Source organism: Coffea arabica, chromosome 8e (assembly GCF_036785885.1).
Source record: "Coffea arabica cultivar ET-39 chromosome 8e, Coffea Arabica ET-39 HiFi, whole genome shotgun sequence".
Taxonomy (NCBI): domain Eukaryota; kingdom Viridiplantae; phylum Streptophyta; class Magnoliopsida; order Gentianales; family Rubiaceae; genus Coffea; species Coffea arabica.
In genome coordinates, this window is record NC_092324.1 from 1,637,147 (window position 1) to 1,759,309 (window position 122,163).

At 37.7% G+C, this 122,163-nt stretch overlaps 7 protein-coding genes and 5 long non-coding RNA genes across 13 annotated transcripts in view; 3 read left to right on the forward strand and 9 right to left on the reverse strand.

Annotated features, from left to right (window-relative positions):
* Positions 1 to 7,948: 7,948 nt before the first annotated feature.
* Positions 7,949 to 11,435, reverse strand: LOC113703463 (uncharacterized). The gene is made up of 3 exons (XR_003451456.2): positions 11,191 to 11,435; positions 9,321 to 9,399; positions 7,949 to 8,147 (listed from the first exon to the last, which is right to left on the reverse strand). It is a non-coding gene; the product is annotated as an uncharacterized lncRNA (long non-coding RNA).
* Positions 11,436 to 20,310: 8,875 nt separating this feature from the next.
* Positions 20,311 to 23,888, reverse strand: LOC113703788 (disease resistance protein RPM1-like). The gene is made up of 2 exons (XM_027225268.1): positions 23,712 to 23,888; positions 20,311 to 23,022 (listed from the first exon to the last, which is right to left on the reverse strand). Exons 1-2 carry the CDS (start codon positions 23,886 to 23,888, stop codon positions 20,311 to 20,313), a joined length of 2,889 nt encoding a protein of 962 aa, XP_027081069.1.
* A 25,321-nt stretch (positions 23,889 to 49,209) lies between these two features.
* On the reverse strand, positions 49,210 to 49,809 carry LOC140013115 (uncharacterized). The gene is made up of 3 exons (XR_011820184.1): positions 49,738 to 49,809; positions 49,468 to 49,566; positions 49,210 to 49,384 (listed from the first exon to the last, which is right to left on the reverse strand). It is a non-coding gene; the product is annotated as an uncharacterized lncRNA (long non-coding RNA).
* A 6,840-nt stretch (positions 49,810 to 56,649) lies between these two features.
* Positions 56,650 to 59,541, reverse strand: LOC113703471 (disease resistance protein RPM1-like). Its single transcript, XM_027224842.2, has one exon. The coding sequence runs from the start codon at positions 59,539 to 59,541 to the stop codon at positions 56,650 to 56,652; it is 2,892 nt and encodes a 963-aa protein (XP_027080643.2).
* Positions 59,542 to 64,151: 4,610 nt separating this feature from the next.
* On the forward strand, positions 64,152 to 65,255 carry LOC140013140 (uncharacterized). Its single transcript, XR_011820210.1, has 2 exons — positions 64,152 to 64,862; positions 64,943 to 65,255. It is a non-coding gene; the product is annotated as an uncharacterized lncRNA (long non-coding RNA).
* A 1,640-nt stretch (positions 65,256 to 66,895) lies between these two features.
* LOC140012557 (uncharacterized) lies at positions 66,896 to 70,470 on the forward strand. Its single transcript, XR_011819740.1, has 2 exons — positions 66,896 to 67,353; positions 69,518 to 70,470. It is a non-coding gene; the product is annotated as an uncharacterized lncRNA (long non-coding RNA).
* Positions 70,471 to 71,266: 796 nt separating this feature from the next.
* LOC113703411 (uncharacterized) lies at positions 71,267 to 73,428 on the reverse strand. The gene is made up of 2 exons (XR_003451444.2): positions 73,098 to 73,428; positions 71,267 to 71,803 (listed from the first exon to the last, which is right to left on the reverse strand). It is a non-coding gene; the product is annotated as an uncharacterized lncRNA (long non-coding RNA).
* A 4,956-nt stretch (positions 73,429 to 78,384) lies between these two features.
* LOC113704047 (disease resistance protein RPM1-like) lies at positions 78,385 to 81,249 on the reverse strand. The gene has a single exon (XM_027225678.2). It carries the CDS (start codon positions 81,247 to 81,249, stop codon positions 78,385 to 78,387), a length of 2,865 nt encoding a protein of 954 aa, XP_027081479.2.
* A 2,843-nt stretch (positions 81,250 to 84,092) lies between these two features.
* On the reverse strand, positions 84,093 to 107,438 carry LOC113703209 (uncharacterized). The gene is made up of 23 exons (XM_027224500.2): positions 106,976 to 107,438; positions 104,987 to 106,066; positions 103,661 to 103,776; positions 102,176 to 102,384; positions 101,085 to 101,204; positions 96,062 to 96,190; positions 95,850 to 95,975; positions 94,926 to 94,981; positions 94,720 to 94,819; positions 93,808 to 93,925; positions 93,446 to 93,655; positions 92,610 to 92,934; positions 91,169 to 91,262; positions 89,053 to 89,161; positions 88,649 to 88,917; positions 88,425 to 88,549; positions 87,672 to 87,906; positions 87,250 to 87,438; positions 86,876 to 87,159; positions 86,004 to 86,208; positions 85,690 to 85,929; positions 85,050 to 85,135; positions 84,093 to 84,515 (listed from the first exon to the last, which is right to left on the reverse strand). Exons 2-23 carry the CDS (start codon positions 105,832 to 105,834, stop codon positions 84,356 to 84,358), a joined length of 4,353 nt encoding a protein of 1,450 aa, XP_027080301.1. The 5' UTR covers positions 105,835 to 106,066; positions 106,976 to 107,438; the 3' UTR covers positions 84,093 to 84,355.
* LOC140012902 (uncharacterized protein At3g28850-like) lies at positions 97,751 to 101,043 on the reverse strand. Its single transcript, XM_072061425.1, has 2 exons — positions 101,034 to 101,043; positions 97,751 to 98,439 (listed from the first exon to the last, which is right to left on the reverse strand). The coding sequence occupies exons 1-2, from the start codon at positions 101,041 to 101,043 to the stop codon at positions 97,751 to 97,753; spliced, it is 699 nt and encodes a 232-aa protein (XP_071917526.1).
* A 9,508-nt stretch (positions 107,439 to 116,946) lies between the features above and the next one.
* On the forward strand, positions 116,947 to 118,182 carry LOC113703790 (uncharacterized). Its single transcript, XM_027225272.2, has one exon. It carries the CDS (start codon positions 117,119 to 117,121, stop codon positions 117,821 to 117,823), a length of 705 nt encoding a protein of 234 aa, XP_027081073.1. The 5' UTR covers positions 116,947 to 117,118; the 3' UTR covers positions 117,824 to 118,182.
* A 689-nt stretch (positions 118,183 to 118,871) lies between these two features.
* Positions 118,872 to 122,163, reverse strand: part of LOC113702809 (regulator of nonsense transcripts 1 homolog) — a 14,012-nt gene continuing 10,720 nt past the window's right edge. The window contains exons 21-29 of one of the 2 annotated variants that reach the window (XM_072061902.1): positions 122,034 to 122,163; positions 121,700 to 121,774; positions 121,460 to 121,577; positions 120,923 to 121,296; positions 120,765 to 120,827; positions 120,612 to 120,683; positions 120,319 to 120,411; positions 119,992 to 120,111; positions 118,872 to 119,701 (exon numbers count right to left, since the gene is read on the reverse strand). The exon at positions 122,034 to 122,163 is cut by the window's right edge and continues 5 nt beyond it. In XM_072061902.1, coding sequence (XP_071918003.1) covers positions 119,561 to 119,701; positions 119,992 to 120,111; positions 120,319 to 120,411; positions 120,612 to 120,683; positions 120,765 to 120,827; positions 120,923 to 121,296; positions 121,460 to 121,577; positions 121,700 to 121,774; positions 122,034 to 122,163 — 1,186 coding nt within the window. In that variant the 3' untranslated portion in view covers positions 118,872 to 119,560. Of the gene's footprint in view, positions 119,702 to 119,991; positions 120,112 to 120,318; positions 120,451 to 120,611; positions 120,684 to 120,764; positions 120,828 to 120,922; positions 121,297 to 121,459; positions 121,578 to 121,699; positions 121,775 to 122,033 lie in introns of both variants that reach the window. The other variant, XM_027223955.2, reaches the window with a different exon arrangement.

The window sequence follows — 122,163 nt, forward strand, 5'->3', positions numbered from 1 at the left end:
TAATAGCCACACAATGACAAGCACTTAGTTCCCAATCAGGCAGCCAACCAAATAGAAATAACAAATGCTAGTCAAAATATCCCAACCAGTGCCACTGATGCACACACAGGTAAGAAACAATGCAAACAGGCAACCCAAATCACTGACAATGCCCCTCCAAATCAATAATAGAAACCAACAGCTAGAGTGCCCCAACAACTCAACTGAAAACTACCAATCTCAACAAGTAAATCAAGCAACCAGGTTTTCCAAATCAACAGGCAGTAGCAGAACTAAATCACCCAATCACCGTGCACGATAGGCAACAAAAAAAAATTTTTTTTTTTATAAGTGCGGGGCTGCCATGGTGAGTTCTATATATAACACTACTGGTTCCTAGAAACAGCTTAAGAAAGAGACAAAGAGACAATATATATTTGGACATTATTATTTTTCAAAAAAAAATTGCTACGTTTTTCGTAAACACATTTTCCAATCACCTTTCCACCTCACATATATCAAATCACTACATTAATTTTTCTACAAAAAAATCTAAAAAAATGCAATCCAAACACAACCTTAAAGTTCTGTCAATTAATGTTTGTCATTTTTATACGGCAACATGCTAGTACAAAAGAATTGTCAAAAGCCGTGTGAGAAAGTTAAAAGTTAAGAATGAAATACGAGGAAAATTCTCATTCGCAACAAAGAAACTGCAGCCAAAAAAAAAAAAAAAAAGAGGAGTGGAGCCATTAAAGTCAGTCAAAAAGAAAAAGGAAAAAATAATCAATTACAAGAAACTAAAGCATGAGAGATGATTGAAATTAAATGGAAAGGAGACTGACAGCAGTGTGATTTTGAAAGGCGAAGCTACTCTACCCGTTACACTACAAAATCATGGAAATTATTAAGCAGTTGGTGGGGCGTATGCGTTCACTCTTCAGTCTTCCATCAAATAAAGGGGGTGGCTACCAGCGTACCGCCCTATCGTTCAAAAGCAATCGATGTCTAAACTTAAAAACGTGGCGGCCTGGACATTGATTTCATTTCATTGACGAACAAATAAAGGGAAAATACGCAGTTAGTTATAATAGGCAGGGCAATTATACCCAACAAATTGCAATATTTCAGAAGTTAGTATTTACAAATTGAACTCGACTAGTCTGGAAACATCACTGTTATATATTCCGATCAAGAACATATACTATGAATAATTGCAGTCGAATATCGTTCTTTAACTAAACTGTTAAGATGAATTCTGGGAAGTGAGTGAGGAGCTCAAACTATAGAGACGCATAGAAACTCTGCCATTCAATGTTGTAGATCTCTTGTTTAACAGCTTAGAAGCCGCTAATTGGGTAGTCTTTTAACTCATCTCCAAAATCTGAAGGCTTTAACTCATCCCGGACTAGCTATAATGCCCCCGCATGAATGCTATAATTTATACCTATAATCTAAAAAGCGTTTGTCAAAACTCTATACGAGTCTCCAAGTGTGTGCCAAGTTTCACAGGTTGCAGAAATGTACTCCAAGTTTCACAGGTTGCAAGAAAGTCCACCTCTTTCGTTGTAAAGATGATTGCTCGAGGGCGTAAACTACTACTAACACATATGTTACCCCAGTCAGACGACAGAGTGTCCAGAAATAAGATTCAAAAGCTTTGATAGTCTTAACTCATATCCAAAATCTGAAGGCTTTACGTACTGCTGCTACAAGGAGATCATTTCAGTTGATTCAGAGAACCTTGCATGAATTCGGTGAAATGTCCAGCCTCAAACCAAACCTACACAAGTGTCAGATATACATGGCTGGTGTGAATGAGGATATGCAGATTCAGCTTTGCAATTCACTGCAGATGCCTTTAGGCTCACTCCCTGTTAGTTATTTGGGCTTGCCATTGATATCTACTAGACTGAGATTTTATATATCGTCAACCTATTTTAAATAAGATAGAACAAGGAATTCATAGTTGGGCTAGTAAAAAACTTTCATATGGAGGCAGATTACAATTGATAAAATCCATCTTAAATGGAATTCAGGTTTTTTGGTCTAGTGCTTTTGTTCTTCCCAAATCTGTCATCAAGACGTTTTGTAGGATGCTAACTTCCTTTTTATGGGCTGGTGAGATTAGAACTCATTAGTGTGCAAAAGTTAAGTGGACTGATATATGTATGCCTAAGAAGGAGGGAGGATTGGGCTTGTTTGATTTAAAACTTTGGGACAAATGTCTAATCATGAAGCAAATATGGCATATTTGCTGTAAAAAGGATACTCTTTGGGTTAAATGGGTTCATACCAACAACTTGAAAGGGTGTTCCTTTTGGGCAGCAAAGATTCCTGTTAATGGTTCTTGGGTATGGAGGAAAATATTGTTGAGGCCTGAGGGACGAAGCTCAGCCTTTCATTAGGCATCTACTGGCACCCTATTGGTCCTTTATATAAATATTTTTTCTGAAATTTGTATCATATTTCAACGGAAATGTATCTTTGCTCTGACCATTGTGTCTATGGTCCTTGAATCAGTTAGGAATACTAGTGTTGTGAGTTGGAGAGGAGTCCCACTGACCAAAGCCAATTGGGAGCTAAGTATGGAGTTCGGATCGTCTCGTGTGTTTCCAGCAAGATTGAGTTTGCATTACTATAATAGTGATAGAATTTATGTAAGTAGGAATTGTTTGATTCCTGTGTACTCGCTTAATTCTTTATCAATAAAGATTCATATTTGTCCAAAAAAAACCAACAAAAGAATGACCAATTACTTGCATTACATCAACAATTAATATCAATTATGCCAACACTAGCAAAAAAGAAAAACATTCCCATGAGTTGTGGTGAATTAAATCGAAAAAAGAACAACAAATTTTATTTATTATAAAAGAATATCGTGAATCTTAGTGGTTAATAGTGTAATTAGCTTTTGTGATGCCACAATTACACTCCTCTCTAATAAATGGACAAATTGCATTGCATTTCATCAATAAATAATATCAAATATGCTAGCAGTTACAAAAATGAAAGATTTCTTACTTTTTTATTTATCAAAAAAAAGAACAAATTTTATTTATGAAATATCCAAGTTTAAAGAGTACTTCGAACATGAAATAAAGCATAATAAATTGGTACTATGAGTCTCTTAAAAAGTATTATGAATCTTTTTATATTTTGGATAAAAATAAATTAAGCCTTAAGAGCACGTTTTAGTATGCATATATTAGTATTAAGTAAAAAAATTTAACACAAAATATAATAAGAGCTGGAGTATGATGAAGGAAAAGAGATTTATGTTAGGAATTTATTGGTTTAAATTGCAACAAAAATTAAATTTAATGAACTTTATTATTGGTATTATTGTAACAATTGATAGCATCAAACATATCAATGCCAATAACAATAATAGTTATAAAGGTGAAACAATCATTTGAGTTATGGTGAATTAAACTAAAAAATATAATTTTTTAATGAAATATATATCCAATTTCAAAGAGTACATCAAAGGTGAATAAAAATATTTCCAAATTCAATTTGATTATTATATAATAAATAAGCTTAACGGCTTACAATTTTTAAATATAAACTCTATAATCGTAAATCATGTCATAAATGATAAATATAAATAAGTTTCACCAAATGAAAACATTTCTCTTCAAAATTAAGCTATTTAAATTTGAACAATGGAATTCAACATATCTAAATACTATTGTAATTATAATAGTACTATAGATCATTTTAGAATTCAACATTAGCGAAAAATAATAATAATTAGAAAAACTCACTACTGTTTAAAAATTCATAGAGTGACTTAAAGGGGAACAACAAATTATTCAAAAGTTAAAGATTTTAACTCAAATGACATAAATTTAACAGAAAGAAGAAAACATAAATACTCTTACAAAATAAAGTCCTCTTGGAACAAATAATACTTTATTACTTGTGCATTTGTATTGGTTAGGGCAAACCAAATTCAAAAAAATATATGAATAATAAATATCCTTTTTGGTTAACAAGTTATAAATTTAAACTCAAATGACATAAAAGAGAACACTGAGATAATCCAAATTTAACAGAAAGACAACAACATTGATACTGTTACAAATTAAATGTGCTCTTAGGATAAATAATGCTTTATTGCTTATGCATTTGTGTTGGTTATGGCAAAAAAATACAAAAAAGTATAAATATTAAATGTCACATTTTTTGTCTCAATTACATTTATTCTTACAAAATAATTTATTTTCTAAAACTTTTGAGAAATGTTATTTGTAGTCACATTTCTGTTAATCATACTCCCACTATCACTTAAATCATATAGTTTTCATTTGTTAAGATATGTGGTACCGTATCAAAAAAAATGGAGTGCAAATTACATTTTTGAAAATTCTAAGAAAAAAATCTAAAAATATCATGCTCATGTTCACGTGTAAAAGCACATGATCCATTACTGGTATCTTAAAAATGCTTGATTATCCAAATAGAGGAGCTTCCTAAAGATTGTTGGAGTTTGAATGGTCAGTTCCCTTGTGAAGTTTCTTGAACAATCTCGAGACTCAGATGGTTCTTAGATGAACATACGATTGCATAATGGGTGATGATATGTTGAAATTTGTTATTAATTGTTATGATTAATTTCCCCTTTACTCTTGCCAAATATTGTTTTAATTGTCAGATTCTACTGATATTTGGTTAATTGTGTTAATTATAGAGAATTATGTGAGACGCGATCAAAATGAGCAAATTTCTAGCATTCCAAGAGTTAATTTGATGGTGGTACGTTTGGGGCCGATTTCCAAATCCTAGTCGAACTCAGGTTAATTTTTGAAGGAAGATTTTGAAAACTTCAATTTTCATTATTAGTTCTAGAATTGGATCAGGGAACTTGGAATAGTATTTTTAGTAGTTACTTTTTTCTATTTAGGAAACATGTTATGTTATTGGTAGTTGAGATCGAATGGGAAACAAAAAACAAAAGCAAAGGACGGACCGCTTGATGTGGAGTTGGCCAGCAACAATTTCAGAGTGCGACTCTTGGAAGTAGGATATACGGCCGTCACTTGTTTCTTTTTTTTCCCTCTTGTCTTTCGTTAGTTTTTTTAGAGAAAAACCATACGCAATTGTTATCAATGGAGTCTTGTGGATTTCCCTCGAGGATGCGTAGCTAAATTCTATTTCTAGTCTGAGGATAACTTGAAGACTTTGTTCTACAAACTATGAGATCGAATCAATTACACTGTTTCTTTTATTTGCTGGTATTTATTCGTTCTTTGGTTTTAATAATTATGACTATTATGTTATTCAAATATCAAAGGGCTCGGTATTTGAATTGACTTGATAGTTGATTGCTAATTGAATCGATTTAATTCGTAATTGTAAGATTGCTTTAATCTTGGGAGCAACTGGTATAACTAGATTTGTGTTAGGAAAATGACTAATCTAACTTAAAGAGACCTTATAGCGTGTTGATTGGTTAGAATTAGACTCTTCTAATTATTCATGCAATCCGGTAAACAAACTTCTATGGTCGTACCTAGAGTTATTTCCTGATTAGAGAAATAGTCAACGATCGTACCTTGACTATCGACAAAATAAGGAAGAGTTGGTTTTTATGCTAGAACTAATTTATCAATAAATAATTAAATTTATCCTTGCATCGGTTTATGAACTTTGTCTGATAGTTATTCCTCTTGCTAGAGTTTTGCTATTATTGATTCAATTTTATTTTATTTGTGTTATTTTGATCTTACTGAATTTAGTTGGTTAATTCCAAGTATCTCCAAACTCCCCCAATTAATTCTCACTTGAAAAGAAATAAATTTTTCCAATCCTTGTGGAGACGATCCTGCTCATCACTGTATACAGTTTTATATTTATCTCGAGTAGGTAATTATTATTACACACACTGACATCGGTCAAGTGATGCTTTCCATAGTCTGAACCTAGTTGAGGATGACGAAAATTAGTCTTGCCCTGTTATGGACTGTAGGAATGGTGAGAGAGGAAGGGAAGAAGCAGGCCTTGAAAAAATGAGCTAACTTGTGCAAAGAGTGGGTGGGGAACGTTAACATAACTTTTTGTGCGTTTTCTCCTGATGTAATTGTCGGCAATAACTTTGTCCAGTGCTAAGGGAAACACCCATCGATTTTGCATTTCTAGTTTGATATTTGAGGGCCTTTGCATCTCTGAAGATCAAATGGTACAGTTTGGAATTGCTGATGGTTCTGCGGCAAGTGTATTTTTTTTTTCCTTGAAATTTCATCAAAGCCGCTCTTCTTTTTTTTTTTGTCTTTTTTTTTCTAATGTAAGTGAGAAGGTTTGAACCCAATAGCTCTTATTTATACTCCGTTCTCTCGTACCATCTAACCCATTCCTCTACTATCATCAAAATTGCTGTTTTAAGAAGTAAGAACAAGCATTAAGTCATGTCCAGTGCTAAGGAAAACACTGGTTGATTTTGCATTTCAAGTTTGATGTATAGGGGCCTTTTCATCTCTGAAGATCAAATAGTACAGTTTGGAATTGCTAATGGTTCTGCGGCAAGCTCAATATCAAATGGTACAGTTTTGATCCTTGTTTTAAGTTATCAAGGGGTTAAGTAACTTCATGTTTTGATCCTTGTACTATTTTTTTTTATTTACATTTTTGGGTTTTCTGGATAAAATAGTACTACTTATCATAAACACGGGCGAAATTTTAGAGCAACTTCAGAAACATGTGTGTTAAAGTGGAGCTCAAGACTCCCAGATAATGAGAATGTACTCAAGCCAATAGGCCAGTGGTTGCTCTTGATTACCAACATATGCATATGCATAGATCATCTGCATTTTTTGTTCCTAATTGCCAGCATAATCCACATCTTTTGATTTTACAAAAATGCTGTAAAAAAAAAAAGTCATGAGCCCCTCTATACTACGAGAAGATGATTGATTGTTCACCCAGATTTTGTCAAGTTTAGAAAAAAAAAATCTTTAGAGTGAATTGAATCAAATCCAAATTTTGTGTTTAGTGACAATTCCTAAAAGAGAATGCAATGAAGATTTTCAGTGTAAAACATTTAAGAACCAGTCATGCACATTGTAGGTTTATTAGCACAAAGTAATTATGCTAGTCAATGATGAATGATCTCATATGCAACGCGAGTTGAAACATTGGCAAATTGGGAAAGGAAAGAATAGATTGGGGATACCTATAACTTAAAAGGAGTCATATAATAAACTTGGTGCATGTTCAGTATTCGCTATATTTACAAGACAAGCCATTATTGATGTGGGTTTGTACAAGCAGAGTGAGGACAAATTGGGTTTATGTATTATCTCTCACCAAAATTTAAAAGTTATTATTTGGAGCTTTTAATGAAAATTTTCTGGTAGATATTATTAACACACTTCTAACCTGCCTACCTTCTTGGACTGGACATTGTTGATTTCATTGACGAAGCAATAAAACTGCTACAGAGTCTTTTGCTCCTTCTAGTAACATATATAACCTTCCTTCCTATATGGAATTAATTTCTGCTGACCAATTAGTATTTGTAATAAAAACGGATGGAATATCAAAGAAGCCTTGGGAACAAAATGTGAGACTACATTGATTTAGGAGGCCTTTGAACAGCATGGAAATTTAGCACATGTGCAATTTTTAGTCCCTAAAATATTGGTAGGAACAATTTCGGTCCGCCATGTTATCGTTTTGAAGTAGATTTAGGATGATTGATGAATTTTTTTAAATATTGGTAGAATCTGTTACGTGTGATTACATGTTTGTTAATTTTAAATATCTTAAAAAAGAAGCAAAATAGCGAGTACTCTTCAATAATAAGACCCGTTTACATGATGCCATGTCGGTAACTAATTAATCAAGAGGGAAAAAAAAGAAAATTTGTTAATCTATGTGACGCCCCCACTTCTCCCTAAGGCGAACCAAAGGGTATCCGCGGGACGCCTGCCCAGCTCTCGCCAGGACTCACTACAATCCATCATTTAAAAGCTCGAAATACTTTAAGTAACCTCAATACATAATTAAAGTATTTCAAATATCTCACACTTACAATTATGCAGCTTTCAAGGTTAAATACAACCCAACGGAAAAGGGTACAATAGCCATCCGTTATAATATAACTTAAAGTTTTCAAAAGAAAACAATCTAGTACTACTCACGAGCACCCTTGGTCTCGAACCCTGTAAAAGAAATCCACAACGTGGTATGAGCTACACAGCCCAGTGAGGTTCCAAGACACTCTAACAGTTCAAATAAATCAAGTAAGTTGGGCATATCATATGCATGGTTCAAGGTTACACAATGGCATGTTATCATGAGGTGATAATCATTGTACGGGTAATTTGAGACATTTATCATGGTATGAGACATTTATCATGAGACAGGTATCATGGTATGAGTACATTGGTCAGGTAACAGGTATGGAGCATATCACAGGCATAGCTCAGGATTTCATGTTGGCATTTTAGCATGAAACAATTATCATGATACAAGGTAAACATATACGGTAGGATACGGTGTTCCAGTGGAACTCTGTCGGTCATCTGCACCTTATGACTTCCGGATCCCCTCGGTTTGACTGGCCATCACCTTATCCCTCCAATGGTAATACTCGAGTATACCGAAACGGTGTCCCAAGGTTCCAACCTACCCTACCGAGCCCAGTCCTGGCTCGAGTAGGTTAGTAACGATGAGCAGGGCCCAATTCAGCTTAGAGCTTACAACATGCACAAGTAATCAAGTAATTCGGCAAAAGGTAAAATTCATCATTTGAGTAGGTCGAGTGAGGTAAAGTACACACTCGCCTAACAATGATGGACAACTTCATATAACATGGGATTCATGATAATCAAGTGATCAAGTAAGTTGGTGATTACGTAAGCAGATAATCAAGTAAGCAAGTAGCCGAATAGATTAGAAAACGGTAAGTAAACATGGTTAACGGTAAACGGTTAACGGTGGTAATTACGGTTAATTGGTAGACATATGTCATTTTAATAGGCCACCATTGGCCTTTTTCACTTTTTCCACATAAGAGTCGAGGAGATTCACTCCAACCGACTTATGCTGTCATAGCATAATTAATCATTTAAACACATCATGTAGATATGCTCTCCAAGCATTTCATATCTAATATTTCAAGTAATCACATAAATATGCTCTTTAAGCATTTCATATCGAATAGTTCAAATATACATATTTCAGGTATTTCATGTCGAGTAATTCAAGTATACCTTATTCAGATATGCATGAGTGTGGTAAATACTTAACATATAGCACTTAACACTTAATAATCATGGGTTATGCATGTCATAGACTTATTCCAATTACGTATTCCTATATGGAACACTCACCTATAGCAACAAGAGAGTAATACTCAAACAAATGTCTAGGCGTCCACTTCGAGTTCCTCTTGAAGGTCCCCTTGAGCGCCTGGGCAAATAACCATTAACTATTATACACTATCACTTAGAACCCCTACTTATCAAAGAAGGTTATACAATCTAAGGAGAATTCATTAATTGGGCCTTAATTAATAATAATCGAGGCTCAAGAGTAAAGTTTTAAAGTCTAAAGAGAGAGACTAATATTTTTCATGAAATCGAGTTCAAAATGTTCAATCGGTATTGAGAAAAGAAGGCAAGTTTCCAAAATCTCATTTTCTAAGAAATTGACAAATTTCAGCTTTGGGTGTCAATTTTAGAAAAATCGTATCTTGCACTATGTAGGTCCAAAATTGGAAAGCTTGATACCGTTGGAAACTTCTTCAAAAGCGCTAAAAGTTCCTAGAAGATACTTTTCCATGATTCCAAACAGAAGGTATTCAAAAATTGACTCAAAGTTGCTGCTTGGGACCATTTAGACAGTTTCGGGGTTGGTTTTTGACCATCTTTGAAAATCCAGCAAAATTCACACAATACGAACTAGCCTCCAAAATTTAGAACTCAATTAGAGCTACAATCAAAGTTTAAAACAAAACAAACGGTACAAGAATTGAAGTTTTGAGCGCCAAGATATAGCAGCTCAAAGTTGGCTAAAAATTCCTCCTCGATCAAGAATTTCCAGATTTAAACATGAACTTTGGGACTTTGTTTGAACATCTAAACAGACTCGAAATGGCACCAAATTTGGTATGATTATACTACCATATAAGGGCTATTCCTCTGTCAAATTTCATAGAAAAATATGCACGGAAAGTCACTCAACGAAATCACTCAAGTTTCCAAATTTTTAAGGCAAAGCTGCCTCGTGTATGAAAATTTCCTTTTCTAAACTTTTGACCAAGGGAAGATACCTAAAACATGTCTCGTTTATGATAATCAGGTCTAGCAAGAATTCAAAATACATTTGATAGGTGATTTACATCAAGAATTTCGAAATAACAAGTCCCAAGTCATTGTTAGTTACAAATCTGTCCAAGTGGAAAATTCTATCACTGTAGCTGTTTCAAACTTTGGCCACAACTCACTCAATTCAACTTGGAATTGGGCGTGGTTGATGGCGTTGGAAAGCTCTCTCATAAAGCTGAATTTTCTCAGAAGAAACCATTTTCAAATTCCATTCACAAACAGCTCGTTTTTGAGCATGAAGATACAAGTCCTGTCCTGTCTCCTGGAGAGAAACGAAACAGGACAGTGATTTTCAATCGAATGGTGTTGCTCACTCAAGTGGAACTAGAATGTGCATTTGGTACCAATGGAAAGCTGGGAATGCCTAGTTTCAAATGCCACCAACGGCACTCAATGTTGACATCGGAGTAAAGAGTTATAGCCGATACAAGATGACTGCCTGGGCAATACGGGATTCATTTTCCAGTTTTGCTAACTTTGGAAATCAACTCATTTAACCAACCAAATCATGTTATTTTTCAATGAAATTTTGTACACACTCACAATAACATGTAAACAATATAATCAAGTCATTAGAACCTCAAAATTGTGCACAAAAATGGTCGGACAAGGCAGGGGTAAAACGGTCACTTTTGCTCCAAGCACCTCCTATGATTTTCTACCAACAATACAACATTAATCCACTAATTTAAGCACTAAACCACCATTAAATCCATCATCAAGCATGAGATCAGTCCTCAAGACAAAGGTGGGAGTTCATAGAGCCCACCCATTTCATTTTACACCATAAACAAGCTACCCAAATACAAATACTACCTTATACATGTAAGATGATCTTCATAAAGTAAGATTTAAGTGTTGGATTAACACCTACTTGATTAGAGGATGAAGGCAGAAATTTCGGCCCCTTAGATGCTCAAGAAAACCATGGATAGCAGCTCCTTTTCTTAGCTCAATGGGATCTCTAAATGTTTAGTTAAGTGTAGTTCGAATTTGGAGTGAATTGGAAGAGGTTTGATGAAGATTTGATGAAGGAAAAATGAAGAACTTGGTCTTGTTTTTCCTTGGAGTTGCACGGCTGGAATGAAGAAGGAAAAGAAGAGTTGCACGGCTGTTTGAGGTGATAAAGTGGAGGGTTTTTATCTGGTGTGATGCACCCATGTGAAACTAAAATGTGTGGCTCTCATTGATTCAAAGGTTAACTCTTTTTCCCGCGCGTTTCGTGTTCGATTCCTCTCGAATTTGTTTCACTGGTGCACTAAACCTCTAATGCACTTATATTCATATAAATATTATTCACTCTCAATCGTCCCAAAATAAGGGTCTAAAGTTCCTGAATTTAAATCGCGCGTGTGAAAACGCGTATCTCCAATTTAAGCGCGATAACGCGAAACTTCCGAGAAATTCTTATAACGATAGTACTAATAACTATCACTTGAGTATTTAAACATTAAAATACCGAATTTAGGTCCATTGTACATGTCTCCAATATTCCAAACTTATTGTACTCTCAAGCGGATAAAATCTCCAAGCACTATTCACTATTTTTACTAAACGCGCTCCAGGAAATTAATTCGTGAAATGAGTTACTTTAAAAATATAACGAAGTTATATTACCATGCATTTAGGTCTAATAAGACTAGAAAATATTCCTCGAGGCAAATATCCAATTAAATAATTTATTAAGCCACAAATTAGGCTTAAAAATAATAGTTTTTACGAGTCCTCACAATCTATCTGAAATGTTACGATTTTGTGCTTGGCATAGTCTGGATAGAGTGTAAAAATGAGTTCTATATCAATGAATTGTGTGCTTCAACTAATTTGAGTTTAAAAATTTTCAATTTTTACTAGTTAATTAGTTAGCATATGAATTATTAGTTCTTACTTTTGTTGTTTAAAGTTAGCTACTATTTTGCTTCTTTGTTTTGAAATGTAATTTAATGGACACATAATTAGACGTGACTAAAATATGTTAGTAATTGAAAAAAAATTCTTCAAATGTCCTAAATCTATTAGTAAAATGGATATATTAGGGACCAGATTTGCTCTTGCAAAAATTTTAGGGACCAAAACTACACAATTATGTTATTAATTATATTATTAAATATAAAGAATTGGATTATAACTAAATTATTATATTGTATATATATATGTATTATATATGCATCTATGAATTTAAATATATACATATTTTCGTATATGGGGGATGGGGTGGGTGTATGTTACCCTGCCCCCTGCCCCGTTTTAAGGTAGGGGAAAATTTTCTCCCCCAGCCCTGTCGCATCCTCCTCCCTATTTCTATCCTCATGGACACTTGCCCTTGTTGCCACCCTTAGCTTTAAGTACCCTTATTTTTGAGTAAATTAAACGTAACCTTCTATGGTTCCACTAATTGTCATATAACTACCATAATATTTCAAATAACCTCTATAACATCATTATTTCAAATACTAATAATGTCCTTATTTAAATGATAAAGCGAATAAATGTTTAACCACCTTGGATAAAACCGCAAGAAAATTATGTGGATAAACGTAAAAAAATACAATGAGGCAAAATGCATATTTATTTAAATCATAGAGGGTTAATTGGATTTTATGATTCCATCACACAAGTTTTTGGGAGTGCATTTGGTTTAAACACCTAACCAATGGTGCATTCCTTCCATTTTCTACTTTACATAAAATTACATGAAGGTTATACAACTATTATGAAACTTTAGAGGTGTTATGTGGCATTGAAGAAAATTATAGGGGGATTATATGTAATTTATTCTTTTTTTACATGAATTGTAGGTATATAAATTATTTTAATGCTTTTTCGACAAAATGATATAGAACTTTGGGGGGGGGGGTTGGTCAAATGATGTTGTAATCAATAGAGAGAAATTTGAGAAGGAATATGAGGGTCCAAATCTTATGTACTAGAAACTAGTTTCCTGAATTTTAAAAAAGAAAGTTAATTAGTGATCCTCTCTTCATATTCTTTTTTTTTAAATTTTTAACTCAATAGAACTTAAAATTTGCTAGCGCCATACGTTAATCAAACAAATTGCAAAACCAATCGTTCTTGATTGCCCACATGTTGTTAAACCTTATCTCCAGCATTCGTTCTTGATTGCCCGCCTAATTTACCTAGATTTTGTCACCTTTAGAAGTGAAAATATAGTTTATTAGTTTGATTTTGACCTTTTACTATTGACTATTACTTTTATTGAAAAAACTAATAGTGAAATTTTAACCTAAATCATGAGGAAGCTATATATAGGTTTTTTTCAACCATATGAGAGTTATGTGGTAAAGTACCAAATCATAGGGGATAAAATATAATTTACTTAACTTAATAGGGAAAATGTACTTTTCATCCCCATATGAGAGTTATGTGGTAAAGTACCAAACCATATGAGAGTTATGTGGTAAAGTACCAAATCATAGGGGATAAAATGTAATTTACTTAACTTAATAGGGAAAAATGCACTTTACATCTCCATTATTTAGGATGTTAGACAATTTCATTCCTAAAGTTTGAATCAAAACACATTTCATCCTCATAATTTTATAATTTTGACCAATTTCATCCCTAAAATTTCATGCAAACACATTTCATCCTAATAGTTTCATAAATTTGACTAATTAAGGACAATTGATAGATTGTCAAGTAATTTGAATGAAATATCATCACATGACCATAGAGTACCGAATAGTAAAGTACAAAAAAAAACACTGGATCAACAAAAAAACTCAAAAATTATTTTATAATTCACTTTATTATTTAAAAAATAATAAATTTTTAACCACTGTTACTCTCTTCTTAATCACAAATTGTACAAAAAGTTTGAGAGGAAATGACGTCATGGACAAGAAACAACCCTATTATAGCCAATTGAAGAAATTTTTCAAACAATCCCATTGCAACCAATTGGAGAAAAATATTAACGTGAAAGAAAGAATTTTTAGATTGTCATTTATTATGCAAAATTTTGTTTTGTTGCATCATATATTTTGTTGGAGAAAAATATTAACGTGAAAGAAAGAATTTTTAGATTGTCATTTATTTTGCAAATTTTTGTTTTGTTGCATCATATACATGTTTTTCAAATTGTTTACCTATCATCTAATCTATTTTTTTTATCTCACATATATCATATCATAATTTTTTTTTAAAAAAATCTCTTATTTGAACACACTCATTATTATTTATGTAATTTAATAAAGGGTAAATGTAACGACCCCACCTCCCCCTAAGGCGTACCAAAGGGTTCGGCGGACCGCCTGCCCAGCTCTCGCCAGGACTCACTCACTTACTACATTCCTCAAGTAAATTACAAGGTACAACTCAAATAATACATCCAATTCTCCAAAATTACATATCATAAGCGAAGCGGAAACTAGTTCTAAGCATAAAATATAGATTTACATCCGATTCAATTCCAAATATTTATACAGCCCAAAAGTACATAAACCAAAACCAAAACTAAACTATACAAGATGTACGCCATCCAGCCACCCAAAGATCCAAATACAAGTTCTTCCTTTACCTCGATCCCTGTGGGGAGAAGAAGATAATAGGGGGTGAGCTAGAAGCTCAGCGAGTGACCAGTAAAATCAACAGCCAAGTATATTTCACAATCAAGCATTGATATGATGTCATGATGCAGTAATCAAATGTTCATTTATTGCTCATGTGAGCCAGTGAAATTCTTGTGCTTAAATATCCAATGCTCGTTTAGATCAAGTAACCGTGAAACAGAAGTAAGGAGCCATCGGGCTCCAAAGAATGTGTAAACAATAGTGGAGACATTGGTTCTAAGCACAAGACTTTCCAGGAACTCATTGGAGCCAATTATGTCATGGCACACACCCGAACCCCAAATGATATGCAATGGAGTAATAAATGCAAGAATTAGTTCAAAAGTAACTTTGGGGACAGTCGAGGGATCACTCACTCAAACTATAGTGCTTCACGTAGTCACGTTCAATTATACTCCAGGTTTGGAGTCCAGATCTGCGATAGAAATCCAATTTGAGAACTTTGAAACACGAGTAAGATTTGAAACTTAAACGTTCCGTTCATAAGAATCAACCAATTGAAATTCATTTGAAAGGCATTCGTGAAACACTTGCTCGTTTTTCAAATCATAAGGTTTTTGTAGCATATATACTTGGAAACAATACTTGAGTTAAAAGTACAAGGAAATACAAGTTTACATTGGCCATTATATCTTTTCCTCAAGAGTACAAGTTCGTTTAGGTTTTTAACGTATAACCATCGATAACAAAGTAGCAAAAGTTCTCGCTAGTTCAAGTGGTAATCACTTAACCTTCACTCAAGTTGCAAATATAGTTTTCTAGTTCTCGAGTAAAAATTCGGCAGCATGCCCTTTGTGTTTACCTAATTTTCCAGCCATTTAGGCTTCATTATTTTTCTCAACCAAAACCCAACATCACATATATCAGCAATTCATGACAAGAGCCGTTCCATAGGCTCACAATATCATAATAATAAGATTCACAACGATAGCAAGTGCAGAAATTCAATCTAGCACAAAACAGATTTGACGTATGAAAGCGGAAATAACATATCCGAGGCTACGCTTATCGGATTGAGGTGCAACCTATGCCGTTTCGAAGCTAAGACACAGGGCTACAATGTTCATGAAGGTCACTTAGTCCAGTTTCTAATGTAACTTGGTCAAATTCTCAAAATACTAAACCAGAAACCAATTCATCGGCTGTTTAAACGCAGAACACTGTAATGGTCATAACTCAGTGTACACAAGTCCAAATCATGTGTTCTTAGAGGCATTTTAAAGCTACTTCAGAACACTACAACTTTCATGTTTTGACCCAGAGCTAAATCAGAATGGATCCTGGTCAAAAATCGTGATAAACTGGACCTAACTGCTGAAACGGACTGCTGGGAAATACTTAAAACAGTAGGGGTATTTTGGACTTTTCACGTCCTGCGTTGCTCCGATTGAGCTGAAATTTTGTAGGCACCTATAAAATGCCATTCTCTACAACCTTTCTTCTTTGACCTAAGGCCAAATCAGCCTCTAACACACAGATAAAAATTCGGACAGAATGTGGAGAGAATTTTCCAGATTTTGGAATTTTTGAGTTTCTAGTGAATCTTTCCTTAATTTCTTGGTCCAATCACTACCAAAACACCATATAACACCTCAATTGCAACATATAAACATCATACAATCATTTGGGCAGAATTTCCACAAGCCCTAGTTCATCAAATAAATTGGGGAAAACTACTAAAACATGCTCATCATCCATGATCTCACCATAAAATCAAGTTACTAAGCTTAATTAAACAAGATTAGAAGTGAAACTTGGAGAGATAAACTCTCTTACCTTGAATAAAAGTCACCAAGAGTAGCACAAGCTCTCCCCTTCAAGAATCACACCACAACTCACTAGCTAGTCACTAGAAAACAAGTTTAATCGGTTTACTTCGCTCGATTCCTCACTTATTTGTTGGATTTGGAGATGAAATGAAAGATTTTCCCTTGGAGTTTCTCTTCTTGTTGTTCTCGGCCAGCAGCACCCAAAATGAAGAAGAAAAATGCTAAGTGTTGGAGTTAAATGGTTGGGGTTAGTCTTGGGTAAGAAGCCATGAGGTGGTGACAAGTGTCACCACCACCACCTTTCTTTTTTCTCTTTCCTTCTTGTTATTTCTAGCCTCATAATTTCGGTCAAGGCTGCTACAATATAAGAAGATATTATGTGCAAAAGTCAACAAACTTGTTGGGTAAGAAAAATTGTGGTCAAGCAGTACGTTCAATCGGTAATGCGCGGGACCCGCCGGATCGCGCCGTTTTTCTTAAAAACTCACGTACTAGGTTTTTCACTTCCCATTCACAAACCTTATATCATTGCCACTAGTCACATCTTATTTCTCACTTAAAAGTCACTTTTAATCCCCAAATTAATTCTTACTTTGTACCGAAAATTCATTCGGCTAAAAATCGCGAAAACCCTAATTCCGCTCCAAACTTGAAACCGAAGCGTAAAACCCTATTTTCTAGGTCTATTTACACTTAGAGTGAAATATTTGGGTAGTGGCCTTTGATAAATAATAATTTTCAAATAAAAGGGTATTTTAGTACTTATTGGGCCTTATCGGAAAGCCTTAAAGAGTTGGCTCTTTAAGCTCTTTATGCGGACCGAATTTCTTCCAGATTTATTTGGGCCGGATTCCTCACAAAACTCTATTCACCAGAAATTTTTCCTTTTCTTCTGCCTCGGGGCGTTACAGTAAAATACATAAAACCCCCATGTGGTTAAGGAAATTGATACGAAACTTCCTCATTATTCAAAAACTCCCACATAACCTCCTTGTGCTTTGGACTAATTTGGAAAATGGACGGAAATCATCCAAATTGATGGAAAGATATAAATTTCCTATATTAACCCTATTTACAAACTGAATCAAAGTTTAACTCAAGTCTCAATTAAAGTTTTAAAAACTTTCTTCCTTCATTTGAAACAAAGGTAGAACTAAGGGGCTCATTTGAAATTTTATAAGATGTATCATCTTCTTCAAGGAAATGTCAGAACGTTCTGGGCTTTGCGGTCATTCCGGCTTCATCCTACATACCATCTTCGAGCTTCCTAGCTTCGGAGCTAAGACGCCGCCAAAGAAACAGAGATGGATATCTCGCGGCATGCTCCTAGTTGCTCTTAGTAGATAGCCAGGCTTTATACTTCCCAACGACTTATATTGATTCGTTCCCGGCCTTGAGAAATGCCCCACCGTGCCTTAAGAAGGTCTGATTCTTTGGCAGTTGAACAGGCAGGCGCCAGATCCCGCCCAAGTGACATAGATTTAGCTATTTTAGTGGGGTTCATCCTTCTGTTTCCTCAAATCAAGTTTACTCCGTCAAATGGTTTGATGCCCAATTCTACTTTTTTTCTTGAATTTGAATCACTTCCTCTTTATCGTCATTCTTCTATTTAACTGCGTTCTGGGCTTTGCGGTCATTCCGGCTTCATCCCACATGCCATCTTCGAGCTTCCTAGCTTCGGAGCTAAGACGGAGCCAGGGAACTCAACCCGTCCATTGCCTTATTTGAAGTGGAATCAGCAGCATATTGGCATCAAAGGCCTTCATACCATTCTCTTTGAATGCTCTAGGCACTCAGCCTTTTATACGGTGGATCGGCTGAGGTCTATCGGCCTCGCCTTGTTCACCATCTTTGGATTCCGGCACAGCAGCATACTCGCTACTGTCTCTGCCGCCGAATCAGAATCGATCTCTGAAGGAATGGTACTTGTTGTTGTTGGCGTTGTTTTTCCCAATCCCCTCTCCCTGGAGGGCCGCTATTCTGCTTCTTTGCATTCACGATCAATTGGTGTTACGTTGGGATCAATTGATCGAGAACTTTTTGTCAATTTTTGAGACTATTAGATTGAGAATTTTTATTGTTATTTTGTGCTCTATCTAATTGGAAAATTTTTGGTGTTATTTTGGGATCATTGAGTGTTGAAAGATTGGTGGTAGAGTTGCTGGTGATTGGTGGTGATGGTGGAGCTACTGGTGATCAGTGGCGGTACTGATGATGATTGGTGTTCACTGGAGTCGTTGACCATTTTGGTGTTATTGACCAGTTTGGTTGCGAGCAGGAAAGAAACGGAGAAGGAAAATAAACAAAAAAAAAATTGACAAAACACTGCAAAATACTAAATTGTCCTTGACAATATCACTTGAAACTCCCTTAATAGACGAGCTTATCTCAAACGCCGTTAATTTGGATGATTTCCGTCCATTTTCCAAATTAGTCCAAAGCACAAGGAGGTTATGTGGGAGTTTTTGAATAATGAGGAAGTTTCGTGTCAATTTCCTTAACTACAGGGGGGTTTTATGTATTTTACCCTTTAATAAATAACCGAATTAGGTATTAACAATACAATTATTAACGGGACATGTTAGTCATGTGATGATATTCTGCTTAAATTGGTTAAAAATCATTCAATTGTCCTAAATTGATCAAATTTATGAAAATATGAGGATGAAATGTATTTGCATGAAATTGATTAAAATTATAAAATTACAAGGATAAAATGTGTTTGGACTGAAATTGTTCAACACCCCAAACATTGGGGATGGAAAGCGCATTTTACCCTAACTGAATATTAGCTAGCCCTTACATTGGTAGAGCAAATGGGTCAGTGGTTGCTCTTGACCGCCAACATACTTTTTTTTTTCATTAAGTGTAAGCGGGAGAATTCGAATCCGAAACTTCTCGTTTACACTCCCTCCCCCCGTACCACCCAATCCAACCCACCCCCACGTAGATCATCTACACTTTTGCTCCTAATTGCCAGCATAAACCATATCTTTTGATTTTCCAATAAATACTGCAAAAGAAAAAAAGAAAAAATGACGTGTCCTTGTATACTACTAGAAGATTATTGATTGTGCGCCCAGATTTGTCTAGTTTAGGAAAAAAAAATTAGAGTGAATTGAATCGAATTCAAATTTTGTGCTTAGTGATAATTCCTAAAAGAGAACGAAATATAGATTTTGAGTGTAAAAATATTTTAAGAAATAGTGATACATATTGTAAGTTTATTAGCACAAAGTAATTATAATACTCAATGATGAATGATCAGCAGATTTGGGAAGGAAAGAGCAGATTGGGGGATATTTGATCAACATATCCAACATTCGCTACATTTACCAAACAAACCATATTAATATAGGTTTACATATTATCTCTTATCAAAATTTAAAATTGATCGTTTGCTAAATAAAGATTAAGACACAAAAAGATAAAGAGTAATACTATACAGTACATTAACAAAATCAAGCATTATACACAATACATACAATAAATAAGGAGGTAAGACACAGAAGATGATTAACTTCTCTCACCGTCACGGATGTCGAAGGGGAAAAAATTTACTAATAAAAAATAAAAAACAAAAGCAGTTTTGTCCACAACAGAGAGGGTGCAAACCAGAGAAAGGGGAATGATTTATGTTTTCTTCTTCTTCTTCCCCCATAGCTGGCGCTCTCTCCATTCCCCATCATCTGTATAGCAACCAATGACAATTTCAGGAATGTGTGCGATTCTTCTGTAATCTTCACTTTCTTCCTTCTGATTCTCTACCTTTTCTATCATTTCAGAACTCATCTCATACAAATACAGCCCTTGAAGATGGCTCAAGTGCTGAATACCCAAAGGTAACTCATCTAGTAATGGAAGTTGTTCCAGAATGAGTTCATGGAGACGAGGCAATGCACCCTCCTCCACTCTCATCCATCTCAACCCTTCCATTCTCTTTAGGTGCAACTTCTTCAGATTGAGGAACCCTCCAGCTTGGAAACACAACCCTTCTCCCTGGTAAGATCCACAGAAATTAATTTTACCCAAATTCGGCAAATGTCGGAGGGATTCAAGCGTATCCTCATCACCCCTTAACCTGCTCCAATTCAAATCTATTCTTACCAAGCCGTGAAGATGAGCTACCCATTGTGGCATCTTTTCTAAGCGGCTACACAAAATCAGCAGATGAAGAGATTGAAGAAAAGAAGAAGAAGAAAAGGAAGAAGGATGATGATGATTTAGATCGATTATCTCATGATCATGATCACCTTCTCCAATTGATTCAATGCTTAATCTATGGAGACTGGTGAGGTTGGCAAGGGAGGAGCAGAGCTCCTTTCCATCTTCTCTTCTTAACTTTGTAATACCTAATTCTCTTAATTGGGTCAGCTTTCCTATCTCCTTGACTACTGCAGATCCACTACCAGCATCTATGTTATCCAATATTTCTAGGGCAAGAAGCGCTCCCATATTCGAGGGAGCTTTAAATCCATGAAATCCATAATCATCATCGGAAGAATCAACTTGTTGATATACTTTGAGAACCCGAAATTTTTGCAGCTTTAGGATTTCCATGGGTAATTCCCTAACTCTTGTGTCAGCCAAATTCAGATACTCCAAATGTTGAAGCTTGCCAATGGCTTTCGGGACTCTCTCCACTCTCGTACCCCCTAGGTGTAGATACTTGAGATGAAACATCTTGAAAATCTCATTTGGTATTTCCTCCTGGGTCTCTTGACCACCCAAATCCAAAACCTTTAACAGCTTACTACTCCTTAAAACATCAGATAACAACAGTTTGAATAGTAGCGGGCTCATGGATCCAAATGTAACGAACGACTGAAGGTGGTCAAAGCAGTAGCTTCTTCTTTGTTGGTGGTCCTCCTGGGTGTTGTTACTACTACTAGTATGGAGTACTAGACGGCGTACCTTGTCGGACGGCCGCATCATTGGTTGTCCAGTAGTAATTGTGACCATGTTTTGTTCCCTTGACTTGAGAACAATAACTTCTCTCAACAGGTCATGGATTCGACAATTGTCGGGTAATCCTTCATAATACACCTTAGTCACTTGAATTAGGCTTCGATTGACGAGTTCACTAAGACAACCCCAGGCTACATCTTCAATACTCATTCCTTCTCTCCATTCTACGAACCTTTCAGCAATCCACAAATTAATGAGTCTATAGCATTGTATTTCGTAATCCTTTGGGAAGATACTTGTGTACAACAGACACGTCTTTAAATGCCCAGGCAAATCATTATAACTGAGAGAAAGTATCCTTTTAACTCTGTCCAGCTTACCAGTGCCTTCTAATTCACCCCCAAGACTGCGTTGAACCATCTCCCATTCCTCTATTCTGTTTACATCTTTCAAAGCCAAAAACCCACTGATTGCAAGAATTGCAAGGGGCAAGCCCTCACATTTTTCCAGTATACCTTTGGCAACATCCGTCAAATGGCCAGGGCAACTATTTCCCTTAAAGATCTTGTTACAAAACAGGGTCCACGAATCTTCAAAGGACAGTGGCTCCATTCTGTGGATGTAGCCTAGAGATTCTGTACAAGAGGCAAAGGCTACATCAACTTTTCGAGTTGTTAGCATGACACGGTTGCCGTGGCTGCTCTTGGGCAGCGCAAATTTGATGGTATTCCAAAATTCCACGTCCCATACATCATCAAAAACAATTGCATACCTTCCAGCTTGTTGAAGAAAATCTTTGACAAATTCTTTCAGCTCGGTGATATTCAAAGACTCGATCGATTGTGGGACTGGTTTCCTCCCTTCCTTGTGCAAGTGCCGAATCAAGTCTTTCAGGAGGTACTGAAAGTCACATGTTTGAGAGACAGTTACCCAAGCACGAGCTGGGAAATGCCTTCTGACTTCAAGATCCTCATGGACTTTTTTCACTAGGGTAGTTTTTCCAAGTCCTCCCATACCAACCACTGAAACAACTTTTAGTTGGTAATCATCCCCTTGGAGGAGCTGAGAAATTAGATGTTTCTTGGGCTGGTCAATGCCAACTAATTTAGCTTCTTCCACAAGCAGTGCGTCATCTCTGCTATAGCGCCAGGTTGTGTTGTTCACAGCAGAAAGTGAGTTGGTCACTTGGGCACAGATACCATATTCGGATTGGTATCTTTGATGACCTTCAGAAATACTTTCGATTCTGGACTTGATGCTTTGTATTTCGCTGGCAACTCGATGACGAGCTCTCAAATTCTTGATGGAGCTGAAAATTCTCCGAACAGAGCCGTAGAATCCTGTTGTGCGATGCCGGGCAAAGCGAGCTACAAATTCATCAAGAATGTCTTCAGTGTCATAAGCTGCTTCTAGCACTTGCTTGATCCATTCTTGGAGCTGTTGAATTCAAAGTCTTGAATTCTTCAAGCCTTAATTGTTGACTTTTCTAAGGCCAACAATTGTTGAATTTGGTGGCCTAATATCTGTCCTACATCGGTGGGATTATTGGAAGAACCTTAGCTTGAGAGCTATAAATAGCTCTCAAGTCCTTCCAATTAAATTGTACCAAGAACAACAAAGAATTACCCATAAGGATTTTGTAATTCTTTGTATTCTTTCTTCTCTCCTAAATTATAAAAGCAGGTCGCTTGAGTGGTGCTCGGAGAGTAGGCAAAATTGGCCGAACTCCATTATCAATTTTTCGGGTGCGTTCTTTCCTTATCTCTTTTATTTGTTCCGCATTATTTATTAGTCTCTTTTCTATTGTAGTATAGTATTCAATATATTTGTCGGGTATATTTGTAGTGTTTTATACGGTTCATTTGGGTGTATTTTTCTTATTCGTGTGTACGTATTATTTATGTATACACGGGTATAGTTGTGATAATACACCGTGCACGTAAGTTCTGTCTAGGAGACTGGGTTTTAAGTGGGACCGCTTGTGACCCCTCCAGCCTTTCCTGGAAATTTACTTGGAATGGTAATTCTGTCTTAGGAGATTGTTTCGACGATCTTTCCTGAGAATTACTGAATCGGTTTAATCACTAGTTGTATTTTTGAGTGGGAAATTACCCGATTTCCCCAACAAGCCTGGGTTGAGCATCTTCTTCTTTTGCTTCTGCCTCTCTCAGGAAAGCTCTCATGTGCCCCAACTCATCCATGATGAATTGCACCTCTTGCCGAAGCCCTCCCAATAGTCGTCCCTCCTCGCGCAGAAAAGTTGAGAGTTGACGCAGCACAAAAGAGAGAACTGTTTCTGCCATTTTCAGTCTTTCTTTCTAACTTAAGAATGTTGGGGAAGGCGGCTTCTGGTTTATAGGACAGTCCACTTCTTGTATCTTGAAAGGAAGAAGGAAGAGTAGGTTATAGATTCATAAGCTGATGAACTTTGATACTATATGGTGCAGTATACATCACAAACAAAAACCGCGTCAAACAGAAAAAGAAAGAATTAACCAATTAGAAGAAACTAAAGCAAGAAACAGGATGGAAATTGAAGACAAGAAGATAGGCAGCAAGGTGAGTTTGAAAGACGAAGCTGCCTTACCTGCTTACAATACAAAATCGTTGAAGCTATTAAGAAGATCAGCCTTCAGCTTCAGGACCTTCTTTCAACTGTGGGTCCTTCGGTAGGATAAAGATGAAGAGTGACTACCGCAGCATCGTGCAAAGGCAATGATGTCGAATTATTTAACAAGGGAAGGAATAAAGCAATGGTGTCTGACCAAGTTTTCGGTATGGACATGAACGCGTTTTTTATGTAGTTAATAAAGAGGAGAGAGCACAAGAGAATGAGATCTACTTTAAATAAAGAAAACCCCAAAATGAAAATGACAGTTCTGACTGAAATGGAAGCCAGCTATGAGTTTTCCCGGAACATGTGATGCAGAGGAAGGAGTTGAACAGAAAAGGCAACTCAAGACCTAAGTTCAATTGACTAGCAATAGCAATAACTTACAGTTAAAGTGCAATTGTTCAATCATATCTTCATTTTTGGTGAAGAATGGGAAGGTGGATACATAGGTGAGAGCCAAAAACCCCATTTTGGAAACCGGAAATAAATTACTTTAGTCATTCAATAAGAAGTAGGTCTAGAATTACAAGAGAACTATCTAAATACTGCATATCATTTCTTTTTTTTTTTTCCCCCTTTGATTATACTCAGTTTTTCTTTTGGCAAAACCCCAAGTTGGGGGAGGGAACTCAGTTATATAAACATAGTTATACATATTTTAAAATTCATAGTAAAAGTTCACATGAAGTGTACAAATTCACTCAAAACTATGGGTTATAAAAACAAACATTAAATGTGCATTTTCATATTCTTTCATGAGTATACGTGATTTTTTTAATTTGAATCACTGATTTTGCGCACATAATCTTAATTTTATTAGTCTGTGAACATTAGGTGGTTGGCCTGTCCTTCCGCTCTCACGATGTGCTGATAAAAAGATGAATATGCTGTGACTGATGATGTTTCAACTACACCTCTCTCAGTTTGTGTTTTCTAATTTTAAAAATTTTTAATTGATATATCAAGTAAAGATTTTCTTTTTCCTTTTTTTCCCCTGGCTTTCTAGACAAGGTTGAATGTGAAGAAAGAAGTGAGAATGAAAATATTGGAGATGGATAAAATTAAATGCTCAGCATAAGACAATTGAGGTAACGTTTAAGTGTTTAACTACTGAGCCAAATCTCATCACCACCATCTTATCATGTCTAATTAGTCTTTTAGTTCCTTGTAATGTTAAAAAAAAAAAAAATGGAACCAAATGGGAGCATGGAATCTGTCCTTTTGCAGGAATAATTAATTTGTGGGAAAATCTTGCTGCATATCTGCATGTACTAAATAAATATTGACTATAGTAAGCGAGAGTGTATCCTTGTAAAGAAGATTTTTATGTAGGGATACGAAAAAAGAGAAATTTGAAACATGTGGTTGGATTGGTTTTTCCTGAGTTTAAAGAGTCATAGGCTAAAAAAGTAGTAGTAATTCAATTCTTTTTTCAAATCCTAGTTCAAAGCCATAATTAACTATTGTACAGTCATAATTTGGAATCAAATGTGATCAGGTGCATTATTCGAGCTACTGTACGTATGTGAAACAAAAGAAGAAATAAAGTCACAAAGTTTTCCTAGTGATCAATAGTACGTACTACTGCTTCCTAGAAACAACATAAGAAAGGAGATAGAGAGAGACACTATCGATATATAAAGTTCTGTCAATATTTGTCATTTATATATATATATTTTTACTATAGATGAATTGTTAAAGCCATGTGGGAAAATTAAGAATGGAATTACACTAATGTGTTTCATTCCAAAGCTAATTGTATTGTCAGAAATTAAATAATTCTATTTCATAATTTAAAATAAAATTTGATGCAATAAAAATTCTTTTTTTGAATATGAGACCTTGATTATGACAATACATGAATACCCTCAATGATATTAGAAAGTGCATTCAAATTTAGGGACTGACATAGTCCTAATTATTTTGTAAGAAGAGTAATCTTGAAAAGAAATAACTTAACACTAAACCATCAATACAAGCTCACTCTTTTAGCAAAGACTAGTTGGGACGGCCTGCGCGTTGCGCAGGAGGGCGAATATTTCCCGTGTTAAGTTGCACAAGTTTTAGTTATTGTATATTTGTTGTAGTATAGAGAATTATATAGGTGGTATAAGTTTGGCTTGAATTATAAAATAATAGTGCGGTAAATTGGTTGGGTGAATATAGTGTTAATAGTTTGTGAAGTATGAAGGATATTTTGTAATATAATGGTTAATAAAGTACTATAATTGAGACAATGCAGTGTCAACATTTTGTGTGGTATGATTTGTATAAATTATGTGGTTTGGGTGAGATAATTATAAAGATACCCATTTATATTTATGTATATCTCTATTACTCACTAAGTTCCATAAATATGGGCCTATTTCTTTTTTTTTTTTGCACAAATTAAAACATTTAATCAATATAATCACAAGAATTGCTTTTCTTTCATTTTTTTGTATAATGTCACTCACTAATATTAGATCATTAATCCACATTAAGAGCCATGTATTATTACATTGTTTTTGAAATTTACAATACTTTAATTTTTTTAATGTAAGAAACAATGTAATTAATGTTGCATGTTTGACTAAAAGAATAATAAAAAAATAGCATACAACATTGCTTTTCAATTTAGAGTAATTTAGAGCCATTAGGAAAAATGAATATATACACATTAAATTTAGAGCCATTAGGAAACATTTTACAATAATTATATATATACATTAAATATGGATATTTATCTAACAATATAAAAGCGAGAGTTGCCCCATGAACAATATTTTTTTGTCAAGCGGTTATCCTGCAATTGTTATTGGATGCCCGGACTATTAGTAAATAACATATTAATTATTCTTTTCTATAGAACGAAAAATAAGAATAAAAACAAGGGCATTAAAAATTTGTAATAATTATATAGAGTAATACGGATATATAGACTAATATATCTTTATAATTGTATGTTTTAAAAAATAGTAGGATTAGAAACCATTTTTAGTCCATGACACCTTAACCGATTTTGGTTAATTGTGATAACAATGTTGGACGTCATTTTTTTTTTTTTACTGCTGTTCAACTTTTGGGAATCATTCAGTCAAAAGCTACTACTGAACATGCTAAACAATCACTGTATTCAACAATTTTACAGAGCACTATTTTATTTCTTTTTTTGCAATATATGCATTCATTTTTTTCCAAACAATTTTTATTTCATGTCGTACTAATAAAATCTATTTTTTAAAGTCATTAAAGCCAATAATAATTTATTAATTATTTCCTCAATAATTGTGTAATTACAGAACACTCAACATTAATTAGATTGTTTCTTACATTAAAAAAATAAAGTACTGTAAATTTCAAAAATAATGTAATAATACATGGCTCTTAATGTTGATTAATGATCTAATATTATTGAGCGGCATTTTACAAAAATATGAAAGAAAAATAATTGTTGTGATTCTATTGATTAAATGTTTTAATCTGTGCAAAAAAAAAAAGAAGGAAAAAACCAACAAATACAGTGATTATCAAGAATAAGAAACAGATAGAAATGCGTGAAACCTCAGAATAAAATTAGAAAAAATATATTAATCCAACTTGATTATCAATTTTTATTTTTAGCCCAGATTATTTGTATGATTCTTGAGCTTTATCTGACTGAATTAGAGAAAATCTATACAAGTTCAGAAGCTTAACTGCTGCGACCCTTTATTGCTCTTCGTATAGATACATAGAAAGTTATGCCTTTGCCTTTCTTTTTTTTCGTTATTATGCTTTGGTTTTCAGCTGAGATTTCATCACCGTAGCATTTGACCAGAAGGATGACTGGAGGCTTCTCAATGACCAAAAGACCAAAACGCCCCTCAAAGTCACAAAAATAGCAACATAACCGCTTGACCAAAATTCACTATTCATTTGGCAACTCTCTCTTTTATTATATAACTAGTTGGGACGGCCTGCGCGTTGCGCAGGAGGGCGAATATTTCCCGTGTTAAGTTGCACAATTTTTAGTTATTGTATATTTGTTGTAGTGTAGAGAATTATATAGGTGGTATAAGTTTGGCTTGAATTAGTTCAGATAATATAGTGTTGATATTTTGTATGATATGATTAGTATAGATTATGTGGTGTGGGTTAAGTAGTTGAACTCACTAAGTTCCATAAATATGGGCCTATTTCCTTTTTTTTTTGCACAAATTAAAACATTTCATTAATATAATCACAAGAATTATTTTTCTTTCATATTTTTGTATAATGTCGCTCACTAATATTAGATCATTAATCCACATTAAGAGCCATGTATTATACATTGTTTTTGAAATTTACAAACTTTAATTTTTTTAATGTAAGAAACAATGTAATTAATGTTGCATGTTTGACTAAAAGAATAATGAAAAAATAGCATACAACATTGCTTTTCAATTTAGAGTAATTTAGAGCCATTAGGAAAAATGAATATGTACACATTAAATTTAGAGCCATTAGGAAACATTTTATAATAATTATATATATACATTAAATATGGGTATTTATCTAACAATATAAAAGTGAGAGTTGCCCCATGAACAATATTTTTTTGTCAAGCAGTTATCCTACAATTGTTATTGGATGCCCGAGCTATTAGTAAATAACATACTAATTATTCTTTTTTATAGAACAAAAAATAAGAATAAAAACAAGGGCATTAAAAATTTGTAATAATTATATAGAGTAATATGGATATATAGACTAATACATTTTTATAATTGTATGTTTTAAAAAGTAGTAGGATTAGAAATCATTTTTAGTCCATGACACCTTAACCGATTTTGGTTAATTGTGATAACAATGTTGGACATCTTTTCTTTTTTTTTTTTTTTACTGCTGTTCAACTTTTGGGAATCATTCAGTCAAAAGCTACAACTGAACATGCTAAACAATTACTGCATTCAACAATTTTACAGAGCACTATTTTATTTCATTTTTTTTTTTGCAATATATGCATTCATTTTTTTCCAAATAATTTTATTTCATGTCGTAGTAATAAAATCCATTTTTTAAAGTCACTAAAGCCAATAATAATTTATTAATTATTTCCTCAATAATTGTGTATTTACAAAACACTCAATATTATTTAGATTGTTTCTTACATTAAAAAAATTAAAGTAGTGTAAATTTCAAAAACAATGTAATAATACATGGCTCTTAATGTAGATTAATGATCTAATATTAGTAAGCAGCATTTACAAAAATATGAAAGAAAAATAATTATTGTGATTATATTGATTAAATATTTTAATTTGTGCAAAAAAAAAAGGAAAAAACCAACAAATACAAAAGCCAACAAATTTGCCCTCAAAGTTGCCCAAAATTATCTTATAAGCGCTTGACAAAAAATTCACTATTCATAAGCCAACTCCCTCCGAAAAATAATTGTTGTGATTATATTGATTAAATGTTTAAATTTGTGCAAAAAAAAAAGGGAAAAAGCCAACAAAAGCAAACAAATACAAGAGCCAACAAATTTGCCCTCAAAATTGCCCAAAATTACGCTATAACCGCTTGACCAAAAAGCACTATTCATCCTCCAACTCCCGCTTTTATTATATAGATATTGATTAAATGTTTAAATTTGTGCAAAAAAAAAAAAGGAAAAAGCCAACAAAAGCAAACAAATACAAGAGCCAACAAATTTGCCCTCAAAGTTGCCCAAAATTACGTTATAACCGCTTGACCAAAATTGCACTGTTCATCCTCCAACTCCCGCTTTTATTATATAGACTAGTGAGACGGCCTGCGCGTTGCGCAGGAGGACTAATATTTCCCGTGTTAATTGTTTTTTGTTGTATGAGTTTATTAGTATATATCTCTGTTATTATTTAATTCATGCGGATCATTAGGGAATTATAATTTTTGTTAAAAGTTAACTATTATGAAATATATAGAATGCATGAGACCAATAATATATAGAATGCATAAGGATAAATTAGAAAATTGTATAAGGTTATTTTACATTTGGATCAGGATAATTAGAAAATTGTAAAGTGAATCATTTCCAAAGAGTATTAATCATTATTGACACAAAAAATAGGGGATCTTGAAAATCAATTAAACACTTGAACCATAGAACTTGACACTGCTAAAAATTAATCACCACATGTCACAATAATAAAACCCATTTTTTAAAGTTACTAAAGCCAACAATAGTTTATTAATTGTTTCCTCAATAATTGTGCATTTATAGAACACTTAACAAATTTATTCTATGTTAACCCAACAATAATTTATTAATTGTTTCCTCAATAATTGTGCATTTACAGAACATGTATCAATTTTATTTCATGTCACAGTAATAAAAGCCATTTTTAAAGTCACTAAAGCCAACAACAATTTATCAATTATTCCCTTGGTAATTTTGCATTTCCAGAACACTTCAAAAGCAAATAATTAACCACAAAAAATCAACTTTCATAGGTTTCACTTTTTATACCACCAATTATGAATTCAGTCAACATGTCCAATAAATACATCAAAACTATAGCAGCTGTTAAAAAACAAACAAATAATTGATGAAAATAGCCCTAACATCCAATAACAATTGCAGGATAACCGCTTGACAAAAAAAACCACTGTGCATAGGGCAACTTTTCCTTTATATTGTTAGATATGTATATCTCTATTACTCACTAATTTCAATAAATATAGGCCTATTTCTTTTTCCATTAATATTAGATCATTAATCCACAGTAAAAGACGTGTATTATTACATTATTTTTCAAATTTCGAGTACTTTAATTTTCAAATGTAAGAAATAGTCTAATTAATGTTACATGTTTAAATAAATAATATAAAAAGATCAGCACACAATATCGCTTTTCAATTTACAGCAATTTAGAGCCATTAGAGAAAACAAATATGTTAAAAAATTTTATAATAATTATATATACACTAAACATGGATATATTAGTAAAATAACAAACTAATTATTCTTTTAAAAAGGAAATAGACTCATAATGTAGCACACATAGAAGACAAAAGTAAGCTCATGTTTATAGAATATATATATATATATAGAATGAAAAGTATAATAATAAAAATAAGGGAATTAAAATTTTTCCAATAATTATATAAACTAAATATGTATATATAGACTAATATATATCCTTCTAATTGTATGTTTGAAAAAGCTATAGAATTAGAAACCATTTTTAGTTGAAACGTATATGGCATCTTAACCAATTTTGCTTACTTATATGACGATAATGTTGGACTTGTTTTTTTTTCCCTCTAGCTCAAGAATTACAGCATAATCGCTTGACCAAAATGGAGCTATTCATTATCCAATTCTCCCTTTTATATATTTAGATTAGATATATATATATTGGAGAGCCTGATAGAGATTTTCTTCTTTTTTTTTTCTTTTTTTTATGGTTTTCTTGGTGAGGCGGCCCGGGGTGGGTTGTATTGGAGAAGATAAAAGGGCATATGGCAGAGCTCTAAAACAAGGCCTGCAGCATTACTTACAATAGAGAGCGTACAGGTACAGCTCTCTTTTGTGAGTCCTAGCCCGTGTAGCCCACATAGCACAATAATACAGCTAACAAGCCTCAGTCACAGCCAGACCTTTTTATTGCCACTGGCCATTTGGTCTAGTGGTCATCACCATTAAAGGTGATGCTGGAGGTCAGGGGTTCAATCCCTGCCTCCCACAAATTTGTCACAATTTGTGGCGGTCTTAATTGACCTTCATCGATGGAGTCTGTACTCACATCGAACCCCCTCCCTTTCCCCTTAGACTAGGCTAGATTAGGTTATAGGACATCTATCGTTTCGATAAAAAAAAAAACAGCCAGACCTTTTTATTGAAATATAATGCCAAGAGCCATCTTAATAATTGTTAATGTCTTTTTCCAGCAAAAGAGAATCAATGAAATAGCCAGCTTAACCGATTCTTCCTAAAGCCAGAGCCAGCCACATGACAAAAGACCAAAATGCCGCTTGACAATTGCCCTCAAAGTTGCCCAAAATTACGTGATAACCGCTTGACCAAAATTGCACTGTTCATTATCCAACTCCCGTTTTTATATAGTTAGATATAGATATATATTAGATACAGATATTAATAAAAGTCAAGATATATTGATGAATCTTTGTAATTAATAATGAACACGATGTTGACAAAAAAAAGTCAATGGCAGTAGGCAGAAAAGCAGGCATCAATGTGCACCATGTTGAAGGTAACCATGGTATAGATATAGATATTTGTAATTAACAAGGTATACCGTGTTGATCAATAAAAGTCAACGGCGGGTAATCACAGAGGAGCTAGAAACCAAAATGAAATGAAGGAGATCAGTAAATTAATCACAAGATGCCCTGAACTTATAAGGAAGACAATTAGTGCAATAATACACCATATTTTATAGATGGGAATCTGCAAGTGGTGGAGTCGGGTAAGAAAAATTAAGACTCTGCTGATGCAATTGTTGGGCTCCAAGCTTCAAAATAATGCACTGATGAGAATAATGAGTTGGAGCCAGCAAAATGAATTCGATCATTTGCAGTATGATTATTGTGGTTATTTATTAGTGTGAACACGCGTGATTGGAATGAGCATTTGTTTATTTATGCAGAAAAAGTGATATTGTTAACGTTATTTTTTCTAAATAGCAGCTCGCACAACTAATTCTAATGCTTCGCCCAAATTAAAAAATAGCTTTTCACTATTTTAGCATAGATATAGATATAGATACTTGCAATGCTTTTTCGGCTAAAATGAGGTTGTACTTTATTACTCTTATTATTATGTTTTTCTTTTGGTCAAATGATGTCGTACTCAAATAGAGAGGAATTTGCCAAGGAATATAAGGGTTTGAAGAAGCACGGGACTTCCCCTGACCGAGCTGACCTGGTGAGCTCGGTGTGCCGATGGAAGAGCTGGTCCCAATCCTGCAAAACAAACAAGGGTAAACTAGCAGTGGGGGCCCGAGGGTTGTCCCCGAGGGCGCTCCGACGGTCAAATTAGTTCCTGGCCGGCGGACGGAGCGGTTTTTGATAATGTATTGTACGAGCAATCTGCTAATAGCGAGCGTCCCTTGCACAGTTGGTATGTGCTACCATTTATACCCGCTTAGGAGTCCGACCTCCGTACGTTTCGGGACTTGCCCTGAATAGCTCCCAATCCCGTTCCTGGGGGGATCCTCCCGCCCTCTGCGGGGCAGCTCTTGGGAGCATCCCGGAGCCCTAATGGCCGAGCCCTCTTGGACTGGTTCCCAGTGGGCCCAAGGCGCGAGCCCAGCTCGGATTGCCCCTGGGCTGACACGTGTACGGGCCCAGGATGGGGCCTCTGCACTAGCCCCCTAGATTAGGTCAGGCTCCCGGGCAGACCTGGTCTATCCCCTAGCCACGTGGAAGCCCATCATTACACTGCTCTGCCGCGGTCACCTCCAGCACAGGGCTGTTATTGGGAAGCGTCGCCCGCGTACTTTCAATGGTCGCGTCCCTTCGGTTTCCGTACCTCCCTTAAGTGCGTTCACATGGGGCGGTTCAAATTCAAGCAAACCGTTTCCCCCCATTTCGTCCCCTATAAATAGTGGCTGCCAAAATCCGGTAAACTCTATTTGCCATTTTCTCTTTCCCCATGCGTTTACAACTTCAGTAGTGCATTTCCGGCCAACCAGGACCCAGATTCCGGCGACCCTTCCCCCCCTTTTCTACTCCAGTCATCAGTAAGTGTTTCCCCCTCCTTTCTCGCATTTTCTTTCTTCCTCTTGCCGTCCTCTGCGTTTGTATGTCGGGCCTCTCCGACGTGACTTCCTCCAACTCCCAGACTCCCCCCCGCCGTAAAGCCACCAGGATCTTCATTTCCTCCTCATCTCCATCTTCATCATCTCCCTTTCCTCCTCCTTCTTCATCTTCTGCTTCCAACCCTAACTTTCCCCTTCCCGACTTGCTCGAGCTCATCGACATCATGAGTTCCCCATCTGCCCACTCCCCTTCTGCCCGGCTCCTGGAGGAGGTGGCCGAGCTTGACGCCCTCATCAGGCGGCAAGCCGTCTCCACCCCTCCTCCCCAGTCCCCTAACGATTCCCCCGGCGGAGCCCGGGGTGGAGCTGGGGAGGACCGGGGCTCCTCTGGGGGGATCCCCGCTTCCGAGCAGGGGGAGGACCCCGAGTTCTCCTACGGGCATCCTGACCTGCAGGAGGCCACCCTATCGCCCCAGGCTGTGGCCGAGCTGGCCAAGTCTTATTCCATCCCTCCGGCCTACGAGCCGAGGGCGGCCGGGCCCGGCGATTGGGCCTGCAGACCTCCCTCCGGCTTCGTTGCCATCTACAGGGAGCAGCTCATCGCAGGGTTTCGTCTCCCCATTCCTTCAGCTCTAACCGAGATTCTGAGCTACTGGGGGCTCAGAATCACTCAAGTCCACCCCACCTCCATCAGGATCATTACCGGATTCCTGATCTACTGCCTGCTCCGCGATATCCCCTACTCCCTTTCCCTCTTCCGGGCTGCCTTCATACTTAAGGCCGCCCTACCCGGGTGGTACTACTTCTCCCGCCGCGGTCCCCAAACCCGGGGAGGGAAAGGCGCCCAAAAGCTATTCCACGGGGTCCCTTCTTCCGTAAAAAGTTGGAAGGAAGACTTCTTCTTTGTTAAGTCCACCCATTTTCCCCCCAACGTGTGGAAGGTTGGAAAAGTCCAAGCCGATTCCTTCCCGGAGGACCTGGACTATGAAACCCTCAGCCAGCTGTCGGAATCCCTGGTGAAGCTTGACGCCACCAAGTTCTCTACAGCACAGATCTCCGCGGCCGGGCTGATGGGGACGTTGTCTGAATCCTCCGGGGAGGTGGTGACCCCCGAGCCCAACCTCGACACCTGTAACGCCAACTTTGCCCTTTTTGCCTGTTGTATCCACAGCATGTCGTAATGCTATAGGCTGTCCGGCCTTTTACTGACTTAGCCGTGTTTTCTGCAGTGAGGAAGCTCTCCCTGCTGCTGGGCCTGCCTGCCGAGGAGGACACCCCCGCTTCCCATCCAGACGAGGAAGCCCCCGGGGCGCCTCCGACCTCGGGGGGAGGCCAAGCCCCCCAGACACAAACGCAAGACACCTCCTCCCCCTCCAAGAAGGCCGCCAACAACAAGAAAAAGGCGACCGGGCAGAAGAGGGGTCGAGCCGACGAGCCCTCCCAGCCCGGGAAGAAGCTCGCGCTGGTTCCGGTCCAGCCTCCTCCCCTCCGGATGTCTTCGGGGGGTCCAGTCCATTTGGGCGTCGGCTCCGCCGAGGAGCACGCCCTGCAGGCCCCCCCGAGCTCGTGGCACTTCCGCCACGTGGCCCCCCTGAATCCGGGCCAGGCCCCCACTATGCACGACCCCCGCCGTTTCTGCCCGTCCTGGGAGCTCTCCATCAACGACCGAGCCCAATTCCCCGAGGTGGCTCGCCAGTGGGTGACGGGCTCGGTCCTCCCCCGGGACAGGAGGTGGATGGAGCTAGCCTCCCCCTCCGAGCTCCAGGAGGTGTACTGCACCTCCCAGGCCCAAGTAAGTTTTCCGACCTCAGAGCCGTCCTTGCTTTTGACCCCTCACTCGGCCGCACCTCAGACTAACTCCTTCCTTTCTCCAGGCCCACGCTGCTGGAGCCGCCTTGCTGTCTCGCTTCTCCGAGCTATCTCCCGATTTGGAGAAACTGCAGAAACAGAAAAGGGAGGCGGAGCAAAGGCTCACTCAGGCCCTCAAGGAGGCGGACTCCCTTGCGGCCAAGCTGGGCAAAGCCGAGAAGGAACTGGAAACGGCCCAAGTCCAGCTCGCCTCCACAAGGTCAGAACTCGACCAGGAGAAGGCCGGCGTGGCCAAGCTGAGAGAAGACCACGCCATCGAGCTCTCGGGCACCGTCGGCAGGGAGCGCAAGAAGGCCGTCCGGGAGTTCATCTCCTCTGACCAGTTCATCCAGGACGTAGCGCTCCTCAACGGGCCCATCGCCCAAGTTGGCTTCGCGCGCGCCCTGAACAGGGTCAAGGAGCTCGGCCTGCCTGGCTTCGACCTGGCCGCCTTCAAGGAGTACGACCCCAAGGCCGAGGAGAAGGTGGACTGGCTCTTCGACGGGTATTGCAAGGGACACGCCCTGAAAGAGCTGGTGCGCCGGAAGGACGTTGGGGCCGACCTTGAGGAGCTGCCCCTAGTGGAGGACGGGGACCCGGGCCGAGCTCCGGGGAAGGAGCCGGTAGCCTAGGCAGCCAAGTTTCCTTTTTCTTCAGTAGGCAGTGTAATAGATAGGCCGATATCACACCTTTTGTAATAGATAGGCCTTAAGTATATATACAAAATTCGAAGCAAGTCTTCTTGCGACTCTTTTCGCACCTGACTTATGACCCCACCCCTCAAGCCGAACACGTTAAAACTGTGCCGGCCTTCTGGGTCGAGCACCATACCTTCCAAGTATCCCCATCGCGCCGACCTACTGGGTTGATCACGTCTGAGATTGTGCCGACCTCCTGGATCGAGCATCAAACCCTCCAAAATCCTCATCGCGCCGACCTCCTGGGTCGAACACGTTTAAGACTGTGCCGACCTCCTGGGTCGAACACGTTTAAGATTGTGCCGACCTCCTGGGTCGAGCACCAAACCTTCCAAGTATCCCCATCGCGCCGACCTACTGGGTCGATCACGTCTGAGATTGTGCCGACCTCCTGGGTCGAGCGTCAAACCTTCCAGGACACAAAACACCCACTACTATTCCCCTAGCCCCCCACTAGGACATTTAGATAGGGACGCTAAGTGTTCTAGTGCGAAATCAAAGCTCAGAAGGCAAAGAAGTACAAATGAAACAAGAAACTTGAAAGTCGAGCCTTTATTGAATCACAAAACTGAAATTCGAATTCCGCAGAACAAACGACCGTCCACCCTGGTCTAACCTATGCTACAAACAGTCGCAGGTTGGAAAAGTGCCAAGTGCGGGGTACCTCAGATCCGTTCATGTTGGCGAGTTTACAGTAACCTGCTCGGCCCACCCCAAGGACCTTGTAGGGGCCCTCCCAGTTTGGGTCGAGCTTGTTGGAGCTGTGAGCTCGGCTGACCGAATTCTTCCTTAGGACAAGGTCCCCGGGCTGGTATTGGGTAGCCCTTACTTTGGCATTGTGATAACGAGCGAGCTGGCCTTTATACTTAGCCATGCGAACCGCCGCTTCCTCACGCTTAACCTCGAGCATGTCCAAGTTGTACCGGAGCTCTTCCTCATTGGACGTCGCCACGAAGTTCTGTGTTCTGGGCGAAGGGAGACCGACCTCCGCGGGCACCACTGCCTCTACTCCGTAAGTTAAAGAAAACGGGGTCTCATGGGTGGCCGTCCGGGGCGTAGTGCGGTAAGCCCAGAGGACACTGGGGAGCTCGTCCAGCCAGCTCGACTGGGCGGACGCCAACCTGGTCTTCAATCCCTGCAGAACGGTTCGGTTAGCGTTCTCCACCTGACCATTGGCCTGGGGGTGACCAACTGACGTGAAGTGTTGGTTGATCCCGAGCTCGACGCACCAGCTCCGGAAGGGGTTCTCAGCGAACTGGCGGCCGTTGTCGGATATCAAGACGTGCGGGATGCCGAAACGGCAGACAACGTTCCTCCAAAAGAATTTCTGGATCGCCTTTCCCGAGATGGAGACTAGGGGCTCTGCCTCTATCCACTTGGTGAAGTAGTCAATAGCCACCACGAGGTGCTCGTACCTTCCTGGAGCTCGGGGGAATGGTCCCAGGAGGTCTATTCCCCATTGAGCGAAAGGCCAGGGACTGTGAATGGGGATCATTTCCCGAGCTGGCTGGTGACGTAATGAAGCGTGCACCTGGCAGGCTCGGCATCTCTGTACCAGCTCTGCGGCGTCACGGAAGACGGAGGGCCAATAATAGCCCAGGAGGAGGCACTTTTTGGCCAGCACCCGGGACCCCACATGTGCCGCACATATACCTTCATGGGCTTCACGCAGGACGTAGTCTCCTTCCTCGGGAGTCAAAAACTTTAGCCAGGGGGACAAGTACGACCTCCAGTAGAGGGTTCCCCCGGCGTAGGCGTATTTGGCAGCTCGGAGTTGGATTTGTCGAGCCTCAATTTTGTTCTCAGGGAGGGTACCCGAGCTGAGGAAGTCAACGAGGGGAGCCATCCAGGTGGCCGAGCTATCCACCGCCAGGACCTGGACCTGGCCGATACTCTTCTGCTTCACCACCTCCACCAAGACCTCCTTGCTTAGGTGGGCGAACGAGGAGGACGCCAGCTTGGACAAGGCGTCCGCGCGCTTATTTTGGGACCTTGGCACCCGCTCGATCTCAAAATTATCGAACAGGGCCACCGCCTCTCGTACCTTGGCTAGGTATTTCTTCATTACCTCGTCCTTGGCCTCATACTCCCCACGGATTTGGAGGACGACGAGCTGAGAGTCGCTTCGAACCCGGATCGCGGTAATGCCCATCTGGTGGGCTACCCGCAATCCCGTCAACAGGGCCTCGTACTCCGCCTCATTGTTGGACGCGGGGAAATCAAACCTGAGCGCATAAGTCAGTTCTTCCCCTGTGGGCGAGGTGAGCAACAGGCCAGCCCCGCTGCCCTCCTTGCTCGAGGCGCCGTCCACGAACAACACCCACGGCTCCATTGTCGGGGTGTCCGGGGGTGTTGGGACTAGTTCCGCCGGGGTCAGGCTAGCTCCTTCGGCCAGGAAGTCCGCCAAGGCCTGAGCCTTAATCGCGGTACGGGGCCGATAACTGAGGTCGTGTTCGGCCAGCTCGACGGCCCATTTGGTCATCCTGCCCGAGACCTCGGGCTTAGTGAGTATCTGGCGCAAGGGCTGGTTGGTCAAGACTGCGATGCTGTGAGCTTGGAAGTAAGGCCGGAGCTTGCGAGCAGCGTGCACTAAGGCCAGAACCAGCTTCTCGGCCGGGCTGTATCGCGTCTCTGGCCCTTGTAATGCTCGGCTGACGTAGTACACCGGTCTCTGAGTCCCCGCGTCCTCCCGTACCAAGACCGCACTGACGGCCTCGTTGCAAGTGGACAGGTATAGGAATAGTGTCTCCCCCAGCTCAGGGGCGGTCAGGGCGGACAGCTCGGCCAGATAGGCCTTGAGGTCGGCGAAAGCTTTCTGGCACTCCTCGGTCCAGTGAAAGTCCTTTGGCCCTTTCAAGATCCGGAAAAAGGGGAGCCCCCGAACCGCGGAGCGCGAGAGGAACCTGTTTAGGGCAGCCATCCTCCCTGTGAGTCGTTGGACTTCCTTCACGTTCCTCGAAGGGGCCATGTCCATAATGGCCTGTAGTTTGTCCGGGTTGGCCCGGATTCCATCTCGGGATACCAGAAAACCGAGAAACCTCCCCGACCTGACCCCAAAGGTGCACTTCTTCGGATTTATGCGCATCCGGCTCTCCAGCAGGATTTCCAGAATCTCCTTTAGGTCGGGTATAAGGCGCTGATCAACCCGGCTTTTAACTATCATGTCGTCCACATAGACCTCCATGCTTTTACCGATCTGGCCTTGGAACAGCTTGTTGACCAGGCGCTGGTAGGTAGCCCCCGCGTTCTTCAAGCCGAATGGCATGGTTCGGTAACAGTAGGTCCCCTCCTCGGTGATGAAGGAGGTCTTATCTCGATCTTCCTCAGCCATTTCTATCTGGTGATATCCCTTAAAGGCATCCAGAAAGCACAAAACGTCAAAACCCACGGTAGAATCTACTAACCTGTCGATCCTTGGCAGGGGAAAGCAGTCCTTTGGGCAGGCATTGTTAAGGTCCGTGAAGTCCACGCACATCCTCCAGGTCTGATCCTCCTTTTTGACCAGGACAGGATTGGCCAACCAGGTCGGGTAGTGGACCTCCATGATGATCCTCGACTCCAGTAACTTGCCGACCTCCGCCTTGATCACCTCATTTCTCTCGGTAGCGAAGCTCCTTTTCTTCTGTTTTACCGGCTTGAAGTGAGGATCCACGCCAAGGTGGTGGACTGCCAGGTCCGTTGGAATCCCAGGCATGTCGTCCACTGACCAGGCGAAGACCTGGGAGTATTCCCTCAATAGAGCTTTCAAACCCTCCTTCTCCTTGGCGGGCAACAGGGCTCCAATGCGGAGAACCTGATCGGGCCGATCCTCCCTTAAGGGGAACTCCTCCACCTCATCTTGGGTACCCAGCTGCTGGGCCTCATCCCCTGGGATGTAGGGTTCCAAACAGGTTGTCTGGGCGACCACCTTCTCCTGCCCCCGAAGCGTGGCCAGGTAACATGCCCTGGCTACCGCTGGGTCGCCCCGCACCTCGGCTATTCCCCCAGGGGTGGGGAACTTGATGCTGAGGTGGAAAGTAGAGGAGATAGCCCGGAGGGCGTTCAAAGCGGGTCTCCCCAAGAACAAATTGTACGGGGACGACTGCTTGACCACCACGAAATCAACGAGGATGGTCCGGCACCTGGGGGCCTGTCCTACTGTGACCATCAGGGTGATCATCCCCTCCGAGCTGATGGGTGGTCCGGTGAAGCCCACCAGAGGCGTCCGGACCGGGGTCAGCTGGTCGTCCCTTAGTCCGAGCTCCTTGAACACCCTATAGAACATAATGTCAACCGCGCTACCCTGGTCGACATACACCTTCCTCACCCGATAGTTGTTGGTGACGATGTCTATCACGATGGCTTCGTGGTTCCCTGCGGCCAGGGGGACTGCATCCCTGGGTCCAAAGGTAATTTCCTCGTCCATGCGCAAGCGCTTCAAGGAGTCGTCCCCCTCGGGGGGAGGTCGCTTGTTCTTCCGAGCCGCATGACTGTCCCCCCCCGTGGGGCCTCCGGCGATGGTGTTTATCACCCCCGCCAGGTTCTGGGTGTCCCGGTCGGGAGAGCAGTCCCGAGGGGCGTCACGCCGCTCCGGGCGGTCGCGCCGCCGTCCCTCGTGCCTATCTCCGTAGTGGTTGCGTCCAAGCCCCTGACCTGGTCGGCGCACGAACCCCCCTAGAAAACCGCGCTGGATCAGGTCCTCGATCTCCTTGCGCAGGGCCCAGCACCCCTCCGTGTCGTGCCCGACGTCGCGGTGGAAGGCGCAGTACCGGTCCTGGTTCCTTTTGTTCCGGGGCGTCCCCATCTTGGGCGGCCGATCTCCCAGCCCTTCCGCCTCCATAACGGCTAAGATCTGGGCTCTGGGCCGTGTTAGAGGGGTGTAGGTCTTCTCTGGGAGGGGCGGCGGAGCTGGTGCCCTATCCTTGGAGAGACGGTCGAAGACGTTCTTCCTGACTTGGCCGTCCTTAGATTCAGGAGGGTTTGCCCGTCCTTTCCTGTCCCCGAACTCCCGATCTGATTCCCGTTTCAGGCGGCCGGCCTCCTCTGCATTGGCGGCGGCGTGAGCCCGGGTCAAGAGCTCTCACAGGTTCTTGGGAGGTTGTTCGACAAGCTTGTAGTAGAGATCCTCTACCCTCAACCCGTTCATGAAGGCGGCCATGACTACCTTTTCGTCCTTATCCCTGATCTGCAGGCTCTCTGTGTTGAAGCGCGTCATGAAGTTCTTCAGGGACTCATCCGGCTTCTGCTTAACGGCCATCAGGTGGGCCGCATTCTTCGAGTAGGTCTTCGAGGAAACGAACTGGGCGGCGAACTGTCTGGCCAGCTCGGTGAAACTCTGAATAGATCCCGGTGCCAGACCCTGAAACCAGAGCCGCGCCTTACCCTTGAGAAACATGGGGAAGGTCTTGCAGCGGAGGGCATCCGCGGCGTTTTGCAGACGCATGTGCGTCAGGAAGACCGAGAGGTGGTCCTCCGGGTCGGTCGAACCATCGTACAGCTCGATGTTCGGGATTTTAAACCTCCGGGGTAACGGGTAGTCCTCGACCTCCCGGGTGAAGGGCGAGGCTGCGTAGTTGTCCCCGTACGGTTGTGGTCGCAGGATCTGCTCGAGCTCATCCCGGACGGGCTGCCACTGGGGTGGGTCGCGCGGGCGACTCCTGACAGATCGGGCGGGGGAGCGTGCGAGCCCATTTCGCGTAGGTTTCCGTGGGGAGGGGTCCCTTGGTCGGCTCCCCACGGACCGGTCGTGGGAGTACCTCTCGCTATCCCCGACCACCGAAGCTCGGTGACGAGGGGGAGTCCGCGGCCGTTTCCTCCTAGGGGGCTGGTCCTGTGACCCATCCTCCGAAGGGTCAGGGATCGACTCCTTCTCCTTCCCCTTCCCCTGGACTTTGGAAGTTGGTGCGCCCCCCGCCTCCTTTCCTCCTTTTGCCTGCCGGATTATATCCTCCAGCATGGGGAGATTCTCTGTCACGAACTGGAGCATCTGCCGTCTCCGGTCCCCTGAGAGGGCCGAGCCCCCAGCGCCCCCGGCCGCTTCGTTCTCCTCTCGACGGGACCCCTCCCCGGCCCCGGCTCCGGTGCTTTCAACGGTTCGCTTGGACCGTGTCCTCGCCATCAACACTAACAATTACCTTTCGGTTCCCACAGACGGCGCCAACTGAAGAAGCACGGGACTTCCCCTGACCGAGCTGACCTGGTGAGCTCGGTGTGCCGATGGAAGAGCTGGTCCCAATCCTGCAAAACAAACAAGGGTAAACTAGCAGTGGGGGCCCGAGGGTTGTCCCCGAGGGCGCTCCGACGGTCAAATTAGTTCCTGGCCGGCGGACGGAGCGGTTTTTGATAATGTATTGTACGAGCAATCTGCTAATAGCGAGCGTCCCTTGCACAGTTGGTATGTGCTACCATTTATACCCGCTTAGGAGTCCGACCTCCGTACGTTTCGGGACTTGCCCTGAATAGCTCCCAATCCCGTTCCTGGGGGGATCCTCCCGCCCTCTGCGGGGCAGCTCTTGGGAGCATCCCGGAGCCCTAATGGCCGAGCCCTCTTGGACTGGTTCCCAGTGGGCCCAAGGCGCGAGCCCAGCTCGGATTGCCCCTGGGCTGACACGTGTACGGGCCCAGGATGGGGCCTCTGCAGGGTTCAAATTTTATCTATTAGAAACCAGCTTCCTTAATTTCAAAGACAGAAGATGATTAGAGATCCCCTACATTAATAAAGAAAAAAAAAACGCCAACCAATCGTTCTTGATTGCCCACTTGTTGCTAAATCTTATCGTCAGCATTGGTTCTTAGTTGCCTGCATACTTCTCATCTTTTAATTTTTCAATTAATTAGACCGGAAATGAATACGAGTTCCACTTCTTTGCTAAAAAAGTTATTAGCAGAAGTAAAATTTATTAGCAGAAGTTATTTTATAGCCCATGATCCCGTGTGCAATATTGCAATGCAACATGGGCAAATAGCTAAGCGAGAAGACAAAAGAGATAGAGATGCCGAGCCTTAGCACCTAGAATGAGAAATAGATGTTTTAGTCATTCAGTTATATCAGATTGATTAATTAGAGTTATCACGGGAAAATTTGGCATCTAAAATACAAGTTTTTTGAACTTATTTCACATATAAGTAGTAATATACTAGTAATGAAGAATGTAAACCTGTAAAGGGTTTGTCTAGTTGGTAGTGCACCAAATAAGAGGTGGATCCAAAGTAATTTTTTCCTATCAAAGTGTTGCAACTTAAGTGGTGAATGATAATTTTAAAACTTTAATAGTTCACCTACCTTCTTGTTTTAATTATATTTAAATCATATATATCTACCTTGTATATAAAAAGAAAGCCAAGTTACTGTAGCTAACCATCTTTTTGACACATGTATTGTATATATTTTTGACAAGTGGACCTTTGATTATTTTACCAAAATTTTTTCCTTCCCCTTTCTTGATTCAATTGGACTAAAGGATTAAAATATTTTTTCTCCTTGAGAAAATCAACTCCATCTCTTCTTTTTCTTCTTGCAGTAACTACTGTCATCCCTCACCTTTTTTATTTTTTATTTTTTAAAACTAATCTAACTAAGATTGTTGCCATGTTCTTTTTTTTTTTTTTTGTCAAGATGATAACTACTTAGCAAAAAGAATTCTTTATTATTTTTTATCCCATTTTACATTTTCTTTTCTTCCTTTTTTTCTTCATCTCTAATCTCTCATGTTTGCTCTATTTTTTTTTATCATAATGTTATAGCCAACTGGCATTTGTTTGTTAAATTTATAGGATGATGTTTTACTTGGTAGTTCTTCATGGATAAAAGGTGAAATATTAAAATATGTATAAAAAAAATTTAGAATTCATTTTATACCAATGATCATTTTCTATGAATAATAGAACAAAAATTCATTCTTTTATTTTCTTCTCCTATGATTTGATTTCTTACTTCACATTTTGTTTCCTTTTCTTTGTTTTTTGGTTACATTTTGTAATTATCTACAATTTTCTGTATTTGTTTAGGAGAAAGATATATCATATGATGTTTCCACCAAGATAAATCTAGCTAGGCATTTTTGTTTGTTTTTTAATTACTCAAGTGTTGTAGTATGAATTGGGTTGGTATACAAGGATTGCAGTCGGTGGTGGAAGTCACAATTGAGGCTTTCGGCCTAGAGTGTGACTTGACAAAAAATTGTTAGAAATTTCAATTTTGATTAGGAAGATGTTTTTGCAATAAAAAAATAGTTCAATTCTAATTTGTATATGTAGACCAGGAAACATGGCAATTCATATTTTTATCTAACCTTGCTATTTATATTCAGGAGCTGCAGGATAATGTTATCACCTTTAGGCAGAATTTAAATAGATGAACTGGATTCTTCTATCAAAAGAAAGAAAAATATGCAAGTTTATAGTAAGCTATATTGATGTTGAAGATTGTGCCATGTTTTAGTAGCTTCCTAAATTTTTTCTCATTATTAAAGTACTAAAAGTATTACGACTGCTTTTGATTTAGTTTTAACTAAAACTATACTACTATTAATACACCAATGCACTTATAGTCTATTAAGTTTCTCTCCTTTTTGGGTATCATCATAATAGTGGTTCAAAAATCTTTATTCAAATCACAATAAATAGAGAGGTTGACTTCATAGATGGAATTTCTCTTCACAACAAATTTTGAGAGAAATTTTATTTATACTCCATATTGTGTTAATTGTGTTCCTACAAAAAACAAAAACTATACGATAAAAATAATAGCGAAAGTATGATTAACAAAAATGAGAGTTCAAATAATATTTGTCAAATTTAATTGCTTTGATGCTCAATTTTTCTCATATATTTCTATTCATTCATCATGTGTCAAAATAATTTGATGCTATGCATTCGACGGGCAACGGGCATTTTGGTCATTTTACACAGCGCGTAACTTTGATTGCACACGACGTAACTTTGTTTGCACAACGTGTAACTTTAGTACAAAAAATTACGGGCCCCACACACGTGAAAATCGATGTACAACTTGTAATCTGGACCGCACATTTTTTTTGACCAAAATCTAGCCGTTGACTGTTCAGGCATTCAGGGACGGTCCCTGCCCCTTGTCCGCATTCGACTAAATTTCTAGGGGACCCAAACTGTGCTTTGCACAGTTCAAGTACCTCTAGTATATATATATATATTAAATATCCAATAATTCTGGCATGTCCACGTGGAACAAGCTAAGAATCTTCTGTTAGAAATATCTTCATTGAACCACTTTTTACTCTTTTCTTGTTATATTCCTACAATCAACATCAATTGCCAAATATGAGTTTAATCAATCCAATAATGCAATATTTAGCCAAAATCACAAGAAAATATTAACAATTTCAATAACCACTATGCACCCTATAACAGTCTAACAGTTATGTGATTAATGACCGGAAGAATGATTGGTGTATGTTAATTTGTCACAAATATTTGTAAAATGAGCAAAACTTAGGATCCAATAGCTTGTATACTTGCAAGAAACTACTACACAAACAAACGATAATTCTTTTGGCCGGATTGTGATCAAAGCATCTTAGTATAAGCTAGAATCTTGTACTAATTGATGACAAACATCTATGAAATAGTTAGAGACTTACTCTCATCCTAGCAAATCAATTTCTTAACTTGAGGTGTATATGATAAAAAATTTGAGTTTCTGTTTAAAAAGTATAATTTGTGAATTGCTAGGTTTTATTTTTTATTGGTTAATAACTTTCAAATATTAGATTCATGGTTTCTTTTTAGAAATTCCTATATTTTATTTGATATATTTACTTTAATTTGACTAGAGCTGGCAATTTGTCCCAAGTCCCAATGGGCTACCCATGCCCAAAGGAACTTTGGGCGGGATGGGTATTATAATTTGGTATTGGGTTTAAGTTGGGATACATCCCAACTATACCCATTAATGAATGGGAAAGGGTGGGAAATACTTGGGTATCCATTGGGCTCAAACAGCAAGGGCTCCGTTTGGATTAGCTGTTTTTAGGGGGTGTTTTTGAAATATTTTATTGTAGTAGTGTATATAAAAAAATTTTACTATAAAATTTTTTTGAAATATTTGATATACTAATATGGATGGGATGTTTCTTGAGTTATTGTATATTACTATTTGAAAAACTTATTTTTTGAAAAAATACCCAATCCAAACGGAGTCTTAGATTCAAAAATTATCTTTAACAATTTTTATAGTCATACCAGCGAATATAATCTAGTAGTCTTTCTAATCATTATCCACAAGAATTTCCAGCATTTTAATCAATTTAGACCTGTCATCCTTGGACAATGATGAGGATAAATATTCAACATCTTAAGGAATTTGGCCATCTTGATATATGTTGGAATATGGGTGTATATCTATCTTTTTCTTTATTTGTTAATCCAATTTTTGGTGGGAATCTTGAGTATAAAGCATTTGCATGTTTATTTAATAAAACTAAAAGAAATTTAATAAATCAAAAATATTAAAATTATATAAAAATAAAAAATGAATTAAAGGAAAAAAAATATGTAGAAAATGGATTTGGGTATTGGGCGGGATCAATCTAAACCCATCCTAAAGTGATCCCGCCCAAATTAGTCCCAAAACATATATGGGTAAGGTTGGGTCCAAACCCATATGACTCGGTTTCATCTCAAACCCAAGCAAATCCCGCATATCCCGCCCATTTTGCCACCTCTAAATTTGACATATAAGCATTATTCAATGTAATATGCAGTAAGTTTTTTCCAGCTTCCGATATTGTCAAAATTTTATTTTCTTTTGCAAGTCAAAATCAAATTAGGATTTGTTATGCCTTATGTTATGTCCAGAACCTAGTAGAATTAGATTGAGTAGCATTACCTTATTTGGTAGAAACTATGTTTCATTAAGTAATTTCCATTCCAAATCTAACTATATTTCATAAGAAAAATGTAATATACTTCTCTTCCTAAAATAAATACTTAACAATGATATTACACAGTTACCCTCAACAATATCTATAAGTCATTCAAATTTAGAGCTAGCCATAATTTGTTATGGGAGGGTTAATGTTGGAAAGAAAAAACTAATTTTTACAATAATTAATAAAGTAGAAATAGTTCTTAAATTTCCTTTTACAATATGGTTCCCTTTTTTTGGGTTTAACTTTGTTTTACAATATGGTATATGGTTTCGTTTTTTTTTTTTTTTTGGTTTAACTTTGTTTGGAATTCCTTTCTTTTTAGAATACTAAATTTTAGAAGACAATAATTACATCAACACTAATATCCATAAATATCCCCCCCCCACCAATTCGTATTTGAAATTTAAGATGTGCTTCATTATTTCATTATACAAGGGCATTACTAGAAAGTGAAAACTAAATTACTAAAACACCAAATCACTTTGGTGCTTTTAATATATATGCATATATGTATGTATGTAAGTATATATGTATGTGATAGACATTTGCACAGTGAGACTTATTTGGCATCTAGTCCAACAAAGCTAACAAGGCAAGCACAAAATTAAAAACATAAAAATAAAACGCCTTGAAAAATATTAGATAGAGATTCAAGGGATTGTCAACCATGGCATTCCAAAAGAAAAGGAAAACAACAAATTAAAGAGGAGAATCATCGAGGACATTGAAAATTAAAACCCAATAAATTAACTTTCTGATTTTGAAATAATGATCAAGTGAAAGGCATGAGCTACTAATAACTTGGCACATGTTTCATTCTATAATTATCATGTCTGGAGGTTCAATTTTTTCTTCTGAGGTTTGCCCTTTTTGGCTAGATTATTCTCACCTTTCACCGTCAAATTGAATTTTCAACGTACCAAGGTTTTCTCAAATCGCTTCATACAAGATGCATGGTATTTGTTCTGATTTACCATATCATCTCAGCATTTGGCATGGGATGATTAGAAACCAGCTTCCTTAATTTCAAAGACAAAAGATGATTAGAGATCCCCTACATTAATAAAGAAAAAAAAAACGCCAACCAATCGTTCTTGATTGCCCACACGTTGCTAAATCTAATCATCAGCATTGGTTCTTGGTTGCCTGCATAATTCTCATCTTTTGATTTTTCAATTAATTACACTGCAAAAGAATGTTAACGCAAAACTATTAGTATAAGTTATTTGTTTTTTTCCCACCAAAAAAAAAAAGCAGAATTATATATAGCCCACATCTCATATGGAACAACACGCAATGCTGTAACGCCGCGAATGCTGAGCCTTAGCACTCAGCTATCGAGGGCTGTTATGAGGTGAGAGGACAGGGAGCAGCAGGCCTTGAAAAAATGAGCTAAGTTGTGCAAAGAGTGGGCTGGGAACATTAACATTACTTTTTGTACGTTTTCTCTTTGAGGTAATTTTTGGTAATAACTTTGTCCAGTGCTGAGGGAAACCCCGGTCGATTTTGCATTTCTAGTTTGATATACTAGGTGGTAGCCACTGCCCAGTTAATGTTTAGCTAGTAATGTTGGTAAGAATGAAAGTACAATCAAATGGAACTATAAAATGGAACTATATTATACAGGCATATTAATGAAAATTATACGAGCCTCCCAAGTAAGATAACCATGATGGCTCAGGGCTCCATGAAGCCATTGTTCTAGTCTTTGAAATACAAAAGTGAAATACAGACAGATTCAGCAACAACTCAAGGCATCAATCAAGCAGTGAATCCAGTCCTGTTCATACAGGAGAAAATAGAGCAGAGCAAGTAATGCCTCCAAAGCAAAGAAAAAACTGCAACAAAAGCAAAGCAAGCAAACGCAAAAATTATGACAAAACGAAAGCAGACAGCTGTATTAATGCACATATAGCCTCACGAAATGTGAAGCTAGGATTGAGGTTTACAAAATCGCGGAAATGTGAAGCTACTTTTTCTAGTTGGAGAACAAGAATCATCTACATCCAATCTTGATTGAACTACTGATGTATAACTACTTCTTCCCTGTTTACATAATGACATCACATCACGCAGCAAGAAAAGTAAATATTAGAGCACCCTGTGAGACATTTTCAAATCTAAATTACCTTCAAAGGGAACGTCTGTGTATACAAGTCAACTTTCTGGTCATCGCCAGATACTCTAGTAATCTGCCTCACAAACTTTGTTTCCACATTATATACAAGCTGCAATTTTGAATCAATAAATGTCATACATCTTGACGTGATGTAGCACAAACTCCCAAAAAATAAAACATAATCAAGTTTTGCTTTAAAGCATAATATGAAACATAAATCAAAGTACCTGAACAACATATTCAAATAAATACAGGGTACACTGGGTAAGCATGTACCTACCTTCCTTATATCAGGATCATTCCAAGGACTCATATTAGATGAGAGGCATCCTCCTTCAACTGGATATAAGCAAGCTAACAAATCAATTTCAAATCAAGTATTAAATAATCTGCAATAAATGAAAATTTTCTTACTAAAAAATTTAGAGACTACAAAATTACAAGGATCTCATGGTAAAAGAAACATTAAGTAAACAACAGTACATCAAAAGACTAAACATACCTAATTAAGGAGAAAAAGGCTAAACATAGAACAAACTTAAGTAGCGTTAAAGCTGGTGAGAATAATCCAAGCAGCTTCCCTCCTATCACTACCAGCGATCAGCTTAACACAAAATACCTATTAGAAACACCATATCAGTTTTGGATACTCAAAATACCCATAACAAAAAACAAAAAAACATTGCAATCATAGGTTCTGAACCAAGTACAATCCCTGCATGCATAAAAATCTTTCCTTCTTATACAGGATGATGGCACATAAACATTAAGAAATAATATCATTTTCCATTGAATGCCTTCTGCACAGAATATTTGAGACAAATAAATGGAGCAAGAAGTAAAAATCTGGAACCCATACAACAAATTGAACAAAAGGTGAGATGGCAAAAAAAAAAATCAGAGTTAAGAGATTGGCTAAATAAACACAGTTTTGGCAGGAACAAAAAGTAAAAACCACAGGTAAGAAGAGGGAGCAGGGAGCGTGGAAAATATGGAAATGAGGGCCACATAACGCTAACTGTACCTCGAGGAAGTACTGGTGGGGAGCAGGCTGGTGCAGGAGAAGGGACCGAAGCAACATATGTGGACTGGTTGAGAACCAAATCATTTGTGGCAAGATTTAACAAGGTTGAATCCAGGAGGGAACTATCCACAGGATCAGCCAAGAGAACGCCAGTCTGGGTATAACCTAAGGCAGTTCTAGAGAAATAGTCGTGCTATTTTGGCTAGGCCTTTGAAACCGAGTTGCCTCAGCAGAACAAGGCACAGTTGTGCCTGTTTTTTTTGAGGCATTGCGTTCACGGCGGCGACGAAGAAGTTCAACTTTCTGCTCATGTGGCATTTCTGCATACCTTTTATGCCTTCTAGCATTTCTATCCAGCCTTGGATAACGTGCATTCAAGAAATATTAAAACGGACAGCACGAAGATATACGTTTGGTAGGGAATGCAAAAAAACATCGGAGGAAACGCAAGAGTTAAAAGTGCAAGCTAAGTGCAGGAAAAGAAAGGAAGCATACCATATGATCGAACGAGGCAACTGAAAGAGCAAAAGAGGGAGGGAGGGGGGAGAGGCAGGAGAAGCAAAGCTAGCAATAGCAACAACAGCAGGGCAAAACACACCAGTATGATACGAAAGTAAGCAGAAGACAAATACTTCAATCAGGAAACGGAACAGGGGGAGAAAAGCATCTGAGGAGTGCAGAAAAGGAAACACAGTAGTAAGAAGCGCAAGGTTATGCAGTAAAAGAAAGCAAGCAGAGCATGTAATCGAGCGAGGCAACTGAAAGAGTAAATATGAAAGCACACCAGCATGATATGAAAGCAAGCAGAAGGCAAAATACCTTAAGCAGTAAACGGAGGCTAAGAGAGGACACGGTAGAGGAGCGAGCCGAAGTTGGCCTGCATAAGCAAAAGCGACATAAAGGTTAAGAAAATAGCGGAAAGCAGGGAACATAACAAAAGGGAAGCAATTATAAGAATCACAAACAGCTGCGAATAAACTGAAAGGAAAGTGACCAAAAAGGAACACACGAGCAGCGCACTAAACGCAGTCCAGGGGGAAAAGAGAACAAAAGCTGGGAACAACACAGTGGCGGCAACAAAATGCTAGGCAAGAAGGGGGTTTTGTTCAGCGGCAATCCGAGGACAACCGTAGGCCTGGGAGGGGGTATTAACGGTAGGGGGGAAAGATCGAGCCCAAATATTGGCAAGCAAAGGGGTGTAAGCAGCAGAGGCAGCCGGGAATTATAATGGACAACAAGGGGAGACAGAGGAAGAGGGAGAGGGAGGGGAAGGGCAGCGGGGCGAGGGTGGGGGGGGAGTGCAAGTAGAGCAACGAAAGAGCAGCGGAGATAACCTAGTGCAGCAAAGAGGGCAATGGCAAGGAGCAGCAACAACACCAAAACAGGAACAAAAGGGCAAATAGCGGTCTTCGATGAGCAGGCAAGAGGAGAAGCACCATGGTTCATGATGGCAGTCAACTAATAGGGCAGGTTGGAAGAGGTCAGAGCAGGTGGGAGAAGGCGTGCAAGATAGCTAAAGGAACAGTTTTGTGTGAGGGGAAAGCAGAAGTGGGTGAAGAAGTAAGTGGGGGAAGATGGATGCAGGATGGAGGCAGGATGGAGTAGATGGAGACAGGACTGAGGAGCAGAAAAATAGTACAAAATGAAAGACGGGGCAGCGGAGGGGGAAGGCGTACAAGAGTAGAAGGCAAACAGCAAGTTGGTAGTGGGAGCAGCTGGAGCACGTGGCAAGCTCAAGACAGCAACTCCAGAAGGCCACAACAGAGCTAAACAGTGGCAACGAAAAAGGAAGAAGAGAGATGCAACGACCATACACGGAAGGAAAGCTAAAGGCCAGAAATTCATTCAGACCAATGACGTCGGGCCACGCGGAGGACGACCACGTCCAACGTGGATACCGGGCGTTCGCCCTTAGTACTATATGGTTAACAAGGAGATTGATGTGAGCATTTGTCTATTTGAGATTGTTATGTATTAGGTCCTGAATCTTCTATGGTTTTGTGCTTTATCACATAATCCTCCATAGTTTAGAAACCTATATAGAACCTCACCATAATTTGGGTTAGCGTGTCACTGTTAGTTTTTCGTTAAAATTAACGGTCAACGGTAAAAAGTTAAAATCAAACTAATAAATTGATAAATTCATGCTTTCACTAATTTTTTGCTTTTTTTTTCATTCTCTCTCTCTCTCTCTGTGAGAACCCTCATTTTTAAAATACAATTTTCCCAAACTACATGCCTTGCACCAAGATTTAAACCATCTCTTATATGCCCTAGCATTATATTTCACAATGTGTTACAACAAATCCCTTGTATTGACCCTCACTTTAAAACACAATTTTCTTATTTACATGCCTTATTATAAGATCTAGACCATTTAATATATGTCCTTACAAATTATTTTCTATGTGTTATAATAATTTCCATGCATTTCATTTCAATTCATTTTACTTGAAGTAAAATATTTCCTTGAGCTAGGTTGTAAATAATTCATCACTTGTAATTGTCCAAGTGTTCTTTTATTAGTGGTAGAGACTTTATGTGAGAGATTAGAGGTGTTGAATAATTATTGGTGCATTTGGAAAGGTAAGAATGGCATTAATCAAAGATTAAGAAAGGTTAGGACAATAATGGAGCCATGTGGCAAAACCCTAGCCATGTATCTTGTTTGACCAAAGGATTAGAGAAATTTTAAACCAACTTTGCTTCATTTTCCTCCAAAATTTCGTCCACCTTAAGGGCTTCCAAGGGAAGGAAGAAAACTCCATCTTCTTGCTATGACAACCTTAGTTTGATCTTGAACAAAAACCAAAAGAGAAAGATCTAGAGTTTGTGAGAAAATTTCCTTCAATCTTTGAGGTTGTTTCAAGTCTAAAGCTTCTATTGTGGTGGTTTGTTTGGTGACCAAAACAACTTGTAAGTAAGGTATGTAATCTTTAAAATTTGGGTTTATGATGTTATATCATCTACTTGAGGTTGAAATGGTGAAAACAACTTGTTATGGTTGAATTTGGGGTTAGTTTCTTGAGTTAATCAAGTAATGGTTAGGTTTACTAATATGCATACCAAGTGTTTGATGAAATGTCTAACCCTTATTCATATGTGTTTATGAAGTATTGATATGTTTTAAACCCCTATTTAGTTGGATCTAATACTTGTTATGTGCAAGGAATGAAAATAACAAGAAGAATAGAAGTTAGAAATTTTTAAAGTGTGCTGACCGAAACTTTTTAAGCTTGCTGCCTGGTTTTTCCTTGATATTTTGATGCACATTTTGGCTACAAATGTGAGTGTTATATGTTGGGTTATGTGTGTGGAGGTTGTCTACAAAAAATTAGCCAATTTGGTTGAATAAATTTTGAGTTATAAACAAAGGAGGAAAACTGGACTAGGTCCAGAAATTTTCTGTCCAGCAATCTTGTTAAGGTCATAACGTGTTACTCACTGATCGGAATTGAGTGATGTTTGTGGCAATTGAAAGTAGACTCTTTGAGCTTTAAAACGGTACAAAGCTCATTTTCTGGTTCATCCCGAGTGATCCGTGGCGAGTCTGGAAAGTTGGCTGTCCGGGCAGTACTGTTCATCCGAGACAGTCCAGAAAGTTCATTTTGGTTTCTTAATTTTGAGCTACTTATGTTGAGATTTTGGAAATGGTTTATTCTAGACAAATTTAGCCTTATGAACCTAGTTTCCAATGCAATTGACGGAACCTAATTCTGACTTTTCCACAATGAGCAATGACCGTTTTCCCGAGGCTGGCCGGGCGAGACAGTTTAACCCGTAATGAAGCCTTTGAGTTTTAGTGAAACTTTTCTTTTGCCAAACTTTCATGTACATACTAGACTTTTTTTCCATGAACTTTCACCGTGGTTTAGACCCTATTTGCATGCCGGATTAAGTAGTTTAAGCTACTCACTTGGCCTCTTAATGAACCTATACTTTAGTAGGGAACGAATCCAATTATTAATATTTTCACTCGTTGACCTAGGTTTGGGCAACGACGGTGATCATAACTGAGACATTTGACGTCGATTATTACTTTTGCTTGACAGGTGAGTGTTCCACTACCTGCTACTTGTTATGTGAAATATTTGTGTACTTGAAAGTATTGAATTGTTATTGTTTGAGCCAAACACTGTTTTAATTAAAATTGAGGCGAGTGTGTACTTTATCGCACTCGACCTTCCTTGTTTTTTTTTTCTTTTCACTGAGGCTCTACTTACTGAATGAATTAACATGAAATGAGATATTGTTATACATGACTGTGCTTAAGTTGCGTGGATGACATTCCACCAACTACTGTTACTGTTTGGGTACCTAACCTCATAGGTGAGTCGGTTGTATCGAGCCAGCAAGGGTTTGGTCGAGAAGGCCGATAAACCTTGAGGACTGTTTACTGTTCACTGGAAATCGAATCTTGCTTAGAGGTCCTTGGTGAAGCATAGCCGTTGTGCTTGCTTGTTGTGTTGTCCAGCACCACCAGTGATAAAATCCTCGGCTTGATACTGTTTCATTGCAATCCTTGAGCATTGGAAACTCGGATTCCTGGTATACTCGAGTATTACCAAACTACTGTTTATGGAGTGCAGGCCCGGTGGGGGGTTGTTTAGTGGACGGAGACTGGTGAAAGTGGTGTTCTACGGACCTATATACTGTTACAAGTGTTGACGGAGTGTCAACAGGAGGCAATTATGATCAAGCTCAAGTGGACCTTTGGCTTTTGAAAGCCACCCGTATCCTTGAATTGAACTGTGATTAAACTGTTATTTTATTGTACGGTGTTTAGTTGGCTATTTTGTGATTTTATGTGGCTATGTATTTACTTGTTTACCTGGAATCTCACTGGGATTTAACTCACCCCATTCCCTTTGTTTTCCTTAACAGATCGGGAAAGGATTTGATCGAGGGCTTTCTTAGCTTTATTTTACCGTTCTTGCGTTTTGAGGTTGTAACTTTCGTTTAAGCAGACTTGTAAGCTTAAATTCTTAAGGGTGATTTATATTATGTAATTTTGAGTGAAACATGGTAAGTTGGCATGCGATGATATATGTACTAAGTTGAATTGTTGAATTAGTGATTATGTTTGAGTTAGTGTTTCAATCCCCTGCATTGTCAAATGTTACATTCGTTTCATTGATGATATTAGTACTTTGAACGACTGAGTCCTGGCGAGAGTTGGGCAGGCAGTCCGCTGATACCCTAGGGTTTGCCCTAGGGAAAGGTGGGGCTGTCACTCTCTCTCTCTCTCTGGGAAGAGAAGATGTGATTTTGAAAACCTATGCTTTGGCGTACAAAATCTTAATTTTCTCCAAATATAAAAGAGATGGAAGAAAATAAAAAATAAATAAATAAGAAACAAAAAGAATGGAAGGGAAATATAAAAAGGGTAAATGAGAAACAAAAATTATCAAATCTTTTTTTACTACAAATATCATTATAGGTTTCTAAACCAAATCTTTAATGGCATTTTCTATTTCTTATTTATCTATTTTTTTATTTAAATTTCTTCAAGTAATGAAAAGATAAATTTGTCAATTTATTAGTTTGATTTTGACCTTTTGCTATTGATCGTTAGTTTTAATGAAAAAAATTAAAGGTGACACTTTAACTCAAACCATGAGGGGATTATATATATGTTTTTAAACTATAGAGAGATTATGTGATAAATTACCTAATCATAGGGGATAAAATGTAATTTATCAAACATAATATTAGCTAGCCCTTACATTGCTAAAGCAAATGGGTCAATGGTTGCTCTTGATTGCCAACATACATATGCGTAGATCATCTGCAGTTTGGTTCCTAATTGCCAGCGTAAACCACATATTTTGATTTTCCAATAAATACTGCAAAAAAAAAAAAAGAGTAACGAGTCCATCTATACTACTTGAAGATAATTGATTGTTCACCCAGATTCGTCAAGTTTTGAAAAAAAAATCTTTAGAGTGAATTGAATCAAATTCAAATTTTGTGTTTTGTGATAATTCCTAAAAGAGAACGAAATGCAGATTTTGAGTGTAAAAATATTTTAAGAGGTGATACAATCAAGACACAAAAAGATAAAAACATCGAAGATGATGAAAAAAATTACTAATAAAAAATAAAAACAAAAGAAGAGAAAGCCGTGTTGTCCACAAACTAGACAAAGGGAAGCCACAGCGGCTGCTGCTAGGAAAGATTATATGTTTTCTTCTTCTCTGCCCACAGGTTGCGGTGTCTCCATTTCCTATCATCTGTATAGTAACCAATGAGAATTTCAGGAATGTGTGCGATTCTTCTGTAATCTTCACTTTCTTCCTTCTGATTCTCTAACAGCTTCTCTCTCAATTGAGAACTCATCTCATACAGAGACAGCCGTTGAAGATGGATCAAGTGCTGGATACCCAATGGTAACTCCTCTAGTAATGGAAGTTGCTGCAGAAATAGTTCCCGGAGACGAGGCAATGCACCCTCCTCCACTCTCATCCATCTCAACCCTTCCATTCTTTTTAAGTACATCCACTTCAGCTTTAGGAACCCTCCAGCCTTGAAACACAACCCTTCTCCCTGGTAAGATCCACGGAAATTAATTTTACTCAAATTGGGCAAATGTTGGAGGGATTCAAGCGGATCCTCCTCTCCCCTTAACCTGCTCCAGTCCAAATCTATTCTTACCAAGCCGTGAAGATGAGCTACCCATTGTGGCATTTTTTCTAAGCGGCCACGCAAAACCAGCATACGAAGAAATTGAAGAAACAAAGAAGAAGAAGAAGAAGAAGGATGATGATGATTTAAATCGATTATCTCATGATCATCACCTTTTCCAATTGATTGAACACTTAATTCCCGAAGACTGGTGAGGTTGGCAAGGGAGGAGCAGAGCACCTTTCCATCTTCTCTTCTTAACTTTGTAATACGTAGTTCTCTTAATTGGGTCAGCTTTCCTATCTCCTTAAGTATTGCAGATCCGCTACTTGCATCTATGCAGCTTAATTTATGTAGGGCAAGAAGCCGTCCCATATTTGATGGAGCTTTAAATCCATGAGCTCCATAATCATCATCTGAAGAATCAACTAGTTGATATACTTCGAGAAACCGAAGTTTTTGCAAGTTTAGAATTTCCATGGGCAATTCCCTAACTCCAGTGTTACCCAAATTCAGATACTCCAAATGTTGAAGCTTTCCAATGGCTTTCGGGACTATCTCCATTCTTGTACCCCATAGGTCCAGATGCTTGAGATGAAACAAATTGAAAATCTCATTTGGTATTTCCTCCACTCTGTTTTGACCACCGAAATCCAAAACCTTTAACAGCTTACTACTCCTTGAAATTTCAGATAACAACATTTTGGATAGTAGCGGGTTCCGGGATCCAACTGTAACGAACGACCGAAGGTGGTCAAAGCAATAATTTCGTCTTTGTTGGTGGTGCTGGGTGTTGTTACTGCTACCACTATGGACTACTAGACGGCGTACCTTATCAGACGGCCACGTCATCAGCTGTCCAGTAGTAACTGTCACCATGTTTTGTTCCCTTGACTTGAGAAGAATAACTGCTCTCAATAGGTCATGGATTCGACAATATTGAGGTATTCCTTCATAAAACACACGAGTCACTTGAATTAGGCTTCTATTGACGAGTTCACTAAAATAACCCCAGGCTACATCTTCAATACTTATTCCTTCTCTCCATTCTACATACCTTTCAGCAATCCACAAATTAATTAGTCTAATGCATGCTATTTCATAATCCTCTGGGAAGATGCTTGTGTACAACAGACATGTCTTTAAATGCCCAGGCAAATCATTATAACTGAGAGAAAGTATCCTTTTAACTCTGTCCAGCTTACCAGTGCCTTCTAATTCACCCCCAAGACTGCGTCGAACCATCTCCCATTCCTCTGTTCTGTTTACATCTTTCAAAGCCAAAAGCCCGCTGATTGCAAGAATCGCAAGGGGCAAGCCCTCACATTTGTCCAATATACCTTTGGCAACATCCATCAAGTGGCCAGGGCAACTATTTCCCTTGAAGATCTTGTTACAAAACAGGATCCACGAATTTTCAAAGGACAGTGGCTTCATTCTGTAGACAAGACCCCGAGATTCAATGCAAGAGGCAGAGGCTACATCAACTTTTCGAGTTGTTAGCATGACGCGGCTGCCGCGACTGCTCTCTGGCATTACAAATTTGATGGTATTCCAAAATTCCACGTCCCATACATCATCGAAAACAATTGCATACCTTCCAGCTTGTTGAAGAAAATCTTTGATAATTTCTTTCAGCTGAGTGGTAGTCATGGACTCGATCCATCGCGGAACTGGTTTCTTCCCTGCCTCGTGTAACTGCCGAATCAAGTCTTTCAGGAGGAACTGAAAGTCACATGTTTCAGAGACAGTTACCCAAGCCCGGACTGGGAAATGCCTTCTGACTTCAGGATCCTCATGGACTTTTTTCACTAGGGTAGTTTTGCCAAGTCCTCCCATACCAACCACTGAAACAACTTTCAGTTGGTAATCATCCCCTTTGAGGAGCTCAGAAATAAGATGTTTCTTGGGCTGGTCAATGCCAACTAATTTAGCTTCTTCCACAAGCAGCGCATCATCTCTGCTATAGCTCCAGGTTGTGTCGTTCACAGCAGAAAGTGAGTTGGACGCTTGGGCAGAGATACCATATTCGGATTGGTATCTTTGATGACCTGCAGAAATACTTTCGATTCTGGACTTGATGCTTTGTATTTCGCTGGCAACTCGATGACGAGCTCTCAAATTCTTGATGGAGCTGAAAATTCTCCGAACAGAGCCGTAGAATCCTGTTGCGTCATGCCGAGCAAAGCGAGCTACAAATTCATCAAGAATGTCCTCAGTGTCATAAGCAGCATCCCGCACTTGCTTGATCCATTGTTGGAGCGTGGGTTGAGCATCTTCTTCTCTTGCTTCTGCCTCTCGCAAGAAAGCTCTCATTTGCTCCAACTCATCCATGATGAATTGGACCTCTGGCCGAAGCCCTCCCAATAGTCGTCCCTCCTCGTGCAGAAAAGTTAAGAGTTGACGCAGCACAAAAGAGAGAACAGTTTCTGCCATTTTTAGTCTTTCTTTTTAACCTAAGAATGTCGGGGGAGGCGGCTTCTGGTTTATAGGACAGTCCAGTTGTAGTATCTTGAAAGGAAGAAGGAAGAGTAGGTTATAGATTCATAAGCTGATGAACTTTGATACCATATGGTGCAGTATATATTAAGGTGCTCTTTTTCTCCTTTACTCTAGTAAGCATATTATTTTCGTTTTCTTCTTTTTATTTTTTTAAAAAATCATGCTTAATTAAGAAAATTAGCGTTATCCTACTCGTAACTTCATAAGTCAAAAGATCATGTAAAGTAAATTTCTGCTAACCAATTAGTATTTGTAATATCAAAGAAACCTTAGGAACAAACCACTCAAACTAATTTTTACAATAATTAATAAAGTAGAAATACTAAATTCAGTGTTATTTTTTGTTAATAGCAGCTCATGAGTGTGAAAATTGTGGAAGATCGAAGCATGCCAAGAATAAAGTTTAATTTAAACTTAGGATCCATGAGCGACTAATAACTTGGCCAAAGTATTTTATCCACCTGATTTAATTAACTTCAAAAGTTTTATTGAGCTGGCTAGCCTGGACTGACACAACAATTGGGGTTCCAATTAACTATAATAGTAACGTGACTTAGTTCAAATTACAAAACTCGATCACAAGTAATCGTACGGAGTTGAACAAGTTAGTGTTAGTCCCTTGTGATCACCAATTTAATCTATTATCTCACTTCTTTCTTTCTTTTGTTTTTTCTATCCCTCCTTTTGCAGTTGTGGAATTACTGCATCTAGGACTAGATAGGACGAAAGGCCGCTCATTTTTCCAATTAGAAACGTGGCTATGTTCATAAAAAAGAAAAAAAAAAGCCTTGAACTTCAAGAAAAGTAAACAAATCTCAGCACTTACTTGAGAGAAAATGAAACCTCTGGCAATAGCTGATCTGAACCTACCCTGTCAAATCCAAGTTTGATGAAAAAGAGAACACGGGCGAGGAAGATGATAATTTGAACCAAAATTAAAACAATGCGGTATGTGCCTTTAGCTATTGAAGATGGAGTATTATAGAGGAGAAGGTAGAGGAGCAGTACCGTTATTGATAAGAAAGTGGAGTGAAATTGGCCCATGACTTTCCTGGTTGGATAGTAGAACAATTACTCAACGTGGTGGACCTAAGATTAGATTGTGTATCTCATCCATTGGCTGTCAGAGTGGCACATGGCAATAAAAATCGAGACTTAAATGATATGGGGTCAGAGTCCATTGTTAGGTGATCGGAGAATGAGTAGTTTAGTCATTTCACGAAATATTAATTGTATTCAAGTTAAGATGGATAGTACTTAATTTTCCATTTATGAATTATGTCAAATTACACAATTCTTTTGAATTTCCAAATTTCCCACTTCCACGTTGAGAGTTTTCCAATCATATTTATTTAGAATTTTAAGTTTGCAACTTCACTGCATAGGTCCAGGTCTACTTTGAAAAATTTTATGTCGGTCCCAATCAATTACTTAACATGCCTAACAGTTGGTAACACATCTAAAATTCATCTAATCTATTTGTGCTCTTATGGTACATAATAGCAAAAGCCTTAATTTTATTTGTCTGTGAACATTAGGCTGTTGGCCGGCTGGTATATCAATTTGATTAATCGAATTATAGTCTTGTTGGCTTGTCCTTCCAACCCACGATGTGCTCATAAAATGTTGGACGTGAAGAAAGAAGTGGAATTGAAAATATTGGAGATGGCTAAAATTGAATGTTCAGCACAAGACAATTGAGGTAAACCCTTAACCACGTAGCCAAATCCGATCACCACCATCTTATCATGTCTAATTTTTCTTTTTGTTTATTGCAATGAGTAAAAAAAAAAAAAAGATACACTCGAATACGTCAAATCATAATTTCGTGTTTCTATTTTTCTTCTTTGCTTCTTTGTAAAATGAATGACTTTGGATCACCAGTGTAATCTTTCATCTCAGTTCTTTTTCTCCAGCTGTGAAATTATTACAACTAAGACTAGGTTAGGAGTAAGGGACATGAAGTAACCGGAGGATAAGGTGCATCATATGAGCCACTAGGGATGTAATCGAGTCAAGTCAAACTCGAATATTGCTATACTCGAGCTCGACTCGACTCATATATATCTAGGCTCGAGCTCGACCGAGTACACAAAATCGATATTCGAAACTTGACTCGAGGAACTCGCTTTAAACTCGAGACTCGACTCGATAAGACTCGACCTTTAGTCAAGCCTTATCAAGTCGAGCCTAATCAAGTTTTTTTACTCGACTCGAACAATTATGTTATTACTTTTTTGCCATTATGAACTTTTTTTATAGAGAAGAGTTTATTGTAAATTCTGTAAAACTTATACCCATAATGGTCATTTTATAATTATAATACATATATATTATTTAAATTATAAATATATTATTTAAATACCCTCGACTCGACTAGTAGCTCGACAAGTCTCGAGTCTCAAAATATTGGCTCGAAACTCGACTCGAATGACAATCGAGTAGCTCGATATTCGGCTCGAACTCGGTCAACTCGAGTTCAAACCAAACCGTTAACCGAGCTACTCGCGAGCTACTCGATTGTGACTCGACTCGCGTACATTCCTATGAGCCACTCGAACACTGTATGCTGAAAAAGCAGCTTTGAAACAAAAGAAGAAGCAGAGGCACAAAATTTTCCTATGGTTCCTAGAAACAGTATAAGAAAGAAGATAGAAAGACATTATTGACATTATAAATTCTTGTCAATTAATGTTCGTCATTTTTATATGGTAACTTACTGCAGAAAAATTGTCAAAACCGTGTGAGAAAGTTAAGGACGAAATACGAAGAAAATTCTTACTCATCAAGAAACTGCAGCGAAAAAAAAATTGTAGAGATGATGGAAATAAGAAGAAACTAACGCAAGAGAGATGATGGAAATTGAATGGAAAGAAGATAGTTAGCAACGTGGTTTTGAAAGGCGAAGCTACACTACAAAATCATGGAAATTGTTAGGGAGACAAATGCAGTTGGTGGGGCGTTCACTCTTCAGCACCTTTCGGCTGTGTTTCTTCGATCAAATAAAGGAGTGGCTACCAGTGTACCACAGCATCGTTCAAAAGCAATGATGTCTTAAGCTTAAAACGTGGTGGCTTGGACATTGATTTCATTGACGTAGAAATAAAGGGAAAATACAGATTTAGCCTCTAATATTTTGCCTTTCGGCAGTTTTAGTCATTAAAATTTTGAAAAATGCAAATTTGATTCTCAATGTTTAGCACATGTGCAATTTTATCCCTAAAATATTGGAAGGAACAAATTTGGTCCCCTATGTTATAGTCTTGAAGCAGATTTAGGATGATTGACGAATTTTTTCAAATATTGGTAGAATCTGTTACGTGTGATTACATGCTTGTTAATTTAAATATCTTAAAAAAGAAGTAAAATAGCGAGTACTCTTCAATAATAAGACCAGTTTACATGATGCCATGCCAGTAACTAATTAATCAAGAGAAATAAAAAGAAATAAAATTTGTTAATCTATATGAAAAAGTAAATGTTACGATTTTGTGCTTGGCATAGTCAGGATAGAGTGTAAAAATGAGTTCTATATTGATGAATTGGGTGCTTCAAGAAGGCCTCTTTGGAACCTGAATTTTTTGGGAGTTTGTCTAAAACTTTACTGTAGTGCACTGTAGAAGTTTTTGAAAAAATTTTGTAGAAGTTTTTGTAAGGTGAAAAATTTTTTTGTAGAAGTTTTTGTAAAGTGAAAAACTTTTTTTCTTTTTCTTTTTCTTTCTTTTCTTTTTCTTTTCTTTTCCTCTCTTCTTCTTCTTCCTTCTCCCCCCCGGTGACCTCTGCCTTCCCAGTTCCCAGCAGCTAGAGGTGTCAAATCAACCCATTTAACTAAATTTACCCATACCCGCCCATGAATAGATGGGTATGGGTATCTTAAATTTTTGTATATGGATATAAATGGGTTACCCAATAATACCCATTTATTAAATGGGTATTATTGGCTAACCCATGAAACCCAATTAACCCATTTAGAATTCTCTTCCCCCCAAGTCTCTTCTTTTCCCCCACCTTTTTTTTTTCAAAATTTTCATTTTGTCATGATGTTAACTACTTTTGTTTCATTATTATTATTATTATTATTATTATTATTTGTTGGTTTTATCTTATTATTTTATTTTCTCTTAGTTTGTTAACTTGCTCATTTTTTAGCATTATCAATTTATGATAAATTTTAGCCTATTTTCTTATCTTTATAAAATGAAATTTTAAATTTATATATGAAAAAATGTTAGGGGTTCAAAATTTTTGGATTAAGTTTTTATATTAATTTTTATAGTACTTAGTTCAAATTTTTATATTCTTATTATTCAATTATTAAATAATAGGTAATTTTGTGACATAGAGTATAAATGAAAAAAAATTGGTAATTAAGTTTATTGAACATTATAAGTAAATATTTAAAACTAATGATGGGTACAAAGAGTGGTATAAATTGATAATTTAGTTTGCAAAAATGAATTTAAATAAGTTTACAAAAAGTTAAAATAAATGGGTTATAAATGGGTAATTGGGTTACCCAATTCATTTTTTGACTTACCCATTTATACCTATCTAATTAAATGGGTATAAATGAGTTGACTCACTTGTACCCATTACCCATTTTACCCAACCCAAACCCGCCCAAGTCACCCATTTTGACACCTCTACCAGCAGCCATGGCCCTGCCATTTTTTTTCTTTTCTTTCTTTTTCTTTTTCTTTCTTTCTTTCCTTTTTCTTTTCTTTCCTCTCTTCTTCTTCTTTTTCTTCATTCCCCTCCCCCCGTCACCTCTGCATCTGATTGTAAAAAGACCCAGTAGATGGTCACCTCTGCATCGACCGCCACCCCTTTTCTCCCGCTCCCTCCACCGCCACCCCTCTCCCCATCCCCCTTCCATCGCCCGCCTCTGCAAAAGAAGACTGGCACCTGAGTTTTGCAGTAACAGAAACAATTTTTTTCCAATTTTCCCTTTCCCTCTCCAATCCTTCTCTTGCTGGCAGAATAAGCCGCAACAGGAATTCTTTTTTTTTTTGGCAATTTTCCTTTTCCCCCTCTCTCCCGATTGCAAAAAAAAATCGAGCAAAGGGGGAGGATGGCAGGTTGCAAAGGATTCCGATCCGGGACTGTGCCATGTTTCTTGAACTGAAGCTTTTCTTGCCGCTGCACTTGATTGAAGATGACACCAATGGCTTGTGAGCAGTTGCAGCATTTGTAGTGTCAGCGGCTCTGTGGAGACGGCACCTGAACAAGCCAGCATGGGTCGTTGGAGCACAAAGGCAAAGCTGCTGCTTCTGCTTGTTGGATGATTTGCCATGACCACTTGTTTTTTTGTCTGACCCACTACCCTTCTTATCAGGCTCAACATCACAGTGATTTGACCGAGTAATTCCTTTGCAAGGGAGGAAGAGGGGGAGAGGGAGAAAAGGAAAAAAAAAAAAGAAGATGGGCATTGGAACCGGCGGCAGAGGTAGTGGCCGGCGACGGAAGTGGTGATGGGTTGGGGTGAGGGAGGAAAAAGAAGAAAAGGGGTAGGGAATTTTTTTGTTTTTGTGTTTTTGATATTTTAAAGTGTGTAAGTTAAAAATTTTGATAAGTTTTTAAGGTTCCTGTAGCAAAAGTTGTTAAAAAACTTGTATCATACAAACTTGGTTAAAAACCAAGGTTCCAAACAGGCCCTTAGTTTAAAAATTTTCAATTTTTACTAGTTAATTAGTTAGCATATGAATTATCAGTTCTTAATTTTGTTGTTTAAAGTTAGCTACTAATAACTTGGCACATGTTTCATTCTATAATTATCATGTCTGGAGGTTCAATTTTTTCTTCTGAGATTTGTCCATTTTGGCTAGATTATACTCACCTTTCACGATCAAATTGAATTTTCAACGCACCAAGGTTTTCTCAAATCGCTTCATACAAGATGCATGATATTTGTTCTGATTTACCATATCATCTCCGCATTTGGCATGGGATCTTACTGTTGACCTCATTGTAATGATATATGGTCAAAATGGAACTAATAAGTGGGCGTATGGTTCGCAGGTGCCGACCGTCCAAATGAATCTGTCCTTTTGCAGTTTTACTTGTGCAAGAATAATTAATTTGTGGGAAAAACTCGCTACTTATCTGCAAGGACTAAATAAATATTGGCTATGGTTAGCGAGAATGTATCCTTGTAGAGAAGATTTTTATGTAGGGATATTGTTACGAAAAAAAGAATTTTGAAACATATAGTTGGATTGGTTTTTCCTGATTTTAAAGAGTCATAGGCTAAAAAAGTAGCAGTGGTTCACAAATTTTCCTTTTTTTTTTCTTTTTCAAATCCTAGCTTGATGCCCCTACTTGAGTTAATAAATTGAAATTCACTAGTAAAAGTAACTATTGTAGAGTCATAATTTGGACTCAAATGTGATAAGGTGTGTGAGAACCCTGAAAAAATATATATAAATATTAGTGCATATTTCATTTGCATTTATAATTCTTTAATAGATTTTAGCATTAAATCTAATTGTTTTTAAATAAGTGCGTAGAAATAAATTTTATGTGCAAAATAAAAGAATTGTGCTAAACTATTAAATTTCCTAGTCTAGTTACATTAAATTCATATTCCGAAGGTAAATTATTTCATTGATTTAACAATTAATTTCTTTGAATTCCGATAGCTAGTTTTAATCGTTAATAATGTTCAGTGTTAATAGGAACCTTAGCAATAAGATGAATTTGGTAAATTCTAGATAAAATCGATACAAGTATACTAGGTTCGCCTAGAACGTAAAAACCTTGAAATTATAAATATACATATATGTACGTGTTGCATGTACATTTTAGATCTTTAATAAACGTTGTTATTATCTGGTCTTAAATAAGTGTGCAAAAATAATTTGTTTTAGATTACAAATAATTCAATTGTGCAAGATATTAGATTATTTGAATTTTTGCCAAGTAAAGGTAATTTTTCTTGATGTTGAGTGTGCCATTGTTTTTATTTTAATTCTTTGGTTCCAATAACTAATTTTAAGTATTAACGACGATAGGTGCTAAGGAAAACTAGAATTAAGACGAAACGTTTAGGTTAAAGCTCTTTATAATTATTTTAGGGACGTTGTATCTCGATAATTGAATTTTTCAAGGTTGGTATATTAGTAGGCATTTGATTTATATTTAGGAAATCTTGGAGTTAGTTTAGGATTGAAGGGCTTAAGTGGAAATTTGGATGAAATGTAAAAAGACCAAATTAGCCTTTTCCAAGTTAAAATCACCAAGCAGCCGTGAAGAAAAAAAAAAATGCTAGAAGCAACTCATTTCCAAACAATTCCAATTTCTGTCGGTTCATTCCAGCATCTTCCATTTCTTTTGCCGACCAACCCCACTCACGATAACCTCAATATATACACCCCATTAACCATACACTCCACACTATACCATTTCCAATCCACTATAATAGTACACTTCCATTTGCTTTCTGCCGTGAGCTGTGAGGAAACAACTACCTTGGAAGTATCGACGAGAGAGAGAGCCGTGCGAGCTTCGGTTCTTGAACTGTCCGAGAGAGGGTGAGAGCAAGAGATAATCGTGTGAGCTTCATTGCTTCCTTCATCATCTGAGAGCTGCCATTTCATTCTTCACCTCAACCAGCCGTGATCACTTCAACCTCAATCACCACAGCTGCAATTACTGAACTCAGACCAACCATCCCCGAGTGCGTGAGCAAAGCCGTGAGGGAGGAAAATATTTCTGCTGTGGGCCGAGTGTGTTAAGCTTCAGGCTGAGGTAATTTCTAGACTTAAATGAGTTGTTTATGGGTTAATGAAGCTGGTTATAAGCATGCATGTGGGGTTGTGCGGTTGGATGACAAAATTAAGTTACAAGAAAACTGATTTGGAAAGAATTGGAGCTGCCGAGAGTTAGAGCTGGAATTGCAGCTTTAGTTTGTTAACTTGTGATGATCTGAGCTTAACCTTGGGCCAATTTGATAGATAGCCTTTTATTTGGTGTTGCATGTGAACCATATGGCCAGGATTTCGGTTGCATGGCTGGAAATTTTCACTAGAAGTTGCTGGACTGCTTAATCAATTTTCCAGTTTGCCGATGGAGTTGTTTTGGGAGTTGTATGAATATTTTAGTATGAGATTTGCTGGAAAGTGTTTGATTCTCACTTGGTGGTGTGTTTAGCTAACTAAATGCTGGATGATTAAGCCCCGCATGAGATTAATTAGCTGTGTGTAAATCAGAAAAATAAAATGAAACCAAAAGTCTGCTGCAGGCATGTCATCCGTAGTTAGTTGAGCAGATCCTAGAATTTTGAATGAATGTTGTTGGTGACCGACCCTGTTTTGGACTAGAATTAATAGTAACTTCATTTATTAGTAATACATGTTAGCTGTGAGTACATAATTCAGTGATTTGGCCAAGGAAAATCCGGATTAATGAGTGACTAAGCTGCTGGAATTTTTCCAGTGTAGCCGAATGAAGAAGAAAAGAATTTTCCAGTTTTCTTTTGCGAATTTTGGGTTTTAAAATTATGTTACAAGCTGTAAATTTTGTGTCGTTGATTAAGAGACCCCGTAAGCATAACAATTACCATTTACATGATAAGCTGGGAGTGTAAAAGATCGAAGTCTTGTTGCTGGAAAATTTGGTTAATGGCCGAATGAGAAAGGAGCTTGAAATTCTTATATTGGCTTGATAATTGGCTACAATCTCAAGTAAAATGTCTTATAACATCTTGTGCTAGTTTCATGATTATCTTATTGATTGTAACACTTGAAAAACTGGTGTATTGGAACATGAACTAAAAGAATTTCTGAAGGAAAATATTTTTCCAGCATGGCCGAATGGGTTGGGACTTTTGGTGGATTTATTTGCTGGATTTGTGCATTATTTATTTTAGCTTGGTTTGGACAGATTATAGGCTATACGTTTGGTGTTTCTAGCAAGTAAAAGTTGGACATCTTGGATTGAAATTTACTGGAATTTTCTTGACTATCGAAACAAGAAAAGAAAATCTGAGTTCCTAAGTGTATTTGTGAGTAAGCTAACCGTGACTTTCTTCTATGCTTGAGTTAAACTTTTAGTTGACTTGTTGTAAGAAATATTTGTTTGATGCCAAGAGCTAATGATTGATGAAGCTTTTGGCCATTTGAGTAATTTTTGCAAGGGTTAAATTCTTGGTGGAATTATTTAAGTGGTTTGGCCAAAATGCATTTGGAAGGTCCACGATTTGTGATTTGGAATTGTTTTAATACTTTGGACTTCCTTTGGTTGATTTTGATTAGAATTGAATCTGTTGAGACCTAGGGCTAATGATTGATGAAACCCTAGTGAAATGGATGTTCGAATTGTGTTTTTGCTATATTGGCGACTTGGAATATAATGTGCAAATGAATTGAAATCGTGAAGTCCGTTCTAGTCTTTTGAATTCAAGTATCTTTAAATCAAATCTTGTGGGAATATTTTGCCTTAATATCAAGTTATATACATTGAGTATAGTACGTTAATATTAAAATCTAGATATCGGGACTTTTAAAACCTTGCCGATTTGTTAATTCTTTTCTTTATTTAAACTAGTGTTTGACCTTTAATAAATAATTGCATTAACTTCCAAACTTTAAGTTTTTCACAAAATTATCCTTGACCAATTGTTTTAAAGGAAATTTGTTAAAAACATTAGATTTGAATAATTTCAAATAAAAGACAAAGGGAACTTGTTCGACAAGAAAACTTGTTTGAATTAATTTGGTTCTAGTTTGCCCTCTAGTAGGGAAATACCTTTAAAGAAACCATACGAGATATTTTATTTCTTTACTAGCCTTAATTCCAAGGGAATGATTGATTTGTTTCGAGAAATTAAATTAGTTTTATAGAAGATAACCTTTTATATACAAAACAAAAGTTTGTTTAGTAAAACTTATAGTTTTAAAAATTGGATTTCTAGGGTGTAGCGAGGACGTGGACTTCGATTCCCAACTTGACTTTTGAGCTTCACTTTTGGTGAGTGTCCCTGCCTGATTTATGGCTATTTGGTTAAAGTGCTTTATCGACTCGTTATGTGATAATTGCCAAAAATGGTTGTTGATCCATCGAAGTGAGCAGTGTGTACTTTATCGCACTAGCCTTTCGAGTGGTGACTTGCTTGAAGTGTTTTTCGTGAATATCTTGCTTGTGTTTGCTAAGTGCTAAATTACTAGGCAGGAGAATGTACCACACCATAAAGGTGGGAGGGCCTCTTATCCTGTCCTGGTAATCAAGTGTTGGACGTAAAGTCGTTGAGTGAATCCCTCGATCAGTCTATAATAATCAAGTGTTGGACGTAAAGTTGTTGGGTGAATCCCTCGATCAGTCTATAATAATCAAGTGTTGGACGTAAAGTCGTTGGGTGAATCCCTCGACCAGTCTATAACAATCAAGTGTTGGACGTAAAGTCGTTGGGTAAATCCCTCGACCAGTCTATAAATATAAGTGTTGGACGTAATGTCGTTGGGTGAATCTCTCGACCAGTCTAAGGTATACTCGAATATTATCGCTTCCCTATTTATTTACTTCAGTCGAATCAATACGTGTTAATTGTTTCAAGTGATTGCATGATTTTGGGGCACCACTGAGTTTTAGCTCACCCCACGTTCATTTGTTTTCCTTACAGGTTGTGAAGTTTGAAAGAATTTGAGCTGCTTATATTTCCTATGAATGTAATTGAACAACTTGAATTTGAATTTCGGTTTGTAATGAATTCCAAGTTAAGCATTTTATCTTTCATTTTGGATTGCCACTTGAAGCTGGAAAAGTGTAAACCCTAATTCTGATATGTGGCTTGAATGTATGTATTTGTGTGGTATGGCTTTAACCCTTGTAAGTAACGCGTGAAGTGTTTAAGAGCCGTCGATTGGCTAACTTCGGATGCTGTTATCTTTGAAGTTAATGTGGTGTTAGAAACCGATTTTTTTTTTGGAAGAATCTCTATTGTAATAGTTTAGGTTGATCTCCGGAAGGATTTGGGTTAGTGTGCCTGCGTGAGTCCTGGCGAGAGTTAGGCAGACGGCCTGCCAACCCTCTGGTTCGTCTTAGGGGGAAGTGGGGTCGTCACAATGTGCATTATTTGACCTACTTGAATATTGTATTTTGGAAAATTAATTTCAAAACAAAAGAAGAAACAGAGACACTAAGTTTTTCCGATGACCATATGGTTCCTAGAAACAACATAAGAAAGGAGATAGATAGAAACACATTATCGATATTATATAGCTCTGTCAATGTTTCCCAATTTTATATTGTGACTTAAAACCGAAGAATTTTTCAAAGCCGTAAGAAATTTAAGAACGAAATACGAGAAAATTTCTTACTCACAAAAAAAGAAGCTGCAGCAAATAAATGGAGTGGAGCCATTGTAGTCAGAAAGAAAAAGAGAAACTAAAGCAAGAGATGTGATGGAAATTGAATAGAAAGAAGATAGACAGCAACGTGATTTTGAGAGAGAGAGCGACGAAGCTACCTTACTGCTACACAACAAAATCATGGGAATTATTAAGAGGACTATGCACTTGGTGGGGTGTGGACAAGGGGCACGGACCATCCCCATCGGACGGTTTTGGCCATTTTCAACAGCTCATAACTTTGGTTGCACACGGCGTAACTTTATTTGTACAACGTGTAACTTTAGTACAAAATTTTGTGGGTCCCACACACGATGTGAAAATCGATGCACAATTTGTGATCTGGACAGCACAATTTATTGAGGCCAAATCATGGCCATTAATAGCTCAGGAGCGCTCCTGCCCCGTTTCCGTGGGGTGTTCACTCTGTGGATCATTGTTATGAGCTAATAATCCAACAGGAACGGAGAGAACTGTTTGTGCGACTTTCAGTTTTGTAGATTACTAGTTTATTTGGGCCTCACACGTTGCGTGACGGTGCCCGGAAAGAGTATAATCTATGCAAGTATACATGGTCAAAAACTGTAATAATTCTCCAGGCATTCTCATCAAATTCTTTGACCAAACAGATATGGTATCTTGTCTCAAGAAACTACCCAAAACTCCAGCATTTGTTCATGCCGTCAACATATAAACATCAGATTTCAAACTCCAGCATTTCTTTTAGTGCATTAAAAGCATAAATGCACCATTATCACTTCATGTATTGCCACACCGACTGATCTTGAAGATGACATGCTAAAAACGATTGCAGTTGGTGCACAGGTAAAATCAGTATTAATATATGCTGGCACCTGTACGAGCTTGTAGCATAGATGGCAGCAAATTGGGGTCATAAAGGAGCAAAACACGAACTTCAACAAATTTTAATCACAAAAAGTCACTTCAGAGAATTATAATTACAAAATTCGAGTAATTGATAAATGACATTTTGAACATGCTTCACATATTTGGAGCAAATGTATTTCCAGTCACTTCATTATCTAATCCATAAATATCATAGTGATCATTATCTTCACATATCGTATTAAGCATTCTTGAAACTACATTCGTTTGAGCTTCAACGGTGACAAGAGACCTTGGGGTAGGGGGTGAGACCACCCAAGTAATAGCTTTCCAATCAAGCCTTTTAAAACATTTAGCATGTAGTAAGTGGATACAAATCAAAGAGCTCCCTCTATATCATCAAACAACAGGAACATAGAGTATAAAGAAAATTCGTCCTTTGACTTGAACTAAGTCATACAAAATGACTATTACCTAAGAGGTTCAGTCCCTTGGAAGATGGGGAATGATGCAATCCTTTTTAAGGAAAACTGGTTAAGAATGATAGTATATACCTGCAAATTTTCAAACTACTATCCAGCTTCTTTTGATGGTTTATCCTAAATTTCGACTAATAAGAAAGCACTAAATGTGGGAGAAAGAGAAACAGCAAATAAATTGCAGAATGCAAATGAAATGAAATGCTGAAACAGAGACAAAATTTCAAGTTTACCAAAATGCAATGGAAGAACTTCTTGGACTCATCGTCATGTCTGAAGGCCTCAAAAGCAGAAATTCAGCAAAAAAATTAAAAACATATTTGACTCTAAGGACAAGAAATACTTGAGCCCAACCAACCAAATAAGGCAGGCAAAGTGAAGAAGAAAGCAGCTTCCAAGGGTGGATAAAAATTTGACCGAAAATAATTAAGAACCTGACATAAGAATGATCTTCCAGGATCAAATTTAGAGCATATAAACGATCAACAAATTTGTAATAAAAACTAATCAAAAAATCCAAAATAATAGGTACTTGAAAATAGTGTGTGCTGAAAACAATACGCATTGGGGAATTGCCCCCAAAATCACCCCAATGGCCCTATCTTCCCTACTATCAGTATTAGAGCAGTAATTGGACCCAACAATAAATCAAAAATATGCATGCAAAGAATGCCAGAAGAATCCAATGAGCATTTAAGAGCATAAGAACAACTGGCAAAGCCTGAAACTTGGTATAATTTAAATGCCATAACAAAAGGATAAACATAAACGAATCAATTAGAAAGAAAAAAAAAAGTTTTACTGGAGGTGAAAGAAAACAAACTTGGCCATCTCACATTCAATACGATTCTGAGCTTGAAGAACACGGAAATTTCATGCTTCCTTATCCCCTGACGCTTTATTCTTCTGTCAAAGCACTCATGTGCACATTTGAAATAAGCTTGTTGCAATATTAGATACCCACAATTTGAAAAATTTATAATCTCAATTACTTTTATTAACTGAATTGCCTCTAAATTTTCTGCATAATTCGGTCGGTTTTAGATTTCATAGAAGATGGAGAAGTTCTTGGACTAATTTACGATGGGTTGGAACAGAAGATGGAGAAACCAATCGCACTGATGGATCTCAATCTACCGTCCAACTGTATCATTATGAAAAGACCCAATAACCAAGCCTACAAGCTCACATCAATAACTAATTAAAGGGTAAAATTGTGAGATAAGGGTTAGCTAGTAAAATCACATTGCCACATCACGTGCCAGCCGCACATCCCAACTCAGTCCTAACTCCAACAAATCAAATGTTCATCTGATATTCCATATTTAGCCACCTAGACAAGGTGTCCATAGGGGACCATAACTACTGTTCATAAGCTAACTCTCCTTTTTATTCCTTTTAGGATTTAGCTCTCAACATCAAACTTAATCAATTCAGATTTTAATATATTCAAACCGTTTGATAACAAAAAATTGAACTAAATTATTTAAACAAAACTTGTTCCCAAGATTAAGTGATAAGCTATTTATTTATCACTGAATGTGATATGCACTCAAATGTATTAGATTTAATATTTAATAATTCAATAAATTCAGATTTCAGTTTTCAGACTTCAGTTTTATCAAACGCAACCTCAATGATAAGTGAATAACTTATCACTTAATTTTAGGACTAAGTTTTACTTAGAAAATTTAGTGCCACTTAATTAATTCAGATGTTCAATTTTTAATTATCAGACAGTTTGAATATGTTAAGATCTGAATTCATTAAATTTACGTGTTGAAGCGGGTTACCAAATAGGGCCTTAATATAGGATTCTTTTGCGCTGTGCCAAAGAATAAGAGATGGACTCGCTTTAACTATGTGGACATTAATCAGTCGAGTCTAATCAAACTCAATGAAGCATAGGTAATATAAATTAATATTTTATATAATTTTAAATCAGGATACAATTGACATTTCACACTAATAAATATTAAAAATTTTCAAAAGGATATATTACATTTAAATCTCGATTGAGTTCAACTGAACTTGACGAATTTTCAAGTTTCATATAGTAGACTCGAACTTGAACTCTTCAAGCAATTTGAGATACTCGAACTAATTAAATATTGAACTTGGTTAACCTAAGTTTTGACAAAACATGCTGGTGAGTAATTTGATTGGGCACGACTTGTTTTGCACCCATACGACAAAATACTCTCAATTAAGGGAGTAAGTGACTGTGTTGCAATTTTATGGTGGGCTCATCTCTCTTTTTGTGCTCTTATGGTACATAATAGAAAATATCTGACCAAATTTCGGCATAAATATACATGTGTGTTTAAGTAGAAATGAGGAAAGATCACAAGAGAACGAGAATCTACTGCCATAGATAAAGAAAAACCCAACTCAAAATGAATATTCTATCAAAGTTACAGGAGAGTAGGGTTGCAGCTGAGTTTTGAGCATGTTGTGGGTTAAAGTTGGTTTTAGATTTTTTTTTTCTCCTTTCTCGTCAATTGAAGAATGGACTGGGGAAAGTGAGATTTCAATTTCTGTAACTCGGCAGTCGGGGATTGATTTAAGAAGACATTAGACATTAATGTTGGTAGTGCTACTATGGTTGGACTAAGTCATGGACGAAGTTAAGAATAGAAAATTATGAATGAAACTTTTAGGAAGCTACCGAGAAATCTGTAAGCACAGTTTGTTTTCACCTACCAACGCCAAGAAGCCATTTTTACACTATTTGTAAACCTTGAATTCCATGATAATGTAGTTACTTTAGCCTAAGCTTTAAGTACCCCTACCCTTAATTTAGGGTAAATTAAACATAACTTCCTATGGTTTCACTCATTGTCGTATAACCCTATAACATAGTAAAATATATATTTCACTCGCTTAGGTTCAATATAACTTTACGAAAAATAATCTCTGCAACGTCGTTAGTTCAAATATTAATAATTTCCTTACTCTAATACTAAAGCGAATAAATGCCTAACCATCTTGGATAAAACCGTAGGGGAATTGTGTGGATAAATGCATAAGGTAAGGTGGGTATTTATATAAAGGGTTAAAAATAAAAAAGCCCCCTGTGGTAAGCCTAATACACAGAAAACCCCCCCAATGGTTTCAAAATATACAATACGGCCCCTCATGCTTTGAACTAAATTGTAAATGTGACGGAATCCGTTAAACTTAACGGAAATGACTTATTGGAACCTAAAAAAAAAATTTTATACCTAATTTTTATCAAATATACCTATTCTACCCCTTAACCCTCAATTTCTCTATTTAGAAAATAAAATAAATAATTTTTTTGAGCTGTCTTTTGCTTAATTATATGAGAATATTTTGGTCATTTTGACCATTTCCGTTAAGTTTAACAGATTCCGTCACCTTTACAATTTAGTTTAAAGCATGAAGGGGCGTGTTGTATATTTTGAAACCATGGGGGACTTTTCTGTGTATTAGACTTACCGCAGAAGGCTTTTTTGTTTTTAACCCTTATATAAATCATAGAGGATTAAGTGGATTTTATGATTCCATCACATACGTCATCTAGAATGTGTTTGGTTCAATCATCTAATTGATGATGCATTCTTTCATTTTCTATTTTGCATAAAACCACATAAAGGTTATATTACTATTGTGAAACTTTAGACGTGTTACGTGGCATTGAAGAAAATTATAGGGGGATTATATGTAATTTATCCTTTTTTTTACATGAATTGTAGTTATATATATTATTTTAATGCTTTTTGGGACTACATGATATTGAACCCTTTTTTGGGGGTCAAATGATGTTGTAATCAATAGAGAGAAATTTGAGAAGGAATATGAGGGTTCAAATCTGATCTATCTATTAGAAACTAGCCTCCTAAATTTCAAAAAAGAAAGTTAATTAGAGATCCTCTCTTCATATTATTATTATTTTTTTTGGCTAGCGATATACGTTAATCAAACCAATTGCAAAGCCAATCGTTCATGATTGCCCACATGTTGCTAAATCTAATCGTCAGCATTGGTTCTTGGTTGCCTGCATAATTCTCATCGTTTGATTTTTCAATTAATTACACTGCAAAAGAATACGAGTTCAACTTTACTACTAGCAGAAGTTATTTGTCTTTTTCCCACACAAAAAAAAAAGTAAAGCAGAAGTTATTTATAGCCCATCATCTCATATGGAACAACATGCAATGCTGTAATGCCGCGAATGCTGAGCCTTCTTACTCAGCTGTCGCGGGCTGTTATGAGCTGTGGGAATAGTGAGAGGACAAGGAGAAGCACGCCTTGGAAAAATGAGCTAAGTTGTGCAAGGAGTGGGCTGGGGACAGTAACATTACTTATTGTATGTTTTCTCTTTGAGGTAATTTTTGGTAATAACTCTGTCCAGTGCTGAGGCAAACCCCGGTCGATTTTGCATTTCTAGTTTGATATACGAGGGCCTTTCCATGTCTGAAGATCAAATAGTACAGTTTGGAATTGCTGATGGTTCTACGGCAAGCTCAATATCAAAGAACAAGGAGATTGATGTGAGCATCTATCTAGCTGAGATTGTTATGTATTAGGTCTTGAATTCTCTATAGTTCCGTGCTTTTGTGATTTTGTGCTTTACCACATAACTCTCTCCATAGTTTAAAAACATATATGAAACCCGATCATAATTTGGGTTAACGTGTCACTGTTAGTTTTTCCGTTAAAACTAACGGTTAATAGTAAAAAGTCAAAATCAAACTAATAATTTGATAAATTTACGCTTTCACTATTCTCTCTCTCTTTCTCTCTCCCTGGGAAGAGAAGAGGTGATTTTGAAAACCTATGCTTTGGATAGCAAAATTTTTCAAAAAAAATATTTCGTTTACATCATAAACACATTTTTCAATCCACTTTTTTATCTCACATACATTACATCACAAAAAGCACTACAGTAATCATTTCAAGTAACTATTTGGCATAATACTCTATCCAAACAAAGCCTTAATTTTCTCCAAATAAAAAAAATATGGAAGGAAAATAAAAAATAAAAATAAATAAATAAGAAACAAAAAGGATGGAAGGGAAATATAAAAAAAGTAAATGAGAAACAAAAAATACCAAATCTTTTTTGACTACAAATATCATTATAGGTTTTTAAACCAAAATTTTAATGGCATTTTCTATTTCTTATTTATCTATTTTTTATTTAAATTTCTTCAAGTAATGAAAAGATAAATTTGTCAATTTATTAGTTTGATTTGACCTTTTACTATTGATCGTTAGTTTTAATGAAAAAAATTAAAGATGGCACTTTAATTCAAACTATGAGCAAATTATATATATTTTTTAAACTATAGAGAGATTATGTGGTAAAGTACCTAATCATAGGGGATAACATGCAATTTACCCAACTTAATATTAACTAGCCCTTACATTGCTAGAGCAAATGGGTCCGTTGTTGCTCTTGATTGCCAACATACACATACGTAGATCATCTACACTTTTGTTCCTAATTGACAACATAAACCATATCTTTTGATTTTCTAATAATACTTGCAAAAAAAAAGAATGAAAAAGTGACGTGTCCTTCTATACGACTAGAAGATTATTGATTGTGCACCCCGATTTGTCTAGTTTAGGGAAAAAAAATTTTAGAGTGAATTGAATCGAATTCAAATTTTGTGTTTTGTGATAATTCCTAATAGAGAACGAAATGTAGATTTTGAGTGTAAAAATATTTTAAGAAATAGTAGTGATAAACATTGTAAGTTTATTAGCACAAAGTAATTATAATAGTCAATGATGAATGATCACATATGCAATGCTAATTGAAACACTGGCAAATTTGGGAAGGAAAGAGCAGACTTGGAAATGATCAACATATGCTACATTTACCAGACAAACCATATTAATATAGGTTTACATATTATCTCTGACCAAAATTTAAATAAAGATTAAGACACAAAAAGATAAAGAGTAATACTATACAGTACATTAACAACATCAAGCATTATACACAATACATACAATAAATAAGGAGGTAAGACACAGAAGATGTCGAAGGGGAAAAAATTTACTAATAAAAAATAAAAAACAAGAGCAGTGTTGTCCACAGCAGAGAGGGTGCAAACCAGAGAAAGGGGAATGATTTATGTTTTCTTCTTCTTCTTCCCCCATAGCTGGCGCTGTCTCCATTCCCCATCTTCTGTATAGCAACCAATGACAATTTCAGGAATGTGTGCGATTCTTGTGTAATCTTCACTTTCTTCCTTCTGATTCTCTACCTTTTCTATCATTTCAGAACTCATCTCATACAAATACAGCCCTTGAAGATGGCTCAAGTGCTGAATACCCAAAGGTAGCTCCTCTAGTAATGGAAGTTGATCCAAAATGAGTTGATGGAGACGAGGCAATGCACCCTCCTCCACTCTCATCCATCTCAACCCTTCCATTCTCTTTAGGTGCAACTTCTTCAGATTGAGGAACCCTCCAGCCTGGAAACACAACCCTTCTCCCTGGTAAGATCCACAGAAATTAATTTTACCCAAATTGGGCAAATGTCGGAGGGATTCAAGCGGATCCTCATCACCCCTTAACCTGCTCCAATTCAAATCTATTCTTACCAAGCCGTGAAGATGAGCTACCCATTGTGGCATCTTTTCTAAGCGGCCACACAAAATCAGCAGATGAAGAGATTGAAGAAAAGAAGAAGAAGAAGAAGAAGAAGGATGGTGATTTAGATCGATTATCTCATGATCATCGTTACCTTCTCCAATTGATTCAATGCTTAATCTATGAAGACTGGTGAGCTTGGCAAGGGAGGAGCAGAGCTCCTTTCCATCTTCTCTTCTTAACTTTGTAATACCTAATTCTCTTAATTGGGTCAGCTTTCCTATCTCCTTAACTATTGCGGATCCACTACTTGCATCTATGCAGTCTAATACTTCTAGGGCAAGAAGCCTTCCCATATTCGATGGAGCTTTAAATCCGTGAGATCCATAATCATCATCTGAAGAATCAACTTGTTGATATACTTTGAGAACCCGAAGTTTTTGCAACTTTAGGATTTCCATGGGTAATTCCCTAACTCTGGTGTTACTCAAATCCAGAAATTCCAAATGTTGAAGCTTTCCAATGGCTTTTGGAACTCTCTCCACTCTCGTACCCCCTAGGTACAGATACTTGAGATGAAACATCTTGAAAACCTCATTTGGTATATCCTCTTGGGTCTCTTGACCACCCAAATGCAAAACCTTTAACAGCTTACTACTCCTTAAAACATCAGATAACAACAGTTTGAATAGTAGTGGGCTCATGGATCCAAATGTAACGAACGACTGAAGGTGGTCAAAGCAATAACTTCTTCTTTGTTGGTGGTCCTGGGTGTTGTTACTACTACTAGTATGGACTACCAGACGGCGTACCTTCTCGGACGGCCGCATCATTGGTTGTCCAGTAGTAATTGTGACCATGTTTTGTTCCCTTGACTTGAGAACAATAACTTCTCTCAACAGGTCATGGATTCGACAATAGTCGGGTAATCCTTCATAATACACCTTAGTCACTTGAATTAGGCTTCGATTGACGAGTTCACTAAGCCAACCCCAGGCTACATCTTCAATACTCATTCCTTCTCTCCATTCTACAAACCTTTCAGCAATCCACAAATTAATTAGGTCAGAGCATTCTATTTCATAATCCTCTGGATAGATGCTTGTGTACAGCAGACATATCTTGAGATGCCAAGGCAGGTCGCTATAACTGAGAGAGAGTATCTTTTTAACTCTGTCCAACTTACCCGTGCCTTCTAATTCACCCCCAAGACTGCGTCGAACCATCTCCCATTCGTCCATCCTATTTACATCTTTCGAAGCCAAAAGCCCACTGATTGCAATGATTGCAAGGGGCAAGCCCTCACATTTTTCCAATATACCTTTGGCAACATCCATCAAATGGCCAGGGCAAGTACCTCCATTAAAGATCTTGTTGCAAAACAGGGTCCACGAATCCTCAATAGACAGTGGCTCCATTCTGTAGACAAGACCCCCAGATTCACTGCAAGAGGCAGAGGCTACATCAGCTTTTCGAGTTGTTAGCATGACACGGTTGCCACAGCAGCTCTCAGGCAGTGCAAATTTGATGGTATTCCAAAATTCCACGTCCCATACATCGTCAAAAACAATTGCATACCTTCCAGCTTGTTGAAGAAAATCTTTGATAATTTCTTTCAGCTCGGTGGTATTCGAAGACTCGATCGATTGTGTGACTGCTTTGTTCCCTTCCTTGTGTAACTGCCGAATCAAGTCTTTCAGGAGGAACTGAAAGTCACATGTTTCAGAGACAGTTACCCAAGCACGGACTGGGAAACGCCTTCTGACTTCAGGATCCTCATGGACTTTTTTCACAAGGGTAGTTTTGCCAAGTCCTCCCATACCGACAACTGAAACAACTTTCAGTTGGTGATCATCCCCTTCGAGGAGCTCAGAAATTAGATGGTTCTTGGGTTGGTCAATGCCAACTAATTTAGCTTCTTCCACAAGCAGCGCATCATCTCTGCTATAGCGCCATGTTGTGTTGTTCACAGGAGGAAGTGAGTTGGACGAGCTCTCAGATTGGTATCTTTGATGAGCTTCGGAAATACTTTTGATTCTTGACTTGATGATTTGTATTTCACTAGCAACTCGATGACGAGCTCTCAAATTCTTGATGGAGCTGAAAATTCTCCGAACAGAGCCGTAGAATCCTGTTGCGCGATGCCGAGCAAAGCGAGCTACAAATTCATCAAGAATGTCTTCAGTGTCATAAGCAGCTTCTCGCACTTGCTTGATCCATTCTTGGAGCCTGGGTTGAGCGTCTTCTTCTTTTGCTTCTGCCTCTCTCAGGAAAGCTCTCATGTGCCCCAACTCATCCCTGATGAATTGGACCTCTTGCCAAAGCCCTCCCAATAGTCGTCCCTCCTCGCGCAGAAAAGTTGAGAGTTGATCCAGCACAAAAGAGAGAACTTCTTCTGCCATTTTCAGTCTTTCTCTTTAACTTCAGATGCGGGGAAGGCGGCTTCTGGTTTATAGGATAGTCCACTTGTTGTATCTTGAAAGGAACAAGGAAGAGTAGGTTATGGATTCATAAGCTGATGAACTTTGATGCTATATGGTGCAGTATTTATCAAAAAGAAAAACCGTGTCAAAAAGAAAAAGAAAGAATTAACCAATTAGAAAAACTAAAGCAAGAAACATGATGGAAATTGAAGACAGGAAGATAGGCAGCAACGCGAGTTTGAAAGACGAAGCTGCTTAGAAATTAGAATACAAAATCATGGAAGCTATTAAGAAGACTGTGCAAATGGTGGGGTGATCAGCCTTTAGGACCTTCTTTCAACTATGGGTCCATTGGTCGGATAAAGATAAAGGAGTGACTACCGCAGCGTCGTGCAAAAGCAATGATGCCGAATTATCTAGCAAGGGACGGAATAAAGTTTAAACGCGGCTGGAATGGACATTGTTGATTTCGTTGACGAAGAAATAAAACTACTACTACAAAGTCTTTTGCACCTTCTGCTGACATATATAACCTCCTCCTTCTGTGGAACTAATTTCTGCTCCTCTTTTTTTTTTTCCAGGAATACGTGATGCAGAGGAAAGTTATTAATTTCTTCTGAGTGGAACAGAAAAAGCAACTCAAGACTTAAGCTCAATTCAGGTTACTGATGAATTCTTTTGTGAAATCTAGCTGAAACTAGTTAAGAATACAAAATTATACTGAGTAGGCAAGAAGCAGAAAGGCATCCAAAGAGTTAGTAGTAAATATTATCTTCAAATTTCAGAACCCCAGTGCTTGTGCACCTATTAATGAATTATGGACTCGATAATAGTATAGTTACTTTAACGTAAGCTTTAAGTATTCCCCTACCTTGTTTCTTTTAACTGAATAGTAGATGTATAGATAATTTCAATGCTTATTATTCGGGTAAATGATGTTGCACTTTATTTGTTCATTTTTTCTTTTTGTTTTTAGGTCAAATGATGTTGTACTCAAAAAAAGAGGAATTTGCAAAAGAGTATGAGTAAATCTTATATACACTGACAGTGTATATATTATTACTTTTCTTTAGACTTTATTTGTTCATAATTTTGCATACAAAGATTTCGGACAAATATCCTTTAGGATAATTTGAAAGGTATTTGTCTCAACTCTTGCCCAAAATTAGATAAATCTACTTGAACTATGGTGTGTTTTTGCAAAGAATTCTACTAGCAGAAAAATGATCTTCTATAGCAAACCATCCTTACTAGACTTTTATAGAGTTGAAATTAAAAATGATCAAGAGTTTCAACCTTTCACTACTAATTAGTGTATTTGTGTTGGTCAAAAAGTTACTCAACATCAATGCAAGTGTTTAGACAGTTTTTGGATGTTTAAACACACCATTTAGACAATTTTTTAGATTTAAAGCTATTTCGTTGTGTTAATTATGTGATTGCTTCCCCCATTAGAAGAATTTTATCCAAAGATTCGTGAAGATGTAGTCTCAGATATCAAGCCTTCAACTTTTTCCTTTCCTTTTTTTTTGTTTTCTTAATAAACCTTGGAAGAAAAGTGTTATAAACAAGCATTTATTTTGAGATAATTGGCATCTGGATTCTGGAGTCATAAAAGTTTAAAAAAAGAGTTGGAATTTTCAATTTTCCCAGCATGAGTTGCTACTTCAAATGCCCCTTACAAACCAAATATTAAACTTGGAAGCTTCTTCTGACATATTGGCCATATGACAGAAGGGTAAGGAGAGCTTTCTTTCCGAAGACGATAGAGATAGATAGGAGGGTGGTGGATTTGAGACATAAAGAGTATTGCGTGTGTTTGAGGAATCCAATAAACAGTGTTTTGTTTACTGCTGTTGTCTCTGTCTCCTTCCTGGAGTGGTGCCAACGAAGAAGAAAAAAAAAAAAAAAAAGGAGTGGAGCCATTAAAGTCAGTCAAAAAGAAAAAGAAAAAGGTAATCAATTACAAGAAACTAAAGCATGAGAGATGCTGGAAATTGAATAGAAAGGAGACAGACAGCAACGTGATTTTGAGCAGTTCAAAATAAAGGGGTACCGCACCATCGTTCAAAAGCAATCGATCTCTAAACTTAAAAACGTGGTGGGCTGGACATTGATTTCATATCATTGAAGAGTAAATAAAGGGAAACAGAATTCCTGTGTTTTAAGTTCAAACATTCCACTTCTCTGCTTAAGCTATCTTGAAACTTGAAAATGTCGAATGAACTTTCGGTAAGAGAAGGCATCAAGATTCCGAAGTGATATTTATGCCTCAAAGATGACCAATTATTTTTTAGAGAGCATGTGTTTAGTCTCTTTAATGAATAATAAGGAGATTCCTACACCTAAAAAGCCAAAACTCAAATCAATATTCAATTTGCTCTTGTTGAAATTAACCTTATGGCAATCATTCCTTCCCCCCTCTGAAATTCATCAATGCCACAAACTCGTGAGTTTCGAACAATCCCATGACCACCCATAATTACTATAGAAGATTCACAGCACCTATTTAATCGAATATATTAAAAAAAAAAAAATCACCTGAAATAATGCAATCCAAACGGAATTGCATGCAGACGAAATTTATTTTGAGTTAGGACAACATAAAAAATTTATGTACTTGATTGAGCAGGTCCGATAATGAATAAGATTCAAAAGCAGCTGAATTTAGAGAAGGCGATAAGTGCATCATTCAAGTGTCCCCTTGAAAAACTGCACACGTACCCCCTCACAGCAATAGTCTACTTCAAACAAAATCAGTAACTACACTGAAAAATTTGTTGCACTATTTCATAATCATATGAACATGTATGCATGATCAGTTGATAAAGAATACCATACCAACATATATATATTATATGTGCATCCAATCTATATTCGATTACCTCCCTCAATGTTGAACTCTGTCTCTCTCTCGACATCTAAATGCTCTTCCAAAACTATTATACTTACAAGTAAACAAAACCTGCACAGCTATACTAGAGCTTTACACAAACCTAAACATATATATACACGACTAATCATGAGAAAGACTGCAAACGAACAGCCACACTTTTTCCTCATCAAAAAGCCCTCCTACAATGCATCAAGACACCGATTCATATGCCCAAAAAGTATCCGGGTCAGGACTGAAGAGAGAAAAATCTTGGATTTCTCGGTTTGCTATGTGCCAATCTACAAATCGAGCCTGAACAACCTTGAATATCAGCAAGATTGTAGGCAAAAGCCACCATTCGTCATCCCCCCTGACATAATGAGATTCAAAAGTTCATTAGACCCTTCAAAAATGAGTTACAAGAGTAAAGACAATTCTCGGAAGTCTCCAAATTAAAAGTCTTTAAGCACAATTGTCACTAGCGAGGGATTTATCAGTCCATCTTTTGGCACCCTCAGCAAAGACGAGGGATAAGCCTTTTGTTTAACCTCTAGCTCTTAGTCAGCAGGAAACTGCTTGTTCTAGCGTAGTAGAGCTAACAATGGTGGAAATAAAGAACAAAAGAAGAGAAAAAAACTGCGCAATTACAGAATCCCACTAACTCATGAAACATAAGCCTTTAATTTGTTCAGTATCATGCGTTTCCATTCTCCCCATATTTTATTTTCTTAGCATATCAACTTTCTACAGCTATATGGTTCCTTTATTGTCTATTACTTGCAACTTGCTATTGCAAGGCTGCACTTGAAAGAAATGCCAAAGTCTTTCTTTAAAGTTCTCTTATCCTTCTTGAATACAAACACGGGTAAATCAACCAAGTTTTTCAAGAACTCAATCGCCTTACCGTCTGGAATTCCATGCATTAGTATCTGGATGGGGCTTCAAATACGAAACTGCATAATGAATTATGCTACAGATAAATGCAACAGCCTGCATACAACGATATAATGATCAGATCAAACTATATAATATGAAAAAAAAAAAAAAAAGAAAACCAACACAACATATATCTTGTGCCTTTTTAATTGTCTCACAAGGATTCTTAAGCCTCAAGTCATATACAAGCAGTTTAATCCCTCGTAATTGTTTGTTTACAACCTGGTTCAAGTACACTCAACAAAGAAATCCCCCATCAATTTCTCCAATTGTTTATATCAAGATCCAGACGTCTTAAAATGATGATATCGTACACAATAGGTGAAAAAGGTGGCCCTCATGCTTCACCATTTAGGCTGGTAAAAAACAAATAATATGTGGGATCGAACTGAACTTATAACCAAGCACTTTTCTGAAGTTCTTTGGACAAGACTAGTTTGTGGGGTCCTGCAGATTATGTCATTTGGATTCAAAAAAAGGTAAATATCTAAGGTTCCCAAATGACCATACACCACTTATGTAAGCAATCCAGAAACCTTAAAGCAGACCATCATTTACAACAGCATAAGTAGTTGAACTAGACATGCTGCACCTCAAACATCACTTACAATATTTGACAATGAGGATGCATTCCACAATGCGTAGACACGAGCAAGTGAAGCTCTCCTGGCACCTTTACTGAATAAGGCATTCAGACCAGCTGGAAAAGTAGAAAGCAATGATAGGGGTAGGATAAGCAGTACAGAAAGAAAAGCCCCAAGTGACATCCAGTAGAACAGAAGCAATATAAGAAGGGTAACGAAAAGGTCTGCCAAGACCATGATAGAGATCAGCAGCTGAATCGTGTCCTGAAACAGAACAAAAACCCAATTTTTAGATGCCAGATAAAAATTCAACCAGCAAGAATCAAGCTTGCGAGTACCTCTCTGCCAACAGGCCTGGTGTTATGCAACAGAAGAGAAAAAGGGAAAAGATAGTCCCTTTTGAAATCCAGTGATTTCAAGGTAATGTCATTTATAAGACCACCATTCTTTCCAGCAGTAGTCCTTTTGCGCAATAATGAATGACTTGTACTCAGATGGCCATGCTGTGCTTTCCGCTGGCATTTATCTATGGTGGCGAATTTTCTGGTCCAAGAAAAAGACAAATTGAAGAATAAGAGCATGAAGTCTGAAATAACTTAGTTAACCAATAAAAGGACAAGTGTTATCACGATCCTTGCGATGAAATGTTAAGATTATCATGAGCAAGTACAGCAGTCCTCAATTTCCTGATATATTAGTTTGCTAGTCATCCGACATAGGAAATGCGGTTAAGTAATTCATCACTTTCACCTTTAACAATTGATAAACTAAAGAAAAAGATAATGTTCCCAAAGAGCTCAAAAATATGAATATCAATAAACAGATCTTTAAAAGCTGGCATCTTCTGTGGCGAAGTTTACACATTTATGTTTGTTTATTAGAATGGATGAAAAAGTTTTCCTCATCAAGTCCGAAAAGATTTTATAGGATCCTACTCATGTAGCGGGTTAGTACATCCCAATCACCAGACTGCCATTCATCACCATCCAACTTTTCTAACTTAGAGTCAACAGAAATAGCTCGAAAGCTTAAAAGTATCAATACCAGGAAAACAGAATGCATCACCATTCAACTTAAGAGGAGGTAGAACTCAAGAAACTTTTAAGTGCCTCTCCCTATGTCTGTCTGTGCATGTGTGTGTGTGTGTGAGAGAGAGAGAGAGAGAGAGAAGCATACACTTTTGTCTCTTAGGTGAAGATATGAAGATTACCTTGAGCACTCATCACCACTGTCCAAAATATCAGACTGGTGGACATCATGGAGAGAATAATCACCAACTATGACCCAAATACCCAACTGATAGTACCCACTAGCAGTGGCTTGGAACCATCCTAACTCAATTTTAACACCATGAAAGTCAAGCTGGGGATTTGCATGACTTCTGATCCAACTAATAACAGGGACCAGAGTAGAACGGATTGATCCCTGCCTTACTGTTCTCAGCTGGGCATTCAACCCCGCAACCAAACGGTTCCAGACAGTTGTAGGAACATGCTAAAAAAATACACAATGATTTACATGTTAAGACAAGCATTGCAAATGAAAGTTTTTTTCATATACTAACAAATGCCATTCTGTAAAGACCTGAGCAAGGAGGTTTGTCAATAGTGTGTCACTGTGGAGATTATAGGGTGACATATAGCTCCCATTCCCACCAAAGATAATAGACATAGGAAATCTCTTCTGCATACTCGTTACAATATCCATACGCTTCTCATCTCCACCAAGGAAGAAATCTATATAAGCAATCATCAGGTCTGGCGTTGCTCCAACCTGCATAATAGCAGCCCAGAACATCAGTCTTGGTAAAAATATGTTACTCCATTTGTTTTTTGACCCTTCACAGTATAATTTAGTCTAACAAAGACTTGGGAAGTTAGTGATTTAGACAGGCTTCCTATGCTTCAACTTATTTTCAACTACAAAAAATGAGATCTGAAATAGACTATTCTGATATTCATACATAAAAAAGTCACACTATATTAGTAAAGAAAACAAAGTCAAACCTTCATTCCTTTGTATAATGCTCGTGATCTGCAGGATCGTAGACAAGAATGATCATACTCAGATTTAACGTACTCCTGAAGACGGTGGACTTTATTTCTCCGACGCCATTGTTTCCAGGACCAGGCACAAGGATACGCAAGAACTGATAATATACTATGCACTGACCCTTCCCACCATTCATATGCAGCAACCAAGTTGATCTCATCAATAAATCTATTGAAAGCATCTTCATACCTGCCGTTAATCACCATTAGCACATATAACCTTGGAAATTTTGCTACATACAATTTTGTTTAAAAAATCTCTCACATTGTCGCTGTATTGGACCAGATAGTTGAAGCTTGAAGCTATGTGAGTCTCAACCAAGTACAATTCATTAGAGAAGAAGTCAAACTTCTGACTCAGAGAAACGGATAAAAGATTGACTTATGTATCTTTGTGAAATATTCATGAATAAGAAGAAACCGAAAATATCGTTAAAATACTTTTACGAGAAGGTTTTATCGAAAATGCGAGACTAATATCTTTCAGGTGTAAAACTCAAAAGATACTAAATAATCATAAATGTAAGAACAGTTTTTTAAAATGACAGAAAAAAATATGTTCAGCAATCAAAATTGTCTTGTAATCAAAGATGTCAAAAGAATTAATAAATTAAACTCCTACATTAAAGGTTCCAAGATGAACGAGGTTTTTTCTTCTAAACCTTTGCCTACTGTCCAAAAAAATTTAGATTACATGTGAATACTTACACAATCTCAACAATTGCATTGGGAGGCGAATAGGGAAGATGCCATGGTTCTCTGAAAGTATTGGGACCCATAAAGTACATCCTGTGGACATGGCTCTGAGTTTCTTCAGCTCTGGTACCTCGGACCTAGATGTTAAGCAAACAAACGACTGTAAATTAAAAATTGCCAATTTTGCAATACTACATAAATGCATCCTAGAACCAAAAAGTTACTGAAGGCCATACCTCAGATAAAGAAAGAAGATAAGGAGAATGATGATGATTTTGGTGCTCAATTGAATTCACATTGACATATGAATATCCTGACCCAATCAATTTGATCCTCAAAGTGCTCAATACTAGAGCTAGAAGGAGTACAAGACACGCCGATAAGAGTGAGAATGGCCAGGGACCTCCAAAAGCATGTATCAGCTCTTCAAAAGGGGTATAGCAGTTGGGCATTCTGTACTTTTCAGATATACATATGTAGGGACAAGCTGATTTGGTAACACCCCCTGTAGCAAATCATACCCAAAATGATTTTTTTTTTTTGGGCATAGCCAAATGAAGTTAGATCTAACATGTCCAATGATGGAGCAAATAATTGAGAAAAAATTCTAAGAAAATTAAAGCTCATTGCATTACATCACCTCGTACATAGACAAAAAATGCACGACTAGGAAGGCGCTCAAGGGGACAAGGTTTGCAGAGATTTTCATCAGATCCTTCAACATCTTTGTATGTGCCAACAGGGCATTCCTAAGAATCATTACATTACCAAATGAAAGTAAATTTCCTCTAAATTAAAATTACATTTTCATACTCTCAGCAGCAAGTAGTTAAACGTGGATCAATCACAAGCTTTAAAAAAAATGCTTGATACCAGATCTGAAGAGGAACTATTTATGAGACAATGGATTCATTCCAGTCAACCTACTCTTATACAGGAATTCATTCTACTCATATACATGCATGTAAAAGAGAACCAGTCAGGAAGAAAAGGTACATTGTCCCATAACAAAGAAAAAAGTTCATAATCACTTGATATTTCCCTTAGCTTGGCATTTATGATAGGCATGCCAAGCAATTCAGCAAAAATTGCAACATTTCAGTAGAAGTTAGTATCCACAAATTGTACTCTTAAATCACATTTTTTCTAATCCTAGCACTCAAAAATGGAGAACATCAGGCAGGAACCAAACTGACAAAGTTAAAGATTTCCTATCTTAAAAAAGAACTCAAACTAGCAGGAAAAAATCACCTTGATTTCCATCAAGAATGGGTCAAGAAATGTGGTGGAACGTATTTCTTTCCTTAAATTGTTAAAATGAACTCTTGGAAGTTTAAGAGCTCAAAACAAAGAGGAAAATTAGGGAGTCTGACATTCAAAAATGTAGATCTCGTTTAATAGCTTAGAAGGATTTGGTATTTTAACTCATCTCCAAAATCTAGGGCTTTGCTTTCTATCCTCCGAAATCAACCCTCGACCAGATATAATGTGAAAAACGAACACTGTATTTTTTTGCCTAGGATTTAAAAGCGTTGTCAAAACTCTTTTCTAGCTTTGTCATCTGGAGAAATAGACATCATGAACTTCAAGTTTCACAGCTTGCAAAAACATCCAAATTTTTGCTGTTAGGATGATTGCTCACGGGTTCAAGGTGTAAAGTAACAGATATGTTACCCCATGCAGAGGACAGGGTATCCAGATGCTCAACAATAGTTTTAGTACGAAGGAGGATATCTAAAGATTCCAACCGTGGGTGGACATTTTCTTTGGTCATCTAGTCAGAAATTGTTTTAAAAGGATTTTCAACCCCCTTTACCTGGACTTCGATCGTGGAAACATCCATAAAAGGTAAAGGGAATTTCTATTTTTCAAATTGTAAGTTCTTTAACTATGATGCCCACTCCAATTCTCTTCATATAGCTGTCTTGAACAAAAAGTAGAACATATTGTACTGCCGTAAAAGTTGAATGAACTTTCAGTAAAGATAGCTCCAACATTTATAAGTAATAGTTATGCCCCAAAGATGACCAATTCTTTGGCACAGAACTTATTGATCTCTTTAGTGGATAAGGAAAAATATAGACTAAAACAGAAGCCAAAACTCAATCAGTAATTTAATTGGTCCTGGTAAAACAACTGACTGCTAAGGTACTACTTCTCAGTCCAAGGGGCAAGCTGAATCAAAAGCAGGATAGTTAGCTACTAGTTCATGTGATTAAATCCAGTTACTAACCGGCTTTGTCTCATAAATCACGCAATAACTCCCTAATATCAGATGTAGGACAACAAGAATTACTGTTGATCTCTAATTGTGGCATAAAAACCACAACCTACCCCCAAACCCCCCCCCCCCCCAAAACAAAAGAAAAATGAAAGAAAAGAAATAGAAAAATGGTGGGATTTTTTTATTAGAATGGGCAATGTGCATAGAGAAAGAGGGTCCAAAAAAGACAATCTATATATTTAGAATTTCTAAGATGGTCCACTGTGAGCTATGGAGTGTGAAATTTAGATAACAAACATTGCTGAACCAAAAACCAGAAAATTTACTCGAAATAAAGGTTAGGGGGGCAGGAGTTAGGAACATCTCTTGCCTCTAACTGCCCGTTCAGTCTATTTTCTCGATCTACATTAACTAAGAAAAGTTCCAAGTAGTAATTTAGAAAGAATTATGCATGTCATCCATTCAAGTGCAAGATGGTCAAGAAAACTGCAGCTAAACAAAGCAGTGGGAAGACAAAGAAATACAGACATACCGTACAAAATGTACCATACAGACCTGTAGGGCACTTTTTCCCAGTAACAGTGCCCTCCTCTCCACGAAGACCACCTCCATTGCCAGCTCCTCCACTGTTAAAATTTGGACGGCAAGTAATGTGAGTCTGGAGATTAGAAACTCTTTTCTTCTACAAGACTATAAATAATCATCTTTTTAGTCATATACCACTGTAATGAAGAATTTCAGAAAAATGTTCATGCATCTCATCTATCCAACCATAGGACCAGTAATAACTGGAGATTTTAACAATATCAATGTTAGATGGTCTACAACTGAAACAGGAAGGATTGAGTTTAAAACATCCTGCCATGAATTTATTGCTATACACCCTCATCTCATTGTCAAAAATCTCAACAAGAAGTATGATCTTCCACAGACCCATCGCATTGTGTTAAGCCTTCGTGGCAAAACAAAAAAACAGTTGAAAATCATCTTTCTCTTGATATTTAGGATTTGTAGGAGTTCAACAAGGTGACAATACGGCATATGACAACTTTAACTAATCCAAAGGATCATGAAACAACATGCACCATTTTCATCTTATGTTTTAATATGAAACAACATGCATCATGGCTGTCCTAAATAAGTGCCACAATTTTCAACGGAACCAAATAAATGAAATTTATTATTGTCACAATATTCGAGAAGAAAACAAATGGGAACTCTTCGTGGACTTTCATCATGAAGATCCTATGTAGCAAAAATAATTGCAGATAACTTGTAAAATGGGATGGACAAGTAGACAAGAAAGATTGGATTAGTAAGAGTGAGAATTGACTTTAACCTATGAAAACAAGAGATTAGTTGAGGGAATGAAGAAAGAGCTTGAAAAAAGAGACCCAGGAAAATGGAAAGAAAAAATTAAAATGCAAAGGGAATTCAAGGGTCTTGACATGTATGCATGCTGTCACTGGAGAAAAGAACACAAGTAAGAATTTAAAAAACATGAATATAAAACAATACGGAGGTTGCAGACAATAAATATGCAGACTAGTACCATTTTCATGACAGTTATAGCCACAATAGCATGTTTTATATTTTTCAAATTCAAAACATCTGGATTTACACTTAACTGTGCTTATGGATCTTTTTTTTCCCCTTGTTTTCCCTTTTTAAATTTTTTTTCCAGAAGTGGTGGGGGGGGGGGGGGGGGGGGGAGGGTGGGATTTAAGAAACGGGAAGGGGCGGGGGGGTTTGAACCCACAACCTCTAAATTCCTGGAGCCTCAACCTTAGCCACTAGACCAAGGCCTCCTCAGCTTGCACTTCTGAATCTCTGGTTGCATGGCAGGATAAAAATACATGTGGATTGTCCTGCTACTTTAATTTGGGACAAACATGAAATAGAAACAGACTATATCTTAAAAAAAAAAAATGAGCATGATCCATAAAAAGTTATAGATCAGATATTAAACATACCTGTTGCTGAGAGTACCATTTACAGTTGCTAGTGGGACGTATTCATTGCCTGCATCTATATTTGACCAGTGAAAATGGATTCTTCCACCTCCACCGCCACCACCGCCGAGAGGTCCACCATGGCCTCCAACAACAGATAAAGAGGAGTTCAAATAAAGGGCAAGTGATTGCAAAAACAGAAGAATTGTCCCACCAGAACCTCCACCAAGTCCTCCAATCAAACTGCCATTACTGTTTGTTGCTGCTTTACGACAGCTTTCACCATCGGACCTCACAGATCCACGAATATCAAGCCTTAGGAGTGGCCACTGGTTAGATCCCATTACTAGCAAAGACAAAAGATTGAACACCAAGAACTGGTAAGGTAACTTGTTAAAAATAACAAGGATCAGAAAAACTTGGGTAGATCACTATTTTCTAGGCTCCTAATTTGTGTACAGGGAATTCTATATCGATATTACATAATCAGTACTTTAGACATTTCTGCCAAGTAGAAATGCAGAACCTTTTTCTTTTGTTTTGGAAGTGAAATAAAGTTATGCACTCTTTCAAGTTAAAGCTGGACCCTTAGCAGCAGATTATCCAACTTTCCTTCAATCTGTCAAGCCTATAAAATCACTATATGCTTCAAATAGCTTCTTTCTCTCAAGTAGATTCCTTTCCCAATTTCAATATCAAGATAAGAAATGTTATGCAGTCATGTCCTTCCTAGATGAATGAGTATATTTTAGATGCTTTAAACTTGAAAAAACAACTAACAGCACCTTCAAAGAAAAAACAACAATTTTCATATAAGCAAAATAAAATAAGAACAATAATTTACTCGAACTGGTTACCAATCATCCCCCCTCCAGAGATATTTCCACATGACAGGTTTGGAACCTCAGAACCACTTCCTAATTCACAAGGAAGATCTGCTCTACCATATCTCTGGCCACCTTTACTGAGGATCCCGTTATAAAATCCAGAGCCCCCTCTTCCTCCATGTCCAGCACCACCACCAGCCCCATGTGAGTAGTTTCCCTGACCAACACCACTACTGCAACCTGTATAGCTCAAAATCAGATAAGAATCTTCTATGCATAATCCTTTTGTTAAAGCATGGATTCTGATTTGATTAATGATGTCCAAAGAAACCAAACAAAGCAAATGTGAAAGCATTGTAAACAGAACAGAGATTATGCACAAACAATATTACCAAACTCTGATGCAGTTATCATGCCAATACTGTCCACAATGACAGTTCTTGCCCTGTGGATGTGAATAATGCTCCCCATAATTACACCACTCACAAGAATGTCTTCAACACGACAAATCTACCAGAAGTGCACACAAGAGAGAATTAGTCTAAAAAACAGCAAGGAATTGTGTGAAAATACTTTTCAGCCCAAGAAAAAGAGGATTTACATCAGCAACGTAAAGAAAACCACAAATAGAGAAACTTGTGGATAATTTAATTATGGTTGAGGAGATAAATGGACTACATAGATTATCAGAGAGACAAGTTTATGCAAAGGGAATCACAACTGATTCCTCCTTAAACTCTCCCACAGGATAAAAGGTAAACCTTAAAATTGATTTCTCTCTTCTCTTGGACAAAAGGTAAACCCTAAAATTGTTTTCTCTCTTCTCTCCTGTTTTATTCTTTACACGCTTACGACTGACAAACTATGAACCACAATATCAATCTTGTGAAGCGTCTTCGTAAATGAACCACGTACTAAGAAGCTACACATAAGTACTGATTCATCTTCAAGTTAATTTAAAGGGAGAAGACAACACATAACCCATACTAGATATGAATAATAGAATTGTTGTCAAGAGGTAAAATTGAGGCCAAATCTGTTCATGTTTCTGGTCAACTTCACAGGTCTAGCTTTGGATCCAAATTTCCCCATCCACAGGATAACTTGTGGCACTACAAAAGGGTATACCTTCATTTTATACTGACATTGTTCCGATACCCCAGCATAGACTAACCAGCTGTGAATAAGCTACAAAGCCATACAACCTTCGACTCTATATATTGAAAAAGAAAAAAAAAACACTCAACTTGCTTAGCATATTGTGAAAGGAAGAGGAAAAATAACACCAAAGAAAGACCACTTACTTGCAGTGAGAAGCTCAATGTATAATTAACATGACAATCATCTGGAGGGGTAATCAAATCCACTGGGCAGTCAGAGCTCTCACAAAGAGATTTTGTTACCCTATTTGAAGGGTTAGATAGCTTATATCAAACTTGTAAACCAGCAAGAAATTGAAATCACTGAAACACCTTTGAGCTTCAAAAATGAACACCTAGTGTTTACTTACATGCTTCTACTGCTACCATTGTCCAGTGGAGCTTGAAGCAAAGATCCTGGGCCAACCTGAAAGAAATACGTCGTCTTGTTGGGTAAACATACAGAATCAACAGTTGTGTATCCAAGAAACAGCTCACAATAGTGAAAACCAAAATGATTTTAAACTTGGTTACATAATTTTAACATTCAAACTATTTAGCATGAAAGGAGAATAAACATAACTGAACCAATTTAATTAGCAGAAAACAAAATTGGAGAATGAGGACAAAACGCCAAGGACTTGGTCCTTTTCACAACAGGTGAGAGCACCACCTCTCATTAGCAAAGAATCAGAATTTGTTACTCACATATAAACACCCTTCCTAGAAGTATTCTAAGCAATTATTGAGAAGGTGAGACAATATAAGACTGTATCAAAATTATAATTCTTTAAAGAAGGTGAGAATTATATTGTAAAATGACGGGCTGATGTATTGATTGGCGGCAGGAGCAGCAAAATCCCTTTCCCCGCCGCTAATCAACAACAATAAGATAGTATTAGTTAATCTAGTGTCCCTTATTCTTAAGAATTAAACATTTCGAATAATTTGCTATCACTATCGAGTTCCCCCTTCATGCGACACATCTTGTTAAATCTCACTAACAGCAGCCTATTCTGATTCAAGATCCAAATGGTAGCCAAGCAAACCGTGCATTAGGAACTATGAGCAAAATTACAGCTGAATTAGAGCTTTGCCACCACGGTTTTCCCTGTGGCCACAACATATTAAGATTTGTTTGCATTTTCAATACATTCACATTCAAGTGAACCTCTGGACAACTCAAGCTTTACTGGCAAAACAGATACTCACCCTAAAACTCAGTAGAGACTCTGCTACACATCCAACATTCAGATATTTGAAGTAAATCAGCAAATTTTGGTCTAGGTTCTTACCGTAATGTTATAAAATAGGGACAAGGAAACTCGTTGGCCTTTGATTGCATCCCCATCACCAGTCAATTCAAGAAGTCCCTGCCCATAGAGAGCCAAATTTGCATTTGAACTGATGATAGAGTTGCCCTGAAACAAAGGAGATCAGTGCCTCTGAATATAACCGGAAACTATATTTCCCTGATGTCTATGTGCAGCACACTTGGATAAGCTACCTTCAGAACTGCAAGATTCCGGACCTCAAGGACAGAAGTGGTAACAACTGTATTTCCACAACCGTCAACTTCAATTTTGGAGTTCAACATGAGCAACATTTTAACAGCAACTCTGAGTGCACCATACACCTGCAATAGATTACCATATCAATGAACATATTACGAACAGTACATGGATTTTACTAGCATCATTCTGTCTCAAGGCCAAAAGAACAGCACCTGACATAAGTATTTACAACTTCATGTCTTTTACTGTCACAGGGCAACAAACAAGCATCGAAGTTGAGATAGATGAAATAATGATATATTTGCACAGAACAAAATTTTATCAAAATTTGGATACTATCCATAGGATTGGACCTCCACCTAGTGCACATATAGACCAAATATTACAGAATTTCAGTTCCGGTAGATTTTCTTCTAAAGGTCAACCATTATAAGTGAGCATACAAGGTCTTGCTGCAGATCTGACATGGAAACTTAGATGTGCTTGGTCCAAACCCCTGAAGGTAATCGGCTTCCAAACTCTACAAAATCATGTCCGACAATACCAGGAGTCAGTTTCAAGAAACAGGCAACATCCAGTGCCTTCCTAGTTGTGCACTAAATTATGCACTGTTTATAAATAGTCCAGGGATTTTCCAAGTTAAAATCAACGCTGCAGGGTGGAATGAATCCATCCTTTTAGATGTCTACAGTGACATATGTCATGCTAGAAGAGAAAATTCCATACAACATTACCATCAATTGGCAATTGCTGCAAGCTCTGGTGCTCAAGGTCCAGAAATTCTTGTAGACATGCAGACTTTTTTCTTTTTCTTATAATATGTTCTCTACATTTGCAGTCCTTTCAATACATAATTAGGTCAAATCCAGTAATAAAGTGATTTGCAAAGGTGAAGATTATTCAGCACTTATAAAAGAAATTCCTAGCAACTTACTAAGTGAAAAATCTGTAGTTCCAATAAAAGACTTAAAAGTAAGACTAATCCTCTAATGCTCTTTTGAGTTCATAATTCTGAATATGTAAGTCTATCTTAACATGCTTGCACAAACATTGGCTATCTCCTAACTCAGCAAGCATAAAATAAGTATGCACCTCAGAGGCCCAAGCATGGCATATATTTCTCTCTTTCTTTTTACATAAACCGTTATCTTCGATCATGTTCAGAAGTAAAGCAACACTGTTAGCTATGTTTAGCGTCACAATAAACTCACAATACCAGCTTGTGTATTGTCAAGAGAATATAAGTATTCTTGTAGATAATAAATTAGTAAGGGTATTCTTGTAAATAGTTTGTTAGGTTTGTACTCCTATAAATACTAGTTGGTCACTCATAATACGGTGACTAGATGTTTTCCTCCCAAAATACCAGTTGACATGGTATCAGAGCAAAAGTCCTAGGGTTAGGGTTAAACATCTAGCAAAAGTCTTGACGCGATACTGTTCATCGCGCACTGTTCACGCGGTACTGTTCATCGCGATACTGTTCACCCCGGTACTATTCACGCGCACTGTTCACGGCGCACTGTTTATAGCGAATTTTGATTGCTGTTTTGTTTGAAGTGCTATTCGCTATGGTTGAAAGTTTTGCTAATGGGGTTACCACTGATCAAGTTAAATCAAGTTCTTCAGCACATAGGTCCCAGAAAACTGTTATTATATCCGAGGAAGATTATGTTAAATTCTTACAGTACCAAACTACAAGTCACGCATCTCTTCCCTCTCAAACTAGTATAGTACAACACAACCCTATCCTCAGCTCCTGACAAATAAATATCACTCCTTTTGGAACAGAATGAAGTACTATTAGGTGACCCAATAGGCTGAATCTTTCCAGATTTCAACCACTCTTTTGCTTCTTTTCCCCCAAATTGTTTACTCAATAACGCTTTTCGATAACTCGAAACCACATTGGGGTCTAACTTAGCCAGCAAAGACTCCTCAGACAAATGCTGCCACAATGGCTTGGAATCCGAATGCTCAACAAACTCATAACTCCTTTCCAACTCATTTGCATCAAAATCTTTCGTCATAGACCCCAAATCAAAAGTCTTAGACTTGCTACACAGAATGGGCTTTTTAGGGGATTCACCAGGAGGATCAACCACATCAAAATCTAACTCGTCGAGGCCTTCCATGAGCTCCCAAGTGTTGATAACCGAGTCAGGGGATAAAGGGTCGCCAGAATCATTTACATTTGGAGGTTTAACAATCTGGGCAGTCACCGTCGAATTCACAAAATCTTCAGCATCAAAATTAGGCTTTGGAGGGTCAACGAGGACTAGAGAACCATAGGTGGTTGATGTGAGAGAAACCAAATGGTTAGTATCCCCTTTGCAAAGAGGAAGATGGTGGAGGGCATGAGCATAATGGTCTTTACTTTCTCAACTTTAATGGTCCGATAGCATGTCCTGCTACTGTTTCTCCTCTTGAAATTCACTGTCGTTTAGGTCATCCGTCTTTACAAAATTTGAAAAAGTTGGTTCCTACTTTGAATCAATTATCTTCGTTAGAATGTGAGTCTTGTCAGTTAGGAAAGCATCATCGTGTTTCTTTTGCTCCTAAAGTCAATAAACGGGTTTCTGAACCCTTTTTGTTAGTTCATTCTGATGTTTGGGGTCCTAGTCGAGTCACTTCAAAGTTAGGTTTTAAATATTTTGTAGTCTTTGTTGATGATTTTTCCAGAGTTACATGGCTTTATTTAATGAAAGATCGTTCAGAATTATATTCCATTTTTTGTGCATTTGTTACAGAAATAAAGAATCAATTTGGTGTGCCTGTGCGTATACTTCGCAGTGATAATGCGAAAGAATATTTTTCCACTCCTTTTAATACCTTTATGACTAAGTCTGGTATTATTCATCAGTCCTCTTGTCCTCACACTCCACAACAGAATGGAGTTGCTGAAAGGAAAATTGGACATTTAATCGAAATTGCTCGAACACTGTTGTTGCACATGAATGTGCCCAAACAATTTTGGAGTGATGCAGTTCTAACTGCATGTTATTTAATTAATCGCATGCCATCTAATATTCTTGAAGGTCAATTACCTCACTCCATTCTTTTTCCTCATGAACCTGTGTTTAAATTGCCTCCTCGTATTTTTGGATGTGTCTGCTTTGTTCATCAGCTTGCTCCCGGGGTGGATAAATTAGATTCTCGTGCTATTAAGTGTATTTTCTTAGGATATGCACGAGCGCAAAAAGGGTATAGATGTTACAGTCCAGTTTTAAATCGATTTTTTACTTGTGCTGATGTTACTTTCTTTGAATCCACTCCGTATTTTATCAAACAAAGTATGTCTTGTGAGTTAGACCAGTGTCCCTCTTTTTCCTCTAGAAGAGATGTCTGCTTTGGAACAAAATGGTACTTGGGATCTTGTCCCTCGTCCTTCAGGTAAGCCTGTTGTTGGTTGTAAATGGGTGTACACTATAAAAGTGCAGCCTAATGGTTCTATTGATAGATTGAAGGCTCGGCTGGTAGCTAGAGGATTTACTCAGGTGTATGGAGTAGATTACTTAGAAACTTTTTCTCCTGTTGCAAAGATTACCTCTGTTCGTCTTCTTATCTCTTTGGCAGCCACTTATAATTGGCCATTGCATCAGTTGGATGTGAAAAATGCATTTCTGCATGGAGATTTGAAAGAAGAGGTATATATGGAACAACCTCCTGGATTTGTTGTTCAGGGGGAGAATCCGCGGTTGGTTTGTCGTTTGAAAAAATCCTTATATGGATTGAAACAGTCTCCGAGGGCTTGGTTTGGCCGGTTTAGTAGTGTTGTCATGGAGTTCGGTCTGACAAGATGTGGAGTAGATCACTCTGTATTTTATCGGCATTCTAATGCTGGTAAAATTTTATTAGTTGTTTATGTGGATGACATTGTGATTACAGGTGATGATGTTGTGGGGATTCAGAAACTTAAATCCAATCTGCAGGCAAACTTTCAGACAAAGGATTTAGGTCATCTACAGTATTTTCTGGGTATTGAGGTAGCTCGGTCTAAATATGGGATTTATTTATGTCAAAGAAAATATGTACTCGATATGTTGAGTGAAGTTGGGATGTTAGGTTGCCGACCTGTGGATACTCCTATGGATCCAAATGTGAAATTAGCAGGAGATCAAGGTGCATTACTTGATGATCCTAAGCAATATCGAAGACTTGTGGGTAAATTAAATTATCTCACTGTAACGAGACCTGACATTTCGTTTGCAGTGAGTGTTGTGAGTCAATTTCTTGATACCCCTCGTACTAGTCATTGGGATGCTGTTATACGGATTCTCAGATATCTTAAGAGTGCTCCTGGAAAAGGGTTGCTGTATCAAAATCATGGACACACTGATATTGAAGGATATAGTGATGCAGATTGGGCTGGTTCTGCCTCAGATCGAAGATCGACTACAGGATATTGTGTGTTTGTTGGTGGTAATTTAGTGTCGTGGAAGAGTAAGAAGCAAACAGTTGTATCCAGATCAAGTGCAGAATCTGAATACCGCGCTATGGCTCACACTGTGTGTGAGTTGGTTTGGTTGAAGAGCATATTACTGGAACTTGGGTTTGAGCATAAACAGCCTATGAATTTAGTGTGTGATAATCAGGCGGCTGTTCATATTGCATCTAATCCAGTGTTTCATGAAAGGACAAAACATATTGAAGTTGATTGTCATTTCATTCGAGAGAAATTGCTTGACGGGGTCATCAAGACATCTCATGTACCGTCTGTAGATCAATTGGCTGATGTGTTTACCAAGAGTTTAGGGGGTTCTAGGGTGAAATACATTTGTAACAAGTTGGGTGCTTATGATATATATGCTCCAACTTGAGGGGGAGTGTCAAGAGAATATAAGTATTCTTGTAGATAATAAATTAGTAAGGGTATTCTTGTAAATAGTTTGTTAGGTTTGTACTCCTATAAATACTAGTTGGTCACTCATAATACGGTGACTAGATGTTTTCCTCCCAAAATACCAGTTGACATGTATATTAAATGCAGCAACTGACACAAGTGAACCTTTTTACCTTTATCACAGAAAAACTCATCAGCAGTTCCTCGGCTACAAGCTCAAATTCAGAGACTGGATAATCAGACAACCCAAAACTGATGCTGCTTCCATAAAGTAGGCTAATTTGGCCTCTAACCTTCATAAAGAGCAGATGTTAAAACAAAAGATAAGCAGATGTCAAAAAGTTAATCCATGAGTCTGTTAAACACTTAACATAATTAAGAGTATTTCAGATGTAGACAGTCTATCCCCACAGGTCAGCATACTTGCTAGTTTCTAAGTCATTTCAGAGCCCAAAAGTCTAGAACTATGTAGATTTGGATCGCTATTTTTTGACTATGCAAGAAAATAGTAGGAATGATTTTTTCCCTCCTCCATAGTAAAATCTTGATATTTGTTAACTCTTTTGCAACAAATTCTGATGTACATTGTACATCAAATATCACTAGGTGAACATTGATATTGCATTCTGTAAGTTCACAAAACAGGTAAACTAAACATGTTGCCTTCATTAACATATCCAGTGGTGAAAGCATGTCAACTAATGAATAATTAGTAAACCAATTAATCCCTGCCGACATCCTATATAAGACTACTATAGAAACTCACTAAAGAGCTCAAGAGCAAAGAAATAATCCAAAAGAGAAGAGCTGACCAAAAGACAATGACCCTGGTTAAGATGTGAAAATTACCACAAAAATATCAACCCATCAACAAGGAGTCTTTTAAAAAATGGTCTCAATTCAGTCCTCTTTAATTTCAAGTTCCTTGGTGTAGCAGAAATTCCCACCATTACAGACTTCATTCCAGGTCTCATTAAATTCCAGCATCAAGTTCCAAAAGAAGAATGATGGCAATAGATATAAAAGTGTTAAACTTTCTGATCCAACGTATAAAAAGGTAAGACATTTTTATGAGCAATAATTCAGATCAGGGTGAGTGTGTGTGTGTGTGTGAGAGAGAGAGAGAGATTTGCATAAATGTCCCTCACACAAAAAGATCTATATCACAGTCATGTAGCGGACACGAAGGAATGAAATTATGACTAGAAGATATATGGAGACATTCATTTATTTTATTGTAAAGGAATATGATTTAAAGAAACACCTGAACTCTTGTCCAGAGCAAAGGCACCAAAACTTTAGCATTGTTTTCCACATAAACATTTGTCCAGAGAGGACTAGTAGAGAAATCCAACAAAGGAGTCTCTGTTTCGGTAGTAATATTGTCATTACTAACTCGCAGACTCAGTACAGATGCATCAAAATAAGTACCCGCTGCTCCAGCATTCAGTTGGCATCCACTACTGAAACCACCTGCCAGCGAACCCAGATCATGTAACTTAAGCTAATTCTGAATGCAGAGATAAAACACTGGAGGAAAAGGGAATCCACAAAGCAACACATATTTTCTTTTACAGACATACCAGGGAGAAGCAATGATAGCTATTGGAATTTCCAAAGGATTTAACAAGGAATTTCCATTGGAGTTCTATTTGTTTCAATGTGATGGCAAGACATAAAGCATTCCTCATAATTGTGTCAGACAAACATTTCATCTTCTGGTCTGATGGGTCATTTCATCTTAATCATAATTGTTGGGGTTCAGTAGCAGAATCCAATTAGTCTACAATTTCTTAGTATTGCTTTATATTCCGTATTACAAACTGACAAAAATCACAAAAAGATGTATTAGTCTGGCAAGACGATTCATAATTACTAGAAGTCACCTTCAGTTGTCGCCCTTAATTAATCCAAGCAGCCAGTTACCCTCAACAACAACTTAACAGCAATTCTATATCTACCCAAGGTTCAGCACTTTAAAATTAACTTCCATAACTTCCATTTAAAATTAACCACTTTATCATGGGAATTGAATAATGAGAAATTTTTATGGGCAATTCTACCAGTGATCTTAATTAATTATTTGCAACAGTGGACGATGAATGCAAAATCGTAGAAAATCATTTCAACATGTACGCGTCAAAAGCTCGAATTTCCTCGAGAAAGAAAAAAGATATACTTGACTAAATCAAAATACTGGGAGGATACATTTATAGGATTTCCAATTTAGAAATAAAAAAATAAAGTGCTCCTGGTTAATGGCCAATTCTAATCCTGTTCGTTCTTAACCTTCATGCTAGAACCCAGCCTTTTTTTAAAGCATGAAGCTTTCAATTTACATGGGCATATCTTTGAGAGCAGATTTATACGTTGGTATTGGTCTGTATGTACATGGATTTCTACAGGTGTGCTGGCTTGTGTTATCCATCGCTGTCTGTGTGTGTCACGGCATATCAGCTTTTACAGAAGTATCACCGAGAAGCTTATTGGTATGATTCACTAGAAGCAGATACCAAGAATATCAAACCAATAAAGCTAAATGGTCCTATTTAATCATCTGATCGATACGCAACAAAATAGAAAGTCTTTAAGTTCCTATCAAACAGATATACATACATATATATATATATATATATATCAAACCCACTATTCCAAAAAGCGTCACTGTTGATGGAAGTGAGAGTCCAATAGAAGAAGGAACCAACGACTTTACTAGAAAGAACTAGATTCAGCTGAAACCAATACATACCATGCACGGTGACTTTTACATCTTCTTGTTTGCTGTAACAATTCAGAGAAATCCTTCCTCCTCCCCCACCACCCCATCCTCTACCACCAGCTGCACTGATGATACCAAATCCCTTCCTGCATACAAAAACTCATGCAACAGTTACGAGAGGCATGAAATTGGAAACAAAAAATTCATCTGATTGCTGCTTGCGGAACTATTGTATATATCTATGTAGTTATAACACTATAATTAACTGAAAAAAGGTCTGTTCGTGGAGGTTGTTGTAGTTTTCATTTTAATGTTTGCATTCAACTGTAGTCACATTTTCGAGTAAAATTTACTGAAATTAGACAGAGTAGGGACAAGAAGAAAATTAGAAGATTACTGTTGAAAAAAATACTCTTTTGCCACATTTTGTTGTATATACAGTCCACCTTGTCCAGAAGTCTTACAGTATGTTATTGTCTGATATCTTCCTACTGGAGCCCCTACCTTCTGCCTCTTGTATTCATTATCCTAATTGATATGACACGACTTTTCTTCCGACTGCTACTTTTGCCATTAAGTAGTTATATTTGTTCTTGCTTTTTCACATGACAACTTTACCATCTCCTAAAAATAAACCAGTTCACAAGTGCTACTGGTTCATAAATGCCACATTAAGTGTTGGTTCTTAACGACGATAATTTGTCCTGTATTTGATATGCTTTCCTTTGATGCATAAGAAACCTAATCAGCACCCATAAAACAACTAACATATTTAGGAAACAAGACAAAGTACATGACAAAGAAGCAGACTGTGTAAAAGGTGATCTAGTTTCTTTAAAAATTACTTGTGAACAGAGTTGCCACAAATGTCACTCTGGAACCATAGCATATGACTTCTATGAGATTCAAACTACTAGACCAATAGTTCTAAGCAACATAGAAAACAAGATCTTTTACCTTAACTTCATTTACATCAATCACCTTCTGAATCCAGAGAAGAAGAAGAAGAAGAAAGGAAAAAAAAATCTTTTTTTTGGTGTTTGTTGTTGGTGGGGGCTGGGGGGGGAGCCTTGCATGGAAATCACAGATTGAACAGTTTTTGTCATTCAGGATTATAGCATAATGCTCAAATTGAATTCATTGAGCTATTTCATTTGCACAAAAAGTAGTGGGTATGATATGGTGTTTGTTACACTCATAGGCCTGCCTTTTCTTTCATGCTGGGAAGTCCTTATATTCTTTTGTTAGCAGACAGCTTGACAGCAACAATTGATTTACCAGCATTCTGGAAAAACTAAAAAGAAGAACGAAAAAGAAACAGCGACATTGAAGTAGTCAAATCAGAAAGTGACTCACAGCTTCTTTGCACGAATAAATATGCTACCACCAGATCCTCCTCCCCCCTCTAGTCCTCCATCCCCACCTTCTGCAGTTACAGATCCATTTATAGACAAAACATCCTTAACATGAAGTAAAATTCGTCCTCCACCCTTTCCTCCAAACTTATGTTGGTCAGACATGCTGCCACCCTTACTCCCATAACACCATGGTTTGGACAGACTAGACCAACAGTAAACATCACCACCCCAAAAACTTGTCTCATTAGATTTCAGACAGGATGCTCCGCGGCCACCATGGCCTCCACCGGCTCCGTCATTGCCAACGGGTGTCCCACTGGTCTGAGAAGGCGGTGACCCAGCCAACGCTGTCGTGTTTATAGAAGATTCAGCCCCCAGAGTCAGATTGCCAGCAGCAAAGACAACAGAACCAGCAATTATGGCCGCATTATTTCCCACTTTAATATTGCCAGATAAATTGAAATGTATAATGCATCCTTTAACAGGGCAAGCAATTGAAACGCTAGGAAGTATCTCCAAGTTTCCAGTGCCGAAAACATGAATATCAGAATTCACAAAAAGGTTTGAATTCAACAAGCAAGTGGTATCAAATGATCCAACACCCTCTAGGTCCTCACAAGATAAAAAATCATTTTTCAGGGACGTGTATCTTGGTTGTCGAATGCCAAAAGCATAATTCTTTTTGGACCTATTACCTAAAACTGGCCAAGACTGAGGATCCAACGTCTTTCCTAAGTCAGCTGGCTGAGTTATATATTGCCCCAAACAGAAAGATAGCACACTAATCAGAAGATGTCCAGACAAAACACACCAGGAAAGCAAAGATTGAGTGTGCACTGGACACATCACAGCTGACTAAGAAAGCAAAATGTATCACTTCCAATACATGAATGAAAATGCTCAAATCCCGGTCTACTGCTCAGCTTGGTAAAATCTGTAAAATCTAAGCAAAACCAAAATATTGCTTTAGATTATCTTCAGCGGTCATATAGCCCCTTATGTATCAGAGATAGACCATTCATCATCAAGACTGTTCCACGAAGTCCCAGTCCGGGAAGCCAATTACATTCAACATATCCTGCAAATTAGAACCTTTTCTTGAGTATTATTTTTACAAAAAGAGATCAATCATATAGAAAATTCCTAAACATAGAAGATACACAAAGTTTGGCCATCTTGGAAGCTATTCAAATATGCTGTAATCCCGATGCTACATTTGCATTGTTAACCCAAAAAAAAGAAAGGACATAAGAAAGAGTAGTTAATGAAAAGTTGGGACCCTTTCATCCCCCAGTTCCCCCAACCCTCAACCACCCCCCCCCCCCCCCAAAAAAAAAAAAAGAGAAAACGTGGCAGGGGTGAAGGGACAATCTTGGAGCTAAACTCATGCCGGCAGAGCAAAAGTATGCATTTGAGTGAATAAACATATATAATTGGATATCTGTATCTTTTATCTACAATTTGTTTTCTACATGTTACTAAGATAATTGATAGAAGAACCACAAATTTTCTCTTTTTTTACTTACTTCCCTGGTAGTCCAGAAAATTCTAACAAAAAAAAATAGAAGGAAAAAAACACTTATTCATCGATTCCTAATTAGACAACAAAAACGCTAAAAATCAAGACGCATAAGAATTGAATTTGAGACGCGGCGAAAGGCAGGGTACAAAAACACAAACATCAGAAACAACCAATAAAAGAAGCACACAAGACAAAACCCGAGAGAACTTCACTAACATGTAAATGAAGAATCGATTCCGCATTGGCGATCACGCCGGTAAATCATTTCTTCAAGTAATGCAGATCAAAAAACACAAAATTTACTCAACAAACAAACATTATATCCAAAAAAAATCAAATACAGGTATGCATATTTATACGCATGTAAGTATATACAACATCAAATTCCTCATTTTCAAACTAAATTTCACCTAAACATGAACTAAATTCCCATACTAACTACAAAGTTAGTGAATTTTCACTTACCAGGAGAGAACGGAGAATTCTGGAGCGTTCAATAAAATTGACTCTTTCGTCTTCCTATCTTTGCGTATACTTGTATATATACACCTCTCTTCCTTCATCAATGAATTTCTCGGCGTTTCTTATATTTGTTTTTCAAAAAACCAAAAAAAAAAAAAGGAGCGAGACTGAGTGACGTATTGGATAGTGATGGTGACTGGACGGAAGCTTTTCCCCTTTTTCCTTTACATTACTTTATGGTTTTGGATTAGATTGAAAGGAATTCAAACGGAGAGAATGGAGAGTGATGAAAAAAAGAGGAGTAGAGCAAGGAGGCTCTAGTGCGTGAGTGTGTGTAAGAAGAATGATGAAGCGAAGAAAGCAGAGCAGACTGAAGAAGACTGAAGAAGAAGGAGAGAAAGAAGAGAACAAAAAAGGAAGGCAGCAGAGAAAAGAGTCATAAAAGAGTCCAACTCACTCAGGACTCAACACAGTGCTGTGCTGGACAGACTCCGTTTTAGATCCACAGTGTGTCCAGTGACTTTCCTCACTTTCGTGTCCCTCCTCTCTCGCTTTCCCGTACACAATTCTCCTCCTTTTTTGGGTAAACTTCTGATATGCCATTGGTTTCTGATCTTCTTGTTGATTTTTTGGGATTTGTTGGGATTTTTTTTTCTTTTTCTTTTCTTGAACCTTCGGTAGAAAAGGTCCCGTTTAGATTATTATTTTTTAGAGCTTTCAGACAAAAAATATAACGTAGCGATTCGATATATACGAAATAAAAATATAATGCCCTCACGGAGGTGGTCTAGCGGTAAGTAGGCTCTTAAAGACTTTTTGTAGGTTTAAATTTGAATCTTACCCTAAACTTGAACCTCAATGACTTGTCCGGGGTCGCTGCGTGGGGGGTCGCTGCATGGGGCCATGGCGCACTCCTCCGATTTGATGTGCCGGTTCCGCTTCTAACGGTTTGAGTCGGGACATGTTCCGAGTTACCAAAAAAATAAAAAATAAAAATGTGATTTAAAAATGTTTTTGTTAGAAAACTACAATCCAAACATAGGTGTTTTCTTTTTCAAAATTTATGATGTTTGGTTTCCAATGTCTAAATAAGGAGAATATATTGTTTATTATTAGTTAATAGTTACTTACGGATGTCTTTAGAGGTTTTGGGATTATGTAATCCCATCATTTAGTTGGGGCAATGAGGATTTTCATGTTTTTGGTGATGGCAAGTTGCTTTCAAACATAAATGACAAGAAACATTTCTTTTTTTAGTGTATAAAGATTCAATAAGCGAATTAGCTGTATTGAAGAAAAACATGACCACTACATACCTGCGAAATATCTTTTACAGTGTCAATTTTGCAATAAGTACGCGTATGTACCATAATTTGGACAGTTGCTTGGTTTCTGAGGACCTTTGACTCTATTTTGGCTTTTTTCTACTAAAATATCTTCACTCATTTGCAATGCTAAATCCAATAAAAAAAAAATTTGTTTCATAACAATATATTATGCTTTGTTTGGATTGTATTTTTATGGACTCTTTGTAGAAAAATTACTGTAGCGATTTGATATATATGAAGTAGAAATGTGATTGAAAAATATGTTCACGAAAAATATTGCAATTTTTTCTTGGGAAGAGGCAATCCAAGCACAATTGCACAACCTGATTGACTTTGATGAGTGCTTAGTGGATAGGATAGGATACTCTTTTAAAATAAGTTTGAGATGTAAATCGAGAAAGTGCTTAAATTCCAAAAGAGCCATAAGTATAAGGATTAATATTTTAAACACTAAGAGTGTATACACCATCAGTATTGAATGAATGATAATTATATAAAATTTGAATTTGAAATTCGAGTTTTGCACGTATATCATGAGTTCATCCGTGATAATATATTTACTGTCAGTGTATATAATATTTACTTTAAGTTTAAGTATAATCGCAAGCATCCAAATAATATATTATCTGTGTTACAAACAAGTGTTCAATGGACATCCAATAAAAAAAAAATCCTTGATTATTTTACAAAATAACAAAGCGTAACTTCTTGTTATTAACCAAACAATTACTGACAGAAAAATTACTTCTTGTGATTTTTCATGGAAAAATTACTATAGCGATTTGATGTATGTGAGTAAAAAAGATAATAAGGAAATGTGATCACGGAAAACGACGTAATTTTTTGACGGAAAACAGCAATCCAAACAAGGCAGATTCCCATTTAGTGACTGAATCCTTGTCATAATTTCCTGCTTTCCTCTAAAAGTCTCACTTCATAAAAATGGGATGGTCCAAATTTAATTAGCACATTATTGGCTTGCCTTCCATAATGGACACCACATGACAATAATTCCGTTAAATACTACTGTGATCTTAACACACTTCGGTTGCTCCGTCGGGCCCAGAACAATGGCAGAAAGGATTGGGAAGAAGACATCTTTCTTCTGGTTGATGTCCGGTGTTCAGACTTGAGATTCCAGAATACGGCACAGTATTAGGTGAGCTCCATTTCTGATCTTTGAAGAAAACTTTGTGACGAAAGGGAAAGATATACTAGCACCATACCATCTGTGTATAATAATAGAAAGAAAATCATTGCATGGTCCATTTTATCAGATAAGATAACATTAAGAACTAAGATGGGACAAATTCCACAGGACAGTTGGACTTGTTATCAAACTCCAATTAGCGTCTTATAATTCACTTGTTATCGTAAAATTACCCGACCATAAAATTTCCGAGTTTATATACAAAAAATCATATGATATGGGGGAAAAAATATAAATGAGAGATTTCAAATTCGAAACCTCCTGCTCACACTTAAAAAAAATAATTATATGATGGCATTTCAGATTTTTTTTTTTTTTTTTTAGTAACTTTTCAGGGTAGAGAATAAAGCAGCATGAGACACTATTGGAAGAGATAAGGGAGCGCCAACAATTTTTAGGGAAAAAGACACTAGAATATGACAGTGATACTCAATTGCTAAGCTGAAAATGAAGCCATGATGTAGCTTGGTTTTTGACTTGATTAAGTTAACTACGCAAGAAAAAAACAAGCTGTTGGAACACATACCTGCCCCCCCCCCCCCCCTTGTGACCCATCAACTACTTATGTTGATAAAGCTATTTTAAGTCCATATAGATATAGAGAGTTTTAAAGAGATTTCACAATTTACGTACTTCTTTATAAGATTGAAATTAATCTCTAATTGTAGGATCAATATTAGGAGATAACAACTAAATCACAAACGATTAATGTAAATGCTAACACACAACCAGACGAAACTCATATTATATTGTGAGAACTGCATCCAAAACCTCTAATTCTTGAAATTGAAATGATATTTGTATCACTACTAGACTAAAATTGAAGCGACAAATTTTACATATCATGAATGAAGCTATTAAAAATTGTTGTATAATATTCATCTTATGAGTTTTAAGTATAGGGGGTATGAATTTTGTTAATCATTTTTATGTTTTCATTGAGATATTCGTCCATGACTACGGCGCACACAGTTTTTACTCACGACAAGATTAGGGGTTCGAATTATGAACCTAATAGTTAGAGGTAGGAACGATACAGAGAGTGGTGGGAGAGTTAAAAAGGGAAAAAAAAAAATCAATTACCATATGTCTAACCAACACAGGCAGTGCATTCCTCATCTAGCAATTTGCTCATTTGTCTTGCTCAAACCAATATGTCCACAGAAATATGCATGATGCAGCAATCTTGATACTTGCTAAAATTGATTCCTAATGATATACTACTGATTATTGATTATGTTGCGTTGGCCATTTGCCCGGATCAGCCAAGTTCAATAATTCAATCTGCCTGCAGTCAATTTTGTCAGTGATAAAAAATTTCATCCAAAATTTGCAGTTGTCAATCTACACAAGAACTCAAAAGATTGAAGAAAAAATAGCAATTAGTGGACCAAGCCACCACCTGCTCTCTTAAAAAATGGAGAGCAGAGGGAACCGGTCAACATTTTCACATACATCTGTAAATAATAGTCATTCATCTTTGTATAATGAAAATGGTTACTCATTTTGCACGAGCAGCCCAAAGATTTACTCTTTTTATAAATACATTTATCAATTACTCTTTTATCTCTCGCATATGTCAAATCGCTATACTATACGTTTCGATAAAAACCCTAAAGAAATAGCAATCCAAACGGGACCTTTATTTGTTCCTGATATATACAATAAAATATATTCAAATCTTAGTATCCATCATATGATATTAATCTGTTGTACAAGAAACATAAATGCCAAAAAAAAGGTTACACGTCAAGCAGCATCAGGATTACTACTAATTAAATAATTAAATTGTGGTAGTTGACATGAAATATAAGCAAACATTAGATTATTCAAGTTAGGTTAACTGGTTAGAAGCCAATCTACACAAGTAATTAATTTTTAATGTTGTTAAATCTAACATGCGAGCATGGAGATTACCACGTTTCAGCTAATCTGGTTGCATCCTTTTCATATGGGCTAAACTATGCTATCCTTCTTTGAGTGAAAGGCAACAGGACAAACACTTACACAAGTCGGTGTCCTTCGACATCAAGGAAGAAAGGAATTTTCGTAATTTATTTAGATAAATTAAATATATCATTTTTTAAAAAAGTAAATGAGCTGCCAAAATGAGAGTCACGAGATGAATAGATTCATGCTTCTTTACATTCTCTGCAAATTTTTCTTTAAATCATCTGGAATGTGTACAAGAAAACTTGTGGGAGGGTAGATGACGAATCTACCTCCAAAAAAAAAAAAAAAAGTAACCAAAATGATAAATTGAAGTTTGAGTTTGGACATAAATGTAATAGTAGGAGTCTTTCCATGTAAAAAAGAAGCGTAACATGATGGAAACATCAACTTCAAATTTTGGAAGCTTCAATATATGTGCCAGCCCCTCTGGTTTGGTTAGCCAATTTCGAATAACTTATACCTTCTCTTTGTTCATTTGAATGCTATCGTGCAATTCATGCGTTAGTATCAATTAGATCTTGAATGGATATTTCATCCCTTAAAAATTTTAAAAAGAACAAAACCCTGAATGCCATCGATACTAAAAGAAACAAATCTCAAAAAATACGAGCCTTTTAGCCATGAAATATCACTTCTTCAAGCTGATGTAGAACTTGTTTTCCTGCAAAATCATTGACAATTACATGAACGTACGTGTTCATCCGTTCTTTTGACAATTTCGAATAACTTATAGTTTCTCTTTGTTCACCTGAATCCTATAGCGCAATTCATGCGTTAGTATCAATTACATCTTGAACGGACGTTTTGTTCCTCAAAAATTAAAAAAAGAACAAAACCCTGAATGCCATCGATACTAAAAGAAACAAATCTCAAAAAATACGAGCCTTTTAGCCATGAAATATCACTTCTTCAAGCTGATGTACAACTTGTTATCCTGCAAAACCATTGACAATTACATGAATATATACGTGTTCATCCGTTCTTTTGACCCTAGATGAGGCACAGACTATGGTCAGGTCATAAGATACAGTTGAGAATAGCCGGAAGACAGGATTCAAAGGGTGGAAGGTTCACTCTTTTGGATTCACTAGCGTTGTCACATGAACGCAATAATCCTTGTCGGGAGGACGTGTGAGATAGATAACATATACATATTCACTTTCCATTTTACCTTGTCGAAAGGAAGACTCCAAATTTTCCAATGGAAAAGAATAAAAAGGAGAAGTGTTGAAAGTCAAATTAAACCTCATGAATGAATACTTGACCAATAATAATCTTACCAGTTAAGTTAGGTCTCAAGCTATGTACTAGACCTTTGGATTGCAAAGGAGAAGGAGAAAAAGGAGAAGAGTTGAAAGTCGAATTAAAATCTCATGAACGGACACTTGATCAATGTTCTTACCTGTAAAGTTAGGTCTCGAGATATGTACTAGACCTTCGGATGACAATTACGTGTTATTCTAAGCTTCAACGTGCATTGAGTCATAATTCCTTTATATTTATCCGGAAAAAAAAAAACCAGTTTATCCAAAGTAGTCCAAGGCTGACTACAAAACCAGACAAATAATACAAAGAAAAAATTGCCTAAAGCTCTACCCAATGCTTGGTCAGCACTCATTATTATTAGCATGTACTACTTGTAGAAGTTTAGGACGGTGCGCAATATATATTTACATGCAGGCTTATCGTTTAACGTGTCGACTAAAACTTAGCAGCCAAATTTGAATCATAAATCCTTTAACCGCAATTAAGGGTTTTAGTCAAGAAATATTGTACATATTATAATTTGATTTTGATTGAGCAATGTAGAGATATATGGTTGAAAAGACAGAAAAAAGAGCACAACAAAAGCCATGTAAAAAAAAATATGTATGTAAAAATTTCATTCTTATCAATTTGTTGCTCATAAGTATTTCTCGACTTTGCTTAAATTAGGATTTATAAGAAAACAAATCCTCACCTGTCCCTTCTCTGCTTCTTAAGTCCCATTTGTTCCGTGCTATTTTTTTTTTTAACAAAAAGGAAACATATGGAAACGTTTTCAGCATATATCGTAGTACACGAAAAGAACATAAATGAAAATTGTTTCAAGAATATACATTAATCCGTAATTGGGGTTCAATTTTTTAAATCGCTCAAAAGAAGTGGAAACTCTTTTAAAATTCTTACATCAAATTATTCCCAAAAAAGAAAGAAAGAAAGAAACGCAAAAAAAAAAAAAATTATAATAATTTTGGGAATCCGCCGAGTAAGGGCAAGACGGGAAATAGAAGCAAGGGGAGGGGCTATTAGTATTACCATCAGTCGGAGAGCTGAAGAACGATCATTAACGACTTCTCAATTGTGACTCCTATTGAAAAAAAAAAGTCAAAAAAAAGGTAGACCCCACAAACCGTTCCTCCACCTGCTGCTGGTCCTTTTCTTGTCAGTTTCTTTTTGGTTCTTTTTTGACAAAAAAATATATTCCAACCTTTTTCATAATCCCCGTCTCCCGGACCCCCACCCCAAAAAAAAAAAAAGGTAAAGGAAAAAGCAAATTGGAAATAGTTAGGTTTTAACTTTTAACTGCCGAATGCCAAGTAATATGACAGATGGCCGATTAACGTGTGCAGATCACGTGTTCACCCGTGATTATTCTCTCCTGCTTTGGCTTCTAAATGTTTCTTTTGTTTGAAAGCTACACAATTATTTCAAGATACCTCTCATAGGCATGCTTTCCTTTTCCATATTAATTATACGTACTTCCCAAAATTGTAACTCAGCTAGTAGTACTAATTTCGTTTCGAATCTCCTCTAGAAAAAGAAAAAACAAAATATGCAGTGAGGCTCTAATCTCGTAAATTTATAGCTTCAACAAAGCTTCCAAGTATGTTTATGTTCTATCATCCATGGGAAACTAATAATCTAGTGGAGAATCATCGAGGGAGGATTATAATTCAGGGGAGTTCTATAATATCTTTTGGATAGTATATCGTTACGTATCAATTCACCGTTGGATTGGATGTATAAAAAGAGATACTTAGATGATTTTAAGAGTTTAAATTATTGAATGATGTGATAAGAGTTTATTAGATTATAATTATTAGCATGATACTCAAAAGAGATGGTAGAATTTCTCAGTTGGTTACTAGAAACTCTAAAAACTTCGTTTAATCTATAGCTATATTATCAAGTCTTTTTTTCCCCCCCCTCAAATGGGAGGCTGAAGCCCTTCCCTCTATCATACACAACAATTACCCAACCACCTCCCAAGAGGAGCTCGATGAGATCCATGGATATGCTGCTTTAGCATCTTTACTTGTGACAATTGTAAAGGTTGGCAATTGAAGATGACAAAATGTGTGTTTTGAGCATACATAGTATGGACTAATTGATGCATGGCTAAGCACAAGGGCCAACAATGACCAGAAATTTTTTATGGGTAACGTGGAACGTATTATCTTTACCTGCAAATACAATGAAAAATGAAGTTACAGAATCAGGGTTTTGTCTCTCGAGATGATTTCAATGCCTAAGTCAGCGATTAGGAGTTCAAAAATTTATATGAGCAAGAAGGAAAGTATTTATAGTCTAAAGCACTAGTTTGGATCCTCAAAAAATCGAGTGAATTGATAACTATAGGGAGAATACTAGGTAGGTTGGCTTTGAGACGTGTGATTTCTAACCATTGTCACATTAGGCAGCAGGATCATGCATTAGCCACAGTAAAAATAACTAAGTAATTTGACAATGCTGAGATCAAGGATGAGGCTGAGTTACCCCCTCGAGGAAGTATTTGCTAGTGGAGGTGGTACTCAGGATCCCACATAAAGGGAATGCTATGATCAAGTAGTCTAGTGCAATAAATCATGGACACATTAATATATGTAGGGTTAAAAAACATTTTCTTAAAAAAAATATCATCAATCTTATTATTTAAGTTGAGAGCCATATTTGTAAATGGAGTATAAAAAATGGTAGTATGTGACCTATCATGCAAACTTGTCCATTGTTAATTAGCTGTAATGATTCACAGGATAGTGTTAATAATTTTACAGATTTAAATTTTAGATGAATCTTTTCTAATCCGTCAGTGTAATGATTTATTTACACGAACACCCTTAAATACATAACAACTTATGCAAAATGAAAATTTTAAATCTGAATTAAAGTCATTTTTCGTGGATTCATTTCAAACCTGTTTGTGTAAAAAAAATAAAATTCTTATACCTAAAATGCATGAAAAATTGATCGTTAAATTTTACTTTTTTTTTTTTTGTTGGTTGCACTTGCATCTGACAATTGAAAAGCCACACCACATGCCCATAAGTCATAAGAAGGAATCTCATCCTTCATCTAGGCTGTAAGTTGGGGTTGCAGATTGATCAAATTCCTGTTGAGGACATTCCCTCTCCATTATTTAGACTGCTGCTACATAATTGTAAAACCAGGTGGTTGGAATAGAAAAGAAGCCAAAACAACCATGCATTCATTTTTCAAGAAACCAAAATTGTCTTCACTAGCCACCGACTAAATCACCATTGAAAACCAGCATCAAAGACCTTTTACCACTAAACCAACAAGGAGAAGTATGAGTCCGATAATCTGATCATCATGAATTTGACATCCCATTCTTCCCGTAACAAAGGGCTCAACTAATTTAGTGGTGATGGCCTCAGCCACTTTTAGGCTTCTAAGGAAAAGGAAGGATGAGAATTTTTTGCATCCCATTCTTAATGTTTTATGCTGCTTCTCTATGTGGATACTTTTCCCCTTTATTCCCTTAGATCTTTTGAGCATTTGACCATGTTTAATATGATTCTGTACCTCAAAAAAAAAAGAGTTAAGTGTTCAATGTTACAGACAAAACTGCTATCAAGTATCATGTTCCCCTCAAATTTTCCTTGCCATGCACATGTAAATTTTACATTTTTGTACTATCTCATTTAAGTTTTCCTCTACGTAGACAGCCACACCCACAGGAAGTAAAATCAGAAAACCACAAAAAACAACCATGAAGCTAAAGCAAAGGAGAGAACATGCAGAAACTATAACGAAAATCTGAATTTGAACCTAATATCATGACTGAGCTCTACCCTCAACAGTATTTGATGGAAATGACTGAGCAACATATTGCAATAAGAAAAAGGAAGACTTGGTAATAGATTCATTTGTCCGGTGGAAGCCCACACAAGGACAAAGAAAAAGAAAAGGCAATCAAACGACATAAGAAGTTGTAATGTCATCTATGATATCATGCTAATGTACTAAATTGTAGAAAAATGGTAGAAGAAACAACAAAGTCAAAATCAATAAAAATGAAAACTAGACAAGTAGATAAATTATTATCAGTTACAAGAGCCTTTTCATGCACTTTTTCAATATACTTCTACAAATATTTATTCCCATAATTAATTGGTCTATGCTAAGTATAATCTATAAGTTACAGAATACAAGCTGCTCTAGACCACTCTTTAATATGCTGGAATCAGATGCCTATCGAAGGAGAAAAATGCCTACACAAACATAAAAAGGTAAGCGATAAGAATAAACGAAGTGACGAAAAGGCATTTGAAGTATCCTCCGGAAATCTATAAGAATTTTGCTCTCTATATATTTATAGAGGCTCATAGATAACTTGGGTAACACTCAATTTTAATTCGAAGAGTACAAAAAATGGGCATAAGAGAAATAGAAGTAGCTACTGGAAACAAGTTACTCATACACGAGTTGGAAGACGTCTGTGACTCGGTAACGGGACGTGCACTCACTGGGTCATGGATTTGGGACGCGGCTGTAGTGTTATCCAATTGGATATCAGCTCGAGCCCACCAACTCGACTACGATTTGAGTGACAAAACTGTCCTCGAACTCGGTGCTGGAACGGGGCTTCCTGGATTGACGGCAGCTCGGCTTGGCGCCAGCCGAGTCGTACTGACAGATGTAAAGCCACTAATTCCGTTATTGGAGAAGAATGTGGAGGTCAATGGACTTGGCGACCGAGTTCTGGCGTGTCAACTCGCTTGGGGATCGGATGAGTTACCGAGTCAGCTCAGTGAGTTAGGCCACGTCGACTTGGTGCTGTTGTCGGACGTGTTCTTCGATGCTGCGGAAATGGGTGGACTGGCCAAGACGCTGAAGAAAGTATGTGGGAAGGAAACAACAGTGTGGGGAGCCACCGAGGTGAGGCCGTGGACGAGTGCAAGCTTAGGTGAGTTGGAGAGTGAAGGGTTTGGAATCGTTGAGCTGTCGAGTCAACTCAGCGATGGATTGCATGAAGAGGTGACAGGTGGCAATCAGGAGGAGTTCTCTGTTTTCCAGCTGGTTCCACCCGGTCAAGATTGCGAGCCTTTGGAAGCGTGGTCGCCAATTGTCTATTGATCCAACCAAGCAAAGAAAAAAGGTTCATCATAAAGTTCCAAACATAAAAGTGCAAGTTACATCTTGACAATTGCTGCTGCGATGCTTGAAGACGAACAAAGTAAAAGACATCAGACTTTTTGCTCAACTGGAGGGCATTCAAATATTAAGACCATTGTTTATGAAATGCTCATTTAGATCGATATCTCACCAAAATAGAATGATAAGTAGAATGATTAACTCGTACGCTACTAAGTTAGTATAAGACGAGAAATACTTGAATTTTCAATGTCTAAATACACGTTTGTAAAGTAGTCTTTACTCAAGGTTGTACAGCTTGTTTTGATATCAATAATAATATTTCTAACGTTTTCGTTAAATATATATATATATATATATATATATAAAAGGTTCAAAACATAACCATTTTTTTCTTGATAATTTTACAACATAATCTATAATAGTTTTACACCCCAAGGTAATTTATAGACTTGTTTGACATTAAAAAAATGGATGATTTTACATGTTGGACTAAGGTGACCTTTAGATGTTAAACATATATTTTAATGTTGTTTTGTTTCGTTCTTAGTATGAAGGAAATGGTTCATTTGATGTTCCAATTCGGCAGGCCTTGTTGCATCCAATTAAATTGCGAACTTTTGATGCATCAGTAGAGTTAAATATCATATGCCCACCGCAATGCGATGCTGCAATTTCATAGAATTCACTTTACACATGAATTATGGCACAAATTTTACTTGAAGCCATGTTTCAGCTAGTTACAATGCAAAGCACGTAATTAGTAGTTAAGGGCCGAGTTAATGATTGAATTGCTGGATTTTACCTGGAATCTCAGCAAGAAGATTATAAGAAAATCATTATTGTCACAGTTATAGGAAGTGAATACGAATCAAGTATAATCCCTACATCTCTTTAACACAGGTATCTGGCTTGCAACACACCAGTAGTTTTAGTTATCCAATCTAATAAACTAGAAAAAGGAACTGAATGGATTATTATACTAGTGAAATGGACACCATATTGCAAGTTTGCAACTGAGACATAGACATGTAGCTTCAACCATTCACTATAATTGGGATGATCAACAACAATCCACAAATTTGCTCGTCCCCCAAACAAGACAAGAATCCACTGAATCGGATTCAAGGGGCAAGCAATCAAACTCAATGAACACCCATGGAACGCATATATCTAATAAAGACCTAATAGTGTAGACAGTGTGCCTGCACAACCCACATATCAAGCATATTCTCAATTACCCAATTACTGACTAGATATAGAGCATAATTACATGTCAGGAAGAGCCGAAAGGTTCAGGCGAGTCTCCTGCCATGTAGTGCAAGACTGCACAAGACTTTGCAATTTTGTAGCTCCCGGGTCATCTGCAGTATCCTTAAAAGCAATCAAATTTGCTTCCATCAGATCCCACCCTTCGGACAAAACCACGCCATGTAATGCTCTCTGCAAGCTATTTAATTTCACGAAGAAATTTGGGGTTATCTTTCTCCTCAGCACCAGATGAGCTGCCTGTGTTCAACCAAAAGACACGGCATTCCTTTGAATCAATTGGCTGATCCAATCACTCAGAATCATCCAAAAGGGATGTTGCATCAACCAAATCCCATTTATTTCGGATTTCTGACATCATCTTACGGCGGATAATTTGTTCACACGACAGCACAAATCAAGTTGCTGGATGTGAGGACAATACCCCGTCACATATACTAGCCGATGTCCTCAACCATTATAGTGGAGTTTCTGGTTTTGCGACCCTTGACCCTGCTGGGTCTGCTGCTGTTGCTGCTGAGTAGCCTGCACGTTTAGTGGCTGTGTGTTGTAGTGGCCAAATGGCTGGGAATAAAGTGGATTGAGCATACTCTGCCAAAGAGATAAAAAGATTCAGATACTCACGAAGACATAATCACTGAAATGATTCAATAAAATGATCAATCCAAAAAAAAAGGGCAGAATTCCCAGGCACACGAAGGTTTTAAACATTGGCAAATGGTTAAAATAACCAATAGTATGTGGTGAATTGACCATTTAGCAATTTTTAAAAGTTGGCAAATGGTCAGGACCTCCTTACAGTATGCGGTGATCTCAACCCAATTAGATGATACTATAACATGCTGCATCTATGAATAAGAAACGCAATTACTCAAAGGAACCTGAGACTGAAGTGGATTGGAATTGGGCACCCCAAAGTGGTTCTGTGAAGTGTCATCTTGAGATGGATCATTAAATCCAGCCTGTGTGAATAGACCTTGTGAACCATGAGCCATATAGTCCTACAGTAGCCAAATAAACGGTCAGATCCCAGGGCAAAAGAAGTTAAAAAAGACACATGCAGACACACTTTAACATAATACAACATTTACCTAATTTGAAACCATCTCTAATAGAGATGCCCCCAGAACCCCACTAATCACCCAAAAGCAACATAGGTTTCGATTCCGATCTCATCATCCAAAGAATTACAGAAACAACAAACAAACCTGAGACATGAAATCATTTCCTGTTCCAAAGCGAGAATATCCCGCTTGGGAACTCTGGTTCAAGAAGCTTCCTGGAAATCCACCTTGTGCACCCTGTGTAACATAATCCACAGCATATCCACTTTGAGAAGCCTGTATGGGAGCAAACAATGAAGCAAAGTTCATGATAAAACATGCATCAAAAGATATGCATGCACACAGTACTGGGGTAAAAGCAATGGAATAATAGAGGCAACAGAGTAATCATCTCCCAGAAGATATGTTAGATGAGATGCAGATGAACTGAGGTGTACCTGTGTGGAAAATTCAGCAACATTATATGGAACATGTGACCCTTGACTTTTGAAGTCCTCACCCAAAAAATCCTGATTCATAATTAAAGGAAGGATAAGAAGGAATTCAAAGTACCAAAGAAAAAAGAGACTGCATTTTCAACGTTAACTTACCTGTGACATGCCACTCAGAGAATACCCATCCCTAAACGTTTGGCTTGGTCCCTGAACGGTCATCTATAATAACGAAGAGGAGCAAGCATAATCATAGCAGTCAATGATCTGACCCAGAAAAGAGAACAAAACAGAAACAGAGTATGGAGAGCACTGACATTAGAAACATAGCCTGGTTGAGACAATGGTCCACCAACAGATGGCTGGCTATTTGGATTTTCCAAAGGTGGAAAGTTGAAACTAGAACCAAGACTTCCAATAGGTTGCTGTGAACCTTGCTGGTGTGGAAGATGACTGCCAATAGGAGTGCCAGCACTCCCACGCCCAGCCCCAAAACCCCGGCTACCAGGTTGCGGAACATGAGGAACAGCTCCAACAGGTCCATGTACAGCACCACGACTAGGAATCGCATATGGTTGTGATGGAGGGGCACCATGATAATGCGGAAGGGGTACTCGCTGCATTGGATAACCAGTAGGGTGCATGCCAGCTTTATGGGTACCATTTGGAGGGCCAGGAGGCATGTAAGAACCTGTTTGAAGCAAAATAAGTCTTCATCATTACTCATCCAATGACGAAATAACGATTCTCCTAAAAAATTTCTCAAACAATTAAAACGGTGCATGATTGCTTTCTTGCTTTCTCAGAGCAGCTTTTAACCCACACTGGTTACAGACCATCAGAAGTTTACTTACCCCTGGAACGACTGCCCCTCCTATCTGCATTTGTACTTGAGGTGGCAACAGACCCAAAAGTATCATTGGGAATGATTCCAGGGCCACCACCAAAGAAAAGTCTGCGGTCGTTATAAATCTGTGGATCATAAATTAGGCAATCACTTCAGTATAACGTCATAATCAACAGGTGTCCCAAACAGGGAAAAAAGATTACAACAGCGAAATCTAAAGTAAAAAAACTTGGGGAAAATATATCACCTTTTTGGGCTTTTGGAATTGAACCATACTTTGCTTCAAGTTATTCAGTGGTCCTTCAACCAAGCACTCATTTTCCTAATACCAAAATCATAGGCTGATAATCAATAACAAGTACCAATAATGCTGTTAAATTCAGGTTCACCCAAGAGTATATTTCGCACGGAAAAGAAAAAAGAAGGAACAAGAATTTTTTAAGACAGATGCAGAAAATAGTAAGAAAGAACTGAACAGTACTACCCACTTAAAATACTGTTTTCAAGCCAGCTTCCACATGAGAAAACACAGTGAATTAGCCATACAAGAACCAGTAACCCCAGAAGCAAGGCTAAATTACCTTGTAATGTGTCAATAGGCTATTCCAAAGTGGTTGCTTGCTAAGAACTTTAGGATTTCCCAAGATGACAATGCCATAACGAGCACGGGTTAGAGCAACATTAAGCCTTCGAGGGTCATTAAGGAATCCA

Excerpts from the sequence above, each read along its gene's own strand:
- LOC113703788 (XM_027225268.1), bottom strand. The coding sequence starts at position 23,888 with ATGGCAGAAACAGTTCTCTCTTTTGTGCTGCGTCAACTCTCAACTTTT. Across the intron at positions 23,023-23,711 it reads AAGATGCTCAACCCAGGCTT|CTCCAAGAATGGATCAAGCA; the intron begins GTTGGGGAAATC and ends TGAATTCAACAG.
- LOC113703471 (XM_027224842.2), bottom strand. The coding sequence starts at position 59,541 with ATGGCAGAAACTGTTCTCTCTTTTGTGCTGCGTCAACTCTTAACTTTT.
- LOC113704047 (XM_027225678.2), bottom strand. The coding sequence starts at position 81,249 with ATGGCAGAAGAAGTTCTCTCTTTTGTGCTGGATCAACTCTCAACTTTT.
- LOC113703209 (XM_027224500.2), bottom strand. The coding sequence starts at position 105,834 with ATGTGTCCAGTGCACACTCAATCTTTGCTTTCCTGGTGTGTTTTGTCT. Across the intron at positions 94,820-94,925 it reads AATGGTAGCAGTAGAAGCAT|GGTAACAAAATCTCTTTGTG; the intron begins GTAAGTAAACAC and ends CCCTTCAAATAG. Across the intron at positions 93,926-94,719 it reads CATTGAGCTTCTCACTGCAA|ATTTGTCGTGTTGAAGACAT; the intron begins GTAAGTGGTCTT and ends CACTTCTGGTAG.
- LOC113703790 (XM_027225272.2), top strand. The coding sequence starts at position 117,119 with ATGGGCATAAGAGAAATAGAAGTAGCTACTGGAAACAAGTTACTCATA.